General features: G+C 47.8%; 1 protein-coding gene across 7 annotated transcripts; it reads right to left on the bottom strand.

Moving 5' to 3' along the window:
• Positions 1-47,250: 47,250 nt before the first annotated feature.
• SH2D4B (SH2 domain containing 4B) lies at positions 47,251-129,933 on the bottom strand. 7 transcript variants are annotated; one of them, XM_047703605.1, is made up of 8 exons: positions 129,423-129,933; positions 108,410-108,569; positions 107,257-107,404; positions 92,454-92,601; positions 78,784-79,000; positions 76,726-76,853; positions 53,811-54,031; positions 47,251-49,838 (listed from the first exon to the last, which is right to left on the bottom strand). In XM_047703605.1, exons 1-8 carry the CDS (start codon positions 129,604-129,606, stop codon positions 49,746-49,748), a joined length of 1,299 nt encoding a protein of 432 aa, XP_047559561.1. In that variant the 5' UTR covers positions 129,607-129,933; the 3' UTR covers positions 47,251-49,745. The 7 variants fall into 7 exon arrangements, with proteins under 7 accessions (XP_047559561.1, XP_047559562.1, XP_047559565.1 ...); XM_047703606.1 differs by having other exon boundaries at positions 76,726-76,850; XM_047703609.1 differs by lacking the exon at positions 129,423-129,933 and adding an exon at positions 126,804-126,882.
• Positions 129,934-144,179: the final 14,246 nt, after the last annotated feature.

Genomic DNA, 144,179 nt, shown 5'->3' with positions numbered 1-144,179 from the left:
ACCTCCAGATCCCAGTTCCTTATGTCATTGTAGACAAGGAACACACAGCTTATAGGCCGGCTTAAACAATTCTTGACCCTTTATTTACTTTGGATTTTATCTATGGAAGCTCTGGAATACAGCATCTGTTATATCTGCTAAAATTCAGTTCCTCGACCAAAACTGAGATGGTAAGAATCCTATCAGTACGGCGAGGTATGTAAGAAAAGATTAAGGACCTACTTGGACCGACACAGAGAAATTATAAAGAACGGGTTCTAGAAAGTTTCAAGAGACATGATCTCCCATCGTGAGAACCTATTCCTCAGAGATGGTCATTTGCAAATCCCGTAAGGCCTCTCCTTCCACTTCACTGTTGACCCAGATCATGTAGCTTCACACCGACAGCCCCTGGTCCTTCCCACTTCAGAGCAAGAAGGCCTGATGTCCAGCCTCGAGGGCTGCGTGTCCACACCTGTGTCTACTTTGTCCTTCCACCCCATCAGCAAATGACTGAGGGGTTCGTATAGAAATATCCTATCTCCCTCACTCTTAAGGGGATCCCTCGGAGACAAAGGTCTGACGTTGGCTCTCAGAGTTTCCCAGGGAGGCACAGGCCAAAACTCACCTCCACAGCCTGAGAACTCTCCAACGGGATTTTCGCTCCAGGCAAGCTGCTGCTTCTGGAGAGAAGCATGCCAAGGAGCCTGCGGGGTCGCTGTTGCCTGACGGTCGGGAGGCCATAGGACAATGGGCTGCACCTGCCATGCACCCCTTATGTAGCTCACCCGCATTTATAAAGGGCACACTCCAAGCAAAGGGCTGTCGGAAGCCAGCCCTCCAACAGGAGAGTCTGTCTCTGGGGTCAGCACCATAACCTTTCAAAAGAGACTCCAGGTGGGCAGTCAGAAACTGCATACCCAACTCTTCTTGGACTATGCATTTGGGCTTTCTGTCATCCATGGTCTAGATCATTCGACACTGACCCGCATTCGCAAAGAGGCCCTTGAATTCTGGCTCTCAGACCTGCCCCCACGACTGGGGTGAGGAGGCAAGCATGGGGCAGATGCTGCGCAGGCTGGGCCGTCCTCTGCTGGGCGCGGCCCCTCCCTCGCTCTGGTCTCATCCTCAGTGAGCTGGCACAGGGGCCCCAGGTGCCCAAGCACCTGCTCTGGTGGGCGGCCAGAACGCCAGCCCGATGCACAAGTCTGGTCAGGCGAGGGTAGTGAGCTCAGAACACTCAGGACCTAGCAGGGTGACTGGCAAGAAAACAGGGATGGGCAAATACGGTTACAAGGTTTGTTGTGAGCACCCTGACTCTACTGTACGAGAAGGACCCATGAAAATACAAAATAAAATATAAATAGGTGAATTACCTGGGGAAAACCATTTCTTCTTCCCGGGCTTCCATCTTCTCACCTTGAAAATGCAAACTCGAATCTTCTTTGTGGGGTTTGGAGGACACAGCGAGCACATTTGTGAAAACAGTGTGTAAAATGCAAAGTGTGATCAAATGAAAGAGATTGGGCAATATTTGAATAAACTATATGTTCATATTATATGCTAATGGTTATACTAATCATATATTATCCTTCTACCATTATGTATAAAAGTCATTACACTCCGTATCTGATCTCTCAGTACATCCTGCCGGCAGGGACTTTGGAACACAGCCAGTATCCCCCCGCAGCTCTCCACACGTGCCCTGACTACCCTGGTCCCTCAGTCCGTGGCCTCCTCACTCTTTGCTCCTGCTGCCCCACAGCAGCCTTTTCCCAGCAGGCGATTCTTTTTTTTTTTTTTTTTTTTAACTAAACCTAAGGCAACCATGTCATTCTGCTGTGTGAACCCGATGGATACCCTACAAGTTTCCAGAAGGGCCTCGCAGGCTCTATCACCCAGTCCCTGCCCCTCTCTGACCACACGTCTCACTTCTCTGTTTCACTCCAGCAAGCCCCGCCCCTGAGCATGTGACCTTGAATCGGTTGCCTGGAATGCTCTCCTCCAAATATCTGATAGCTCACTCCTTCGCTTCCTTCAGGATTCAGCTTGGGTGCCACCGTCTGGGAGGCATTCATTCCCCAGGCCCTAGTACAAAAGGCAGATCGCTACCAGCACCCAACTCCTCCTGTATCCACCCCTCCCCCACTCTTCCTCATTTCTGCAGAGCACGTACACCATCGCACAGATCAGATAACCATTAGCTCACTTGTAGCCTGCCTTCCTCAACTAGACCTTAATCTCCTTGAGGGCATAAATGTTGCTTTTTTCATCCGAAGAGTGAAGGGCACACGGCAGTTACCTAATCCATATTTGCAGATGCGAGTGAAGGAACGAATGACAGATTAATCAGTCAGCCACCTTGTCAACAGTGTAGTCCATGCAACTCACAGGGCACTGCAAGAGTTGAGGGGAGAAAGGATGTGATGTCCTTTGTCATCTGCAAAGCGAGGCTGAGTCTGGTTTTCAATCCATTAGTGCTGGGATGAACTAGGGAATCTCCACACACAGTCTTAGGAGGCATCAGCAATAACTGCATCCCCACCAGAACCTCCGTTCTTTGCGTGGGTGTGTAGAGATTGGCCTGCGTCATTTTTTTCCAAGCATCCTGAATGGACTGGCCACACTGCCCCAGTGGTCCCGCAGCCGCAGACACCCAGCCCAGCTTCTAGGCTCTATTTAGACCCCTTGATGCCTCCTTACGAAAGTTAAAGTGGTCAGAAGCTGAGAGAGGCACAAATGTGTGCCTACCACTGTTGACTTTTTCCTCCCTCCAAGGGACCCGGCTGCCAGCCTGCATGGCTAACCCAACGCGGGAGTGCCCATGAGAACACCCGTCTCTCTCTCCCCTGCCGTACACCTTCCGGACACGGAAGCCACCACAGCCTCGGCCACCAGCCCTGCCACCTGAGGCTGCCCTTCTTACTGTGAGGCCTGAGGCTTTTCCCGAAGGGGAAATAAAAGCAAAGAAAACTCAGGCTGCTGCTATTGATGTCAGTCATTTCTGAAGGTTGCTACAGCAACCGGCACGGGCCTGATAGTCAATATCTTTCCCTCCTCCCCGCGGCACTCCTCTCCTCCCTCCCGCCTCGGGGGGCCCAGGCTGGGCTGTCCGAACAGCATCAGCACCGGGTCCAGTCATGCGGCTTCTGTCCAAGGCTTTGGAGGATGGAACTGCCCAGGGGCCAGAGCCAGGCCATCAGGGCACTGCTGAGTGGCCCCCCCACCCAGCTCGGCTTGGCCCCACGCAAAGGGAGGCGGAGCAAGGACCCACTTGCTATTAGATCCTCCTGAAAACACAGGGAGAAAAAAGGAAAGTGACCTAGGACATTTTCTAGAAGAAAGTTTTACAACCTGGATGTTCGCAGCTTCCTTCTGGGGTGATGGGAGAGCCCCCGGCAGCTCTGGCAGAGAAGTCAAAGAGCTTTGATTGGGGTGGCCCTGCCCTCTCCCCGCTCAAGCTTCTCAGGGACCCGGGCAGGGGAGGTGTCCCCACCTCTGCCCCATCCCCCCAGGGACCTGGCTTCCTGCTCATCCCAGTGCTAGCTTTTTCCTTCACTGTTAAGGATTTCAGAAAGAATCAGGTCAAAATATGCATACTAAGTTATGAGACATAGATAGGAACATAGAGACCCGAGGGGAGGAGAACTTTAAGCTCGGTTCAGGTCCGCTCTGGGGACTGCAGGGACCCCAGCGCCTCATGCAGCCTGCAGGAATGAGGACAGTGCACACAGACTCCAGCACACCCAGGTACAAGCCCCGGAGCTCACCAAGGCACAGTCAAAACCCATTGGGGTATGAGCACGAGGTGGTTAAACAACAAACCCCGGGCTGCGGCCGGAGTACATGGTTGATGGTGCAACAAAGGGCATAACTTTATGGGAAATGACTTCCAGGTAATAGGTAGCAAGTTCAGAGCTGTTCTATTTCCACCCGGAGCAGCGCAGTCCATAAAACCCTTCACAGGCCAGCGGTGCAGGGAGGAGGCCGTGTTCATTACTGGCGGCTCTGGGGCCTCTCCCTGCAGAGTGCGTTCTGATGGAAAGGCCCGTGCAGTGGCCCGGGTCTGGGGGGCACAAAGTAGCCACAGAAGTAGTTGTGCCTACAGAAACACAATTCATGGGAAGGCAGAGTGGTGGGATCCCAGAGGCAGCCTGGTGCTGGCCCACAACCAAGCTCTAACCAACCCTTCTGCTTCCCTCCTCGGATCCCTCTTGTCTCAGGGTAAATGCGTCTTCCTAAATGTTTGGTCCAAGACATTCTCCTTCTCTGCTTCCGGTCTCCCCTCCCCTTAGAGGCTAAGACCTTGGGAAATAAAACCATAAGGACTTCTTACTGTTCCTGCTTTCAGTCCCCTCTTACCCTTAGAGATGAGAGACCAAGCATCAGCTTGGAGGGAGAATAAGGGAGAAAAGAAACTGGATTACAGTGTCAAAGAATTATACCCATAGAAGACTTGCACGAGTCAGGAGGACTAGATCCTCCCCCATCCTATCCACTCATTCTTGGTGCCTGGGTCAACCCTCTCCCTCTCTGGTCCCAGCTTCACCAGCTCATACCCAGGGGTAGAGGACAGACAGAGTTCACAGATCCCTCCCAAATCTGTATGTGTCCTTAAGGCCAGAAACTATGGAGTTTGGGATATGATGCAAACCGTGGCATTTAGGATCTAAGTATTATAAATAATTATAAGTGTCTCAAATGCATTGCATGCATTACTTGGTTAATCCTCATAGCGTCTAGTGAGGGGGGCACTATGACTGTTCTCATTTTAGACAGGAGGAAGCTGAGACAGAGGGCAAGTAAATTGCCCAAAGGCTCACAGCTTGGAATTGGTGGAATCATCACGCACTCAGAGAGCAGGATCCCTGGCCCTTCACCACCGGGTTTCACCTCCAGGCTGCTCTACTCTCCAAGATGCACTCCAGATGCCATGGGAATAAGATAATAAGGCAGAGGTCTGGCAGTGCTGCCTTCCCAGACTCACCCAGCTGCCTGGCGTGTCCTCAGCACCTTCAGTGGGACGAGGAGAATCAGCCTATAGGGCTGGAGAATAGGAGGGCTAGGGCTAGGGTCCAGCCAGGTCACACACACACACACAGACAGGCTGGTTCCTTAAATTTTTGGAACACTTCCAAGCTGACCAAAAGTCAGAGCCCAGCCGCCTCCCTGAGAAATGTTTCTCCCTCCCCCACCCAGGATCCTGCAATTAAGGGGTAACTCCTGGACCAGTGTGGGGTCTCCAGAAGGTGCTTACTGATCTGGCTGGTGGGGCCCAGGTAGGGTGATACAGTTTATCCCACCAGCCCTGCTGCTCTTCCCAAGTCAGGTGTCAGGAGTGACAAAGGAGGCTAGAGGCCTCAGTACCAGAGAGAATAGCTTTGAACCTCTTCCCCTGTCCCAGCTATGTGTGGCCTGACTCCCGGCCAGCTTTTGTCTCTGGTTCCTGGTTTCCCAGGCCAAGTTGGTTGGTCACGCTCCTGAATGGCCTGTCTCCTGGAGCAGGGCTCTGTTCCTGGTGTGGACCCAGATGAGTGACCCAGGTTGCCATTGGCACCCCAGCTATAGGCTGCACTCAGCCCTCCCCCCACCCATCAACTCTTCAGAGTTACTGAATCTTGAGTCTTGGTGTCCTGAATAGCAGGTCCCTCTTGGAAGAGGACTGGGCACCCCTGTGGCCCATCAGCCATTAGTACGGGCTATCCCACTCCCCCATTTCCTGCCAGCAGCGCTTTTCCCCCTACTTAGATCCAATTCTGCATTATTGGGAACCTACCTCATGCCAAGAGTTAGCACAACACGACCTAGTTGAGAAAATTGTCCTGCGTGCAGCTGACGGTTAATAACAGCTGCTTAGCTAGGCTGCCTCAGAGCCTGTCCCTAAGCGCTTTACGTTTATTAATCCTAAGAATAAACTCATTAAATAGGAATTGCTACCACCTCCATTTTATAGAAGAGGACTCTGAGGCACAGAGAGGTTAAGAATTTCGCCCAGGTCACACAGCAAGTTTGGGATTTCTCTGGATTCCATCCAGCATCTGTACTTACAACCCAAAGCGAGGACAGAGAGCACGAGAAAGCCCTAAGTTCTCCCCAGACTTTAGACATATGAATTCAGTCCAGATGGGCATATTCAGGAAACTGCTTATAATTGATCGGTTTAGCCCAAGACTTCCCACACCTCGAGGACAGCTTTGGAGAAAATGGAATTGGACAGCTGCTGGGAGACGGGCCAAGGTTTTCAGGGAGAATGTTTCTTTATTGGTTACTGGGGAGTCTTTTACTTGGTTCCCGAGATAGCTCCAGGCTCAGGGTGGGGAGAAAGCGCAGCCCTCTGGTTGGCCCTGGAGCCTGGCCTGCAGACCTCCCCTGCCAGCAAGCCCAGACTCCACACAGAAGCTTTCCCTCTTCCAGAGAACCCTTGTGTACGGGTCTGATGTTCAGGTGAGGACAAAGGGCCTCGTTCTCACTCCTCAGGAGAGAAGGTTCCAGGCCACACCCTCACGAGGCAGCGGCAGTTCTTTCCAACCTGCAGTTTGGGAAGACGTCGGGCAGACGTTTTCCCAGCCAGGGCCGGCGCTGCTCCGATAATCTGCTGGATGGTGCCACCTGCTGGAGAAACGGAAAGCCTCATCTCCCGGCCGCAGCACCAGAGAGCCCTGCTTTCCGCGGCCACCCCCACCTGGTGCCCGCCTCTCCTCCACCCTGACCCTGACCCTGACCCTGACCCTGACCCTGACCCTGACCCTGGCCGGAGAGAAACCTTCAACAGAAAGCTGGTGCCGTGGGCATCTGGGTCTTCCGCGGGTTCAATCAGCAGGATTGGTCATTTATTTATCTGCACTGTTTTCTGTTTCCGCTTCTCAGGGCTGAAAGACCGACCGACCTCATCGTCACCCCTTGGTTAAGGACACTAAGTCCTTGAACTTCTTGAACCTCGGTTCCCCTAACTATTAACATCCTGGGCTGTGGTGAACAGGATAATGCGCCTGTTTCAGGAACTTAGCGAGGTGGGAAAAGAGACTGGTGATCGTTGTACACACACCCTCCCCCAGGGAAGCCATGTGCTTGCTGGACATGCCACGACTGGCCCGTGACAAGTGCGCAAGGTATGTCTGTAGGTTCTCAGGTATTACTGGAAGATACTGTATCCTTGGTAAAATGTGTATAGAAGAACAAAACCCTTTTGCGATAAGGGTTCATTAACCTAATCACAGATGGAACTTGGAGGACGCAAGACGCAAAGCAAAGCTCTAGTAAAACAGTAAATTACTACGTAACATTGACTCTCAGAGTTTTATTGGAACCATGAGATTATACCTGAGATGCCAAGCTCTTCTCCATTTCACTTAATAAACATTATTTTTCTTCCTTTTCTCTTTTGCTCTGTGCTCCCTAATGAGCCCATTCTTTCCCATCTGTTATGGGCTGAATTGTGCCTCCCCTCACAAAATTCACATGTCAAAGCCCTAACTCCCAGTATCTCAGAAGATGACTGTATCTGGAAAGAGGGCCTGTACAGAGTTCATTAAGTTAAAATGAGGCCTTAGTATGGAATCTAATCCACCCTGACTCCTGTCCTGTGGGAAAATTTCAAAACACAAAGGCAAACCACAAGCTGAAAGGAAATTTTTCAAAACAAAGAATTTGCAATCAGAATATATAAAGAACTCTCACAACTCAATAAAAAAAAAAAGACCAAAAATTCTAATAAAAAATGGGTGAAAGATTAGAATAGACATTACCCAAAAGAAATATACAAGTAGCTATGGGGCACCTGGGTGGCTCAGTCATTAAGCGTCTCCCTTTGGCTCAGGTCATGATCCCAGGGTCCTGGGATTGAGCCCCCATGTGGGGCTCCATGCTCAGCAGGAAACATACTTCTCCCTCTCCCACTCCCCCTGCTTGTGTCCCCTCTCTCTGTCTCTCTCTCTGTCAAATAAATAAATAAAATCTTTAAACAAAAAAAAAAAGGGAAGAAAGAAATATACAAGTGGCTAACTAGCACATGTTCAATATTGCTGGTCCTCAGAGAAATGATAATTAAAACCACAATGAGATAACTACTACACATGCGTTAGAATGACTAACGGTAACAAGATTGTCAATACCAAGTGTTGGTAAGGCTGGTGAGGACCTGGAGCCACTGGACCCCTCTCCTACATTGTTACCATTGTTACAGCCATTTTGCAAAACAATATGACATTACCTTGTGATATTAAACATTCATTTACCATACTATCAGGCAATTCCATTCCTAGGTATTTACCCTAGAGAAATACAAGTGTATGTCCCCATGAAACATGGATGCAAATCTTTATTTACTTTTTAAAGCACTTTATTTTTTTAAGATTTTATTTATGTATTATTTACTTGAGAAAGAGTGAGTGAGAGAGAGAGAGAGCATAAATTGGGGAATGGGCAGTGGGGAGAGGGAGAAGCAGACTGTCTCCTAAGCAAGGAACCCGATGCGGTGCTCCATCTCAGGACCCCCGGGATCATGACCTGAGCTGAAGGCAGATGTGCAACCAACAGAGCCACCCAGGCATCCAAGATGCAAATTATTTATAATGGCATGATACATAAGGACAAAAACTGGAAGCAGATAATATACATACCGTGGGATACTATGGAGCTATAAAAGGAACAAAATGCTAATAGGTACAACATGAATGAATCTCAGACACATTGTGCAAAATCAAAAAAGTCAGACAGAAAAGGCTGTGTACAGAATGATTCTGTTTACATGAAATTCTAGAAAAGGCAGCCCTGTAATGACAGAAAGCAGATCAATGTGGGCCTGGGATTGGGGGCAGAGAAAGGGGATCCATGGGAGGGAAGAGGCATGAGGAATCTTGTTACCGTAAAGGGGCTGCTCTTCATATGGGGTGGGATGGCGGGTGACATGATTGCATATACTTAGCAAAATTCATGAAATTGTGCTTTGAAAATGGATGAAAATTATTATATATAACTATTGCCATAATAAATAAAAAGCAGGCCAAAAAAAGAGAAAAAGGGAAATTTGACCACAGAAAGAGATAGCAGGGCTGCTTGCAAAGGAAAAATGCAGCCAACTCACAGCCCAGAAGAGAGGCCCCAGGAGAAACCAGACCTGTGGACACCTTGATCTTGAACTAAAACCTCTAAAACTGTAATCAAATCAATTTCTGTTGACAAAGCTCCCCAGGCTGTGCTATTTTGTTACGGCAGCGCTAAGGGACTAATACACCATCTTAGTACAACAAAGACAGCTGCTGCTCAATGAGACAGGACTTCTGTCCACACGGAAGTCAGACAGGAAGCATGACTTGCCCCGGGCATGGACCCGCACTGCCAGCAGGCCCGACAGGGGCCCACGCATCTGCCTTCCTGACTCAGATCCAGGTCCAGTGTGGGGCGCTGCACTGAGCCGGTGCGCTGGGCTCTGGTCCCTGCAGGACCTGCCGGAGACCCTGGCACATGGCTGCCTGAATTTTTGCTTCTCTGCATCCCCACTAGAGAGCCACCAGCCACTAGAGAGCAGAGGAGATGCCTCCCATAAACCACAGGGCCCAGATGCAAGGGTCACGCAAGGACAGGGTTGCCCTTCCACAGGGCTCTGAAAAGAGGCTGAAGTTTATGACTGTGTGAGATGTTTACAACAGAAACATTTGTTTCTCCAACGGCTCTGGGGTTGCTAAAGTGAATTTCCTCTAAAGCTGAGAAGTGCCCATCCATCTGCTTGATGGTCCCTTCCTCAGAGGCACGGGAAGCTGAGGTGGGACACGCTGGCAGGAGGCCAGGGTAGGAAGGAGGTGACAAATCAAGCCACAGCTGGAATGGGTGCCATGGATGGCCCTCTCCAGGCAAAGGAGCTGTATTTTTGAACCAAATATAGAAAAATAACAACAATAATAATAATTGACTCTGATTGGTGAATGTATGCAAAAAGTTTTACAAGATTTACAAAACCAATCATAGTTTCTTACACATTCCGAACATTTGATATTGAAAATAGTAAAATTTTATTCCAACATACCAAAATCATTCCAAAACCTATAGGGTTGACATCAAGAGTGCCCGGTCGCAACTGGAACCTAGCTGGACCCAGGTGTGCTCCAAAGAGCCTGGGAAGCAGGGGAGGGACTCGGACAGGAGGGGCTTGATCTGGGGACAGAGGTAGTCATCCAGGGACCTGGAAGCAGTGATCACAGCACAGACAGGCAGACGGCAGACGGCAAACGGCAGAATATGTCCTCAGGCCGGTCCCGGAAACCTGCCAATTCCTGAAGAGAACAAAAATCAATTCAGATAACAGCCTTTCCCTCAAAATGTTGCTGCTGAAGACCCAGGCGTGGGCAGCACCTCCTTGGGTCCTAAGGCAGGTTAGACCAAAGCATTAATGGATTTGTTTGCTGTGCACTTCCCGCCCTTCCTCTGGTTACCCTGGGGGTACCCCCCCGCTGAAACAAAGACTCCAGGAGACAGGCTGGAGCTGATCTCGGGGAAAGAGAGCAACTCTCCACTGGGCTTTCATCAAAGCAGGAGATTTTATTTTGCTCCATGAAAGTATTTGAGACTGAGGCTGGAGGCAAGGAAGTGAGTGGCTGAAAGGGACAGTGGAGAGACAGGAGAAGGAAGCAAAGTCCTTGCAGAGGGAAGGAGAAGAAGACCCAGCAAGTCCAAGGGTCGGGAGCCTATGGAAAGGACCCAGGCTCAAGCCGTCTTCTAAAGAAGCTCCTCACCCACCCGTCCTGCAGACAGCAGTCCGGGACCCATGCAAATCCCTGTGAACTGAAGGCAGGGCACTTGGCCACTGTTGGTGGGGCTGGGAGTGAACAGACAGAACCCTGTCCCTGACTGCCACGGAACAGCCCCACCATCCAGGGCCCCGGTGGTCTGGCCCCAGTGTTACAGTATCATGTACTGCCTGGTAGCCAGAAGGAGAAGGAGATGCCCATTCCGTCTTGGCACAAGTACTCCATCGCTGGCTCCCACCCTGAGGCCTTCAGAACACTAAGCATGGTAATCGGCAGAAGGCTATGGCTCCCAGCAGGAGATGCTGGTTCATGGGGAGATCTGGAGGGAGCAGAGCCAGGAGCAGAGCCATTGGTGCACACCCTGGAGCTCTAGGAGAGCCTGGAAAAGCCAGGAAGCCCCACACCCTGGGTGAGCAGGTGTGTCAGGGACACCAGAATGCAGAGGGCTCCTGCTAGCACGACCCCCTGTGTGACCCCAACCATACCAGGGAAGAACCAGGAACGGGGTTAATCCAAGCCATGGTGAAAACGCACTTGTCCGTTTGGGAAAAGCCATCTATAAGGTTACGGCCTACATTGTGGGAGTGAAAGTAATGACAGGCACATCCCAAACCAGACAAATGAAAAACCAATGTGTAGTTTTTAATTCTAGGCAAATGATAAGTTGTGCAAGGAAGAAATTATAATCATAGGACCAACCTGACCTACAGTGAACAATATTTCTCACCAAATTCGGAGGATTTGGGTGGCTGAGGAAATGAAACGGGGTTGGGGTGGTGGGGCAGACAGGCAACATGAGAGCTGACTCCAGTCTGTAGAGAATTGTCTAAAACTGGGAAATCAAGAAACAGTAGATTAACCTCGTAATTCAAGAAAGTAAAGCCAATACTGGAAAGAACAGCTAAGAATTGAGAAATTGAGGAATTTTCAATTGAGAAAGATTGTGTCTAGGGAGTGGCGCTGAGTGGGAAGGGGAAAGGGGCAGGGGGCCTGCTGGGTCCTGCGTTCTTCTCTGTGTGATTCTGGGACCCGTGAACTGCCTACTCCCGCTCTCAGCTTCCCCATCTGCACCATGATCGTGCCATCTAAGTGATCTTTAGTGGCTGTCCAGTTCTCTGGGATGGGGTTCTGGGCTTGTGGGTTTCTGTGGATGGATCATACTCGGTGTGATCATGGAAGCCTGAGTGTCCCACACAATCGGGCACGTCTGCCCGAACACCCACCTCAGAATGTGCTCAAACTCCAACAGACACGTGGTCTACCCAGGGCAGCCTTGGCCTTTCCCAAACTCAGCCAAAGGATACCCTGCCCACCTGCTCCCAGGCCAAGGGCCTGCCCACAGAAAGGCACCTCTGAACAGATATCATGGCTGCTATTGGAGGCATCCCACTGCACGCAGCAAGGGTGGCCCTTTATTAAAGATGCTGCAGGACCCATGTTTATGTCTGCAACCTCCTCCCGGCATTCTGAGCTCCCTCTTCAACCTCCTCCATCCTGCATCCCACACTCCACCCCTATAAACAGACCATATTAGCACCTTCTCATGTGAATGGAACGTGCATATCTATGTTGAATGAATGAACATGTGAATGAATGAATGAATGAATGAATGAATGAATGAAGTCATATACCAATTTGTTCTTTAGGCAGTGAATGCCTTTCCTGGGCCCCAGAGTCGGAGGAATTAAGGCAATGAAGAGATACAAAGCAGGTGAAAACCGACATTCACACCAACTCAGAAAGAACAAGGAAGTAACACTGAGAAAACACAGACTCCTTTGTATGGGCTTCCTCTGGGGACAAAACATTTGTGGGAAAATGAGGGACGTAGTCCCTATAGAAAGGTAACTTTCTACAAACCTTCCAGGAAATCTTCCAAGCCTGGCACCAAGCACAACTGCACGTAGCCATGTGGCCAAAGGGTCCTTTCTTTCACTCACAAAGCCGGTTGGGATGGGTCCAATGCTGTCATGTGTTGGCACTCCTGGAGATCCTGGTCATCTTTGACACTGAAGCTCTGAGGACAGGGAAAGAGCCCATGTTTAGCAGCTAGTATATGTCACCTTCTTATGTATTTTCTCATTTAATCCTGAGAATGACCTTGTGACGTAGGGATCATTACCCTAACTTGGATATGGGACCACTAGAAACCCTCCAAGCTGATCTGTCTACCCTTGGCTCCCATTGCCAGTGAGTGTCAAAGCCGGAGTGATCCCAAAAGCCAGGTCATAGCGAAATGCATTCTTCCTCCTCATCTACCAGTTTGCACAAGACTTGCTTCACACAGTTCTTGGCCTGGCTGAGGAAGGACACTGTGGCCAGACCCCAGAAGGACATGTGTTTGGTGCCTTGTCTGTTCCCCTGTCCATTTCCTAAGCTGGGGAGTGGATGGAAGACCACAGTACTTTGTCGGTCAAAGGGGGCCCTTGTTGAGAGGGGAGTCTGAGAGGGGGTTCAGCCCAATGATATTCCTTCCAAACAGGAAACTTGATCACCCTGCATTAACTTTGTATCCTTACAAATGGGTCTCCATTTTTTCCTGTTACTGAATATTTTAAGTGCTCTTAAATGAAGAGATTATTTAACGATTTCTGTGGGTTTTCTGGTATTTGTTTTGAGGGTTTTTTTTTTTTTCCTTTTTAATTTTGTTTTTGTTTGACAGTGTTGAATCATCAAAATATTGTAAAGCACTTTTCCGGCTCACTAATTGATACACTCCTGCCTAATTGCCTGCTGCTTCATTTCTTCTTTGTTAAAATGACACAAGGTTTTCAGTTTTGTTGCTTCCCCAAAAACAAACTGTGTTGCTTCACTACCCCTCCATCTGCGCCTCCACCAGGATGACAGCGTGCACACACACATCACTGGTCCTAGGCAGGAGCTGGAGGGCAGAAGCCTGGAAGGAGGGGGGCAGGGGACAGTGACCTGCCAACAGAGCTCCCTCCCCAGCACCCTTGCCTGACATCACCTAGCAGATCTCCCATCATCTGAAATCTTCGGTGGGTCTTAGTTGTCTATGCCCTGAATTGCCAAGGGATTTTTAAAGCTCCCAGGAGGCTCCAACCAGAAACTACCAGAAACCAACTGTCCTCAAGCATTCCATAGTACAGTGTTGTACAGGCACCCAGCCCAGATGAGTGCCCCACCTGATGCTGGCAGACATGTGGGCCCTTCCCAGCAACCTATCTTTCTGACGTCTGGCTTTGACCTCCCCTCTAGTTCCATGAGCTCACCCTGAATCACAGGACTGATTGTTCTTCTAGCCCTCCCCTCCATGGTAGAGTGTACTTGCTGGCCATAGACTTTGCCCAGGGGTGCCCCAGGACAATCTTGCCTGGCTCTGACCATGGGCTTGTCCATGAGGCCCTGCCTCTTCTAGCTTTACCCAGGTCCCAGGATAAAAAAGCAAACCCCAGTAGTCCTTGGCAACATTAGAACTTCAAAGGGGTATGGTTTTCTGAGCAGACCTCTCTGCCTTTTTCATGAAACCTTGCCAAAACCAGAGGTTGACTAGGAGCCAGTATTATGATCCTGACCTCCTGTATCTCAGTATTTTCTGAGGCCCAATAAGAGGAAAGTAGAGTCCAAGGCCACCGTGTGAGTCAGTGATAGACTTGGGACCAGACCAGGAGCCCGACTTCTAACCTGATGCTATGCTAATTCCAGGCTCGACTTCTCTCCACCTCTCCCAGAACATCCATACTATTCTCTTCATGTGGACCATATTATTGCATTCTCCAGAGTCAGAGTCATGACTTTAGAATTTACTCCGTGGTTTTCACAAGTTTCCTTGAGCTTAAGAATTATCTGGAGTGCTTACCAAAGAAATGGATTGCTGGAGCCTAACCTAGACAGACTGGTTTAGAAGTTCTGGGAGAAAGTCCTGATGGTCCAGTCATTCTTGTCATCAAAAAAGTTTAAAAAAAAAAAAAAACAACTATAGAGGTAATTGGGAGTCATCAAAGGTTTTAGAGCAGGGTCATAACATAAACAGTCATGCTTCTGAAAGATTAATTATGTGGCCCTTTGGAAGCCAGATCGTCAGCATCGAGCTGTAAAGAGCTCTGATAAGGGCTACCTGGGAAAGTATGTCCAAGATCAGAATGGAGGGATGAGAAGTGCAGGCCCTACAGTCATGTCTTTCTGTCATGACGCCAACTTCCTGAGCCCATGGAGAGGAACAGCACGCACACATGATACAGGCGGGACGGTCAGGTCATCCCTCACAGGGATTCAGAACTGGCGTCTGAATGACACTCTGCCCCACCTTCCCAGTCTAGCCCATATCAGAGCCCACCCCTAACTGCTGTCCTGAAGCAGATGGCATCTCGGCTCCCTTCGAGGACTTGTGCCACCTGTCCTTGGCCTCTCTTCCAACCCTAGTTACTTCCTTCCATTCTAAACCAGGCAGCTACTTCATCATTAGACGAGAAATTGAGATTCCAGCTCCCTTCCCTTTATTTCTATCCAAGATTCCTTGGACGTAGATGACAACATATCCGCCTGAGCTTCCAGAAGCTCTGTTTCTCTGACTACAGCTCCACTTGTTCCATGAAATCTCAGAGTTCTCTAAACTTCCTTCCAGCCAATTCTCTAACTGACCAAGAGGTTTCCTGTATGAGCTTTGCGAAGAGACCTCTTAGCTACCGTGAGACATATGCGATTTACTTCTTGTCCTCTGAGATCTGTTATAGTATCTCTTTCCTTTACCTGCTCCAAGAGAGGGCCATGGCCCAGGGCCCAGCATGGCCCAGCTGCTGCTTGTTAGGCACTGAGGCTCAATGCCAAGTGCATGAGAAGTCAATGTTGCTGCCATCTCCAATTTCAAATCTATCTATGCCTTATCTTTTCTATGTCCTACAGAGACACAGTCAACACAGTTATTCACTCAATATAGATTGCTATGGGTCTGCTTGGTACCAGGGCCAATAAAATACAATCCATTCACACTCACTTCCTTTAAGACTCCAACATCTGTTGAAAGAGTCTGGAGTGAAGAACTGCCTTCCTTGGAACCTCACCTCACCCCCCCCCACAAAAGGACCCCCTTGGCCTGAAGCCATGCATGTGTACCATGAGGCTGTCTTCCCCTCTCAAAAGTTTATGTCAAGACAGACCCAGTGCCTTCCTCTGAATCAATCCTAGGGTCAAATCTCACCTCCATTCAGTCCTCCAGGCCAGGCTAAGTCCTAGAGTAGACATAGCTTAAGACCACACTAACAAATATCTCTTGAATATTGAATGAATTGTCTTTCCCTCGCAAATCCTAGACAGACCAAGACATTCCATCCAATCTCCTTCTTGACCCTTCATATACATCCTACTACAGCACAGCAACTAAGAAGTCTTTGTGGCTCCTAAAGGACTTAGAACAATACAGTTGAGGGCTTCATAACATCAGGAAGAAGTAATGAGAGAGCACAATTATATGAATCCTCTTTTACAGATGAGGCAAGTGAGGCTCAGAGAAGTGAAGAACTTCTCAGAGCTGAGGGGACCAAATGTGGTATTTGAATCCAGGTCCTCTGCTCCTGGTTGCTGTCCAATCCAGCCTCTCTTAGAGGGAGGGCAAGGCGCCTGACCAAGTGCATGCTCCATTCTAGCGGCCTTACACGCTTCATCTCGTCTAATCCTTGCAGTGGCCCTGTGATGCAGAAGTCATCACCCCCATTTTGTAAATGAGGGGACTGAGATATAAGGAGGTCAAGTCACTTGCCAAGATGACCCTACAAACAGGTAATGAGGGCAGGATTCCGATTTTGGTCACCGGGATCTGAACCTCATGACTTTGGCCTTCACCTCATTGCCCTGCCATGTAGAAAACTTGATGTCTTAGGACTGTCTCATTAGAAAACCAGTCCTCACGCTACTGCAATCCTCATAAATAAATTACCTCCCCAATCAATTAGATAATGAGCAGCAAAGGGTGCTTTAACTCCCAGACTTCCAGCCAGCTGAGGAGAGCACTCAGTGTAGCTGATCTATGCCGTCCCTGTGTAAGGTCCCACAAATTCCCAGCTGAATAACCACAAAATTTCTAAAAGTTAACAAGTGCCTTAGCCCAACCAGAGACATCTTGAGACAGGACTAATGTCCTTCCACATCAGAGACATACCTGAAATCACCAAACTTGTAGGGGTTTGACTGGAAATTGAAAGGGTCATTGTGAAATCATATTGGGAGAAACTTTATTAAGACACAAATTATGTCCACTACAAAAATTGCGCCTGCTACAAATTCAGATTTTTTAGCTCATTTTCCAGACGGGCTGTGGCACGGACTTTCTTCAATCTTCCCTCCTACAGTCTTACTTTCCACTGACAAGAGAAACCAGAGAAGGGAAGTGGCGCGCGAGGCCAATTTGAGAGTGGGGTGGGTGCAGAGAATCTGGGCCACAGATCAGAATGCACCAGGACCGCATCCCGGGGGGTCCATAACAGACACTGCCTTGCCTTTCTCCTCCTGTTTCCACCTCTCACTCTTCACACCCCTGCCTTTGTCCTGTGGGCCAAACGGGGTGGTGAGAGTACATTGAGGACACAAGCCCACCCAGCTGCTGGAAGGAGAAATGAGTCCTCCTACCCCCAGGGCCAGCCTCCTCCAGAAGGAGGAGCTCAGGCCAGTGCACTCCCACCATTTCCCAAACCCCTCATGCATGGGTCTGTCTACCCTTCCTCCTTCATCTCTTCGGACTTGCTCTCCATAATTCAGACATTCTTCAGGTTTTGTCTCCTGCAGGTTCACTTACTTTGCCTGCAAGGATTTGGGCACACTCACAGCTCCCTGAGTCTGCCTTCTCATCTCCTATGCCATTTCTCCAGCTCTCTCCTGGTGTGCCAAGTACTTTCCCTCAAACACTGCACACTTGAAACTGGGCTGCTGTTACATGCTAACAACAGAGGCAGGTAAAACGATGGCTGGCTTCAAGAAGCACCTGATAAAAATCAGGACAGCACTTGAGTGGCCAGGCAAAGGTTTCTGAAAAGGCACCACCATCTTATCATGCCCCAAATTGAGCTCATTGTCTTCCTCTGTCACCTTCTCCTTACAGGTGCTCTGTCCCCGTTAATGGACCCAGCAGTCAGCCGGTCACTCAGTCCAGAAAGTGGAGCACAGTCCTGAACTCTTAATTCCAATCAGCAGCCAAAGGCTGTCAATTTTGTCCCCTTGCTACACCTCAAACGTGCCCCCTTCTCTCTATCCCTAGATGACATTACCTGGCTTCAGCCCTTCTAACCCCCCATGTAGATGATGGCCTTGGTTTCCTCACTGGGCTGCCCCCTGAAAAGTCTCATCCTCCCCCAACTCTGCTGCCTCAGGGGTCCCCAAGAAATGCAGACTCTAACCTCAATAGCTTTCTGTCCATGCAGCCTCAGAGTGGCACGGACTCGAAGCTTTTTCCCGTCCATACTCAACGGGAAAGAGCCACTACCGGACCTGCAGGTGGCCATGCTAGTTCACACCCATATTCCTCAGTGGGGTCTGCTCTCTTCATCTAAATCTCCCTGTCTGGGTCTCTTAAAACATTGCCATTCACCTGCAGAGAAATCCCTACTCCTCTTCAAAGTCCACTTCAGGTAGAGTCTGATGCAGGAACACTTACCTGTGTCCCTCCAATCTCCCCAGAGCACTAATTAGTCCTTTCTCTATAGGCTTTATATCCTTAAGCAAATGTGTTTACCTCCTGTCTGTCTCCCTGAACCACTCAAGAGCAGAGGGCTCGTTTTCTTTGTCACACATCAAGAGGGCTTGTCCCACTGAATGATGGGAACTCTATTCAATCCGCCAACTCATGGCAGAAAACTTGAAGCTCATCACTTCATGTAAAGGGTCCAAGTATGTGCTTCTCTATCATCCCCCGAAATGATATTTAAAAGTAATAGATGGTGACATATTTTAAGTTAAGGTAAAATAACTCACTCCCCTCCTAGGCACTGACAAATGACACAAGGTACCCTGAGACGAATGGGGGAAAGCTATAGAGTGGATCAATGATGATGGAAACAAGTCACCCAGTGCCAAAATATAACAATTCTTATGGGAATCATTTTGGAATATTATTCTTTGGAGCAGGATATGATTCCCCAACACAGGGAGTAAAGAGGACAATGACCAAAAAGACTGCATCAGGTGGCTATTCTAGGATAAGCACTTTGTTAAACATTTTATAAACATTTACTCCCTCCACAGTCATCCAAGATGCATGCTATTAACTATTTGCAAATAAAGAAACCAGGTTACATAGAGAAAATAATCCTAGTTTTAGGCTAATAAACTACAAAACAGGAATCTAAATTCAAATCTGATTAGTTCAAAGACCAGCTTCCCAGATCAAATGTCAAATCAAAATAAAGAACATAAAAGTCATGATATGAAATGATGGGCAATAGAAAATGAACACCCCAAAATCCTAACTATAGCAGTTAGGATTAATTTTAGCTTCAGTTAATAGTGACCCAGAGTGACAGTGACTTACTGCAGGTAGATGTTTATGTTTGTCTTGTTTTCAAGTCCGAAAAGAGGCAGGCCAGGGCTGGGTTAGTGTCTGCAGAACCACTGGTCTCTCCATTCCTAGGGGACAGCCCCCCTGCTCATGTCCCACCATGAAGCTCCAGCCATCCTATGCATATCCCAAGAAGCAGAGAAGGAAGGAGAGGAAGAAGAGGCAGCCCTCCAAACACTCCTATAAAACAATGCCATTTAACCCTATTGCCTGGAATCTAATTACATGACTCACCTAACCACAAAGGAAGAGGGGAAATGGAGTCTTCATTCAAGCAGCTGTGAGTTCCAGTAAAAATCAAGGGTTCTGTGGAATGTAAAATGGGCATTAGGGTAAACATATGGTGCCTCCGCCACAAGCACTTAATATTAAAGGTATTAGAAATACTGCTATTGTATAAATACAAGACTGCTCCTGCCCAAAAAAAAAAAAAAAAAAAAAAAAACCTACATTTATATATTAATGTGTGCTCATTCAGAAAGACCCTAACCTTTTTTAACAAGCCTGGCAAGTTAAAAAGTATGAAAGTGAATGACAGTTAAACTCCTCATGCCTTGGGGTCAAGTCAGGAGGGGGGAAGTAAGTTTTACCATTAATTATGATGATAGAGAAAATGTGGTTATTCACAACACGCATCACATTTAATGCAGAATTGCTGAAGGCATTGGTTCTACAGTTGGAAACAAGGCAAGGTCACCCATTTTTATGACTCTTAATACTATGAGACATGATAGCCAATCAATTAGACAGGAAGCGGAAATCACAGTAAAAGTAAAATAGAATGTATGGTTTTCACATCAACAGAGGAAAAACTCAACCTACCCAGTGAAAAACATAAAAGCAGAAAAACACACAAAACAAATGGAAAATAGGACATAAGATGGCAGAGATAAGTTCTAATCAAAGAATAACCAAAAAAAAAAAGCCCAAATGGGTTAAACTTACCAATTTAAAACAAGACTCCAGGGGCGCCTGGGTGGCTCAGTGGGTTAAGCCTCTGCCTTCGGCTCAGGTCATAATCTCAGGGTCCTGGAATCAAGCCCTGCATCGGGCTCTCTGCTCAGTAGGGAGCCTGCTTCCTCCTCTCTCTGCCTCTCTGCCTTCTTGTGATCTCTGTCTGTCAAATGAGTGAATAAAATCTTAAAAATAAATAAATAAGTAAAATAAAATGAGACCCACATTGGATTAAAGAAAACAATATCCACCAACACGTTGTCTCAGACACATTTCAAGCCAAGAAATAGAGAAAAGCTAAAAAAAAATTTAAAGGGGGAGAGATACACCAGGAAAATACAAAGCCAAAGAAAGCTGGGAGAGCAATCCCAATAGCTCACAAAACAGAATTCAAAGCCCAAAGAATAATGTTACCTATTGATCCAAAGAAATAGTAAAAAAAAAATACATAATTATTAATATGTATGTACCTTGTGATACAATTGTAATAATAATTCAAAATATATAAAGCAATAACTGATGTGGGAAGAAATAGATAAATGAACAACTACAGTCAAAAATTTAATATCCCTTTCTCAGACAGTAATAAATAAAGCCATAAAAATTGAGCAAAAATAGAGACTATCTGAATAATGCAATTATTGAAGACAGAGGACTTCACACTGGATAAATACAGAGTAAGCATTCTTTCTAATTACATATTTAACCTACACCAAAAAATGACCATCTATAAAACCATGGAACTCTCAATAAATTCCAAGAGGTATTTTCTACTCTCACAGAGCTATATATGTTCTCTACTCATACTCTAGTAACATTAGAAATTACCAACAAAAAATTAAATTCAAAATTCTATGTACCAAGAAATAGGATTACATACGACTAATAACTTTGAGCTAATAAATCATAACTGAAATTAACAAATGCTCTAAAACTCAGCAGCAGTTAAGACACTCCACTTCAAAATTTGTGGGAATTGCTGAAGCAGAACTTTTCAGGTCCTCATAAATTCATCAAAAAAATAAAAACAGAAATTGAAAACATTCAATTCAAGAAATTGCAAAAAATATAACAGAGCAAATAAGATAACTAAAAAGCAAAAAAAAAAAAAAACCATAAAGGCAAAAATGAGTGAATTGGTAATTTAAAAATAGACATTTTATAAAACAAAAAGGTAGTTCTTTAAGGAATTGACAACATACAACTTTGGTGACACAGCTCAGAACAAAAAGAGAAAAATTAAAATAAACCAAGGACAATGAAATAGAAAACACCTACAGGCACAATATAAATAAAGTGATAATAAAATACCTACACATCAATAAATCTCAAAAACTGAGATGAGAGGAACAGATTTCTTGACAATGCTTCTGGTAGGAGCAGAACGTGGGTCTGACCCAGTGAGCAGCAGAGCCCACCTCCCCAGACCCCTGCCCCACAGACTAAGGGTCTGAGCCCAGATGCCAGAAGTCCACCTGCCATCCTTTATACCCCAAGGCTCATCTCTGAAAGGACACCCACCTTCCACCACTCTAGTCCCAGAATTTTCCAAAGCTCAAATCTGACCAGATAGCACCCTTATTTAAAACCCTTTGGTGGCTCTGAGAAACTCACAGCCAGGGGGAGACTAAGGAGACATGACAACTAAATGTAACATGATATCTCTGATGAAATAAATCCAGATGCAGAAAAGGGACCTTGGGTAAAAACTCAGGAAGTCTGAATAAAGTATGGGTTTTAGTTATTAATACTCTATCAATATCGGTTGATCACTCATTGTGATCAATATACCAATTTAATATAAGATGTTTATGATAGGGGAAACTGAGTATGGGATCTAGGGGAATACTGTTTGTTATCTTGGCAGTTTTTCTGTAAATCTAAAAGCTACTGTGAAACAAAAAGTTATTAAATTAAAAAGAATCTAGTGCAGGGCAGGAGACCCTTCAGTGATTCCCCAACACTTCTAAATTCAAGTCCCTTATCTTGGGAAATGCAGCCCTTCTTTGTGCACTGGCATTCCTAGGGAGTGGAGACCAGGGGCCAGGGCACCAAGAATAGAGAGAATGGGAAGCCTGCTTCTCATCATTTATCCAGGTTACAGAACAGAATGTGGATGGGAACAATTTAAGACAGGGCTCGGGAAAGAAATAAAAAAGGAATGGCTTTGGCTTGGGAAGGACCCTCATTTTGATCAACAAAAAATTCCCCAAAAGGAGGCTTGGTGTTCCTTGGGACATGCAGTCACAGATGTAGGGACATCTGCTGCTCAGCACCCTAAGCTTGAGGCCTACAGACTTACAGCAGCCCAAGCTGGAACCCCAACATTGGCCCAACAGGAGGTCCCTCCACCATCCAAAGCATCAAGATACGGTCAATCACGGTTTAGCCATCTCCAAAGACTCTGCCTGGATCAGATGCTGCTCCCCATGGCTGCAGCCCCAGATCACTTTCAGATCACCCTCAAACCTCGGGCCAGCCATCCCAAACATGGACAATAGCCATGGGTCTTCGTCCAAGCCTGCCCCTTTCAGGTCATGTTACCAGGGCTCGGTCCAAACTAACTCAACGATTGCCACAACTGTAAACGAGAGCACTAGAATAGAATAGATGCTTCTACCAACCCTTACAGCTCTAAAAAATTCTCTGAATTTTGGGGCACCTGGGTCATTCAGTCAGTTAAGTGTCTGCCTTCAGCTCAGGTCATGATCCTGGGATCCTGGCATGGAGACCCATGTCCGACTCCCTGCTCAGCAGGGAGCCTGCTTCTCCCTTTCCCTCTGCCTATTGCTCTGCCTACTTGTGCTTTCGCACTCTCTGTCTCTCTCTTTGTCAAATACCTAAATAAAATCTTTATTTTTTAATTCTCTAAATTTCTCCACCAACTCTACAAGCTGGACTCAGAACTCCTTCTCCCTGTTTCAGACTCCTTATTTTCAAATCCTCTGCAGTTCTGCTGGAAATGAATTAAACCCCCTAAGAGCCTCCAGCTTTCTTTCTATCCAGACCCCATGAAAAGAGAATTCTATGCTGGCAAACCCAGTGTGGGCTACAGGAGAAATGCCAGGCGGCCACACATAGAAGCTACTTTGCAAGTTACATTTCATCCGCATTCCCCTCATTCATCTTTTGGCAAAGAGCAAAGAGAGGATTAAGAATGAGGAGGATTCCATCAAGTCAGGCAAAATTAATTAGCTGCAATTTCACTGCTGAGCTGCCAGGTAAATTTCACAGTGTAATCACTCCAAGCTCCCGCATTAACACGACAATAACACCTTATAAGCATTCAATATCCCATTTCCCTCCATGCATGGTCAAGCCTAAGAATTAAGTACTAGCCCAGCTGCCATGCTTGGTTTGGATCTGGGAAGAATCAAATTTTGTAGAATGTTTCTCGTAAAGAAACACAATAGCTGCTATCTCCACTTTTTCTCCTCCTCACTCACCTGTCCACTCTGGAAGGAGGATGGACTCCCATTTCCAGATCAGTGGGCAAGGCTGGCTCGCACTGTGATAGAGCAGAAAGCAGGTGGGGATGGGCCATGAACTCACCATGTGACTTGGGGCATTTTGCTCTGACTCTCCACGTCTTTGTTTCCTCACCTGTAAAAGGGGAACAATAGCACAGTCTTGGGTGCCTCCAGGCTTGATAGGAGAATCACTTGGGATTATGGAATATTGTTTACACTTTGCTAACTGAACAGGGCTCCAGTCACAAAGCATCGTAGCAAGAAACATCATGAGTTGGAAGACTCAGATATTTGGACATGAGCACTCACACACCCACCATTGCACATCCTCCTCCCAGCCTGAGATCTGGCTGAGTGTCAGGCTCAGCATGAATACTGGGGGCTGTAGATGTGGGCAGGGTGTCTATCCCCCAGTGCCCAGAGTTGATTTTCAAGGAAAACCCATGTTTGTCCTCAGCTAATGTTCCTTAGCTGTTGTTCTTCAGAAAGAGCTGACATCTCTACTACTATTGGACCTTCACCAAAACATCGATAGCTAACTGTTTTTCTCTAATGGCTTAAGGGAAGAAACACAGCAATCCCATAATGAACCAATGGGGTTGACCAGACAGCTTGCATGGGAGTCTGGACAACCACAGGAATGCAACCCCAGTATCCGGGTACCTATATACAGTGACATGGATAAGCTTTGGGGCCAGGCCAGCTGGAGTTTTAATCGGGCTCTGTGACCTCAACTTTCTGTGGTCTCCTCACCCTTATATGGGAATGATAATACCCACATTATTGAATTATTGAGCTGCACCTAACACAGCACACACGTAATCAGTGCTCAGTGTAGCCTCACACAGCCACAACCACATGGCATCCACCCAGCACCAGCTTATTGATGGGCTGATTTCCATTTAAGTAAACTGAAGATTTAGGAAGAAAAACTCAAGGGAACTGGGGGCATATAGTATTTGGATTACGCTCAATGGCCCAGAAAGCATAGAGGGAACTAAAGCTTGGGCCCCAGTAGTAGCCTTGCCCATCTGAAAAGAAGCAAAATGAAGTGGAAGGAGGATATCCATCCACCTTGATCGTGGCTCATCAGCCTGAACAGGGGGCTGACTCAGAGAACACTAGAACACTAGCTCCTGGGAAGTCTTCCCTGTGGCCAAGGGAATCTTCTCGGTAGACCAGTTATAGGCTCTGGGTCTGCCCTCTGCTGCTACACAGCAGCTCTACCTCTGCTTCCAAATGGTGGCTCTACAGAAAGCACCTCTTGCCTCTGCTAAGGATGCCCCATTCCTTCCTCAGTCCCCAGGGACCAGACAGAAACTGTGTGGCCCAGTACTTAATTACACAGCCTCTGAAGTCAGATGGATGTGGACTGAATCCACTTTGACCCTGGTCCAGCTAGTTTACCTTCTTAAGACTTAGTTCCCCTGCTGTAATATGGAGAATTTAATACAGAAGACTCCCCACTGAGCAGGAAGCCCATTGTGAGGCTTAATCCTAAGACTCTGGAATCATGACTTGAGCCAAAGGCAGATGCTTAACTGACTGAGCCATCCAGGGGCCCTGACCATGCACTTTCTAACTTCATGGGCAAACTCTTGTGGCTTCTAAATAGCATCTCTAACCTAATGTATCCAAAATAGGAATCATGATCTGTCCATCCAAAAAATTAATTAATGATATTTTTAAGAAATCACCAAAACAGGGCTCCTAGTACCTTGCTCATCTCCATCAAACCAGCAGAAGGAAATGGGACATGGAAGATAGATATGGGGGTTCTGTACAGGCCAGGACTGGAAGGGGCATCTATCACCCACACTGCCATGGGCTGAAACGTAATCAGACGGTCACACACAACAACAAGGGTGGCTAGGAAATATACAAGACTTGGGTGCCCGAAAGAAGAAAAAGCTCAGTTAGCCATCCCTGTCATAGTCCCCACCAATGTGGGACTGGCACTCAATTCCTTATTTCTGTTCTTCAAACACACCGGGTTTATTCCTGCCTCAGGCTGCCCACTGCTCTTTGTTCTCTTTGCCTGGCTCTCTGCATGGCTGGCTCCTTCTGTCATCCAGACCTCAGCTCAGATGTCACCTCCTCGAAGAGGGCTTTTCTGGCCACTTAATCCAATGTGGCCTCCACTCACCAGCTACTTTCTGACACAGCCCACAGTTTCAACAATGTCATGCACTTATATCGGCATCTGAATCCACCTTGTTCTTTTTGTACCTGTTCCTTACCAGTTTCTACATTAGATTAAGAAATCCATGAGTGGCTGGCACTGGCAGGTACTCAAGAATATTTCTGAATAAGTGAATGAATGAATGAATGAATGAATGCTTTTCTTCCATTCTTCTCTTCTTCTCTCCAGTGAATATCGTTACAATCATTACTTTGAACTCTTTATCAAGCATGTTGCTTATCTCTGTTTCATTTGCTTCTTTTTCTGAGGGTTTTAACTTGTTCCTTTTATTCGGAGCATATAGCTCTGTCTCTTCATTTTGCTTGACTTTCTGGATTTGTTTCTATGAGTTAGGAAGAAGAGCGACTTCTCCTAGACTTCAAAGAGTGGTCTTGTGTGTGGTCATCCCTTGTGTACACTGTGGGTGCCTGGTGACTTTGGCTGGCTGGCTGCATCTGTGGCTGGCATGAGCTGGGGATCCCATGCGCTTTATGCTGGGGTTGCCCAGGCGGGATGGTATGGGGGTAAAGTGTCAGTGGGCTGGGGTGTCCCAGGGATCTCTACAGAGAGGGAACCCTGCCAGGTAGCTGGATCTGAGATGTGCCATGGGCTAGGGGACTCCAAAAATGTACTGTGCAGGGAGCACCCTGGTCTAGCGGCCAGAACATAAGTAGGTGTGAGAAAGGAAGTTCCACACTGCCCTGTGCTGGGGGTACCCTGGCAAGCTGTTGAGTTGAAGTGGTATGGGCCTGAAGTATTCCGGAGTCCTTTGAACCCATGTCACCTTGGCATGACAGCCTGAGCTGTAATGAGTGCTGACCAGGGATATGTCCTACTGTGCACTGCACTGAGGTCACTTTGGTGTGATGGCTGGAGCTGGTGAGCCTAGGGGCCCAGAGCCCACTGAGGCAGCCCGAGGCTACGGTGCCTGGAGCTTGCTCCTCTCTGCTCTATCGAGACCAAGGGGAAAGGTGAACAGTGGCATGTGTCAGCCCCTCCCCCCCAGAGAGAGTTCCAGCAGTTTCTCCATCACCTGGTAGGGTTCTGGAACTGGATCTTTAATATGCTAGTTCCTCTTTTAAACCGTAGCTTTCTTCCTACATCTCAGAGCAGACGAATGTGCTCCCTCCCTCAGTGCTATCCTTCTCCACTGCAGTTCCCAGTGTCAGAGGTGGGCTGTCCCTTCTCTCTTGCCATTCTACCATTTGTTGTGCAGAAGCTGTTCAGTCAGCCCTGAGAACTCCTTCAGGAAGAATCACTTTTTTTTTTTTAATATTTTATTTATTTGGGAGGGAGAGCACGAGCAGAGGGGCAGAGGGAGAGAAAGAAGGCTCCCCACTGAGCAGGGAGCTAGATGTGGGTCTTGATCCCAGGACCCCAGGATCATGACCTGAGCCAAAGGCAGACACTTAACTGACAAAGCCACCCAGGGGTCCTGAAGAATCACTTTATAAAGAGTTTTAGATCTGGTGTGTCCATAGAGGAGGCAAGTTCAAGATCTTCCGATCTTGCCATCTTGGACTAGAATCTGAATAAATGCTTTGAGTGACCAAACACCACAGGACGAGATCTCCACAGAGCAAAAACACCCATCTTTTCTCCGGTTCTGCTGTATTTCTCCTTGCAGACCCCATCATCTGATGAGCACGGAAATTAAAACGCTTCAGCCTCTTTTGGGTAGAACCTAAACTCTGCCTCTTCTGATGGACTTGTACCCTGACTAGCTGATGTTGAGGATCGAATAGTGAACTTGGAGTGACTCATGCTAAAACTCATTTTATTTTATCTAAACGATACAGTTTGTCTCAGAGCGTCTGTTCAATGATCCGTTGTTTTGATTCTCCCATCCAAACCGGGTCAGTACACGAACTGATGATCCCCACAGAGAGAGAAAGCAAACCAGCGCTTTCAGTCCACTGATCAACGTTGCCCCAAACGGCACACAAACCCTGTCCTTGTGCAATTAATTTCAGAAAAAAATCAAATAGGCCCTTGAGCCCACCTGCCTTTGGCGTTCACTGTGAGTCTCAGATTCTCAGGGCTCTGTTCACCTTGACACTGTCTGGCAAGGCCAGGCTCTGCCTCTGTGCCCCTCCCCCCACCTTTCCTGCAGGTGCCTTGTGGAGCCTCAGGAACTTCTGCAGAGGCCTCCGATGTCCACAACTAGGCTTGGCATCAAACAGGCCAAGATTTTAAATATGGTTCCTTCACCTACTTGTTTTATGGCCTTGGGCTTCTGTGTCCTCTTCTATAAGATGGAGATGATCGTGTTCATTTTCAGAGCTGTTTTAAGGATCAAAGAAGACAAATGTGTAAAGGACAGAACCTGGCACAGAGCAGGACCCCAACCGGAAACTTCACATCCTCCAAATACTACATGCTTCATGGGTTCACTGAGGCCTTCACTGAGCTAGCACCCAGGACTCTCTGGGTTGAGGGAGGACAGCTGACTGTCCCTCCATAGAGAAGCTCAGTGTTGCCAGACATCACCATCATCTTGTGTATTCCCTACCTCAGACAGGGCAGAGCACTGACTCCTCACCAGGGATGGGCTTTCAGTTCATGACAAGGTCTAAAAACAGGGTTCAGTGGGCTCAGTCCCTGCTGAGGCGAGGTTCAGAGTCAGAGATGAGAGCTGATGAGAGTGTAGAACATACCTGCTGACCCAGGGGTTCTTACTGAATAGTTCACCCCTTTGTCCATAGACCTGACCAACATCAGGTTCTGAAAGCTTCTATAGGGCAAGCAAGAGATCCTGCCAGCTACCCAAGACGTGCTCCTCCAGAAAGGCCTGTTCTTAGCAGAAGGCAGACTGTGCCGCAGGACATGGGCTGCTTTGTCCTCACTGAGAGACAGGTGAGAAGTCTGCAGAGCTGCACGCTGCTTAGACACAGCTGGAACGAAGCCCCGTGAGCACAGGAGTTGGCAAGAGCCAACTCACCCCTGCCCATCTCCTCCCCCCTCCGCCAGCCCAGAGGGGTCTCTGCCTTGAGGGATCCCCTCTGCACAAGTTAAAGAGAGAAGGCCTTCACAATGACAGACTGAAAGGCAGCTCAAAGACCTTTCCTCCAGGAATAAAGGTAGCTGGGAATGAATGAAAGGGAGAAATCTTAGTCCTTTCACTGTAGCATCTTTTTCCTTCTCTGATAAATCGTATCTAAAAGGTCACTCTTTGAGACTGATGGCTCTCTTGGGAGAGTGCTCTCTGTCCCCTCCTCAGTCTCGGGGCCTGCATATCCCAAGACACAGTGGATCCTCCTATAAAAACTTAGACCACAACAACATAAATAGCTAAAATAAAACTTTCCAGAACTCAGAGGCTCTGGCCTTTTGAAGAATTGAATTTATAGGCTGCTCTGCTTTCAGATGTCTCTCCCATTCTGGCTTTTGGAAAGAACCATTAATCCTGAGCGCAGGGCTGGATCTCCGGAGCCTCTCAGGGGACAGCGAGTCTGGTTCTTCCGGCCATACATTCACCGCATCCCCACCCACCCAGCCGTCCACCTATTGAGGCACACCTCTGTTCTTTTTTTTTTTTTTTTCAGATTTTATTTACTTATTTGACAGACAGAGATCACAAGTAGGCAGAGAGGCAGGCAGAGAGAGAGGAGGAAGCAGGCTCCCTGCCGAGCAGAGAGCCCAATGCGGAGCTTGATCCCAGGACCCTGAGATCATGACCTGAGCCAAGGGCAGTCGCCCACCGTACTGAGCCACCCAGGCGCCCTGGCATGCCTCTCTTCTTGCAAAAAGCAGCTGAGTGCCAGGTTCTGTCCTATAAAGGAGGGACAAAGCAGCAAACTCCCAGACCGGGTCACCAGTCTCAGGGGAGTGCGGCTCGACGCAAATACAGGCAAGTAAACTGACACAGCAGAAGGCTTTGTCAGACATATACCAAAACCTGGCCTACAAATAACTTCGTCTTATTCCCCCGAAGAGATAACCAGGCCTTTCTGTCTGAAGCCTTGGGCTTCCTTTACCCACCAGATGAATGCGTGAGTAAGCTTTTGTGTCCAAAAATCTGGGCAGGTGATCTCACACTGGTCCCTGAGGGCCACCCTGTAGCTCCTGTCTCCGGCCTGCACAAAGCTTTAAAAGACACTGGGTCTGGGCAGGTGGGAGACTTGGTGACCTGTGTTAACGTTAACCACTCCCTCTCTGCCGCTGGGTTTGTGAACCTTCTCTATGCTCAATGAAGAGGAACTGGGCTGGCAGCAGCTCTCAACCTTGACTACAGGTTAGAATCACCCAAAACTCTTAAGTCACTATGCTCGGACTACGTCTAAGCCAATTAAATCAGGACATCTGGAGGTAAGAGCTGGTCGTCAGTCGTGTTTCAGATTCCGCAGGTGAATCCAGATGAGAACAGCTAGTATAAGGTGAGTTACTGGCTCCATTGAACATTGGGGATTCAAGATTAGATGGCTTAAGGGGAAAGGTTTGGGTTTCTTCTCCTGCGGGGAACTAGAACATCATCACAGCAGACTTCCCAGGGAAGCAGCAACATCATTAGCAGAGGAAGCAAAGAAGCAGGGGCGCCTGGGTGGCTCAGTCAGTTAAGCGTCTGCCTTGGCCTCAGGTCGTGATCCTGGGGTACTGCGATTGAGCCCCACATCGGGCTCCTTGCTCAGTGGGGAGCCTGCTTCTCCCTCTCCTCTCCACTTGTGCTCTCTCTCACTATTTCTCTCTCTCTCTCTCAAATAAGATCTTTAAAAAAGGAAGGAAAACGGGCAACTACCATGGATACAAAAGCTTCAGGGTACTGTCTATGGAAAGCCCAGAAATGACTGGACCTGTTTCTTCATGAGCTGAATCTCAGAACTGGATTTTGTATTAGTTGGAAAAATAAGGAAATGTGTCACTTCAACATGTGTCACTTCAACATCATCTAAGGAATTCATCTCAATGGTTATACACGGAAGCAAGGGCTAACCAGGAGGGAGACCCCTGCCACAGTAATAGAGGATGGTCACCAAACTGCCTAGTACTCCCCTCCCTTTACTGGCACCCTTCAGCCATCCATAGGTGTCCTGCCTAGCTTCCAGTCATGCCCCACCAGGTCACATCCACTTGGCAAGTGTTACCAGTGGTACAGAGGGCCATCAGGGCCCCCAGGGAAAGGGACAATTTACCCTGAAGTAGAGGGGAGTGGAAGGTAAGAACCTGGGCCCCAGCCAGCCTAGTCCCCCTCAGCTTATCAGAGTTCTTCCCATGACTCCAGATCCCAAGGTAGAGTCACTCGCTCAGCTACCTTGCCTCCTGCCCTCTTGCCCACTGCCCTTCCCACCCCATGCCCCAGCCTCCCTCCCAGAACAAGGAACTTTAGAACACCTGAAATGACCGCTCAGCCCCTTTTCCTTCTGCAAAGAGACTTCCATCCCATTCTTCTGAATTTCTCCTCTTGGCAGCTAAGCTCAGACCCCAATCTCCTCCTGAAGCATACGGCTTTAAGAACCTTCCCTTGTTTACTGTTGGGACTATTGACTGTATTTTATAGAAATAAAAAGCTCTAAGCTTGTTCTCTCTGTTGGCACAGCCAACAAGGAACAGCTGGCAGCTTTGTAAACGACTCCATTAAATCCCAGCTCCATCGTGGGGCAAAGATTCCCACAGCCCAGCGCGCCTCAGCCTCAGCTGCAAATGGAATCACCTGGATGGGTTTTTAAAAATAAGATGCCTGAGTCCCCACCCCCCGGAGATTTTGCTGTAATTAGTCTGCGAGAGGTTAGGCATGCCGTGCATGAGGATTGCCTTTGAGGACCCCCTCCATGGGATCCCGACCCATGATCAGTGTTGAAAACCACTGCCGTGGAGCAGATCAACATCTTCTCTGCCAGGAGTCTTGCCTCTTCACAGAGGAGCATATCTCTGAAGTGCCATTACTGGGGGGAGATAGGATAAAATAAAGCCACGTGACTCGTTATCCTCCGGGCTATCTGCAGGTCCCCACCTGGTGTTTTCATTGTCACCACACCCCCTTGCTCTGGTTAAAGCTACCTCCATCTCCATGCAAATGCATTTTCCAGGATAAATTGCCTTTTCCTGCTGTGCTTCTGAGCCAGCAAACCTTTTCTAAACATGCACTCGAGGAGGGATGCCTCAAACCCAGCTCCCAGTTGGAGAGGAGCAGGTGACCAAGGGCTGACCTATATGTCAATGCCCACGAACTTCAGTGGGAACACAACGGGCTTCCAGGGAAGGGGCCGACGGTGGAGGCAGCTTCCTGGAGGAGGCAGGGCAAAGGTGGGATGGGATGGAATGTAGAGAAAGGTAAAGCCAAAGAAAAGGCTTCTGAGAAGAGGTAAAACAGTAAGCAAAGGCTGAGGACAAGAAATGGTATAACCTTCAAGGAGAGGAGATGATGGGCAAAAAGGAAAGACGAAACAGTCCCGTGGGTCATCCCTTCCCACTAACCCTGTGGCCACCGCTTGCCGGGGCCATCATGCTCCCCTCTCGGGATCTGTGTGCACCTCTGCCCTCCGTGTAGACCCTCTACTGATGGGGGGATGAGGGGAGTATGAGGTGACCGTTTGCTGATCCACCATTTTCACTATCGGCACATCTAGCCTGGTCAACAAAACTTCCTTAGCATCAGCTGGTCTCCGGACCACGTCCAAATGTCCCCTCCACGTGTTTCACAAATACCCTTTTCATAGGTGATTTGTTCAGCTCAAGATCAGAACGGTGTCCATGCAGTGCATTTGGTTGATTGGTCTCTTAAGTTTCTTCTCCTCTAAAACTTACTTCCCCATCCCAATTTTTTTTATGCCATTTCTTTTACGAAGAAGTCAGGTCATTTGTCCTATAACATTCCCCTCATTCTGAACTGAGCTTATGACATCTTTATAGGAGTTTTAATTTTTAAAAAGCGGGGGTGGGGGGGGGAGCAAAAATCACCAGCATGAGTGAGAAGCAGGAAGACCTAACTGGGAGCTACTCTCCAGAGGAACAGAATAACCAAAACATTGGCTTCCTTTTATACCAATCCTTCAAGCTGTGGTTTGAAGAGAGAGAGTAAGTGGGATGCAACTATTTCCATCCCAAGCCCACCCACAGTTCTAGACTCTGGGCATGTGGTGAGGAAAAGAGTTAGTGGGAAGAAAGGACACATCTGGTAGAAGGGGAATGACACTGAGGTCTGAACCTGCTTGAAGGAGGTGAACAATGAAAGCCGCACAAAGAAGCTTTTCCAGTGGCTCCATCCTCCACTGGAACCTTCCCTGGGGAAGATCAAAGCCTTGCTCAGCCACAGCCAGTGGCCCGCACTGCCCCCTCAGTGGACTTTCTTCAGCAGTAATGCTGGAATCTCAGCCCAGATTTCACCCAGAGCCTTGGAGAAAGCAAGAGAGCAGGAATGGCTTCCAGAATAGTCTACATGCTGTCTCCGGTGACGTCCTCTCATGAAGGTGGAGGACTACCTGTTCCATCACCCTGTGAACATATCCTACAGCACATGGCCGCAGAATCAATGGAGAAGGGAGGAGAAATGGGTCTGAAGGTGCTGAGCTGGAAACCAACCTGTGAGAAAGTCCTCAAGCCATCACATGTATACCAGTGACGCTGGAAGAAGCCAGAATGCTCACTGACATTTCGTCAGAATGGAAGTTCTCTCCTTTCAAAAATATACTCAAGAGGGCAGGGTATGGGGGCGCCTGGGTGGCTCAGTGAGTTAAAGCCTCTGCCTTCGGCTCAGGTCATGATCTCAGGGTCCTGGGATTGAGCCCCGCATTGGGCTCTCTGCTCAGCAGGGAGCCTGCTTCCCCCTCTCTCTCTGCCTGCCTCTCTGCCTACTTATGATCTCTGTCTGTCAAATGAATAAATAAAATCTTTTAAAAAAAAGTGCAGGGTATGGAGTTATACATGCACCATATATTTTCTCTGTGTTGATGGGAATCGGGTGAAATAATATCTTCGGATTTCCTGTTTGAAAAGCACAACCCAGTAGCAATACTACGAACAATGAGCACGTGTGCATCTGAGGTCACGTAGTTGATATAAAGCACATCTCAAAAATACACCTTAAATTTTGATCAACTCTGTTTGCAGAAACAATAGATCATCCTTTTAATTCTTTCTATGAGAAATGACAATTCTATGGAGAGATGATCAAAGAATATGAAGCCAAAAAAAGTAGGAAGATGTGAAGTAGTGTAAAGGTGTTTATTTGGTAAACATGATGCCATCTTTCTAGATTTGAGGGTGTTTGTGGTATTTGGCCACTTATTCAAATTTGTGTTTTGTAGTGATTTCTTTTCATATTTTAAATACTCACTTTTGTAACCAGAAAAAAACTTAGGCAAAAAAAAAAAAAAGTGAAAACTATAAAATAGATGAATTAAGGAGTGATAATTAGCTTTGCACAGTTTCATCTAACAAAAAAAAAAAAAAAAATCCTTGAAATAGAGAGTGTGTTCTCCCGGGGCTTTTTAATTATGGCTTCATAGAACGTTATAGCTTCCAAAGACCTTGGAAGTAGGTCCTCAGAGAGCTGGGGAACTAAGGTGGGGAAAGGAACCGGGAACCAAAATCACACAGAGTTTGTGGTCAAATTAGAACCCAGGCCCCTTGCTCGCAACCACAAGCTCCTGCCTCCTGGGGCGTGCACGCTTACAGCCTGCCAAGGAGGTCTGGGCTCCTCCAGGCTTTAATCCCATCGTTTACTCGGAACTACGCACATGACCAAAAGCCCCCTCCACCTCTGCGCCACAGAGCTAAGAGCCAGGTCCTCCAGGCCGAGAAAGCAGAGGAGCAAGTCTTTCCACCTGGGCCTGATCTACTCCACAAATGACCCTCCATGTTGCCAGGATCTGAGCTTCCCGTCTGTCTAGAGAAGCTGGCAGAGGCGGCAGGCGCTCCCTGCTGGCCAAGCCGAATAAAACAGGCCTGGCGGCCCTCCCCATTAACGATTTGACCCCCAACCCCCTTGGTTTAAAACCTATACATAAGGAACGCCTGGGTGGCTCAGTCTGTTAGGCTCCTGTCTTCTGCTCAGGACATGATCCCAGGGTCCTGGGATGGAGCCCTGCATTGGACTCCTTGCTAGGTGGGGAGGCTGCTTCTCCTGCCTGCCACTCCCTCTGCTTGTGCGCTCGCTCTCTCTCTCTCTCTCTCTCTGACAAATAAGTAAAAGTTTAAAAAAAAAAAGTAGTGTAGCCCAGAACAGTGCCTTGAAGTTTAATGTAAACAGACCTGTTAACCTGGGGGTCTTGTTGAAATGCAAATTTTGATTAGCTGGGTCTAGTGGTGGAGCCTGGGACCCTGCATTACTAACAAGCCCCACCCCCCAGGTGGTACTGTTGCTGGCTCAAGGACCACCCTTGAAGTAGCAAGATTGTGGATAGAAGTGCATGAACTTTGGAGTCAGATGGAATGGTCTGAACCTCAATTTTCCCACTTACCAGTTACATGACCTCAGACAAAAGACTTAATGACCTTGAACCTAGAAAATTCCATATTTGTAAAATGGTCATGTCCCCACCTACCTCATTGCATTTTGTATGGATTATATGGACACCATATATGTGAATACCTAGGATCATATCTGGCATGGAATGGGCAGGCGTTTAGTAGATGGTGACGACTACCAGTACTAATATGTGAATTTTCTCCGAACAGGTTCATGTCCTCAGCAGCTCACTGCTCATGGACACTAGTCAAAGGCCTCGATTGACACAAACATGGAAATCATAGCATCTCACACTTATGGATGATGTCATTGTCATTTATTAACCTCCTTGCAGCCAAGATTAGATCCACATGTAACCGCAAGCCTTGAGGCTTTGGGCCAATTAGACGGTGTTCTCAGGCATCCCTGCTGAATGTACACCTTCTCTCACATCCAAACTGGAAAGACACAAAAGAAATAAGATTGATGCCTCATCAGCACACTGGAGGTGAGCCATATTTTACATGTGATCCAGGCAGACACTGGAACGTGACCTGCTGATAAAATCCTCAGTGAGCCCACGGGGAAAGTCTCAGTGCTGTGGAGCTAGAAGGTCTGGGTTCACATAACAGCATCCACATTCTGTCATTGGGCCACTGCAGAAACACCTTTAAGTCCTCTGAGCCCCATTCCTCATCTGTAAAATGAGATGATGGACACAATGCATCCACATTAGACATAAAATGGGAACTACTTTGAAAATTATCATCCCCAAATTAATCTTTTAAAAAAGAAAGAAAAAGAGGAAGAAGGAGGAGGAAGAGGAGGTGAAGGGAGGGGAGGAAAGGAAAAAGGAAAGCAAAGGAAAGGAAAGGGAAAGAAAAGGAAAAAAAGAAAAGAAAAGGATGAACCCTAAATTAGCAAGACAGGAAACAACGTGTGTTGGAGAGGATGTGGAGAAAGAGGAACCCTCTTTCACTGTTGGTGGGAATGCAAGTTGGTGCAGCCACTTTGGAGAACAGTGTAAGAAATTAAAAATAGAGCTTCCCTATGACCCTGCAATTGCATTACTGGGTATTTACCCCAAAGATACAGATGTAGTGAAAGGAAGGGCCACCTGTACCCCCATATTCATAGCAGCAATAGCCACGGTTGCCAAGCTGTGGAAAGAACCAAGATGCCCTCCAACGGACGAATGGATAAGGAAGATGTGGTCCATATACACTATGGAGTATTATGCCTCCATCAGAAAGGATGAATACCCAACTTTTGTAGCAACATGGACGGGACTGGAAGAGATTCTGCTGAGTGAAATAAGTCAAGCAGAGAGAGAGTCAATTATCATATGGTTTCACTGATTTGTGGAGCATAACAAATAACATGGAGGACATGGGGAGATGGAGAGGAGAAGGGAGTTGAGGGAATTGGAAGGGGAGGTGAACCATGAGAGACTATGGACTCTGAAAAACAACCTGAGGGTTTTGAAGGGGCAGGGGGTGGGAGATCGGGGGAGCCAGGTGGTGGGTATTAAGGAGGGCACGGATTGCATGGAGCACTGGGTGTGGTACAAAAAAACAATAATACTGTTACACTGAAAAGAAATTTAAAAAAAAAAAAAAGAAAAGGATGAACCCTGTTCTGTAGCCTTGGCCCCTCTCATGTCAGAGGGGTTGGAATTCAAGGTAAATCAGGGCCTTTTCCCCACAGTTAGTCCAGGACCTAAGGATCCAGGAAGTTAGGGGTAGTAGGTGTAACAGAATGTTCGTTTGAAAATAAAATATATTACGATTCATTTTATTTTATGGCTAAAGAGTTTATGTCACTGAGCATTGAAGGCCCATCTCCCATCTGGGTTACATTTAGAAGAAAAAACAACAGAAACATAAGGCCCATCTCCATGGCCCATGAGATCCTTCTGCACTGGCCTCTACATCCCTGACTCCATTCCCCATAAACATCAAACTTTGCAGCTCCTAGTGCCCTTTCTACCTCCAGGGCTCTTCACATGTCCCCCTTGTCATTGCCCTCCATCCTCCTCAAACTTTTGACCCAAGGACCAGTCAGGGCTCTTGGCTACAACAGAACCTGCCTCCAGGTGACTTAAGCAGTAAAACAGCCTATCAGAGGGGCTCGGGGAGCTCCCGGTATCACCAAGAAACCTGGGCAGGTGGTTGGGAACAAAGGAAAGCACAGTCAGAACCACGGCCAAGATCACGGTGCCAAACAGCGCCGGGGTGACCGCTCGGGTGCCAACACCAGCCCCCAGAAGCCATCGGGGTGTGCCCCGCCAATGCCACCACCACCACCCCCACAGGCTGACTCTGTTCCCACACTGTCACCATCACCAGTCCAAGACATGTGACTCCTTGGCTGCAGTGCCAAGTTTCAGACGGATCTGTCCAACTGGGCACGTCTGAGGGAGTTAAATTGGACTTTTCAACGTCCATGGTGGGACATGCAGCCTGAATCCAAGACAGACCCATGCAGGTAAGGGGCTCAGATGCCAGGCAGTCAGAAGATAAAAGACACCACACCCCTTCCAGAACACCATGGGGGCCCCAAAGCTTCCCTGACGTGCTTTTCTCCCTGGATGGGTCCTACACACACTTTCACACACAGTCCCTCATCTGTGCTCCCAGCACCCCTTAAACTTAATCATTTGGTTTTGTCTTTTTCAGACAAATTTTCTATGACTGCCTTAAGACAAGCTCTGCAGAAGTAGCCCTAAAGAAGAGGAGTGGGGTACCGGAGGTTTATGAAGGAGATTCTCCTGGGAAGATCAGTGTGCGGAGAAGGGAGGAGCAGAACGGGAAGAGGAGGAAGCAAGGAGGAGATCTCAGGGAACGGTGAAGCAGAGGGTAGCTTCAAGCTGACCCTCAGGGGAACTCAGGACAGTGTCCTAAGCCTCAGAATTGCCCCAACCCAAGACAAGGTGCTGGGCTCCCACATGCCATGCCCCATGGGCATTGACTAGTGGCAGCCAGGGTGGGAGAAGGAAAATGGGAACATAAACTCCAAGGTGCATCCTTGCAAAGTGACTCCTGTTACCCAGTAGAGTCCTTCAAGAAGAGCAGCAGGGGTCATGCTGGTGGCTCTGTCAGTTAAGTGTCTGACTTTGGCTCAGGTCATGATCTCAGGGTCCTGGAACGGAGCACTGCTCGCCGCCCCCTCCAGTCCAGCTCTGCTCTCAGTAAGGAAACAGATTCTCTCTTCCTCTCTGGCCCTCCTCCCAGCTTATGCACTATCTCTCACTCTCTCAAATAAATAAAACCTTAAAAAAAAATAAATAAAAGGCGTGGTACAAAAAAAATGAATACTGTTATGCTGAAAATTTAAAAAAATGATTAAAAAATAAAATAAAATAAAATAAAAGGCAGCAGGTGTAAGCTTTAAAAGAATGCCCCTGAGAGCAGTGATGGTAAAATGGGGTCCAAGGAGGTAGAAGAGAGTTCTGGCGCTGTCTGCTCCAATGACTCCACGAGACTGGGAGTGCCCCTTGAAATGGCTGCCTGTGGTTGATTTGTCCCTCTGTTCCCAGGACTCCACATAGGGCAGGAAATTAGCAGGCATCCAGGAAAGGTCCAAAAAGTGGATAAGGGCTGACTAGGATGGGCTTGTATGCTTCTGGGGGGCAAAATAAACAACAGGGATGGGCACAGACCCAGACAGGGGGCAAACAAGCACAGGCCAGTGATCCAATCCAAACCATCATTTCCCTTTATTATCTTGCAGGTCCTGGCCTCACTGTCTCTGTCCAAGGAAAGAATTCTTGGAGTTTCCAAGGTCGAAGTACTTCTGTTATTAGAAAGGATCCAGTGTGGAATGAACACACTGGAAGGTGTATTCCCTCTAGAAGGTGAACAAGCATATGGAGTTCTCAGACACAGCTAGCCTACAACTACCCACCCTCTTAGGAGGAGGAAAGAAGCTGGAACTAATGCAGAGGGCTTCCAGAAGTCCCATAAAATACCCAAAGGACACAGGCGATTTGCTACAGCAGCTCACTTCTCTTTACCTACTAGCAAGTGGAAGATAGGACTGGACAGGCTCATAAGCCCCTGACAGATGTGCTTTCATGGGAGAGCCCCGGGGGGAATTCATCCAAGCTGACTCGGGAAAGAGGGCTATTTTTAATCCTATGCCTTTGAATTGGCAACCCCAGAAAAAGAGCAGAGCCCCTGGGGCAATCTCTCTCACCCATTTTAGGATAAAGAACCAGGGTGGGGTGATTTAGCAAAGGCACGATTCCAGATGCTAGAGAGATCTGGGACCTTCCAGTCTGAGGCATGGATGTGGCAGATCACCATGAAAGGGAACCACCAAGTAAGGTCCTCCGTAGGGTCACTGTGGCCCAAGTCGTGTCATCAGCAAGTCAATGCTTTTACCACTGCCATTGGTTTCTGGAGTTCATGGCCACAGCAATGTTTATTTTTATATGTCAACTGATGGTGCCACAGTGCCAGATATATGGTCAAACACTATTCTGGATCTTTCTGTGAGGGTGTTTTTGATGAGATTAACATTTAAATCAGTGGACTTTGAATAAAGCAGACTCCTTTTCATAATGAGGGTGGGCCTCATCCAATCAGTTGAAGGCCTAGATAGAACAAAAGACTGACCTCCCCTGAGCAAGAGGGAATTCTGCAGCAGGCAGTCTTTCAACTGAACTGCAGCTTCAGGTTCCTTCCAGGTCCTCCAGCCCAATGGCAAACCCTGCAAATTTATATATAGAGAGAGAGGCCACATGAATGTACCTAGAAGGATGGACCCAGGAGGTTCCCCAGAGTCTCCATACCTCTGGATATAGAAAGCTCAAAAAGCAGACAGATTTTTTTTCTTGGGTGATTTTGAGAGAAGGTGGACCTGCTGGGGCTCTGAAGCCAGAACAAGACTATCAGGAAAGGCAGTGTGAATTTCACGGCTGGAAACAAGATGGGAACATCCACCGGGGTCCAGCAGGAAAGCAGGACAGACCCACCATGGGATAGGGCTGCATCTGGTGGATGTTGACTGGGAAAGAACATCTCCAGCCAGCCCCAGCCCACACCAGGAGGAGTCACCAATCCCCTGATGCTGTAAATCCATCTAATGAAGAAGACAGGATTGTGAATTGACTGATTTTTAACCTGAAATAACCAAGTTTAATTCTGCAGAATGGGAACTTGACATAAACTAGTTTTAAATACATAAAATTAAGGTTTCATTGCTTGCTCGGATACCTGAAGTCATGAAGACTGTAAATGGCATCATCCCCAACAAGACAGCATGTCCACACTATCCTGTGCCCCATAGAGGGGACACTTAACCTCTAACACATAGAGTCCCCATTTCCTTAATATATACTGATACGGAGGCCCCAGGCCAGACCAACAGTATCAGCATCTCTAGAGCAGGAACACTGCTTGTCTGTTTTTCTGTTTGGTTGCTTTTAAGATCCCTGGAATATTGTCATGTGAGTACAACTGGAGACCATCTCAGACCTTCTTCTTCATGCCTGGCATGTAATCCTGCATATAGACAATTCGCTGGCTGGACAGACATAAGCAGACAATTGAGGCTCTTTCCCCTCGTTCCTTGTATGCTTTCTGTCCTCCTGTGCTGTCTGAATTTCACACACAGCTGTATCAGGCTCAGAAGTCCAAACTATAGTTAAATTTCACTTCTTTCTAATTTTCCAGAAATCATGCTAGTGATTCAGCCCGTGCTCAGACGCACCAATGAAGAAATGACAACAGCCATTTTGCATGGTCATCCCCTGGTCTTGCCTAAACTGGAAAGCAACTGCATGGGGAAGGTGGGCAGAGCTGCCCAGCAGCTGGGCCCCAGTCTTCATGTTCCTCCAGCAGCAGGGTCTGGAGGGACCTGCGTGGGAACCTTTGGCCACAGGCTCAGCTGAAGAGCCTCTAGAGATGCTCAGAGTGTACTCTCCAGGTGTGTACTTCTGATGAGCCTCCCAGATCTCCTATTACTACTCTATCTTTGGAGACCCCAGAAGGGGTCAAATGGCCACAGCCAGGACAGAAACATACTAAGAACGGGTTCATTACTAAACACAAAATTCACCTCAAAATCCATCAAAATGGACATGTCAGAGTCTAGAGGATGAAGCAGCCTGCCATCCCGGACCCCAGGGACCCCTGCCCCGCTGCCTGTCTCCTCAGGTATGGAGGGAAAGGTGAGGGTCACCTGCACGGAAACACCACTGCCAAGTTTAAAAGCCGGAAGTTAAATAATGAGATAATGGTGTCAGCCTTCAAAGCAAGATGAAGAGGCCCATTAACAGACTCTGTATGAGGTGCTGCAAAGGTGACAGAGGTAGATGGAACAGGAGAGCAGGCAGAGATATGATCTCTGAGTACGTGAGCAGACCAAGGTTGGCAAGGGAAGCTGGGACAATGTTGGACTAACGTTGCCGCCCAGGTGGACCTTTGGTCCCCTCTACCTTGGGAGGCCCGACTGGGCAGACTTCACCAAGAACTTCAGACCCTCTGGCATTAGGCCAGTTCAGTCACTGGTCAGGCTGCAGAAATTAGAGGGAGGAAGGAAGGTGAAGTCAGGGTATTTATTTATGGCCCTGGCAGCCTATCCTCAAGGTCACCGAGGCTGGCTCTGTCCCTGGACACAGTTCTGACTCTCAAAATGGCCAGCTGCATGTGTATCTCCCTCCTCATACATAGTGCAACTGCTTCCTCCCCTATCCTGGGGGGCGAGGGGTTGGGGGGCACAAACAGCTACTAAGCCACAGGTCACTGTTTCCAATACAGCTCCCGTGCACACTCACCTTTTTGCAAATGAACCGCATCAAATGACCCTGTGTTGGGGCTCCCCCTCTCCTCCCTATTAGGACTCTGACTAACAGAGACACCAACGTCCCCTAGATCTTTTCCCAGCCACTCTCAGGGTCTCTGGACAAAGACAGATGACATACCCAATAGCATCAAAAAATGATTCCACGAAGAAGTAAAAAACAAGAGACAAGAGAAAAAGCCCATGAAATGTGTCTCTAACTTTTTCTCCTTTCTTGGGCCCCCACCATACTTCTGAGTACAACTGGCTAAAAAAATAGTGTTCGGGGCTTTTTTAAATTGCTGGGACAAATGGTCCCTCCCTCAAACCAATAATTGAATTGCTTAATTGAGAACATAAATCTCTATTGTGAATAGTGACATTCCTCTTTAAGGGCTCTGTGTGCTACATCTTCCCACCTGGACTCCATTGCTTCAAAGACGTGTCAGGTAAGTGCTTTTAACGCAAAGTATTCCTCCCCTGGTATGCACTAAGTAATAAAAGTTAAGTTGTTCCTAAAATGATTTTGCGTTTCTGTTTCAGCTATGAGTTAGCATCTGCTTTTTAAGGTTAAGAATGTGTCTAATGCAGAGTGTCATTAATTAGTTTCCCGATGGCCCATTTGTTCAGGGATTCCATGCCTCTTGAACAAATTGCTACACTGTTAATGGAAAACGGTATTTTGTTAGGCAGACTTGGGGAGGTGTTGGATTTGTTCCTAAAACAGTATGCTAGAGTCAGACTCTGTGCGACTAGCTCACAGATGGGTTTTTGGGTGGTTTTTTTGGTTTTGTTTTGTTTTTTTACTTATTTATTAGAATACTAATTTTTGTATTTCCTTGTAATGTTTTGGCCATTCTGTTTGTTTTGTTGGCTTAGCAGTATGTCTTACTTTTCATAAATCCTTAGAAACTGGAAATGAGGGGACAGGCTTGATTACCCCAGAGAACTTTCTGTAGTTGTGTTCAACAACCCACAACCAGTAGAAATATGAGTCTGTGATGAATACCCACACCACATATAAGGAGGTGGGTCCCTCCTCTCATCAAATTGACCAGCAGCTGCCCTGGGAGAAAAAGAACCATCATTAAGGACAGTCATCACAGCCAATCAGAAGAAGCCCAATGGAAAAACCCACCGAAACTCCAGGAAGACATGAGAATAAATGAGAAATTACCCAGGAACATGCGCAGAGGACTTGAAAGGTAGTCAACAATATAAATTTTGATGAAAAGATTCAGGAAGAGAGATATAAGGAAGGTGTATGCTGAATTTTTGGTCAACACCCAAGTTATAGGCACGAACTGCTGTTGCCCCATAGACTTGCAGAAGTGTCCAAGGCACTTGGTTAGTGGCTGAGAATCTGGGCAGAATGTGTCTCTTATGATGACTTTGGTTGTGCAAATGTTTACTTTGTATGATAAAGGTGGGGTGCAGGATAGTATGCTGAAGGGCACCTATCAGGCCTTCATACACACACACACACCCAGCCCATGTCTGGGTGTGAACGACCCCTGCGGATATTTAAGGCTTTTAGCCTCACACGCACATGCACAGACACTTACACACCTTCACGCCTCTCTTCCTTTGCTGATACCCCTTGTTTCCTGTTTGTGGCAGCCTCTTCTGTCCTTCTTCTACCACTGGTAACCCCAAAGAATTACTCTTCCCATTCTGCTGCTGTCTCCTCCTGCCAGCAGGGCAGGGGAGGGAGGCAGGTGGGAGAGGTGTCCAGAGAGGAAAGAAGACCCTTAGCAAATGGGTCAAGGGTCCACCAGAGATGAGCTCTGCTGGTCTCCCTGTTCTCTAGGGCATGGGGGCTCCTCAGGACTCCTCTCCTCCAGCTTCCCTGGAGGGGCTCCCTTTCATTACTGGGCTTCTGGTATTGGGTGCCCCTGGGGCAAGAAATTTCCCTTCAGAAGAGCGCCTGGCACACCATTTCTGAGTCGGCCTGTGACCCTGCAAGCTCACCCACCATGTCCCGCTTTACACAGCCTCCAAGGGGGCGAGCTCAGAGCTCGGCCAGGCGTGAGTTCATTCTCTGAGATGAGGCCGTAAATGCACATACTATTATTCCCTGGAGGGCCTTACACAGCTGCTCTCGGTGCGGTCAAGGGAGAGAAGGCATTCAGCGCTTATCAAGTGCTTATCACAGATCCCATGCTTTCCAGAGATCATCCTTTTAAAGCCCACCCGCTAAAGGCCACCTGAACTCACCCGTAACCAAAGTTAGGTCTATTAGCTTGTTCCAGAAGGAGAGCCTGTTGCAGAGAAATCATGCAACATCTCCTCAGGTGGGAGTTAGGCAAGATTACTTATTGAGATAGGGAATGGCTTTAGCGGGGACTGGTCCGAATCTATAAACTTGGGACTTGTAGAGCACATGGACCCTACAATACAGACTCATGTTCAGAGCAGGATTATACCCAAGAGCCAAAAGGCAGAAGCAACGCCAGTGCCCACTGATGGACCCATGGATAAAGGAAATGCGGTGTACACCCACAAGGGGCTATTATTCGGCCTTAAAAAGAAAGACAATTCCTACACATGCTACAACTTGGGTGAACCTTGAAGAAACATGCTAAGTGACAAAAAGCCGAATAGGGAAATGATTTCACTGAAATAAGCAACATGGAGTTATCAAATTAATACAGACAGAAAGCTGAATGCTGATTTCTGGGAGCCAGAGGGATGGGAGAATGGGGAGCTATTGTTTAATGGGTATGGAGGGTCAGTTCTGCAAGTGTTCCATGGACGAGTGGTGGCGATAATTGCATTAAAACGGTCCATTTTATATTACATAGATTTTCCCACAATAAAAACCAGTCCTGCAGAGTTACTGCCAGACTAGCTCATCCGATGTCCTCCGAGAACCCATGGGTCTGTGCAAACTGGCCAGGAGAGTTTGAGTTCAGTGTCTGTTGCCTGCTCTGGCTTCGCTGTCTGTTTTGCGAGTCATAGAACAGCTTTGCCAAGACGTGATTTCTGTTTCAGTTCTCAGCGCGCCCATCTCACGCTTGCTGGTAGCAGAGTTACCTCGGGCGTCTTCAGTCTCCTTGGCTTGTTTGTTTTTCTGTTCTGCTTGAGGACTGAAAGGGGTGGATTCGAGATTTCAACCCAAAGCAGCCATAATGCTCAGCCTGGGCTTTTCAGCTACAGGGCTCCTGTAAAGGGTAAATCACGTCTTTGAAACCTGCAAAGTCCATTTGTCCCTAATCTCTAACAAACACAACTCAACAACATCCACTGCTCCACGCGTGATAAAACACACCAGTAAATATGGCATCGTCAGACCTCTGGGAACTTGTAGATTGAAATGGCAAAACAGATACATACACAGTTAAGTGCAGGATGCATGGTAAATTCTAGAAAGCAAATGACTCTATGCCCATCTAAAGTATCTGTATAACTGTGACAGGACCAGCTTGCATTGGGTTAAAATCCTCTGGCCAAAAAAAAAAAAAAAAAAAAAAAAAAGCCTCCTATTTGGTTACTTGAGAGGGGATGAGATGTATCATATTTAAAATGGGAACACTACCAGAACTGTAACACATTCACTTCGGCTTCTCTGAAGTGTAAATATGGTGTTAGAATCTCTCCTAAGAGTAGATTTAGATCAAGCAGAACAAAACGGCAAAATAATTCCTAACATATGCACATAATTTAAAACCAGGGTCAGCAAGCTTTTTCTGTAAAGGGCCAGATAGTAAATATTTTAGGCTTTTGCAGGCCTTACACAGTCAATGACTTGGTGTCAACAAATGAGCGTGGCTATATTCCAATAAAACTTACTTTATGAGTGCTGAAATTTGAATGTAATATAATTTTCACAAGTCATAAAATATTATTCTTTTTAATTTTTTCCAGCCAGCTAAAAATGGAAAAACCACTCTTGGCCCTCAGGCTGTAGAAGACAGGGCAGCCGGCTGAATTTGGCCGGTGGCTAGAGTTTGCCTCGCCCAGCTTTCAAAGCTTGCTTTTCAAAGTGTGGCAGACAGGCCAGCAGCATCAGCAGCACCTGGGAGCTTGTTAGAAATCCAGAACCTCTGGGGCACCTGGGTAGCTCAGATGGTTAATCATCTGCCTTGGGCTCAGATCATGATCCCAGGGTCCTGAGATTGAGCCCCACCTTCCCTCCTCAGCGGGAAGCCTGCTTTTCCCTCTTCCTCTGCTGCTCCCCTGTTTGTGCTCTCTTTCTCTGTCAGATAAATAAACAAAATGTAAAATAAAAAAGAAAGAAAAGAAAAGAAATACAGAATCTTCAGCCCCACCCCAGAGCCACTAAAGGAGAATCTGCATTTTAAGTTCTAAACTTCCCTATGCCTCAGTTTCCCCATGCACAAGGTGGAGAGGCTCCCTTGGCATGACTGTAAGAATGACTATCCACACCCACATACACACAGCTTAAACAGTATTCATCACTATTATTACAAAATCTCACATTATGAGACAGTTGACCCTTGAAAAACGTGGGTTTGAACTGTGCAGGTCCACTTAGATGTGGACTTTTTTCCAATAAATATGGTACAGTACTGTAGATGTATTTTCTCTTCAGTATGATTTTCTTAATAACATTTTCTCTTCTCTAACTTACCTTATTGTAAGAATACAGTGTGTAGTATATATGACATACAAAGTAGGTATTAATTGACTGTTCATGTTATCAGTAAGGCTTTTGCCAACAGTAGGCTATCAGTAGTTAAGTTTTGGGGGGAGTCAAAGTTATATGTGGATTTTCTAGTGCACCCCCACATGGTTCCATTTTTTCAGCCACCGTCTGAGATAGGCATGGTTGACCCCATTTCATAGAAGAAAGTGTGGCCCAGAGAACTGAAAACACTTGCCTAGGGTCACAAAACAAAGGTCCTTCTGGCTCCAAATTGAGTCCTGAGGTTAATGAAGGGTTCAAGGGTACAGAAGGGGCCTGCACTCTCCAGGAACGGGGGTCTTCCTGTCCAGGGCTCCATTCTAACCCTGAGGAGCTGCTTTGCAGCCCATGCCCCTTAGACCCTGGCACCCCAGGTGTCCAGCTCTCCAGCTCTGCCACTCAGAGTTCTCCCTGCCCAGGACCCCAAGTTGCCCTTCCGTTCAGTGACATTTATCTTCCATTAACTTGCATAGTATTTTTTACAACTTCTCTTTCTAGTTCTAGACTGTAAATTTTCTCTCTGCTGAGTCTTGTAGCTGACTGACTATTTTTCATTATATTTGTAGGACTCAGGGAAAAAAAAAAAAAGGCAATCCCTTTATTTGAGAATCCTGACATTTATTAGCATAATAAAACTCTCAAGACGAAATTGCAGTTTTCCAGACAGTAATTTCATTTGCAGGACAACTTACAAGGAATTTATTTTAAGGCCAGGTAAAACCTAAAATATATGAGACACGCAGAAAAGTGCAGGCCCCAAATAAAATGAAATAAATGTGTTAGGCATAGAAAACTCAACTGTTGTCTCTCACATATTAATTAGGGGTGACAGGAACAGCAGCTCAGGGGTTCAGATTCTCAGCCCGGCTTGCTCGGCTCTGTGAGTGGCTGCTAGTGCTTGGAATAAGAAGTTTCTTCCAACACCTTGAAAATCATCACACCATATTCCCCTGCCACGTCACTGCTAAGCCCGAAATAACTGTTGCTGTTTCTGTGGTTCTTATCAGCCATCCCTCCCATTTAGACGGAGCTTTCATTACTGCTCATTTCACTGACCGACCAAAAAAAAAAAATAATAATAACAAAAAAAAAAACTAGTGGCAGCCACACAGAAAATCCTCTTCTCGGGGAGACTGAGCCTTCATGAGGCCAAATGTCTTGAACAGAGTCACATAGTTTGTAAGTAGCAAGGCTAAAACTCATTTCCTTGGGAGATACTAGAATAGAAGTATCTATTAGAAGAAAATCTAACCATAATCGGTTATGGTTTTAAAGTACTTTGGTGTTCAAGAAGCAGGCTCCCCCCTTCACTTTGTTTTATTCATTTGGGGGCCCTCTCCTGAAGGGGAGAGAGCAAGAGAGAAGTCAGGCTGGGAGACTGACATTATCGGACACATTTGGATGATGAGTCCTTACCTTGGCTTCCCTCAAAGGCAGAGCCTGCAGCAAATGCCTACATGCTGCCACTCAATTCAGGGGTGGCCAGCCCAGGGGAGCAGGAGAGGGAAGCAGAGGAGGACGAGGAGCAGATGGGAGGGGGGTGGACCTCATCTGGTCACTCTTCGATTTCATCATCATGAGTTGCTCTGTCTTGCAGGTCGATCTTCCCAGAGGTTGTCGGAAGAACTGCCTGTCCAAACAGCCCCCCAGCAGGAGGAAAGGGGAAGAAGAAATCTACCATCTGCTGTCCCCCATTGATCCAAGGTTCACCATATGCAGAGTTCATGGCCCGGCTCTTGAAGGTTGCACAATGTCTTCGGCATCTGCAGCAATAGGAGATGAGGGGCCCAAAGCACCCCATGGGCAAGGTGGCTTTGGCTCAGCTCACATGAAGCTGACATCCCCATAAGGGAGAACAGCATCTATGCAGAACGACTTGCAGTGGTAGTGACCAGGGTGAAGCAAGTGGCCAAGGACGTGAAGAGTAGAGGAGGCAGCAGGTGAAGGAGAGCATAAGAGATGTGGGACATGACTATCAAGTAAGGTACACCTGTCCACTGACAAAGCACAGAGCCCATCCATCCTTTCACTCCCACCAAATATCGTGCTGCCAACATTAAAATACTAGCAAGTCCAGGGTGGGGAGTTGAACACAAATCTGCTTGATTCCACTATAATATTCCCCCCATAACATGCTGTCTCTGTGTCTATAAACATGAGAACCTGAATATGCATGAAGGCACTTCCCTGAAAGTTACAGAAGAGTCACTGGGAGAATCTCACTCATATGAAAACCATACTCAGATTAAGTGAACACAGGATCAGACTCAAAAGGACCATGAAGGCAGAAGTAATCATACGGGTAACCTGTATCAAGAGGGCCAAATCCTAGAGAGCAAAGGCTTTCTTGGATTTATAATTCATCCCAGGTTTGGGGCACATCTATGGGAATACACAAAACCACTGCCTCAATATCACAAAACCAGGGTCAAAATATGTTCCAAGACCAAGGATGGGTGGCCAAAGAAGAGGCAAATAAGGCAGGGCAGTATCAGCTGCCTATTCCGGAAGCTGCGTCTCAGAGCCTTAGGTAATTATTCCAATGATATGAGGGCAATAATGTATATCATAAAAGACGCAGCATCTATATTTTCCATATAAATCCTTTGCAGTATTTCGTCTATACTCTCCATGACTTTACAGACAGAACAGGTAGGAAATAACTTACTAGAAAAAACTGATTAGTGTTGGAAGACTTTCAGAAGAGCTGTATTCATTCCGCAAACATTTACTGAATGTCTACCACAGGTTACATTTAGAGTTCGGCACTGGAATTATTTTGGATTATTAAAACATGACCCATGTGCTCTGGGGGCTCAGCTTAGGGTGGCCACGGCAAATAGGCTTCATTCTCTGAAGTCATAACTAAACTCTTCTTGAAAGAGCTGCATCAGCTAATAGCAATTTCTGTCCTCGGCACAGGGATGGGGACCAATAGCATGTATATTTCATATCCTTTGAGACATACTAATCTACTTAATCCTCTGGCTGGTGGTGGTGGGTCTTCCGGAAGGCCATAAGGATTTGAGCCAGGAAGTTCTTAAGTTGAGTTCAAAAAATGGGTACCCAAAGAAATCCAATTGGGTAGGGGGAAAAAAATCACTCAAACAACAGATGGTAGTCTGGTGGGCTGTCCCTCTGTCCACAGGGTTCCTGCAGCAGCTCTCCCCCTGAAACAGTGATAATTTCCTCCTAAAAGGAAAAACAAAAGGGAAGAATTACTTGTAATCAAGCAAGGGAAATAAACATCTACCAGAGAGAGGCCAGTTCAAGATAGAAAGTCTATGAATATGTATCTGCCTCCTCCTCACTCAAATTTATAGAAATGACAGAAAAAAAAATCTGCTTTTAAAAAAGAAATAGAGCCATATTGGGAAAATGGAAATAAATCCAGTATGGGAAAATAAGAAGGCAGGCCATCAACAAAGATAGGTATTAAAGAGTACTTGAAACCCAAAAGACCTACAGGATGAGATTGTCAGAGGAGGGAAGGTGAGGCAGGGGTTGGAGCAAGTATCAGAGGGACAGGCTGGGGAGCCCCAGGCTGCAGATGTCTTTGCCTCAGCAGACGGGAAGTGAGGAGGGGCAGACCGGAAGGAAGGAGGGGTAGACCGGAAGTGAGGAGAGGCACCGCCCTCCATTGGGAGGCCAAAGAGTCCACAAAAGCTCAGACTTTCTATGTCAGAAAGATGAGTTACTCACTGTCAGCAGCAGCCCTTACGGCATAGAGAGAATGGATTCGGGAAACAGGGACTATATCCATTGATGGATAAGCAGGAAATTCAAAGTTCAGACACCAACTCATAACTCAAAATGTGTACATACTTAAGGAAAATCATACCCATACAAGAAAGATGCCAAACTCAACAACAGAACCGACCCCCCAAGAGAACATCAAGTTTATAAAAACAAATGGAAAGAGCCTTTGAGGGATGGGTATTCATCTCCTCAGTGGAATAAGAAGATAAATCTCCTATGAAATAAGAATGGGCTATTATTTATGGGGCACCTGGGCGGGACAGCCCATTAAGCGTCGGACTCTTGGTTTCGGCTCAGGTCATGATCTCAGGGTCATGAGATGGAGCCCCGTGTCAGACTCCACACTCCGTGCCCCCTTCCTCTCTGACCCAACATGTGCTCACTCTCTCCCTCTCTGTGTCCCTCAAAATAAATGAATAAATCTTAAAAAAAAAATGGGCTATTATTTTTTTAAAGAACCTATAAATGGAAAGAGTACCCACTTAAATAAAAATAAAAATCTCAGTAGAAAACCTGAGAAGCTGAAAAGACATAACTGAAGCTCAATTTAGTTGCCGGAAGAACTGACACGTCGGTAAGAAAGGAGACATCTAAGCAGAAAATGGACAATGGACGGGAATGGACAATCCACAGAAGAAATTCAAAGGGCCATTAAACATATGAAAAGATCCTCTGTGTCAGGAGTAATTGGAGAAATGCAAGCTAAACAATGGTGAGATAGAGCATCTGCCGATCTGATGGGAAAAAATTAAAATGACTGATAATCCCCAGGGCTGGCAGCCGTGTGGGGAAACAGCCTCATCTAGTTTTGGCAGAAGCATGAGTTGGCACTCCATTTTTGGAGGGCAATCTGGCAGATCTTTTCAAATGAAAACGTGCATCATCCTCCATCCAGCAATTCCAATATGACAGATCCATCCTAGAGAAAAACTTGTGCCTGTGCCCAAAGGGACAGAGACAAGCAAAGCTCTGCAGCCCTGTTTGTGATGACGGAAACCTGGAAGCTATGTAAGTGGCCATCATGGAAAACCACAGGGCACGTGTGTGGCTGTGGTTGGTACGTGTACTCAGCACACGCAATTCCATAACAGCCAACGTCCTGATGACTTAGAAATGTCAGCTGTAGTGCCGTAGCACTTTACACAGTGATATCTCAATGAAACCTCCCAGGGACCCTAAGGAGGTGCGTGCTGTTTGGAAACCCATCTTACCAGGGAGAAAACTAAAGCACAAAAATTTTAGTAGTTGCCCAAAGTCACACACAGCGATGAAGTTGGGATGTAAAATTTAGCAGCCTACTTCCAGTGACCATGCTTTGAAAAAACACACATAGGATATATTGATCCTGCTAAAAAATCAAATTGCTGAGCAATTGGTAAAGAATTATCCAGTTTAATCTCACCCCACTATCCTTATTTTTTAGAATTCTCCTGTCTAAACAAGTGCATTTCAGTTTTTTCTGGAAAATCCTGTCATTTTTTTAAAAATCTCCATCCTATTTGGTGTATTTGTTGGGTGGAGAATTGCATTAAATTTATAGTTTAATTAGAAAAAAAAATAATTGTCCAGTTTATGTGGAAAATAACAAAACTGTTTTCCTTATGTAAATTTCTGTGTTAATGCCCAGGAAATACTTGGATAGTTACATGGCAAACTAATACTTCAAGGCGGAGAATGGAAATGGGAGATTTGAAATGGACAAGGCATTCACCTTGTATTGTCCTTGATTATTCTTAGAATGTAATCATAAATTAATTGTGTAATTAAATCTTTAACATATACACACTGACCACCAGATCTCCACATGGGCATAGATGAACCCCCTCTATAGTGTAAGAAACTACATCGGAAGTCTCCAACCCTAGATTTGGAAGAGGATAAAGACCTTCAAAGTCTTCTGTTCTAACCTTCCGATGCAGGAACCATAGCATAGCTTCTCTGAGAGATGGACTTTTCCCTGTGCCTGAATACTTCCAGGGACAAGAAGCTCATCACTGCTCGCAGCAGCTTATAGTGGGCAGGGAAACCAAACATCATGGTACAGAGGAAAAGGCACAATCTTTAGAGGCAGATGGCCTGAGGATTAACTCTTGGGCCACGTGGTGTCAGCCATGAGCACTTAGGGAAGCTACTCAAGCTCCTCGGCTTTGTTTTCCTGATCTATGAAATGGGACTAGTCTGCCTCCCTCATAAGGCTGTCATGAAGAGGAAGCAAGAACATGGATGGACAGCACTGGGCATGATGCCTAACACAGAGAAGGTGTCAATATCCACACACACCCTCCCTGTAGAGACAGGGAGGGTGTGTGTGGATAATAACTCCCTAGAGTTGTTAGAAAAGCTCTTCCCAACATGGGTAGAAATCTGCCCTAAACCTGGTTAGTCCAGTTTTCCAGGAGTCCTACCCACCCAACATCTAGACATTTGTAAATGGGTCATTTTCTATGTGCTTTACTTAGAAGGTCAAGTCAAGAGCTGTCCGTAGAGCTGCAAAGCTCAGGAAGATGGAGAGCGACCAAGACTCTGTTTCTAGGCATCTCTCTCTCGCCCTTGTGACTCACTGAGTTCCACCTTTGGCTTTCTCCCAGTTACTACTATGCTGACAGTAACAAAAGAAGCAACAAAACAAAAGAAACACAAAACAGCAACAAAAGTTGCTTCTGTCTACGTACATAGTTTGGAAGGCACCATCTTTCCTCATGAGATGTCTACAGTAGGGGGACAAATGACAAAGAGAGTTCTGGAAAACAAGAACTTCCACACCACTTCACAGTTACAGAGTATTGTTACGGACATTGCCTCATTTATCGGTCTGGGATCTGAACTATTATTTACATCCATTTGCCTGGTTAGGATGGTAAAGTTCAGTGAGACTAAGGAACCTGCCCAAAGTCACACACGTACCACACATGTACGTATCCTTATAGTTGGAACAAGAGATGTGGTAACTCTACTAGAAAAGCTTCTCAAGCCACAGGGTTGACGGCTAAGTTTCAGCTAATTCTACAAAGCTGCCAGAGGCCTGACTAGAATGTCCTCAAGCAGGACATCCGGGGATGAGTTGCAGGTGGGCTGTGGGCTTGGGCAGAAGATGGGTCAGCTAGTCCCTAAGTGTTCGCAGTAGGGAGCACTCAGAGACTTGAGGTGAGGAGAAGCCTAGGGACCGGGGCTGGAGGTGCTTGTCTTAGTCAGAGGGGAAGCCAGAGAGAAGAACAGCAGGCCCCAGAGCCTATCTAGACAATCTCTGCTCTCTTCCACCCTTCCACACATCCCTGGGATCCTATGGACCTGCTGGGCTGCGTGCTCCCTCTCCACCCCATCTCTTGGAACACCTGCAGCCTGGCACTCCTTCACCTCACGTTTCTACCAGTTCTAGCTCCCGACCAGCACGCCTCTGAAGGATACCTTGTGGAAATCAATGAGATCTGTGAGCGTTGCATGGCGATTGGGGTCCACTCCCAGGAAGCTGTAAAAGTCCGCAGAGGCATCCACAAGAAAGTGCTTGAACCCTTTCTGCAGGCGATAGGAGAGGGTGTAACCCCAGATTTTCTCACTGACCCGGACCAAAAATGCTCCCTCTGTCATGTTCTCGAGGAGATCTTCTGCATCTTCTCGGCTAATAATTCCTGATTAAAAAAGAAAAAAGAAAAAGTCAGTAGGTTCAGCAAACTTTTCCCCTGCCACTCTCCCAGACTCATCCCTGCCCCTCATCCTGTTTCCATGATACCAGGAAAGAGAGGGCTTCGGGAGCTGTCCAGCACTCTCCTCATTCCACCCAGGACTCATCTTGGCCTAGAGCAACCAGCTGTGAGCCTGCGGGCAGAGTTTCTATTAGGACCTGAGTTTAGCACGCTTTCCTCCAAATTAAGCCTCACAGATTTGGATTAATTGGGTAAGCAAAGAATTAGTAATGAGCAGGAATTAGAGCATCTATCGATTACAAATACAAGTCAGCAAGTACTGCCCCGTGGAGAGCATTGAGCCCTGCTTTAATGACAACAGCAGAGTGACTTACGGTTATGACCCCGGTTATCTTGCCAGGACCCATAAGTGAGCACCTGGAAACAGTAGGTCCTCTTAAGTAAAAAGACTTCCTCTGCCCACCTGTGGGCATTAGGAAAACAGCTCAAAATTTTCTCAGGTTCTGCATTCTTTCATGATGATGATGTGGGTCCAGACCTGGAGTTGATTATTTGTCAAAAGGATTATTTGTCAAAAAGGATTTTAGGGAGATGCTGTTATCTGGGTAGAGCACAGGAAGCCATGTGTGGGGGGACGAGCCTCGCAGGGCAGGGCAGCGGGAAGAGGGCAGCCAGAAAGCCTAGGTGACCTGCTCAACCTGCCTTCATCTGGGTGACGTGAGGCTCAGCCAACACCTTGACTTCTCCAATGCCCTCTGACATTTAAGTGATTCATCATCTTACTCCATCTACATCAAGGACACCTTATGACTTTCAAGTCAGATAAAGAATTCGAAAACAGGGGCGCCTGGGTGGCTCAGCGGGTTAAAGCCTCTGCCTTCAGCTCAGGTCATGATCTCAGGGTCCTGGGATCGAGCCCCACATCAGGCTCTCTGCTCAGCGGGGAGCCTGCTTCCCTTCCTCTCTCTGCCTGCCTCTCTGCCTGCCTGTGATCTCTGTCTGTCAAATAAATAAATAAAATCTTTAAAAAAAAAAAAAGAATTCGAAAACATTAACTGAGAAACACTGTGGAAGTGTTAGCTACTGTTAATCATATTTGAGGGAGAGGAGAAATGCACAGTCCTTTTTATACACCCACTTGGTTACCCTCTGCATACACGCAGTGGGATCATTTACTGATGGTCACGTAGCAAAGGGGTAAAAGGTAGCTGAGTTATTGGTCCCTGTGACCGTGAGAGGGACTACACACTTGTGACTTCTCCCCCCCGCACCCTCGTGCCACTCTCTAGCTTTCCTGTGGGTACTCCCTGCTCCCCCCACACCCCTTCCATTGCTCTCCTATTTATGGGAGGTGTGGCGGAACTTTCCCTGTGCCCAAAGCAGAGGACATAGAGGCCACCACATTGTCACATATCCCCCTTTTAAAGACAACCAACACAACTGGGGCTCACCTCCGTCCTCCTTGCCTAGAACTTATCAAGAGGCAATCGAGCGAGCCACCCTTTCCCCAGCCAGGCGCTATTAATAGGAAACTAGGGAGAAGGGAGGGGGAAGGAAGTGGGGAGCCCTTCTACCACAGGACACCTGAAGAATCACGTGCAATTTCCCCATAAGCAGGAGGATGCACGCTGGGGTTGCTCCAGGGAGGATGTCCGTGCCTTCTGCCAGGGAAGCAGTGACAGCCAAAAGAGGACCAAGATGGTCACCTGGAATCTCGGAAGACTCAGCACCATCCCTCACCCACCTCCCTGCCCCAGCGCCAGAAAACCTAGACCCTAAAGGTGACTGCCGTCGGGAGAAAAGCAAGAGGAGACAGAATAGAGCCAAGGGCCGGGAGGAAGAAGGACCAGAAAATGTCACCCCCTTCTCCACTCCGCCTACCTCAAGCTGAAGCCCAGACCAGACTGAAAACTGGGGAGGAAAAAATTGTTGCACTGGGCAGGAGACTGAACAGTCACACCAGAATAGTACCTGACATTTTAATATCTGAAAGCGAACAGTAACACCAAAAGGACAATACCACGTGTCTGCGATCTAAAACCTGTGAATGGCCTCCCTGGTCTCTGGCAGAGTCTAGGCTTGGGAATGAGAGACACTGGGCTCTGGGACCCCACCCCACCCATCCACCCACCTCTCCAGGCTCATTCCCTCACTCACCTCATGCACCATTGCTCGCTGCTTACCACAAGACCCCCAAGTGCAGAAGCTTCCTGCCCGTCCCCAGCCCCCTTTGTCCCAGCGGACCCTGACTCCTCCTCTTCTCTCCTGGGAAGCCCAGGCTGCTGGTCACCTACACTCTACCTTTGTGCAAGTGAGAAACAGAGGTCCCTCTGAGTGGTAGAATTTGAAAAGAATGCCTCTCTGGGCCAAAATGGCCAAGCTCACATTTCCGCATTTTGACCCCTCCTCCCTGCAACCAAACCCCTTGGCAGGAACTCTATTCAGTGTGCAACCTGCCCCACGCTGTCGTGAAACCATCCCTATCCCCGGACGGAGTCTGCACCTGGAGAGCCACCTTTGAGCTTTCATCACACCTGCCCAGAGGCTCCAGTGTATTAGTCAACAGGCTGTGAAGGGCTCGAGGATAAAGCCTGTGGCAACCATGGGAGCCACTGCTCAGTCTTCCCTCAGGAGAGACTCTGCTGCCAGAAAGTGTCCGGAGCCGACGGCCCCCAGCGGCTGCTCAGGATCCACCACTGAAGCCTGCTCTGCCCCGGGGGGGCACAAGGGGGTACAGAACCCAGTGCCCTTGACTCAAAGCACTCCTTTGTATCCTTCATGGTGCTTTTTCCAGGAAATCGTTGCACTTCTGCTTCCTAGAAGACCCAGTCTGACGCTGAATGCTGACTCTTGTGCCCCAAGTACCTGGAATGCTGGGGGAGGAGAGGCTTGTTTGGAGCAGTAATCAAGAGCATGGACTAAAATCAAAGCTTACTCGGGGTACCTGGGTGGCTCAGTTGATTAAGCGTCTGCCTTCAGCTCAGGTCGTGATCCCAGGGTCCTAGGATCGAGTCCTGCTTCGAGCTTCCTGCTCAGTGGGGAGCCTGCTTCTCCCTCTGCCTCTGCAGCTCCCCCCTGATCATGCTCTCTCTTGCATACTCTCTCTGTAATAAACAAAATCTTTTTAAAAATAAAAAGAAAATCACAGCTCAGGGACCTGTTCAACAGGTGGCCTTGGGCAGGTTATTCAAGCCTCTCTGAAACCCAGGGCAGTGTCCTCATCTGCTAACTGGTACCAATAATCCTTCCTATGGTGTAAGGTTGTTTGAGCCTATTTTAAATAAATGTGTGAGCATGCTCGCCACAGGGCCGGAGAGCATAACTAATTTGCCTCGGCTACCCCAAGGGCACCAATCCTGTGCCACAGTGGGATGTCACTTCGTCCTGGGAACAGCCATGTTCAGGGCACTGCGAGGCTGTGCTGCCCACACCCATGCACCCAGTCCCTCCAGAGGCTGCAGACGGTGACTTCTGATGGGGACTGCTTGAGTCCCTGGGCCCCAGCTACACCATCCCTAGCAGACTCTCCAGGTGTCTGGGATAATAAACATCTGTGAACTCTGCCCACCACACTTTGACACTTACCTAGAAATCAAAATTATAATTCGGCCCAAGACCAAAAGTAATGAAGCCTCATAATTCAGGATGGCATAGACCCTTCCACAGAAAACCTGAGCCCCAAGAGAATCAGTCAATGGCTGGGAGGCCTGTAGGTCACTTACAAGGAGAAGCTGTTACACTTTCCTGCCCATCCACACTCTGCCCTCCTCATCTCTCTCTCTCCCTGGATTGCCTCTAAGCCAAGTGCACTGGGAACTAAGCACTAATCACACCCCATCCCATCCCACCTCAGTCCCTTCTAAACACTCTATGGCCTCTTGGCTAAGGAAAGGAGGAAGGGCTCCCCTTCTGACTGGGGAGCAAGCACACTGCTCCCCAGGGATCATGGAAACTTTCTGCCTCTGCCAATGACCAGGCCTGGCAGCCTTCGTACACAATGTTCCATGGTAGCTGTTCTGGAATGATGACTGGAGAATGCAACTGTAGGTCCCTTCTGAGCCAGTTCATACCTGTCAACAATGGGAAATGTAGTTTTTCCTATAATTTCTCTATTTCCTCCCTTCAACAGCTATGTAGGAGCCAGGCCCCATGCTGGGCACCTGCGAATCAGCACTGCATGAAAAACAGTTCCTGCCTTCCAGAAGCTTTGACTCTGGACAGAAATAAAGATCAACCGATTTTTTTTTTTTTTTTTTTAAAGAAAAGGCTCACTGTAACCAGTGGTGCTCAAGGCCCCAGGAGCTGTTAGAGTGCCTGGGAGAGGCACCCCACACAGCTCTGGTGCCAAGGGTGGGAGGGACAGCTATACTGAGACCAGAAAGGTGAAAACAGAGGTGCGAGGCAAGGATTCGTTGGCAGAGGGGATTATCGACTGGTTCCCTGTGGCTGGAGGGAGGGCCAAAGTAGGAGCCAATGGCACCAATGGTGAGATACGTAGAGGTTGGCAGGGGCCAAGCCCCCAAGAGCTCTCCATACCGTTAGAAGGATTCTGGACTTAATTTCGAGGGCAATGAGAAATGACTCATGATTCCAAACAAAGAATGTGAGCGTGTTCAAGGATGGATAGATGGCCCCTGGGGGTGCGAACTGGAGGCACACAAGCCAGGGACCTCGGTCCCTTCATGCAGGGATGGCTTCACAGCCACAGTTCCACAGTCGTAGGGCTGGACTCCAGCTCCCGGACTGTGAGTCTGACAGAGATGGCTTCTATGTTGAGGCAGGGGGGCAAAAGGACACATCGGGAGTTACATAAGAAGCCCCCTATCACAGTCAGTCCTGGGCACCATCCGGGGACTCATCCCCCTCAGTCCTCCTAACATCCCGACCACCGTGAGTTCATAACTGAGGACACTGAGGGTCAGCGAGAAAAGTGACTTACCCCAGATCCCAGAGTTAGTAAGTGGTAGAGCCAGAATTTGAACTCGGGTCCTCAGACTCCAAGTCCGGGGCTCTTTGCTCTACAGCATGTTATCTCATCACAGGACAGTAAGTGCTGCTGTGAAAGACAGAGAAGGAGGAGATTAATACTACCTGGAGAAGTCAGGACAGGCCTGAGAGCAGCAGTGAAGGGGAAGGTGAAGTGGGCTTCTGGGGCTGGGTAGATTCTGGGAGCAAGCAGTGAGCAGAGCTGATGGCATGGGAGGGGAGAGGAAGGGATGCGATGAGTGAAGAGAAGGACACCCCCATGGCACATTTATATAAATGGAACCTAAGAGAAGCTTCATTGAAGTCGCAGGACAGGAAAAGAAAGGGGGATGGGCTGAAAGCTGTAGCACGTGTGCAATCCAGACCCCAGAGAATACGGGCGAGAAGGAGAGGAGGCCATAGTTAAAGACTGAATGATTGGGGATTCATCAATGTCGCATCGTGGTGAACCGGCACAAAGCCACTTAGTGTCTCATTCTGTCAGCCAGAGAGAAAAGGCAGATTATCTCCAAAGAATGAACCATTAGACTGATGGTTAACTTCTCGTTGCTCTCATAGAAGCCAGAGGACAATGGGATAATATTTTCCGGGTGCTGAGGAAAAAAATAACAGTGTTTCATGAAACCATCTTTCAAGGAAAAGAATAAAATAAAGACATCTTCAGAAAAAAAAATTGAGAAAATGGACTATCAAAGATAATCTAAAGGACATACTTCAGGTGGAAGAAATTTGATCCTTGACAGAGAGTCGGAGGGGCTAGAAGGAATGGTGAGCATAGATCCTGCAGGTGAGTCTAAAAATAGATGCTGACTTACAAAACAATACTAATAATGGATAATTTGAGGATTTTAAAAAAAACTGTCATACTGAAAACATCTGATCCATTGAGAGTAGAATCATTGGACTTTAAAAGTACTGCATGTGGAGGGGGAGGCTGGCTGGCTCCACTGTAAGACCATACACTTCGTGCTCTTGGGGTCATGAGTAGGAGCCCCGCCCCACATTGGGTGTAGAGGTTATTTAAATATATAAAACTTTTAAAAAATTAAAGAAAAATATTCTGTGTGTTTCGGAAGAGGGTAAAGATATGTATCAACTTGAGAATATAAGAGATATGCATGTCACACCCTCTCCATTAACCACAGAGGGATAGGCCTTGAGAGAGGTCTAGGCTCCAAACAACAGAGGTAAAAAAAAAAAATTGCCATGAGGAAAGGTTTTTTTTTCAATGAAGTGTGAAATAAGCTAATAACTAAAAAATAACTACACTGTATTCCCTTGGTATGAAAGTGGAAAGCTCACAAAGCTAAAGGCAACAGTGTTTGGAGATTTATATATAAACAATAATGAAGCGAAGATCTGATAGAGCATATGGTCGGAAGGGGGATCATGTCTGGTGGAAGGACCAGCACGACCAAGGTCAGGAGCACATGGGTGCTTCCAGGATAGGTCACGCCTCCACTTCTGAAGCTCCCTTCATGCCCTTCGCATCTGTATGTACACACATTGTATATATTCAATGTTTAATATTTTAAGGATTTAAATATCATGGCTCTTCACCTCCCCACGCTTCGTGCCATGACATTCATTCCAAGTCGGTCAATGTCCTTTGAGGGTTGGGGAGGTTATCAACCAAAAAAAAAAAAGGGGGGATCATTAATGAGCTTTAAATGTCAGTGTTGGCTGTTTGGAGTCCCTAGAGCATGGTTCTCAGGCCTGACCCACTCTGACAGAGTCTTCTTTAATTCATTTTGGGTACAACAAGCATCAGTAATGTTTACAATCTTCTCAGACAATTCCAATATGCAGCCAGGTTTGAGAGTGACTGAGCTAGAATGTAATCACTCTTGCAAGCCAGGGCTGGCAAGGATGTAAAAAGTGGATTTTTACATTCTACAAACTCCCTCTATATTTTGAAGAGTACTTGGAGGTCTGAACAGTCTTATAGACCTACTCTAGAAGGGACATAGGTAGGTCCTGTGAGAAATCCCTGCCCAACGGGAAAGAGTTTTCCTCAGCTGGGGGGGGGACAGAGTGGAAGAGGGACTAAAGGAAGGGCCTCCACTCATGTTCCTGCACCTCACAGAGGAACTAGAAGTGTCCTATGTCCTAATTTTGTGGAGAATTTAGCAGGTGCCATGCGCCCGCATAAGGCAGCCACAATTAGGCAGAATGAGGTATTTGGAGACAGAACAACCTGAAGATGATGGCTGCCAGCCACCCCGAGCTCCAGTGAGTCCTGAAAGGGAGCCAGGACTTCCACCATGTTCTGGTGTGGGATTTGGAACATGGAGAGAGCATGACCGTCATGGATGGCTGCTGGGAATCGGGACTGGATCAGCCTTCCAGAGAGCCATGGGCACCCCTAATCAGATTAACTGCACATTTACCCTCTAGCCCAACAATTCAATCCCTGAGATATATTATAAAGAAATCCTCACACAGGTCTGTAAGGGTCCATGGCAAGAAATGTAAATGACCCTTAGGTTAATTGTGGCGCTGATCAGTTGAGGGCAAGGTGGGTGTCCAGGACTTGAGGAGAGGATGAGCCAAATTTGGTAGATGCACCTGGTGGAACACTATGCAGCAATTAGAAATAACAGGCCAGAGGTAGAAACAGCATGGCTCTTGTAACCTAGGCTCCATGAGATAAAGTGAGAAATACAAATGATATTTAAAGCACCTTACCTTTCATGTCAATATACCTAAGTGCAGAGTAGGAGAAGAAGTGGTAGTAGCAGCATTTTCCAATCTCTCCAAATCCCCAAAGAGAAACAAGAACAAGTCAAGAACAAAACCCAAAGTCCATGGACTACACTTCCCACAAAACTAGGGGGCAAGGTAGTCCCATGAACCCCAGATACAAATGGAGTGGGAACAATCAACCCAAGACCTTCGTGATACAGTGTTTCCACAGGAAGAAGAGGAAAGAAACCAGGGTGACTGATGGACCTGAGAGCAGTCAACAGGAATTCACTGGAAAGCAGGAGGCCAACTTAAGAACAGCAGCTGAAACTTGGGGAAGATGTGCCTTCCCCAATCCTGGGGAAGGGCAAGAGGCCCCTGGTGACACCTCGGGGACCACCTTTGATCACTGGGAGTAGAATCAAAATGGAGCAAGTTAAGAGAAAAGAAAGGGAAGAAGGAGAATGTCCAGACCCATGTGGGAGAGGGGAACAGAGCCTAGTTACCCAAGGAAGCAAGCTGCCCTTGTAAGGGCCTGGTTGGCCAGAGGGAGCCATTTCATTGTGGGCTTGGGTTGACCCTGCCCCTCCTGGAGGGGGGGGGGGGGGGCGGGCCAGGCCGCATGGAGACATCCAATCAGTGGGGCATGCATATATTTGCTATGGTGAGTTGGAATTCAATTGGCCACCAGTATTGCTGACCAAGCATGACTGTGCAGTTTTCCCTGTGTGTTGCAATCTCATTGGCCACCTGTGTGGGGGCTGGGCTCAACCACCTCTATAAAGGTTAGTCTGTGAGGCAGGGGAGTAGTAGTGATAGTCGTAGGGGTAGTCATCAGAAGCAGGGAGCAGCATTGCGGGGAGCATCGTGGTTGTCGGGAGCGTCATGAGCATCACTGGGAAGTGGGAGCGTCATGAGCGTCACTGGGGAGTGGCCTCGCCTGGTAAGGGAAGTCATCGGGTAAGGGAAGTCGTTGGGGTCGGTGTCCTAGTCGTTGTCGCCTCTTTGTAAGAGAGGGCCCCGACTGGTCAGTTTGATTTTCCATGCTTGGCGCTAAATAAAGCTTTGCTTGACTTTCGCTTTGTGTCAGTCTCGTTCCTTTGATCACAGACCCTAACACCCTCTTTGTGGACACATCACAAAAACAGTACAAGTGGGGCACCTGGGTGGCTCAGTTGGTTAAGCATCTGCGTTCGGCTCAGGTCATGATCTCAGGATCCTGGGATAGAGTCCCACAATGGGCTCCCCGCTCAGTGGGGAGTCTGCTTCTCCCTCTACCTTTGCCCCTCCCCACTCATTCTCCCTCTCTTTCTCAAATAAATAAATTTTTTAAAAAGATAGCCATAAGGGACCCCCGGGGTGGCTCAGTTGGTTAAGCGTCTGTCTTCGTTTGGCTCAGGTCATGATTTCAGGGTCCTGGGATGGAGTCCCTCATCAGGCTCCCTGCTAAACAGGGAGTCTGCTTCTTTCTCTGTTTCTGCCCCTAGCTTTTGCTCTCTTGTGCACGCACTCTCTCTCTCAAAATAAATAAAATCATAAAAAAAAATAGCCACAGAAAAGCATCAAGGTCAAATCACATGTAACATTATCATGAGAAAAAAAGAAAATAAGGAGCAGAATAACTTCCCTTGGGTGATACATACATAATATATATACAAGAACCCTTTGAACAGACACTCATTATTATCAGGATGGCTCCTTATTGAGGAGGAAGGGGATGTCAGTGGAGCATAAAGGAGAGTAAGAAAATAAACAAATTAGGAACAAGCCTGGCTTCCTTCCATTATGATAATACAATAGGAGGACCGGGGAGGGAAGAGATGGCCATTGAACTGAACCTTTCAGACTTGGGGTTTATTTAGAAAATAAACATCATTTAAAGCATAGCCCAGAAAAGAGGCAAGGTGACCCCAGAACCTAGGCCTTGAGGTGGATGGTCTTCTCTAACAGTTAATTGATGGAAGTTGTTGAAACTCAGGAGGCCAAGCAAGAGCCAGGGTAGAGCCAAGTCAAGTTTGAGGGATAATCAGTGTGGGGAAGGGGACCCCCCAGACCCCAGCTATATTCAGTGTCCAACACTCACAAATGATTCCAGAAGCAGCAGACCATCAGATTCGTAAAAACAGAGAAGGCCTAGAGATAAGGGACCAACCAGGACCTTTCTTTGGCTCCTTCCCAAGCTATGAGCTCCCCTACACTCAGTTGCCACTGGGGAAGGGGAGTGATGTTGGAAAAATTGGATGTTTGCTAGAATATAACTGAGTTAAACTGAAAGAGACTCTTAAAACCAAAGGAATTGAAAATTTTGAGGGTTCTTTTTTAGGCATTAGTAGGACACAAAGGTCCATACAAGGTAAGATCACCTATAAAAACAGGTAAGCAAGAAATTATACTTGTATAACTATCTTTCTAGCAACAATTCAAAAGTTTGATGGAGATGTAAAGACAACCAAATATGTCTCCAGACACTGTGAACTGCCCCACGGAGCACAATCATCCCTGGCAAGTTGAGAACCGCTGACATGCAGACAGACCCGAAAAATCTCTAACTCGTAAGAAGGACAAAAGTTGTAACAAAACAGTCCAAGGTTCCTCTGAGTGCTGAACCACAGAGGCAAGTCAACCAACTACAGCGCCCTCTGCTGGGCCTCTGCATAAAAAGCTATGCACAAGATCGGGGACAGAAGCCTTCCTGGGCATCTGCCCCCCTTCCCCCTACCCCATCCCCGATTGCACAGCAGGAGGGTAAGAAGCAGGGAGTGCAGAAGCGGAGATGGCCAGCATAGCCAAGAAGTCCAGGCTTGCTCTCCCTGGTCCAATACAAGCACATTAATATCGCAGGCAACCAGCACCCTCGCGAGGTGAGGCTAGCAACTCCTGACTCCCTTCTTCTCGCGCCACCTTCACTAAGCCTCACCTAATCATCTCCCTGCATCCCATGTAGATGCTCTCAAACACCAACAATTTCAAGTTGCTATCAAAATATTGATTCCACCGGTGCTAACTGGTGGCAGCCCCAGGACAGGAAAGGCACTTCAAGCACACCTCCAAAAGACGCTCGGCTGTATGGGACCAATAAATCCCTATGTTAACAAATCCTGGATTCAGTTCCCAGCCTCTCTTCCACCACCAGACCAATCCCTGAAATCACTGGCTCGGAAATTAACCTGAGTAACCAAACGAGCTCCTTTTATTTCTCTGTTAGGGTTTTCTCTGAAAAGAATGAAACGCAGGGGGACCAGACACAACGTTTTACTTTTTATGAGTTTCAATTCATCTGATGGGCATATTTCTTGCAGCTCTCATGGTAGCTACGCCTCACTGGCCAACAAATCCCCCATCAACCGGTTAGCTATTTCTCATTCATTTTTGTGACTTTCCTTTCTTATTGCCATACTTTCCAGACGATATCATTAAAGAGGCTGGAATTATTAAGCTCTTCATTCTCAACGGTTTCTTAAAGCATCCTAAAGCCACAGAGATTATGATGAATAAGTCCACATGCCTTCATTTTTTATAACTCCAAATGAAATTTAACCACGGCTAACTGCTGAAACAAGGGCTTCCCTGGACAAGATTCTAGATTCCAGATCTAGCCATGCACCAGGGGCACTATCCCATGCCCATGACCACCTGCTCCAAGCTGACATGCCCGGTTCAAATCACTAGCACCACGGTTGGGACGGAGGATTGCAACCATGTAGCAGAACGACTTCTGAAACTGGCTACCCAAGGATCCTGCATAGCCCTAGATTCGACTTAAAGTGTAAGTTGATTGTTCATTTCAGGCCCATCTTGCTGACTGGACTGACAGTTTCACTAGGACAAAGAACGGGTGTTGTCTTCTCTGTGGTAGACATCGTTTGGTCTTGCCCTCTCCAGACCAGTTGCCCTCCTCCTGCCAAGGGAATGCCGACTTTCTTTTGGAAAGCCACGCCTTTCATGTCTATGACGATACAATGGGATGGATTCTGTTCTGCCCCATGGATGGTCATGTGACTCACGCCTGGCCAATCAGAGAGGTCTTGTGCTTCTGGCCAGAGTGACTGGTTCAGAAGTGAGCACCTGACCCAACCAGACCCAGCAAACAACTAGTGGGGACTAGTAGGATTGGGAGTGTTGAGAAAAAATCATGTCCTCTGTCTGCTGGACTTCAACCTAAGCAAAAGGGACATGGCAACCACAAGCTGATACATTGCTTAGGCATGAAATCAACATATAGAGCAACAGAGCTGAGAGACGGAGAAAACTCAGATGCTGAAACCTTAAGTTCCCTGGATCAAGCAAAGCCTGAAGGCAACCCTACCTTTGGATTTTTCAGTCATATGAAAAAATAAATTCTCTTCTTGATTATAGCAGGGTTTTTTTTTTCTGTTATTTGCAAATGAATATTAAGTTCCATGGGGGCAGGGAAGCTATCAGTTGAACTCACCACCAAATGTCCTGTACTTAGCCCAGTGTCTAACACAACAGAAGCTTAATATTAATCATCATTAAGTTAATTACAGAAATGCCTTACATGGGGAGCCTGCCTCCTCATGCCCCTGCCCAAGTAATTCGACAATTCCCAACACTGACAATTCCCAGTTTTACCCCCCCCCCCAGTCCCAGGTGCCCCCGAGAGCAGTTACATAACATAGTCCCTCACCTGTGAGATGGCAACAAAGCTGTTCGGCATTACAGATAGGAGTGTGGACTCTAGAGTCCACCAGACTGCCAGGGTTTGAGCCCCATGGCCCCCACTTACTAACAGTGAGCCTCAGGAAAGTGGCCTCAATTCTCTGTACCTCAGCTTGCTTGTCTGTGAAATGGGGCTAATGGTAACAGGAAGCACACAGCAATGATGTAAGGATTAAATAAGTCACTAAATGTGAGCAAGTGTCTGGCCTACTATAAACACTGTGTCCCTCCCTAACTGCCTGTATTTCTACCTCTTCCAGACAGTAGGGGCAGGAGTCAAGGAAATGTTTCCTTGGCATAGCCAGCACCAAGTAAAAATTTCATAAATTATCTGTTAAAACAAAATCCAGCATGACCCCACAGGGGAGGTCGACCAGCCACATCCCATGGAGAGCAAACACTGCACCCCTGAGGGTCAGTACAAGGTTAAGTGCCCCCTTTCCAGGGATGTCAGTGATCCAGGCGGTGCTTCTGTGAACTTCCAGATGGACGCAGCCCCATACACGGTACAGGGCTTGGCAGCAGAGACCCAGGGATAGCCTCTCCTTTCCCTCAGCCACCTAATCTCATGCAAGACAAAGGCCGAACATCTGCACAGCAACCCTGTCCCCAACAGCCTCCTCACCCTGGAGAGAAGCCCCAAATTCTCCAATGCCCTCTTGGAGAGAAGCAGAAAGGGGAGAAAATCCTAAAGACCCAGTTTCCCGAAAAAGACGACTCCACTGAATAGGACGAAGTTGAACAAAATGGTCTAGAGTTTATTTTTTTTTTTCCCTACTACCAGAAAGGAAGAAGGGGAGTGGAGGTGGTAACTTCATGACAGGGAGAAATATAGAAAAGTAAAGGAATTCCACTTTGTTTGTAGGCAGAAGCTTGCAACTTGACTGCACCAGTGCTGGTAACGCCTCACTGTCTGCAGGGGGCGGTGTATTGGGGCCAATTACAGGAGGACACTACATTAATTACATATGAAAGCCATGTTGTTCCTCTCTGGGAAGCATTTTTAGACTGTCCCATGGGGAGCCGACATCCTCCTGCCCCGTGCACCTCTGAGGGCTGGTGAGACGCAGCGTGAATCACAACACCCAACAGTGGCATCATTGTTTGAAATGAAACCCGTAAGCAAATGCTCTGGCATGGAAATCTATAAAGAACTTAATTACGGAGCAGAAGGTAATTTGAGTCTGATAAACTGTTAATAATTATACATAAATATTAATGAGTCTTCATTTCCAGAAAGGTTTCTCAACTACTATAGTGACTAGACTTTATTCTCTAGCAAATGTCAAAGCCACCATATTGGTTTCTCAGATAAGCAGAGAGAGAACAGCCCACAGTGGGAAGGTGAGGGGAGAAGAGTCACACGGTCTGACCTAATCGCCATCAGACGGGACAATGCATGTTCTCACTGTTTTGACTGAAGGGCTGTCTGGCTTCTGTTTACAAACCCCAGCAGTAGCTCAGGACTCCTGGAGGTAACTTATTCCATCTCAGGACAAATGACCACTGAAAAGTTCATCAGACTGTGCCAAAGACAGCCCTTGTGATTTTTACCTTGGGCTCCATGTCCTGACCTCAAGGGTTTGAGCCCTCAAGGTCTCTCACAGGCTGGGGATGTTAGTAGTCTGAAGACAGCAGCTGTGCCCCACCCAACCCCCCACTATATGTTCCTGCTCAGCCCTGTGCCTGCCCTCAGGAAACTGGGAGGCCAATGGCTCTGGCATGAGCTGGGGCACTTGGGTACCAGGGCTGGGATGGGCTTGGGGCTAGGAACAGGTGGGAAACTAGACTACAGAGCCTGGAGCAAAGAAAACCCCAAAAGAGCTTGCTGGATTTGAAGAAGGCTCTAACCTATGACAGAAACCTCCCAGAGTTAGGAAGATAGGAGGGATCTCTTGTCACCACCAGAAATACGACGGGGATGTCAGAAGAATATTAAATCAATTACATCAACAGACATCACGGTTTGCGGTTACTCTGTTTTTCTTTTTAATCCAACAGGAAAGGAAATTTCACTTCTCTCCAATCCAGCTAGAAGGCCCAAGCCCTTCTCATGCATTTTAGTTGCCCCCACCTGTGGATCAGAAGACAAAGATCTCAGCAAACAACCGAAACAAAAGTGCTAGGTGGACAAGACACAACAGACTGAAATCAGAAGCACAGAGCTACAGATAGCCGAAAGGAAAGAGTTAAGATCTTGAAAACACCATTACGATCTACGCTTTCCTGAAGCAAAAAATAATATTGCTGTTCTTTTGTAATCCTTTTTTGAGACTTTACAGCCAGTGCACAATTTTTTTTTTTTTAAGGAGAAAAAAGATTCCTTTATTTCTTAGCTGGAACAGCTTAAGCAATAACTTAAGAGGAAAGTAGGTCAACTGACCTACTTTTTCTTCTCTTTAGAAATTTTTGCATTTGGGATCCGAGTTGGTGGAAAATTTCCACTCCACACTGTGCTTGGGAGAGGAAGCTCGGCAATCTGACTTGTCACGATGGGTCTGAAACATGCCAGTCATCCTTCCCAATGACCCCGTATCACTCTCAAAGCTTTCAAAACACATTTCAAGATGGGGATTGTAGGCATGATGTAAGAAAATTCAGACTTGTGCTTTTAAAATAAGATTAAATAAGTATCATCTTTCTTTTGTGCAATCATTTGATGTCACCTTTTCCTTTACTTCCAAGTGACAGCGATAGCCTAGCCTCCGGGTGGGAGGCCACCATTTATATATTCAAATCCTGATGTGCCTCTCCAAAGGCTACCATGTTTATTTATTCCATGTGATAAATGGAAGCATTTATTGCACGTCAGGAATGTTCTGACTACTTTATAGATATTATGCACCTAATCCTCACAACACAACCGCAAAGTGGGTATGACTACTTTCTCCGCAGCCCTTCCTTGCTTAGCATGGATTTAATGCCTGGGTCCTTGTTGCCCGGGTCCCCCATGCTGGTTGCCACCTTGCAACAGTTTCCAAAGCCTCACCATGGTTCCCTATCCTCCCACTGATCTTGAACACCAAGGACGGGACCCAAGCTGGCTCACTCTCTCCATCTCGGTCCCAGAAAAGCTAGCTTCTGAGAGTAATCCCAAAGGCCAATCAGGGTATTCCCAGATATCCCCTCTAGCTGGGCCATGAGACCAGTGGCCACTCCACTCCACAAGGTCACAGAATGAGCAGGGGTGAGATTTAAAATAAAGAATTCAGACTGCATCTAAAAGAGGTTCAACTGAGGGGCACCTGGGTGGCTCAGTCAGTTAAGCATCGGACTCCTGGTTTGATCTCACGGTTGTGGGAGTCGAGCCCTGCTTTAGGCTGTGCTCAGTGCAGAGTCTGCTTCAGATTCTCTCTCTCCCTCTCCCTCTCGTTCGGTCTGTCTCTCAAATAAATAATATCTTTTTTTAAAGATTTTATTTATTTATTTGACAGAGAGAGAGATCACAAGTAGGCAGAGAAGCAGGCAGAGAGAGAGGGGGAAGCAGGCTCCCTGCTGAGCAGAGAACCCGATGTGGGGCTCGATCCCAGGACCCTGAGACCATGACCTGAGCTGAAGGCAGAGGCTTAACCCACTAAGCCACCCAGGTGCCCCTCAAATAAATAATATCTTAAAAAAAAAAAAAAAAGAACAGGTTCAAATGAATATACAGTAAGGGACAGTGAATCAAGAGGGAAGACATCTGTGCCCCAATCTTCCTCCCTAGGTAGGAGTATATTCAAGGAACCACCAAAATGAATTAGGAAAAGGCCAGGATCCAGAAGCCCTGCATCTCGTTCCCGCTGCTGTGCTTAAGGTGGGTAACAGGGGTTGGTTTCTCAAGCTCTCTGGGCCTCAGGATGGTCGCCTGTAAAAAGCAAACCATGACTGGGTCAGGAGCAGTTGAGACTTCCTGTGAGGGGATGCCCATCAAGCCAGCCTTTACGTCTACACCGCCACGCAAACACATAAGACTACACAGCAACATCATGCCAGGACGATTGCCTACGGTCAGCACCAGTCAGCCAATCCAAGCCCCTTGCTCTGCAGCTCAGAGAAGAGGGGAGCCTCCCAGAGCACACAGCTGGAGGAGCTGAGTCTAGACTCCAGTCCCACCCAGCCTCTACCTTCTGGACACCATTCTTCCCACTCCACAAGGTGAGTCTGATTTCACCTGCAGGACTCCCAGAAGGGCCATCCACAGGGGGTCCCCACTGCCGGTACCTCAGCGCCTACAGCAGAAACACCACCAACAATAGAGAAATGAGCAAGGTGAAGAAGCCGACAGTCATCAGGAAAGAACACTTTTCATTCTCAGCCCATAGACTCCCAGGTGCCCCCTCGTGGCCAGCCCCATGCCCTGGACATAGTTTCAATGCATCAGAGCACCAGAGAAGGCTCTAGAGGGTCTGCAGGAGCAGAGCCCGTGGTCCTGGAGTGATGTCAGCAGAACATATGCTCAGAATCACACTGTATCCTGGGAACCAAGAAAAGAAAGCTTAAAGGTCCCCATTCCCCCCATGCAGTGAGCCCTCTAGCCAGCCACACTGCCCAATAATAAGCTATAGCCACCAAAAAGCTTTCTTCTCTTGAAGTGAAATGTCTCTCTTTTAAGTCCTAGCCCCCAGCTCTGGTTCTGTCCTCTCCAGGAATCTCCTCTTCTCAAGACAGAACTTAAGAGATGGAGAAGTGGTGGCTCTGCTCTCCCATCCATCCCATACCAAGACTTTTCCAAGACAAACGTTCCCCCGGGTAGTCACTAAAAATGACCACAATGACCCCTGTTTCCTTCCCTTCCCTCAAACACGTTGAGATGCGTTGTGATCAAGAGCAAGGTGAACAAGAAGGCTGAAGGTTGGGGCCCATTCTTGAACCTCAAAGCACTAGGACCTTCAACATTCCTGTCTTCTAATTATGCTCCGAAGTCACAGTGTGGAAAGGTAAGAAGCAGTGCCCATTACGACTGGGAGCTCAAGCTTTGCATGGAAAGCTTTGCATGCACCACCTACTGTTGAGCTCCCTGCAGACTATACTGTCTAGATTTGTGGGGGAGTACCTCCTCCCCAGGGATGCCCCCACTTTGTCCTTATACGATAAAACCCCACCTGAATGCAGGTGAGGCCACCTTCAAGATCCACTCCCAGGACTTGAACAGGGACCTGTGGTAAGAGCTTTTCAACACCAGCTACATCAGCCACTGCCTAGCACCATTCCCCATCAAGCCCCAAGGGCAAGCTGTGAGTCAGCCAGTGGGTCGTTGCCAAAACAATAAACCATGGATCACGTTGTGACTGTTTTTCTACAAGCAAAGCACAGGAAGAGAAATGGGGTCCGACTGAGCCAATGTTCAGACAGAGGATGCTCTTAATAATTTTAGATACATGTTGAAGTCCAAAAATAGATTTTTCCCCCCAAAGCCAAGCTCCTATGTACTAGCTTTTCTCGGGAGTATTTCTGCAGCACAAGAAGGCTCTCTTTTAACCCCTAGAACGTGACAATGAACAAAGACGAAAGGAGGAATAACTTTACCACTTTCCCTTTTTAACAGAGGAGAGTAGAGAACTCCTTGGTCCCAGCAGGAAACAAGTTCTCCTTCCACTCTCCATCCTTGCACTCTGCTTCCCAGAGTGGGTAGGGTCTCTGGTGGCCCACCTCAGACCCCGAGAGACATCAGCCCTCACACCGACATGGCTCATTAGGGTGGACAAAGCACACTTGTTGGCTTGATCTTCATAAGTCCTGTGAAATTGATGTTAAAATCCCATTTTCGCAGATGTGGATTTAAAGGACACACCAAGGTTACAGAGCTGCTAGGTTCTAGAGTGGGCCCCATGTCTTCAGACCCCTCGTCCACATTACCCTTTGGAGCATACAACACATCCAAATGTGTATGAGGGAAGGGAAGGAACTAGGTAGGAGTCACAGTGGTCATTTTTTTTTAAGATGTATTTATTTAGTTATTTGGCAGAGAGAGGGAGAGAGAGCAAGAAAGAGAGAGAGAGAGAGCTAACAAGCAGGAAGAATAGCCAGTAGAGGGAGAAAGAGAAGCAGTCTCCCCACTGAGTAGGGAACCCCATGCTGGTATTGATCTCAGGACCCTACGATCACAACCTGACGAAGGCAGAGGCTTAATGACTGAGCCACCCAGGCGCCCCCACAGTGGTCACTTTTAAACTCCAGCTAAAACCCAGCTAAACTGGGGTGCCTGGGTGGCTCAGTTGGTTAAGCACCCAACTCTTGATGTCGGCTCAGGTCATGATCTCAGTTTCATGAGATCGAGTCCCACATCGGGCTCCATTCTCTGTGTGGGGTCTGCTTGAGATTCTCTCCCTGTCCCCTTGCTCCTCCCCTCCCCTCTCTCGTGTGTGCTGTCTCTCTCTCTCTCTCTTTCTCTCAAATAAATAAATAAAATATATTTTTTAAATGTTTAAAATCCAGCCAAAATAACAAGGAATGTTTTACCCAGGAAAGAAAAGATGTATATTAGGTTTGTAATTGATTACATTATCAGCTCAAATTCTCCTTCCCTCCTTGTCTTCACACCCTTCGACACACAGCTTCGCAGTTCCTCACAGAAAAGGAGCAGAGTATACTTTCCCACCCCCGAACTCTGTGACATATTATGACCAATGTTCTGAGGTGAAAGTTGACAGTGTCCTGCTTCAAAGACTATATTCATAAGCCTAGGATGCCACTGGCTCTCTGATCCCTGAGAAGAGCATGCCTGGGCTAGCCTGCTGGTCCTGGGGGCCAGGGGGGAGGGGGTGGCGTGGGAAATTTGGGGAACACAGCCGCCCCTGCTGACAGGTCCAACCAAGAGCTGTTGAGAACAGAGCCCCCAGCCAACCTTGGCAAAGACACCCTCACAGTTAAAAGGGTACAAGCTGCCTGTGGGCAGTATGGGCAGTAGCTCTGTCTCTGGAAAGACTTGGCAGGGTTGGTGGGGGGAGGCATTCAAGGATGCCATCAGGGAATGCCTCCACGGGGAGAGAGGCTGCACTGTACCAGTACTTCCAGAATCTGGGGTTTTCGGTATGAAGCAAAGTTACTCTCAAGAGTTTAGAAACCAACACAGGGATGCTAGCTTTTTGCTTTTCCGAGCCAAGGCAATACATAAAAATACCTACCGCTTACTATCACCACCAATTCATAAAAGATAGAACATTTTCACACTACAGTTGAGGAAAGGATATCATCTTAGAATACAACAGTCCTTTCCAAGTAAAGAAGTTTGTCCACCTGTCATCCATGAGCCTTTTTTCTTTCATTCTGTCACAGATCAATAAAAACTTTGTCACTAAATAGCTCCAGTCTGTGTACGAGCAGCTTTCCTGCATGTTTTATGATAGAACTGTCAAGAGAACATGAAATCAGTTACATAAATTATGAGACTTAAATCATGGTTCTGTTTGTTCTGTGACAATATAAAAATTACATTTTTTTTTCATCAGGATAGAAAAGAAAGCTAGAGATGAATTTGAGCACCTCTGTCTTGCCTTCGCTGCTGGTGCCGCAAGCACCTCGGGCCCCCGGAGTCCCCACCCCACAGAGCTTCAGAGCCGCACTGCGCAGGAGCCTGAGATGCCACGGATGTTTTTCCCTGCTTCTAATGGATGAACAAAAAGGAAAGCAGCAATTCAAAGGAAGCTACGTAACTGGGACAGAAGTGAAAAGCAGGGAATCCCCCAGGGTCGGTTTTGTGGTTGTGTGGCCAGTAACCCATGAACATTGACTCTTTTCTTTCTGGGCCGTAAGGAACCTCTCCATCCTGCAGGATATGTGGAGGCCTGGAGAAGGTGGGGCGAGGGAGGAGGAAGGTAATAAGCGGACAGCTCCCCCTTAACCTCACTCATCAGACCCTCAAGAGACCCACACACCTACCAGACCTACCAGGGTCCAGTGTGGAGAAGCAATGTCTATCTTTGGGACTGGGAAGACTGGATCTAACCCAGTACTTCATTCCCACCGTCATCCATTCTTTAGGCATTCAGAGAAAATGAAAAAGGTCCTTAGTTTCACAGGCTTACATTCAGGTAGGAGAACAAACAAAAGCAAATAACAAGATAAGTATCAACTGGGTGAGCACTCTTAAAGAGATGAGCATAGTGAGTTGAGAGAAATTGGCAAAGGTTGCTTTAGGTAAGGATCAGGAAAGGGCTCTCTGGGAAAGGGTATTTGAGGAGAAATAAGAATGCATCGTCCATGCAAATAGCTAGGAAAAGAGCAATACCAAGCTGATCAAAAGCAAGTGCAAAGGGCCTGGGGTAGAAAAGAAAATGGCTTGTTTGAGGAAGAGGAAAAAAGCCAGAGCTGTGAAGCAAGATGAACAAGAGGAGAATTGTGGTATGAGGCTGGAACAGGAAGCAGGACCCATCATCTAGGTCCTTACAGGCCCCAGCATAGAGTCTGAAATTCATTGTAAATATAAAGGTATTAAGCAAGGGACTAGCAGGATCTGATTTATATTTGAAATAGTCTCAGGATTCTGTGTGAAGGATATACTGTAGAGGAGCCAGAGTGAAACAGGCAGACCAGTGGAGACATTCCTACATGAGCTGGGTAGTGTCTCTGTGACCTTAATGGCCTTGGACAGTCCCTGAACAATGCTACATTTCAGTCTTCCCACCTATAGTACAGCTACCACCTACACTCAATAGCTCACAAACTCTTCGGGCTCCTGCAGATGGGGATGAAGGTGCATGTGGCCTTGCTCACCCCTGTATGATGTCTGCATGCCTTTTCTGGAGCTGGAGCCATGCCCACAACTTGCCTGTGAGGGCCTCCCCATTAGCCCATAAGAAAGGCACAGTCTAGAGGGCCCGTCATGACACTGAGGGCAGCTCTCCATCCAGATAGAATTGAGAACACATGGAGGCTGGCCAGGAAGCAGGGAGCTAGTTCACAATGCAAAGGGAGACACAGCCAAGGTGGAGGCTGGCGGAGCTCCCAGGAGGCAGGCAGAAGAGAAGCAAAGGCAGGTCAGGGTCTGATGACGTTAATTACAACAGAAAAGATCCATTCTGACCATGGGAGTCCTCAGACAAACCTGGGCTCAGCTCAGATAAGGGAGGGAAGACTCCAGGAGCAAGGCCAGCATGCAACTTATCCAGAGAAACCTGGCAGTCTGGCCAGGCTGCTGGAGAACAAGAGACCTTCTGAGCAGAGAGGAAATGTCTCAGGCAAGTCTATCGTGGGTAAGCCAGCACCCAGGAGACCAGCCCACTGTGCGGGGACACATGAGTAAGCTCAGTTCAGATCATCTGAGCCTGGCTCATACCAGAAGAGCTACCTAGTTGACTCAAAAAATTAAGAATAAACAATAAATGCTTATTTGTTTTCAGCTCTTGTGTTTTGGGGTAACTTGTTATGTCTCAACAGCTAACTGGTACAGAAGAGGCTGACGGCCAATAACGACTCCTATCTCACTGTAGCAAATCTCTGCTGAAATCACAATCCTGTTGCCCGGTTCAAGGCCTCTCTAGGTTCAGATCACTGGACTGGGATCATAAGCTTGAGATACATTCTTGACTTCTTCTACATACTTGACTTTCTACATACTTGACTTTATAAGGCTATTGGTGAATACGATGAAAACTTTCTCCCAATCTGGACCTGCTTTCTTATCTGGAAAATGAGGAGTTATTCATTTCCAGGGAGCCTCCCAACTCCCTGTTCTACGACTGGGTAACTCCGACTGCTTCATTCAGCTCTTCTGTCATCAAATCAACAAGTGTTTGTGCCAAGCCTGCTGTGTGCCCACCTACGGTCAGGATCTGGGATGCAGGCTCAGACCACAGGATGCGGGCCTGCCCACCAGGAGCTCCCGGTGCAGGGAAAGCTCCCCATCTTGTGAGTATAGAGAAGATGCCTCTGAGGAGCCCCTGATGGCCAAGGAGGCTGTGAGAGGGAGTAGTGGGCAAGATCGTGGTCGTCCTTCCCCAGCACAGAGAGGAGAATGAATGCACATTCAGAATCCCCAGCCATATCCAGTCTCCCCCGGGCTGTGCTCCGAGACGTCTGCCTTGGTCCCTAAGGCCTTGATGGATGCCACTCAGCATTTTGGCTCATGCCCTGCGGAAATCAAAATCTGTGCCTTGAACTCAGTACATTCAACGAGCAAACAGAGGACAGCCGTAGGACCCACCTCCATGCCACACTCCCCCAGGTGACCAGGAGAGCCAATCCTTAACTCTGGGAGGCTGGCCAGTCTTTGTGGGGGCGGTGAGAAAGTGGCAAAGTCCTAAGTCCTCCACTCGCCCTGATGACAGCGGTCCCTCAGGACCTCCTCCCAACCCCGGAAGGAGGCAGATGGGTGGTGTCTGCCCTAGGGGCCCAAAAAGCCATCCTACCGTGGAACCAGGGGGCGATGGATTTGGTGTTCCTCTCAAAGCCAGCTCGGCGAGGCAGCTGCTCCTCCTTAAACCAGCGGACTATGACTTCTCTGGAGACAGGTCTCAGTGGGCGCTCCCACGTCCTGCTGAGAAGAGAGATGAAGTGTGGAGAGTTAAGGAAGGAGTTGGGGGGGAGGACGAGAAAGGGGGAGGGGAGGGGAGGGAGGGCCACTATGAGAACGAATCAGCATGATAACCACACTCATGCCTGTGAAGAGAATTCAATGAGTCGAGTTGCATGAAGGCACTTTGCCGGTACTAATGCACCAACTATTATTACTTTCCCCAAAAGAACATTGTTATTGCTTGCTTCCAAAAAAGCCACACAGGTTGGAAATAAAAGAGGATAGGAGGAGGTGTTTGAGGGAGAGAAAAGGCATTTTTTCCCTCTAGAATTTGTAGGGCACGAATACCAGCATCCATGAATTACTTCATGCCCTGGTGACCCTTGTATATCAGGAGCAGCAGACCCAGACACCCAGAGAGGATGGCCCGTCAGCCTCCCTCCCAGGGCAGCCCATGTGTAAAATGAACATCTACAATATTATTTATTAAGGGCACTGTGGTCATAACCAGAGATTTCAAACAACTCCAATGTCTGTTAAGAGTTGTTAATAAATGACTTCTAGCACATCTGTGAAGTGGAATACAATGCAACTATAAAAAAAAAAAGGAAAGAAAGGAAGGAAGGAAGGAAGGAAGGAAGAAAAAAGAAAGAAAGAAAAAAAAGAAAATAACCAGGGTGACTGGCTGGCTCAGTCAGTGGAGCATGGGACGCCTGATCTCTGGACTGTGAGTTCGAGCCCCACATCGGGTGTAGACATTACTTAAAAAGAAAATCTTAAAAAAAAAATGAAAAATAACAATAAATGAATAGCTAAGAACTGATATGTAAAGACCTCCAAAATACAGTTAAATGGAAATAAAAGTCAAGACGCAGAGCCATGTGTAAAACATGCAAACTTTTCTGGGAAAAACAGAGGGAGCTATGACTTTTCATGTCACCAACTACACAAAGGAACTGGGGTTGAGGGGTACACATACACTGAGGACAGGGCTCCCCATGGGGCCAGGGAGATCCAAGAAGGGGGAGGCAGGAATGGGAGACAGCCATTTTCCATATTTCTTTTTAAACTTCCTGGTTTGTGAATCCAATAAATGATAAGGAAGGAAGGACTGGGGGGGTGGGGAGGAGAAGAAAGGAAGGAAGAAATGCAGGCATGGTCAGCCCTCCCTAGCCCTCAGGGAGAGGGCGAAGGGGGGTTATGAATAATCCTAAATCCCAATTAAAGCAGAACTCAGAACATACCCTCATGCAGATTAACTGTGGTTTGGGACCGAGCAGGCACTACCACCCACCCTCATGGGGCAGTAGTTGCTCGGCAAGGATGGAGGTGTGGGGGACCAACCTCGGGGCTGGCCTAAGGTGGGCACAAGTGGAAACTGGAGAGGCCACAGGCAACCTCTTGACCCTGGGTTCTGGAATGATGGGCAGTCACCTAAGTGTCCTTGCCAAGCCATTCTGGAGACCCAGGTGTGTGAGGACCCTCAGGACTCAACCACGCTCATCTACAAGCCTGTGACCAGAACCAGGCATGTACCAGCACTACCTGTGGTTAGAAAGAAAGAGCAACCAGCCCTGGTTTCCAAGCAGCTGGGCCATATTTAACCCATTTGAGGTCTTATATTACAAGTTCTTGGGGTTTATGGACCTTTAAGAACTTGAAATGATGTGCAAACATTTCTGGGTATTTTCATATGCACAGCTTGGAGGAAAGAGAGTATACAGCTTTCTTTGGGTTCTCAAAGGAATCCTAGGCCCCAAAATGTTAAGACTCCCAGAACTCTGGGCCTATTAGAAATCTCCAGCCAGACTCCTCACTACCTCCCTCTGGCCCCATAACAGATTTGAACACTGAGGCCCACAGCAGGGAAATGACTAGCTCCAACATTCACAGCTGTTGGAGCAGAACAGGGACTGGAGCCCCCAGCCACGCTCTATTTGTCAAGACCCACCTGACAGGTATGGCAAGGGGAGGCGGAGGCCCGGGGCCTGGCAGGTGGTGGTAGAGTCTGGCCTCCTGCTCCTGGCTCTGGCCGAGCTCTTGGAACATGGAGCTGAGGCCGGCGACCATGCCCTTCTGGATGGCACGGAGTGAGTGGCGCCGGTACTCGTCCCTGGCACGCTGAGCTCGGCGGCTCCTCTCCTCGTCCGCGGCCTTGGACCTGCGCACTGGAAAGGAGTGGAAAGCATGTTCACCCCGACCCACAGCCCAGGCCATACACCCAGCAAGCCAGGACTGGGCCCAGAGCCCCAGGACTCACCCAGAGTCCCACAATTCACCTGGATTCACCCCCCATGGGCTACATGGAGGCTCAGAGCCCAGGAACGGCCAGACAGGCCCAGCTCTGGCCAACAGCCCTGGGTGTTTGTCTGTTGCCATGGAGGGAGGACACTCGTGACAGGTTAGGTTCATTGGCCTGTTCCTGCAGCCCCGGTCCAGAATGAGCAAGAAACCTTTGGTGGAAATATACAGCTCTACATGGGTTTCTTTCTGGGGGCACCCTGCTTAGAGCAGCTGCTCAGACCACATGGCCACCGACCGGCCTCAAGGACACCTGTCAAGGTGGTCAGCATCTCCAAATACTACTGCCATCCCCCACATTGACTGTAGGCTTTCTCTGCACTGAGCCCTTATTCCATGCTTTCCCTGCAATATCTCCTTACAGGTGATTCCCCCCACCACCCAGGGTGAAGGGCCCATCACTATTTCTACATCAGAAACCCAGCATCCAGAAGGTGACATAACTTGCCCCCAAATAAACAGCTAACAAGGGGCAGGGCCAGGGTTGGAACCCACGTGCAGATGGTTCTAAAGCCCAGGCAGCCCCTCCCCCGCACCTGCACCCTACCTCTCATGCTCCCTTCCTTTGAAAACCCGGTGCGCCTAACACCAGAGCCCCTTCTCCTTCCCACAAAAAGCATTAAGACCCTCCAGTCCTGCCTCCTCATGTTGCTCACATTGAAGCTGAGGCCCGAGGAAGGACAGTAACCCGCCCAGCTGGGTCAGTGGCCAAGCCAAGCCAGGAGCCCTCCTTCCTGCTCTCACAGGCTGAGGAGTTAGAAACCCTGGTGCCCTGGTTCTGGTGCCCTTTCTCAGGTTTGCGGGGTCCTTGACCACTGCTGGGTGAGCGTGCTGGAGAGAGAGGCTCCTCTGGTAGCTTGGTCACTTGCAGACCACGAACTCCAGATGCCCCTCTCTCCAACGTTGCAGCGTTCTGTGTTTCCCAAGGCGGGGCCCAGTCTCAGCCAAGTGGCCTCGGAAAGCCATCTGTGTGCTGCTGCTTCTGAAACTCAAACAGGAGTCCTGGAACTGGGGAAATGCCAAGAGAGGGAACACAACCTGTTGGAGGTGAGGGCTAGCATTCAAACCGATTCTTTTGTAGTCTGATTGAATCTCGTCAGGCTCCTATCTGCCTCTAATATCTAATTCTTTTTGTAGAGAACTCCAGGAGCTGGACATGTGCTAACTGTGCATGATTGGTGACCGCGTAGGCCCGGGCAGGTCCCCCTTCCTCCTGGAGTCAGCTCTTAGCCAGAGTCCATTCGTGTTCCAACAACTCCATTCTACCCGTGTAGCAAACACCTACAACCAATCAGCATCAGAGAACTGTGTTTGGAGGATACAAGGCAAACAGCCCTTGTTCTGAAAGAGAGCACTTCTGCCTCTCAAGCTGTCAAAGGCCTTTTCTTGAAACATAATAGAACATATCCCCAGCTCTGAGGAAGGCAGCTTGAAGTCTGTCCCTTGGAAAGATTCATGGAAGTGGAGGTCACATGCAAGGGGTTCAGTAGGGTGAGCCCCCAAAGGGCAGGTTCGTTGCTATAACCCAGTGCCGACATACACAGGAGTTAGTCAAAAGGCAATCCCTAGTCTTGGAGGGCTGTGCTCCATGAAGTACTGAACTCTGAGCCGGGTGCAGACGTAACAAAGACCAGACCCTTCCCTCGAGGTGCTCAGAGCCTGCCTGGGAAAATAAGACAAATATTTCTTAACACAATGAAATTGTGTTAGATAGTTATTGTCAGGGTAGATAAAGTATTGTCAGGGTTTAGGAGCAGCGGCTCTCATATTCTGTGAGGGAGCCAACAGCCACCCAAAGAGTGGAAGCATCTGGAAAGGTCAGTAGGAGTTTTCCAGAGAAAAGAAGCCATCCCAGGGAGAAATCTATGTTTGGTGCCCAGCTGGTTCATCTGTACATTCCAGACACTACGAACACCACGACGCCTGCCCCGCATTGCCAGGGGAGGGTCAAAGAAGGACAGGACGCCTGGGCCTGAGCTTTGCAGCCACAAGCCAACAAATTAAACACAGGAGCCAGTGCCCTATAAAAGCCAGTGACCTTTGAGAGCTTATAGCCCCTGAGAGACAGTGACACTCAATGACAGGCTGCAGAAGGAAGCCACAGGCCAACTAGGAAGACAAGCTGTTGGAACTCAGCCAGGTGAGGCCCTGGGCCATCAGACACATGGAGACGAAACCCAGCTCCTAAAGGCCTGCTCCAATCCAGCCATCCTCTTCCTCAAAGGCCTTCGGGAGCCCCAGTGCACACAGGATAAAGGACAACGCCCTCTCCTCCAGTCCTTAAGAGGTGTCCTGCCTGCCCTCTTCCTCCCCAACCCAACGGCTTCTGATCTCCTCTCCACTCTGTGCTCTGGCTCTACCATGCTCCCCACGCTCTACAGACCCTTCCTGTGCAGCTGTGCTCAGCCACTCAGAGCAGCTGCGCGGAACGGGCAGCCAGGGCAGCCAGAAGGGCCCGGCGCTGACGGCTCTCGGGGCTGAGAGAGTGGCTGAGGCTAAGAGCAGGAAGCAAGCCTTGGCCTTGTCAAAACCAAGCTGCTGACCAGCCGTGATTATAGAAAAGGGACCGACACAGAGGCACATAGAGTCAAGGGCGGCTCCAAGACAGCTTTCCTGAGTTGTTTCCTCCCCTGGCATTTTTCTATGTTGTTTTTGAGATTGAGTTGACATCTAACATTCTGTAAGCTTAAGGTATACAGCGTGCTGACTTGGCAAATTAATATATTGTGAGGACTGCCCCCATAGCCTTGGCTAACACCTCCATCACCCCCCTATAATTCTTTCTCGTGGTAAGAACATTTAAGATCTAGCTTCTTGGGGCGCCTGGGTGGCTCAGTGGGTTAAAGCCTCTGCTTTCGGCTCGGGTCATGATCCCAGGGTCCTGGGATCGAGCCCCACATCGGGCTCTCTGCTCAGCAGGGATCCTGCTTCCCTTCCTCTCTCTGCCTGCCTCTCTGCCTACTTGTGATCTCTGTCTGTCAAATAAATAAATAAAATCTTTAAAAAAAAAAAAAAAAGATCTAGCTTCTTAGCAATCTTGAAGTATATAATACAGCATTCTTGACTATTGTTGACCATAATCGCAACGGGCTTTCTCTCTCCAGAACCTACTCCTCTTCCAGCTACAAGTTTGTGCCCTTGGACCAACACCTCCCCCATTCCACGCCACCCTCCCAACCAGCCTCTGGTAACCACCATTCTAGTCAGCTTCCGTGAGTCTGGCTTTTTTAGGTTCTGTATACAAGTGCTGTCAAGTAGTATTTGTCCTTCCCTGTCTGACTAATCTCACTTAGCCTAATGCCCTCAAGGTCCATCCACGTTGTTGTAGATGGCAAGATTTCTTCCTTTCTCATGGTTTAATAATATTTCATTGTGTGCCTGTGTGTGTACACACACACACACACACACACACACACACACACATGTTCTTTATCCACTTATCCAATGACAGACCCTGAGGTTGTTTCCATATCTTGGTTGCTGTAAATGAAGCCACCTTGCCCACAGGAGGGCAGGTATCTCTCCAATGGCCTGCTTTCATTTCCTTCTGCTAGATACTCAGAAGTGGGGTTGCTGGATCATAGGGGAGTTCTATTTTTAATTTTCTGAGAAAGCTTCATACTGTTTTCCACAGTGGCTGCACCAACTTATTCCCACCAACGGAGCAGGCCAGGTCCCTTTTTAGCATGTGCCTGCCACACACCATCCGGCTTCCCTAGGAAAGTCCCCGAACACCTCTAGGCCTCAGTTTCCTTCTCTGGCAAAATGAGAATGACACGAATGTCTGCCTCACAGAAGCAGAAAAACACCATAAACTGTGAAGTGTTCTGGAAAGGCGGTGTCTTATTAGATCGGGTGCCTGACGTTGATCCTTTCTTCAGATGTCCCAAAGCCAGAGTCTGGAGCCGGGCTTCCTCGGTTCACATCCCAGCTCCACGGTCCCACTGTGGACAAGTTACTTCATCAGCCTGGCCTTCGTTCCCTCCTAAGTAAAATGGAGCTAACCGCAGTCCCTACCTCATAAAGCTGTCATGACGATGGAGGGAGCTAATAAGGTAAGCCACTTAAAACCATGTCAGGGACATACTAAGCACCATGGTTAAGGGTTAAAAATGTTTCTTTTCATTAGCCCTGGTATTATTACTAGGTCCAAACCAGAGTTCATGGCCAGTCCAGGAAGAGACACCCTTGTTGATCAATCACAGGGAACCTGCTCAGGGTCAAGCAGCTTACCCTAAATTGCACTTTAAAATCTTCAAAGGTTGCTTTAGTTCCTACTCGGAATCAGAAACGGATTCAGTCCGTATCCCATGAATCTGCCACAAAAACCCTCAGCCAAAACTCATGGGGTTTCTTCCTGCTAACGCAGTGAAAATAACCCGTACTCATAGGAGGAGCCACGAGCATCTTTTTGCCCTGAGCCAGCAAGTGTGAGACTCTCCGCGTGGCCCAGTGGACCTGCTGTGGAAGTGAGGACCCACCCCGGGTCACCTGCTTCCTTCCACAACCGCACTCTGGCCCGACATGACACCCAGCAGGCACCGGGAGGGCCCGCACTGAGCACAGCACAAAGGGGGAGCACAGCCAACCCCACTCCTGAGGTAGGATCCAGAGCCTCCTCTCTCCTTCCTGCGGGAGACTGAGGCTCATCTCCCAGTAACACCATAAAGACAACTGGGATCGTGGGAAAACCCTGAAGACTTCAGAAGCAAGGCTGACTTGAGAGATCCAACATTGGACCCAGCACAGTAAGATACCACTTCACACCCATGAGAGTAGCTATTTTTTTTAACTTGTTTAATTAGGAAAAACAGTAAACAAGTGTCAGCAAGGGTACAGAGAAAGCGGAATCCTGGTGCATTATTGGTGGGCAAGCCCCATGTTAAGCCCCAAGTGGAGCTCTGCACTCAATGGGGAGTCTGCTTGATATTCTCTCCCTCTGTCCCTTTTCCTGTTCATGCTCACTCTCTCTCTCAAATAAAGAAGAAGAAGAAGAAGAAGAAGCAGCCAGAGCATAGCTAAGTGTCTCCATCAGCAAGATGTGTACCCAGCTGTGTCCCTGCCTCGGCTCTCAGTTCTCTCCCATGCAGATAAGGGGAAGATCCCTTCCAGCTCTGACCCCCTATCTCAGGGAGGCACCCACACCTGCCTGGCCTGGGGCCACCTCCCCAGAACTGAGACACCACCCTCCAGGATGGCCCAGCCTGGAACCCTCCTGCTCAGGAAGAAACCAGGAGCCCCACAGGCTTTGGAATCCAAACTCTCCCATATCAGACCTGGAAACTTCATATGCCGCAGGCTCAGGGGAGTAGAGAGAGCTGGCATTTGCTTGGCTTTACTCCTAACTGTCTAGACCGGGACAACTTTTCATCTCTCTGGGTCTTAGTTTTCCCTCCATGGAGACAGTACCATCCCTTATCCAATGGCTGCCCAAACTGCCAGACTGGTCTGAAATCATGTCCTTATCTGTGCTCAAGATAACACTGCTCAGTTCTCTAACACCGAAGAGCAAAAACAGAAGCTGGTTTTCCTCCTGGAAGAGTCTGCAGGCGAGTACAGAGCGGCAGACATCGAGCCAGGCCAGTCACTGCAAAAGGCAGAGTTCTTAACACTCTAACACAGTCAGGCAGGGCGTGCACATCTATGCAGCACCTGCGTCCTTAGGACCCACTCTATGCCCACTCTGTGCTGCGCAGGACCAAAGCTGCTCATTGCACACCTCTAGAGGGCGCAGTCTCTGCGTGATCATCATAGATTTGGACACACGGGACCATTTCTGGCAGATGATACAGTACAGTATCTTCTTCTAATGGCTGGCTGCCAAGATGATCCTGGGAGAGATGGGTACAGCAATGAACAAGACACAGTCCGTGCTGTCAGAGAGCTTCCGTCTAGCAAGGGAACCACGCCAGCAGGCCATGCAGCTGTGTTGCAGAAGGACATCTACACTGATGCCTGGTGGACACGTGAGATTCGACCAATAGAGGCCAAGGAAAGGGTCTTCTGGGCAGAGCAGGCTCAGGGGCAGAGGCCCAGGGGCAAGAGGGAGCTCAGGCATCCCTCCTGGGGTGAGTGGGCATGGCTGCAGGGCAGCTCCCTTACGGACCCCGCAAGAGGTGAGGATGCAGAAACAGGGAAGCCCATTTAGGAAACCAGTAAACACTGGCTAATTAATTCTGATGCTTTACCAAAGGGTGATTGGAAGCCCCTGACATGTTTTCAGCAGGAGAGCAGGAGGCTCTTTCCACTTCTCGAAGATCGGTTTGGCTGCAGTGCTGGGAAAGAATTTTGACAGCAACAAGAATGTAGGCTTGGAAAACAGAGATGGAGGTGAAGAGCCACGAGGTCCACGTTCAGATGGTACCAGGGCAATGGGGTGGAAGGGGGTAAATTCAAAGAACAGGAAAGAAGTAGAATTCTTACCTCTTGGTAAGTTTGGGGACTGATCGTGAGCAAAAAGGAGAGACCAGAATGACAGCCAAGTTTCTGCCCTTGGCAGCCAGGTGATAAAGCCCGTTGGGGGAAGGGAGGGTTGAGGTTCGGATGTGTTGAGGTGGAGGTGACTATGGGATCCCAGGAGGACATGGAGTTCTAGAAGATCGTTAGCTGCTGCTCGTCATGAGACCCCTGTCTAGAGAACTTGCCCATGGTTCCTTGGGCCCTTTTTCCCTCCACCCGGATAAAAAAGACTCACTGTTTTATAGAATTCCGATGATGCAGTTACGTCCACAGAGAAACCCAATGCTTCAAAGCAGTGTCAGTGTAGAGTCCTGCCTTGAATAAATAATATAATGTTTCTAAAAATTAGTGAATCATATATATCATACAAATACATATTTATTTCTATATGTTATATATATTATTTATATATAAATATATAAATATATATTTATTTATGATATACATTATATATTATTACATGTATTTATATAATATACAATATGTATTTTTATATATTTATATACATATATATACACAAATATATATACAAATATATATGTGCATATATAAAATGAAAAGTTACCCATAAAGATTTAAATTGTTTATGTGGGCAGTTGTGTTTAACTTCTCCATTTTCCACTCCATGTGACACTGGACAACTCCAATTACCGTATCTATATTTTATCTCCCCATCTGTAAAATGGGGACTTCGTAGGGTTGCTCTGTAAATGAGGTAAATGAAATATTACATGGAAGGGTCCTGGACAGCTCTGGCACAGAGTACAAGTTCATTAAATATCATAAATATATTTAGAAAGGGTCCATCCCACTTAAGACAGAAAGGAGTGCAGGTGGGGAATTGGTATAGGGGGAGGGGCTGGGTAGTGTCAGGAGCTCTGGTCAGGCAAATGGGGAAAATGAAAATTTTGTGAAACAGGGAAGCTTCCTGACCCCGGCGGGGAGGACAACGGGCCGTCCAGATACTGAAAGGTATGCACACAGACCCCTGGGGACCCAACCCACGGGAGGGTTTGGCACCAAGATGACGGACCCTGAGAGATGAGCCTCAGGGAAAGAAAGTGAGGCTCACCCACAGCTAAATGTAGGCCAAGGGAAGGAAATGTTCTCTGCTCCCTGACTCCAAGGCCTCTGAGGTCACCCTCAGCCAAGTCCCTCTAGCAATTCCTGATGGCTGCCAACAGTGACCCCCTGTGGCCACCAGACGCAACCTCAGAGGTTCCTTAAGACCAGAGTGCTCCCCAGACTCTGCTTTGGGACAACCGAAACCCCCAGAGATTCTTGAGCAATTCAAGAGGAGAGAGAGAAGCCCAAGCAGGATACAAATCGAGCACGTGGGGACTCCGGCTGGCATTATTTTCAGTTGTAAAACCAACCCTACGTGACACTCGGAGCTGGAGGAACAGCCAGTACTGGTTCTGTCCAAAGAGATGCTGCTCCATTTCCCGGGCCATCCGTGCACCGAACAGACCCTGCTTGGTGTTATCTTTCCCTCCGGCCCCACATTCGGCTCTGCCCCACCCCATCTCCCCACCACACGGCATCCCCCTTTCCGGGTCTGCCTGTCTCCAGCGCACGGCATTGTAGAATCACCCAGGTTAAACCCAGACTCCAGAGCACTCTCTTTTCTATGAACAAAGAGAACAGAACCAACACAGCTGGACTCCATCCTGGGCCCGAGCACACATTTTTCTCCCTGGGCTCTGAGCACACAGCAAAGGGTGAGGCAAGCAGAGTTCGCACGGTGGGGTAGGAGCCACACCAGAGCGACACAGCCAAGGAGGGAGGGGAAGGGTTCACGAGAACAACTTCCAATATTTGGGACTAGTATCATTTACCAAGTCATGCTGGCTCTTCTCCAAATCTCTGGGCAACGAGACAGCACCTAACTCGACACTCCTACGAGTTTGCAGTTGAGAATTAATTAAATGAATTTTTGCCTGAGATTTTCAGAGCTTCTCAGAGGCCAGAGCCTGCTCTGCTATTCGAACTGAATAACGAACCCTGAATTCAAGTGATACTAAAGGAAACAATGCCCTTTTTTTTTTCTAACTCGGAGAATTTAATTTAGGTGTTTTATCAAAAACTGCTGCTCCCAGTAGATTAATGGCCCACTATAATCTTTCATATTAAATTAATAGAGTGCAGAATGGCTTTGCTGGTTTTGAATGACAGCCTCCAGAGTTTAGCTCATCATTCTTTAAGGAAGCATAAAATAAAGAACCAGCATCATAGGGCCCGCATTATCACCTTTTCTCTGTCTTTTGGAGGTTTTTCCACTTTCCATTGCCACACGGCGCATTAATTAGCAGTTAAACAGCTCCAGGGCCCGATGATCTCCGGCCTGCATCCTTAATGAAACACCTGCCCTGCCCCTAACCGTCCACCTCAACGTGTCGCTGAGTAAGAGTAAGGACTCTTACTATACCCTTACTCTACCCTCCCAACAAGTCTCAACTCAACAGGATTACCTCCACTTTCCAAATGAAGAAACCGTGCAGCTGGGCACAAACTAGCTCACAGTCACACAAGTCAGTGACAGAGCAAGGGCAGGACTCCCAGTCCAGTGCTCCTTCTCCCACACGAGAGCGGCCTCAAGTGACTTCACTTTTTTAACTGCTCACTGTTTTTGCAGGATAAAGCTTTGTCCTGCCTTTTTTTTCTCCTATGTCTTCTTCTATCCTGAATTTAAACGAATGAATTCTTCTTTAGCTCTTTCCCATCTTACCTTTGTCACTTTCACCGTTGTGCACTGTGAACCTCAGGCTGCAGCCACATGGGGACACGTACCGCGTCCTACACACACGATGACCTTGCTTTTGCTCAGTGCTGCTCCTTCTGCCGGAGGCCCTGCCCTGCTTCTGGGTTTCCCCACTTTTCCCAAACCAAATGCCATTTCCTCCACGGGGCCTTTGCAAAGGCTCTGTACACCACAATCACGTGCGATTAATCCCTGGATTGCCAGGCTGGCTCAGCGCCCGCAAATCTCTAACTACGATAAGCCACATTCCCAAAAAGCACAAAAATCGTCTGATTATCTCAAGAGATGCAAAAAAGCATTTGACAAAATTCAGCATCTTTTCATGATAAACACTCAACAAATTGGGTATAGAAAGAATGAACCTCATAATAAAAGCCATACATGACAAGCCCACAGCCAATGTCATACACGACAGTGTAAGGTTGAAAGCTTTTGCTCTAAGATCACTTCTCTACCCATGATACTGGAAGTCTTGGCCAGAATATTTAGGCAAGCAAAAAATAGTAAAAGGCATCGAAATCAGAAAGGAAGAAGTAAAAATTGTCCCTGTTTGCAGGTGGCATGACCTTACATAGAGAAAACCCTAGATATTTCGCCCAAAAATTGTTAGAACTAATAAACAAATTTGGTAAAGTTGCAGGATACAAAATCAACATACAAGCCTCAGTTGTGTTTCTATCCAGTAACGATGACTATCCAAAAAAGAAATTAGTAAAACAACCTCACTCATAACAGCATCAGGATGGGTGAAATTGATGATGGGTGTTGAGGAGGGCACTTGTGATGAGCATTGGGTGTTATATGTAAATGACGAAACACTAAATTCCACAAGTGAAACTAGTATTACACTGTATGTTAACTAATGGGAATTTATTTTTCAAGATTTTATTTATTTATTTGAGAGAGAGAAAGAGAGAAACAGCATGAAGGGGAGGGGCAAAGGGAGGAAAGAGAAAATCTCAAGAGAGTGTACACTGAGCGTGGAGACCAATGCAGGGCTCAAGCCCAGGACCCTGAAATCATGACCCGAGCAAAAAAACAAGAGCTAGATGCTTAACCAACTGTGCCGCCCAGGCATCTCACTAACTGGAGTTTAAATAAAAACTTGGAAAGGGAAAAAAATAAAATAAAATACTTAGCAATAAATTTAACCAAGGAAACAAAAGACACTAAAAACTATAATACACTGAAGAAAAAAGTTAAAGAAGTCACAAATAAATGAAAAGATATCCTATGCTCATATAGTGGAAGAATTGATATTGTTAAAATATACATACTACACAAAGCAATGTACAGATTCAATGCAATCCCTATTAAATTTCCAATGGCATTTTTCAGAGATAATAGAAAAAATAATAATCCTAAAATCTGTTGGGAATCACAAAAGATTCTGAACAGCTAAAGCAATCTTGAACAAGAAGAACAAAGCTAGTAGCATCTCACCTCCTAATTTCAAATTATATTACAAAGCTATAGTAACCAAAACAGTATGGTGTTCGCATAAAAACAGAAACATAGACCAATGGAAAAAAATATAGGGCTCAGAAATAAACTTACGCATACATAGTCAAATAATTTTCAACGAAGGCACCAAGAATACACAATGGGGAAAGACAGTCTCATCAAAAAAATGGTCCCACTGGGAAAACTGGATATCCACATGCCAAAGAATGAAATTGGACACTTACCTCCTAGCAAACACAAAAATCAACTCAAAATGGATTAAAGACTTAAATATAAGACCTGAAACTGTAAAACACCTGGAAGAAAACATAGGAAAAAATCTCCTTGACATTGGTCTTGGCGATGTTTTTTTGGATATGACACCAAAAGCAAAAATACCAACAGGTGAGATTATGTCAAATTAAAAACCTTCTGCCCAGTAAAGGAAATCATCAACAAAACAAAAGGGCAACTTGCGGACTAGGAGAAAATATTTGTGAACCACATATCCGATAAGTGGTTAATATCCAAAATATATAGGAGTCCATACAACTCAATAGCCAAAAACAAATAACCCATTTTAAAAAATGGGCAAAGGACCTGAATAGACATTTTTCCAAAAGGACCTACAGATGACCAGCAGGTACATGAAAAAGTGCTCAACATTATTAATCACCAGGGAAATGAAAATCAAAGCCACAAGGAGACATCACCTCACACCTGTTAGGACATCTATTATCAAAAAGACAAAAGATACCAAGCATTGGCAAGGATGGGAAGAACTTGGAACACTCATTCATTGCTTGTGGAGATGTAACCATTGACAATGGCACAGAACGTAGCTAACTTCCTTCCACCGCTATTTTTCTGAGCTTGCACTTGTGTTCTAAAAGGTGCTAGGGGGTACATTTTGCACTGAAATCTAATGATTTTTAAAAACACTTAAAAGAAAACATTTTTCACAAAAATAGTCCTTTGGAGAAAAGAAAAAAAATAGTCCTTTGTCATTACATTATTTACCCATGTATTTGTACATTTCTGTCTGCTAATTTAGGAATGATTTTTTTCAGTAAAAAACACATATTCAAGAACCACCAAAAAAAAGAAAACAATGTTCAGATCAACATTATTCATTATTCATAATAGCCCCAAAGGGGAAACAACTCAAAGGTCCATCAACTAATGAACGGATAAACAAAATGGTGGTCCATGCCTACACGAGAGCCTTACTCAGCCATAAAAGGGAAAGTGTCCACTTTAAAAGGATGAATTTTATGTTATGTGAATTGTATTTCAATTTTTTTTTTCAAGTCGGTTGAGTGAATCTGGCCTGTGGTTGAGAAAGGCTGAGGACCAGAGGGCTGATGAGTGGAAGTCATGCAGCCTCTGGGCTCCCCTCTCCCTGGCCCTGGTTCCAGTCATCTCTCAGGGACACCACTGCCACAGCTTCATCCTCTTTCTCACCCCCAAACCCACTTTTACAAGTGTCCCACTGTCCACCTGCATGAACCATGCCTTTTTATTTTCTCCATGTTTTGACGTCCAGGACTTTGCTCAGCCAAGAGAGACACTCACTCTCCCAGAATTGGCCAATTCCTAAAGATGCTAAAGGACTCACCCACAAGCATGCCTTTCACTTGCAAACCAGCCAATCCAAAAATCTTCGAATCACTTCCTCTATCTAGTTCTCACAGTCTGGAGCACTGCCCACCTGCCCCCAGGACCAGGCGTCAGACAACTCAAGAGCCCCTGTGCCCCGGAGCCTACAGACATTATTCAAACCAGCCAATCCTACACCTGCTGACCCTGCCTGGCCTCACCTGCCCCAAGCAAACCACAAGAGAGACTCCTGCCCGCATTGTCCCTGGCTCCCTCCTCCTGGTGGTTCCCAGTATAGCCCTGCTGGGTGTGCCCTGCCCCATGAGTAAAAACTTCTTAGGGCAAGGTTTGTCATTTCCACACTATCCCTATGATCCAGGTGTCACCAGACCTGATTCAAACGAAGCCCAGCACATACTGAAACACATCCTTCAAATCTGCTTCTGCCTTCCCTCTTCCCCCACCCCTAACTTTTCTCCACCCGACACCCTCCAAGCTTTGTAGCCTTTGTAGCCGGCCCCATACATCTCCGACTTCCTAAGCATATCCCATTCCCATCACCATGCCCTTACCTAGGGTGGGCTGAGGCCTCTGTCTTGAGCACCCTCTCCTTCTCCCACCTCTTCGCCTGTTTTTCCTGTGCCCCCATGAAGCTTCGCTTCCTCTCACGCTGCCTTCGGAAGTCCACCGGGATAGCCGCTCTGTACACCAACGGTACTGGGACTTTCTCCCTCAAAGCCGGGAGCCTGCGTGTCTGTCTCCTCCAAGATAAGCACTGTCATCCCTCATATCTGGGAGCCCAGCGCTCAGCACAGAACCAGTGAAGGACTGCTAACGCAGTCAATGCAGGGTTTTCTTTTTTAGTGTAAGAAATCTCCTCTACGGGCACATAAGAAAGCTCCTGGCCGGTGGAGCCCTTACCCTCTGGGTCCTTGGCAGGGCCCCGAGCACGGCTGGTCCTGGGTGAAGGCCTCGGCCGAACGCGTGAACCGGAAGGACGACGGGGCACAGGCACACGTGGGAGGAGGGTGGGCGGGGAGGCAGACTGCGCTACTCACGCTGTTCCTCCCACTCGCGCTCCTCGTTCTCGCTGGCGTGGCTCTGCAGCTGGGCCTGCTTCAGGGTCCAGTAGAGCTCCTTCGCCCTCTGCTCTTCCTGGAGGCGAATCTGCTCCTCTCCTCGCTTCCTCTCCTCTTCCTCTTTCCTCTAAGGTATCATGGGGACAGAACGACGTTAGGTCACGAGAGAGAAGTGCCGCTGTGGCCCTGGGCCAGTGCTGGCTCAGGTGTGGTCTCTGACGCAGGACATGGCCATGGGCAGGCCTGATCGAGGCTGTGGTAAGGATCAGACAGGTTAAAATGGGGGGAACAGGGATGCCTGGGTGGCTCAGCTGGTTAAACTACCGGCTCTTGGTTTCAGCTCAGGTCCTGATCTCAGGGTCATGCCATCAGCCCTGTGTTGAGCTCCACACTCAGTGGGGGTTTGCTTGATATTCTCTCCTTCTCCCCCTCTGCCCCTCTCGCCTAAACTAAATAAATGAATCTTTAAAAAAAAATACACGAGAAATAACTTGTAGATTCCGAAGCTTTCTGCAAAGATAAGAGGATACTGGGCCATCCTTGGCCACACTTGCCTTCTGGGGAAGAGAGAGGACAGGTACCATTCCTTCTGGAGGCCGGTTAAGCAGGCTATGATCATATCTTAACCTTCTGTCTGGATAAGATATTTCCAAGACAAATAAATAAAATCTTTAAAAAAAAAAGAGGAGGGGGGCACCTGGGTGGCTCAGTGGGTTAAGCCTCTGCCTTCGGCTCAGGTCATGATCTCAGAGTCCTGGGATCGAGCCCCACTGTGGGCTCTCTACTCAGCAGGAAGCCTGCTTCCCCCTCTCTCTCTCTGCCTGCCTCTCTGCCTACTTGTGATCTCTGTCAAATAAATAAATAAAATCTTTAAAAAAAAAATGATATTTCCAAGACAAGCAGGTTTGGGGGTCCCAGGTCTCCAATTGTCCCACTTTGAAGTTCCAAAAAGGCTGTGTGTGCGTGTGTGTGTGTGTGTGTGTGTGTGTGTGTGTATTTCCCTCTACTTTTGTTTACATCAAAGTAACCCCACAGGTGTCAGATGTGCATTATATGCCAAAGGCTCGTTTTCAACACCAACAACTCTCCAGACCACTTCACTCCAAACCACTCCAACCTCACCCATGCCCAGAGGCCATCACTCTCAATTATTTTAGCTGTCCCTCATGTGGTGACATCTCTGAATCACGCATGAAATATTTTACCCATTCTAAATATTTCTGCCTTTCTTTTTTAGTACATGAGTATGTAGCATTTATGTTTGGCTCATGGGTACACGCCCAGACATTTCCTCTCCTCACCCTTACCCCATCAACATCACAATTTGTGGTGAAATCAGTAATTGGTGTAAATATGGTTCACTGCACCAATTATGAGAAGTACATTTTGTAACTTCCTAACGTATCTCTGAAACATGGGTATGTCTCATGACTTGCAAGTTGCCTTTTTAATAGGCAATGGCTTCTTCTTTCTTCTTAAAATAATGATTAATAAATCAATACTTAATAAGGCATCTTATATTCAGTAAAATATGGTAGTATGATGGCTTTTTCTTTCTTGACTTTATAATTGTTTTATCCTGAAGTTGCATATTGAATTCTCCCAACTTCTCTAAGATCTACTGTAAATCTTTCCCTGTGTTTAGTATTATAACAGGTAAGCAGCAGTTAGCTTTTTTCAAGGGTCCCCACTGTCCCCAGATGCCAACCTTCTTTCTTCTCCCATCTCGGTTGTTACCTGGGCCTCCTGTCCATCCATCCACCAGGGGACTCATTTCTCAGCCCTCCCCGAGTTGAAGCTCTTGTTTCTTTGTTCAAGGGGTTTTTTGTTTTTTGTTTTTTGGCCATTTCATCATTTTGCAAAAGCATAGCTAGCAGGAATTCTCAGGTAGGGACACACAGAGAAACACTCTCTGAGTCTTGTCTAAAAACATCTCTAGGATTCCTTCAGATAGAACCACTAATTTGGGGGTACCTCGGTGGCTCAGTGGGTTAAGCTTCTGCCTTCAGCTCAGGTCATGATCTCAGGGTCATGGGATCGAGCCCCGCATCGAGCCCTGCATTGAGCTCTCTGCTCAGCCAGCAGCCTGCTTCCCCCCACGCCCCCCACCACCACCCCCTCCGTCTCTGCCTGCCTCTCTGCCTACTTGTGATCTCTCTCTGTCAAATAAATAAATAAAATCTTTAAAAGAAACAAACAAACAAACACTAATTTGGCTGAGCATAGAATTTAATTAAAAATCACTTTCCTAAAGCAGAATTTGGAACACTTTTCTTCCTAGCATCCAATACTACCACTTGGATTTTCAATCTTCTGCATGAGCTATTAAGTTTTCTCTTTATTGCTGATATTCTGAACATTGTTAAATGATATGCCTTGGAAGGGATTTTCCTTCATCGATTGTGCTAGGCGCTCAAGGAGCTTTCTGCCTGAAGTCTCGGGTCTTTTCAGTCTAATACACCTTGGCTTGGAAATTCTTAGGTAATTTCTTCTCCTCTCATTATTTTTCTTTCTAGAACTCCTGTTTTGTCAAATGCTGGACTCCTTGACTAGATCCTCTAGGGGGCTTAACACTTCTCTCTTACTTTCTCTCTCCTGCCTTTGCTCTTCTACTTCCTGGTGGATTCACTGATTTTATTGTCTAAACCTACAATTACATTTTTCATTGCAGTATCGCATTAATGATTCCCAAGCCCTTCTTCTTCTTCTTCTTTGCTTGCTCCTTTTTGCTTCATTGCCCCCTGTCCTGCTTTCAAGAGTGTAATGGTCCATCTCTGAGGATTTTAGAGCTTTCTCCCCCCAACCCCATATTCTGATTTATATCTATTTCCTCTGTTTTGGGCTTTTCCCTTCCCTTTAAAGTATGTTATATGTGTTGTCTGTCATTGGTGTTGGAGGCTTTCTCCCAATGTCTGATGTTGCCTGGAGGTCCATATTCAAGCAGAAAATAACTATCCAAATGAGAGACTCAGAGTGTGTAGACAGGACTTCCGCGGGAGGTGGGCTTCACTCCAGGATGACTGGATGAGGAATCAGCATTTCACTGAAGCAAATACTCAGTACTCCGGTCCTTTGTCTGAGATAATTCCATCTCTTCTCCTCCATCCTCCTTCAGTGGAGTCTGAGCACCAGCATTCCGAAGTCTGTGGGGAAGGCAGGCAGCAGGCAGGAACCCCTAGCTTGTGCCCCACATTACATAGGAACACCATGCTTTGAAATGCTTTCTTTGTAAGCATCCCCCACAGGTGTCTCCCAGAAGGGGGCCCCAGAAAGTCCCCCTGGGATTGGCAGGGACGGCAGTGGTCACCAGGTCAGCTACCCGAAGTCCAGCCCAGGTCCCGCATGAGCCCTAGTCTCGTGTTTCTCCTCCTTGGGTGCTCTCTGACCCTCTCCTTCATGAAAGGGGTTAACCACATGCCCCCAGGAGCTCCAGGACTCCTATTTAAGGAATCATCTTGGAGTGCAGTGGCCAGTCCACAGTTCCAGGGGCGTGGCTTAGCAAGCCAATGAACCCCGCCAGCCAGACCATATTTTTATCTCAGCATTGCATGAGATTGGGTGACCAGAAAAGACCTAACAGCCTGATTTCATGTGGCTCAAATGGCTAATTCATGCTAAACAAGGACACCATGCAAAAATACTTGCTGGCCCTGTGCATCCCAGAGACAACCCAAGCTGCAGATCCCACTGCTCTGGCTACTCACTGCTAAAATGAAGATCTTTCCTTAATCCTCCTGTTTTCCATCTGCCCCTTGCCTGCTCTCTCCACTCGGCCTGACACACTGAGCTCTAAGCCTCTGCCCACTCCCCATCTCCTTCTGTTCAGAGAGAAGGATCCAGTAGCCTGGGAGAAATGGGTAAAAGTGGCGACATGAGGGTCCAGCCATTCCACGGAGAAACTGGTCGCCAACCTGAGCTCTCTGCTTCACAGTCCCTGGTGCCCCCAGGTCCCAAGCCCATGGGGACCCAGACTAAGCCAGCTCCCCCCTGCCCGCTTCCTGCAGGCACCGCACTTGAACCCCTCACCATTCTGTCTTCCAGCCTCCAAACCTCGGCAAACATTTTCTCATCTGTTCCTGCTTCTCATTTTCTCTCTCCTGGTGCTTGGAACTTTTTCAGTCCTTTGCTACTATTTAAATGGATCAACAAGAATCCGGTGGGGAGGAGGTAACTGAGTTTTTAATCCTTCATTTAGCAAAAAAGACAATGTGGTTTTTTTTGTTGTTGTTTCTTCCAAAACAGTATAGATTAAGGATTTTCTTCTAATTCAACAATCAATTTTTTAGTCCAAAAGAATAGGCAAAATTCCCACTTCCTAATGAGTCGCTCTCAAGAGTTGGGCATGAGGACAAGAGAAGGTGAATGGCTTCACGTGGTCAGTCACCAAATGCTTCCAGGATCAGGCCTGTGTTGGGCTCTGGGGACACAGCAGTGGCCCAGACACACACAGACCCCACCTGGTGCTTGCCTTTCCAGGGGTGAAACACACCAGACAAATAATCATCAGGAAATACCAGAAAATAATAACCAGTGTGCATAGAATTAAAACAGGGGAAAGGACAGAGAGAATTTAGAAGGCCACTTTAGGCTGGGCGACACGAAGTCCTCTCAGAAAGGTCGATGTGATCTGAAAACTGACCAGTAAGGAAGAACGCCAATAAGTGAGTATCGGGGAGAAGAAATTTCCACACAGAGAAAACCACAAGCACGATGGACCCGGCGTTGTAAATGGGCTTGGCATGTTTGAGTACAGAATCACCCACTGTGGTTGGAAGAGAAAAGTCAAAGCTCTATATGGGATGAGTTCAAGATGCCGTCTGACATCCCCGAGGCCTGCCATTAGCACCAGGATGCGTGAGCTTGGGGCTGAAGGGCAAGTTCAGCTGAAGATATGGCTCAGAAGTCATCTGTGTGGGGATGATGTTTCTCAGCCATGGGACCTAATGCTATCACTGAGAGAAAGAATGCAGAGCCAGAGAAAACCACCAGAAATAAGGTACGGTAAATAAAGTGGAGCATAGGGAATATAGTCAATAAAACCGTAATAATGTTGTAGGGGACAGATGGTGGGTGACTACACTCACCGTGGTGAGCATGGCGTAATACAGAGAATCGTCGAGCCACTACATTGCACACCTGAAACGCATATAAGGCTGTATGTCAGTTACACTTCAACAGTAACAACAAAGAGAGTGAGAGAACAACCAGAGTGTCTTGGGCCACTCCATCATATAAAAGTTGAGAGGAAGAGCAGGAGCCAGGAAAGGAGGCTGAGAAGGAAGGCCAACAGATAAGCTAAAAACCCAGAAGGGGTGGTGTCCACTGGGGAAGCCAAGAAAGAGACCGTTTCAAGTAAAAGGGAGTGGTAAACTGAGATGCAGGCCCCAAGACATCACAGAAGATAAGGACTGAGAAGCAACAAGGGACAAGGTCGTGGCCTCAGGACGTGAAGGGAGACTACCCAGAGGGGTAGAGGGGAAGCCAACCAGGAGGGGTGGGGGAGGGAGTGGAAATGACCGCAGACAGGCCTCTGGGGACATCTTTTGAAGATAGGAGCAGAGATAGGGAGCAGCAGGTGGAGGGGAATGTGGGGTCAAGAGGGACATGGGCTCAGATGGAAAATGCTAGAGCTGAGAGTTGGTGACAGATACAAAATTGGAACCAAAGTCCGTGTGACTCCAAAGTAGAAGTTTTAGCTTGAAGCCATGAAGAAAAGCTCACCTTCGGCAATCACCAGCATCTCGGCAGAGCAAAAACTCGCCCCACCCTGGCACAGCACTGCAGTGTATGCAGCGGGTTTCCCATGCCCGCCACCTCCCACTCAGCTCCCTCATCTCCGACCCAGGTTGTCAGATGACCCAATACATGGGGCACCAACCATGACAGCGCCTACCCTGACTCTTCAGAGCTGGCACCTGCCCAGGGCGGTTCTTCCAGAAAGGAGCAGGTCTCAGGGAAAATACCATCAGCCAAGGCCTGTCAGAGCCAGAGGGACTTCAATCCCCGCTCCTGCTTTCTGGTACAGAGGAGGAGTATACTGGCTTGCTCAGGCTGCCACAGACCAGGAGGCTGAAACCACACACGTGTATGAGCTACGGAGGCCCTAACTATAGAGGCAGGGTGGGTATCTTCTGAGGCTTCTCTCTTTGCTTTGTAGATGGACCTTCCTCTCCCCGTGTCTCACATATCCCGTCCTCTGTGTGTATACACGTCTGTGTCTGAATTTCCTCTTCTTCTAAGGACACCAGTCATGCTGAATCAGGGCCCACCCTGAAGACCTCTTCTTAACTTATGACATTTCTAAAGTCCTTACTTCCACATACACTTAGATTCTGAGGTGATGGAGGTTAGGTCTTTAACATAGAAATTTGTGGGTGACATGGTTCAGCCCATCACAGGATGGGAGAGGCCACCCCAGAGAAGGGTCATGACTAACATGACTAACACTTGGCATAATGCTCTCCAAGTTCATCCGTGTTGTCAAAAATGGCATGGTGTCCTTCTTTATTAAGACTGAAAAACATTGGGCGCCTGGGTGGCTCAGTGGGTTAGGCCTCTGCCTTCAGCTCAGGTCATGATCTCAGGGTCCTGGGATCAAGTCCCGCATCGGGCTCTCTGCTTAGCAGGGAGCCTGCTTCTCCCTCTCTCTGTCTGCCTCTCTGCCTGCTTGTGATCTCTCTCTCTCTCCATCAAATAAATAAATAAATAAATAAATAAATATTTTAAAAAAAAAGACTGAATAACATTCATTTTATTTATATATATATACATATATATGTATATATTATGCATAATATATATACATACATCATAATATATACATTACATTATGTATGTGTATACACACACACATATAATGTACACACACCACAGTTTATTTATCCATTCACTGGTCAGCAGACACTTGGGTTGTGTTTGGCAAACAGATACAAAGTTACAGTTATGCAGGATGAATACATCCCAGATTTTCTTTTTTTTTTTTTAAGATTTTATTTATTTATTTATTTGACAGAGAGAGATCACAAGTAGGCAGAGAGGCAGGCAGAGAGAGAGGAAGAAGCAGGCTCCCCGCAGAGCAGAGAGCCCGATGCGGGGCTCGATCCCAGGACCCTTGGATCATGACCCGAGTCGAAGGCAGAGGCTTTAACCCACTGAGCCACCCAGGCGCCCCCATTCTGGTGCCTGTAGTTAATATTGTACTGTGTACTCAAAATTTGCTAAAAGAATGGATCTTAAGTGTTCCTGCCATACACAAATAAGGTCACTAGGTAAGGTGACAGATGTGTTCATTATCTTGATGATGGTCAACATTTCACCATGTCTACATATACTAAAACATTGTACATCTTCAATATTTACAATTTTTATTTGGAAATTGTAGCTCAGTAAAGTTGGGTGGGGGAGGGGGGACTACCTACAAATAAATCAATAAATGGCAGAATCACACTGTTCACTCAATCTTCTTTGCCCGAGAGTGAACAGCATGCTGGGAGCCAGGAGCCTGCCAGGAGCCTGCCGTCTCCTCCATCTCCAAGGAAAATAACCAGCCACTTACTGTGACAAAGACAAGCTGCTCCCAGGGCTGGGGACAACAAAAGAAAACATTTTGCAGCTACAGATAAAGAGCATTGCATCTTTCCCTCCAGGGCTTGCTGAAATGCCTCACCCCTCCCAGCTGAAATTGCCTGGAAAAACTTGTGCTGTGGTCCTCCCAGAATCTTCTGGCTCCTCTGCGAGCCCTGATGAAAAGTCCGTCTTTAAGCGTGGTCGCCACAGGCCAATGAGGCCATGCGGCAGATCGGCAAACACTCCCTTCTCCTACCTCAGGAATCGATGCCCTTTACTGGCAGGCCCAAAGCCCTGGGAGCCGGCCACCTTATTCAATCCCCCTTCTCCTGGTAAGCCATTGGGAATGCCACACCGCGGGAGCCCACGCCTCACCCCTGCGGAAACTGTCACGGAGACAGATGCTTTTCTGGAAGGCACAGTCGTTTGCGTTGTGCTAGGGAGAGAGAATTCCTGTCCCCTTCAAGGGTCCTTCTAGCTGGACCAAGAATCAGATGCACGGGAGTCAGATTCACAGGAGGAAATCAGACGTCATAGGGTACATACGAGGAAAGTAGGCAGGTATGGAAGACCATCGGGCAAAAGGAAGGCTATGTGTCATCCTTAGCTTCAGAGACGGGGAGTAGGGGTCTGGGATTTCAAAAGATAAGGAACGCAATTCGCAGGGCACCAAGGAGATGAGCAGGTGTTTGGGAATTAGATATTGCCGGGCTGTACAGCTGCGTCACTCGGATCAAATGTATCTCTGTTAATAACCCCCATTCTGGAAAAGATCCCCCATTTAGATTCTTCTATATAGTTAGAGGGTGGGGCAATCGTGTCCTTGATCTCTCGGGGTCTCAACTGCCTTCAGCTCGAAATAGCCCGCAGGGCTAAGTGGCACATTCTGGAGGCAGAAGGGCTGTCCTGAGCCCCTTCACTTGCTCCTCTGGCCCGAATAATACCATCTCACTTTTCGAGATGATGTACCCAAGAAGGCAGGGTCATGCCTGCATCTGTCATTCTCCCACCAACAGCCCCCCGCATGGGGGCCAGCAGAGAGCAGGAACTCCATAACACTGACCGGAGGAGTGAACGACCTAACGAACAAAAAGAGGGTAACACAGGGTTTGTAGTGACCGTCGAGAGCGGAAAGGTAAACGGCATCTTGTTGTCTTGCTGATGCCAGCCTCATCCAAGAGAAATCGAGATCAAGCCTCCCATTCAAGAGAAAACTGAAAAGGGCAACGTATCCCCACCACTGACAATCCTATTGGAAATTAGGTGGGGATTGTTTCTATTGTATAAAATGTCATGAAGGGCCAAGAGGAACTCCAGCCTTAACAGAGGAAAAAACAAAAAGAGAATGAGTGGCCTTGAACAGGAAATGGTGCAAAATCAGAGGACAACGTAATTGCATCAACCAAGTATGTTCTTTATCAGTCCCCGGGGAAGGGCGGGAGCCTAAGGCAGAGGGAGAGAGCTGGAGCCTTATGTTAGTGTTCTGTGGTCTTAAGTGAAGGCAGAAGCAGTCAAAAGCAATCTGAAGAGTTAAGAAAGCAGAGAAAATATGCAAATTCTATCTGGCCTCAGGATCCCCTTTCTTTCTACAGGAACACTTTCATCCGCATGTAAATTGCATTCAAAAGGCACCAGACACAACAGAATGGTTTTTAAAAACAGGTTTCCAACTGTCTGTATCTTCTATTTTGAAGTTCCCTCTTTAACCTTACACAAGATTCTGGAATTCTCCCCCCATTTCCTCAAAGGAATTCTCACTCTTATCTTTCCTATGACCAGGAGAATTCACAGAACCTGCCTGCATCCTGGACATAGGCAGCCCATGCCCCCTCCACCCGCCGCCCTCCCGTCCAGCCTCCCCATCTCCTCCAGCCTCCACTCCAATATCTGCTTCTGGTGGCACGAAACACAAACCTCCGGGGCCCAGCTAGCACATTCTCTGCCCCCCAAACCTACCCCTTCTTCCCAGCTCACCTCTGCTCCAGGGTAGCCCCCCTCCCTACTCCTCATCCTGAGTTCAGGTGCCTTTGCTCTTCCGCCCCCTCATCCCAGCATCTAACTGATGCAAACCCTGCTGATTCCGCCTCCCCTGTTTCTCTGTGTCCATCCCCCTGAATCTCGCCATCGTCAGACTCCTCAGTGACCACTGTGATGACTGCAACAATCCCCTCACTGGCCCCTGCCTCTCCCAACGCCTTCCTCACCGGCATCACACTGGGGCCACCAGTCATTCCCATAGAGGTGGCTCGAACCATGTCCCTCTGTATCGAGATCCTCACAGCGCTGCTCTGCCCACAGACAACCATCTGCCCCTTGATCGTAGCATCCAAGGGCCCCACGGCCTACCTCGTCAGGTTCTTGTCTGGCTTCCCCCACCAGACCAGTCACCATTCCATGGATCTCCTGTCTATTTCCAGCTCTGCTCACACCCAGCCTCCTTCAGGGGGACCCTGCTGTAGTTCCCCAGGTGTGCTGGGGGCTCAGGAGTGCTCACAGAGTTGTCTCTCTCTCTCCCCCCAGGACCCTGTAAGCTTGTAGAGAGTAAGAAGTTCATGACTATTACACCACACCACCCCCACCCCCCCACAAACAATCTGCACTTAGGTTTTCAGGGAAAGGGAGAAAAAAAATGTATGAAATTAAATGAACTTTGTTCGTGCATCCCCGAATGCAAGACTCACATCTGGCTAGAATCTTGATGTTGAAAGACACAATGAAAATTATCTGAGCCAATCTTTAGTTCAACGCATAAATACCTTTGACGAAGATGTTCCCATTATCTATTACCAGGCAACAAACTCCCGGAAAGCACAATGTCTTAAAACAACAACCATTATATTTGCTTGTGGTTCTGTAGGTTAATAATTCGGCCAGAGCTTGGTGGCCCTTCTGCTCCACATGGTTACATCTGAGGTCAATCACTTAATTAGGGTCATTCACCAGAAGAACCAAGATTTCACTCATGTGTCTGGTACCTCGGTGTCCTCCACGCAGCCCCCTTCTCTCTGCCTGGCTTGCCCGGGTTTCCTTACAGAGCAGTAGTCGAAGGCTGTAGGGTTTCTCAGGGAGCAGCTTCCAAAAGGGAGCATTGCAAGAGGGCCAGAAGCCGTCAATCTCCTTTAGCCTGTCCTCAAAAGTTACACTGAGTCATTCCGGTTGCAACCTACAGATCAAAGCTAGTCACAAGGCCAGAGCAGACTCAAGGGAAGGGAAATAAACATGTCTCAAAGAGAGAAGTGACAAAGAATTTGCCACCAGCTGTATTTATTCCACCACAGAAACTTCTCAGGTCTTGTTTCAGCCCATGCTAAGACAGTGCCTGGGATGAAGAGTTCATGACACTATAAGGGCAGCCCATTTATAGAGAATATCTCAGCCCATAAACCTGGAACTGCCCACCTCAAGTCCATGAGCTGACGTTCCTAGCAGACACTGCCCTGAGGAGCCCCACCCGGACCTCACAGATGCTACTCACATGTCTGAGGTTCCTCAAAATACAGGCATACCAAATCAGGATCACTATGAGTACTCAAGTTTGAACGTTCACAGGTAACAAATTAATTTTTAAAACAAAACAAACATATCATTACCATAGACCTCCTTATAAATAACACCCAAAGCCTGCATTTGGGTCCCTCGGTAAACCTCAGAGCTTTTCTGAGCTCTCCATGAACCCTGACATGGAGTACCCCACAATTTATCATCTCTCTCACTGAAGTTCTCAAGGAGATCATCAATCAGAAAAGCTCAGGGAATTCAACCCCTCTGTAATCTCCTTGTGGACTGAGCCACAGAACTCCAGCTCCACGAAGCCACCTTCCCAGCCTCTGGGACTCAGATCACCTCTGGGGTGGAGGGAGGCCAGAAATTAGGAGAGGGGATGCTTGCTCTTAGAGATACATAGAAAGTATTGCTTGCCTTCTCCAGCAGGCTTAAATAATCAGATGCAAAATCCAACCGTATAAACTAAACATCTCTCCATTATGGATTGAGTGGATTTTTATACTATTATGGAATTACTGTTCATTTCAGCAGGTGTGACAATGATTGTTGTGGCTCTACAGGGAAAGGTCCTCGGTCATGGGAGATGCACAATGAAGTACATACGGTTTGATCAGGAGTCAGCAAACTCCAGATCTACCCTCTGTCTATTGTTTACAATAAAGTCTTATGCGGGCTTCTGGGTGACTCGGTAAAGCATCTGCCTTTGGCTCAGGTCATGATCCCAGGCTCCTGGGATCCAGCCTCTGCTTCTCCCTCTCCCCTTGCCCTTCTCCACCGCACTCATGCGCACTCTCACTCTCTCTCTTTCTCTCTCTCTGTGTCAAATAAATTTTAAAAATCTTTTAAAAAAAAATAAAGTCTTATTAAAAGACAGCCACACCCATTTGCTCACATATTGCCTGCAGCTGCTTTTTTGTGCTACGATGGCCTGATTGAGTAGTTGTGACAGAGAAAGTGTAGCTGACAAAACTTAGAATATTAACTATCTGGACCTTTACAGAAAAGAGTCTGGTAAGCCCTGGGCTACAGCTTCCTTTCAAATTGCTTAACAAAACAATGTAGCAGTCACGACAGAAATATATATGTGTGTATGTGTGTGTGTGTATATATCCGTGTGTGTACAGATAGATGCAAATTTAGAGGAGGGGAGAAAAGAGACAACACAAATGTGACAAGACGTTAATAATTGGTGAATTTCAGTGGAAACTCTACAAATACTTTTTTTTCCAATTTTGCTGCATATTTGAAATTACTTTTTGGAGAGTAACTATCGCTTCCCTTAAAAACTCAAGAGAATCGTGTGTGTGTGTGTGTGTGTGTGTGTGTGTGTGTGTGTGTGTGTAAAATCCTCAAGGGAAAATTAAATAAGATCAATAACAATATAAATATGTAACCAGCAATTACACTAGGTTTTAAGAACAATCTTATTCACAATCACAGTAACAAATATTAAACCTATGGTTTAACAAGAAAAGAGATGTGGAACATTTAAGTAAAACAATAAATTTTACCAAAGCCCAAAAGATGAAAGCACAACATTACATATAAGTTATTGTGAATGTTTGGGATTGGGTGGCCCGTGCATTTACAGATGTTTAAAAAACAAACAAACAAACAACAACAAAATCACTTTACCAAAGACAAAAAGAGGTTTTAAGTAACTGGGAGACCATTCCATATCCAGAACAAGACTGAATGATTTAGTATTGGAAAAAATGTCCGTCCTCCACAAATACATCTGTAAGGCTGATGTAATTCTAATTAAAATCACTGTGGGGTGTGTGTGTGTGTGTGTGTGTGTGTGTGTGTGAGGAAGATAGTGATGCAAGGATTCAAATGTATCTTGAGTAGAAAAAAAAATGGGTAGAATCAGCCAAGGACATCTTAAAAATGAAGAGCAATGATAGGTTCTTACCTTAGCAGTTGTTAAAACTCATTTTATTTACTTTTTTTAAAAGATTTTATTTATTTATTTGACAGAGACACAGCAAGAGAGGGAACACAAGCAGGGGGAGGGGTCGAGGGAGAAGCACGCTTCCCATGGAGCAGGGAGCCCAATGCAGGGCTCAGTCCCAGGACCCTGGGATCATGACCTGAGCGGAAGGCAGACGCTTAACGACTGAGCCACCCAGGAGCCCCAAAACTCATTTTAAATGCTATGGTCATTAAATAAGCAAATCTGGCTCAGGAAAAATCAAAGAAAAAAAAATCCATGAAGAGATCCAAAGGTCTGTAAGAAGAATCGAGACAGCAAGTGCTGTGAGAGGGGAGAGGAGAGATTATATAGTAAACGACGATGGCACAATGTGCTGACCATGTGGAAGAAAAAGAAGTGAGAAATAAAATCACGAACAATAAATAGAACAATGTAGATTAATAGCAGTACAAGCTTGTAGTGACACAGATCTTTCTTAGCATGAAACAAATCTTTTTTTTAAACCTTGATGTAGTTGGCTAATAAAAATTTTAATCTTCTGTATACCTGAAAGCACTACAACCAAAATTAAGAAAAAAACAATCCTGAGAGGCCCCTGGGTGGCTCCATCTGTTGAGCATCTGACTCGTGATTTCAGTTCAGGTCATGATCTCAGGGTTGTGAGATTGAGCCCCACCTGGGGCTCTGCCCTGGGTGTGGAGCCTGTTTAAGATTCTCTCTCTCTCTCTCTCTCTCTGCCCTTCCCCCTGCTTTCTCTCTCTCTTTCAAAAAAAAACCCTCTGAGAAAAATAATTTGCAACATAAATGATCTTAAGGGGCCACTGTACTCATTGTCTAATCATTATAGGAAAAAGTATTATTAAAACGTTTAAATGTTTGGGGCGCCTGGGTGGCTCAGTGGGTTAAGCCTCTGCCTTCAGCTCAGGTCATGGTCTCGGGGTCCTGGGACCGAGCCTCACATTGGGCTCTCTGCCCGGCAGGGAGCCTGCTTCCCCCTCCCTCTCCACCTGCCTGCCATGAATATACATTTCATAAAATAATATGATTGTTGCGATTTGACATGATTCTTATTTTCTTCTTTTCACTTATATGTATTTTCTCAGTTTTCTCTCCCTCCCAATTTATTATTCCTATAGAAAAAAGTAAATTGTAAAATAGGAACCAGAAAAACAATTTTTTCTTCAGTTAACCTAAGTTTCTTAGCAGAGGACAGTGTAAATAAAGCTCTTTTACTAGGTCCTAAGATTCCCAGAATGAGTACAAATGCAAGGTTCCCAACAACTCCCTCTCCAAGACCAGAAAATGTCCATTTTTCATCTCCTTGAATCCTCCAAAAATCTTAAGATGGGGCTGTTGTTACTCTAAGATTATAAACAAAAAAGTGAAGGCTAAGAGAAGTTCAGCAAGCTTTCCAAGGTCACACAGGACTAACCAGAATTAGAACTGGATTCCAGTTTGGTCTGACCACAAACTTAGCACTTTCTGGATCCCTTTCCAAGCCCCTTGGGTTATGAGACAGAAGGTCTGAGTTCTGGTCCTGTTTCCATCCCCTCCTACACAATGTCCTTGGCAAGACTCTTCCTCTGTCTAACACTTAGTTTCCTCATCTATCCAATGAGAAGTTGATTGACTCAAATGGGGAGTTACATTCCTCCCTGCTCAGACATGTAAGATTTCTGTTCCCATAAAGCATTCAGTACCAACCAAGAGATGGGCACCAGTAGCCTGGGAGCTGGCGTTGGTGGCCGCACGCAGATGCCCCACAGGCTGACTCACCTTGAACTCCTCGCGGATGCGTTCCTCCAGGACTTTGGCAGCCTTCCGGTCCTCCATCTCCACTTTCCACTTCTCCGCCAGGATCCGGGCTTTCTCATTGGCCAGAGCATCCCGAAACTTCTTGGTGATTTCTGCCTCTTTCTGTCTCCTTGCAAGAGAACACCAGCAGGTATGAGCTCAGGTAGGAAACTGAAGGACCACATAACCACAGGACTTCAAATGAAAACCAGGAGCAATATGTCTTGGCCTATCAGAATGCCAAAACTCAATGCTGGCAAAGTTGTGGGAAAATAGTCACTGTCCTGTAGGGTAGTGTAAATCACCCGAATTGTTCTGGAAGCCGGGGTCGGTGGCGGGGGGGAAGACTTAGAAATCCTTTTTCTCACTCAAGATCACAAAGGTGTAGCTAGAAGAGTTTCATCAGAGGATTTCTATAACATAACAATTGGCAGACAACCTAAATGTCCATCCACAAGATCATCAAGTTGGGTTTCTCATGTAATAGGATACCATAGAGTACTCTTAAATAACACTGTGAATCTATATTAATCAATTTATCAAGGTGTTGCCTAAATGCTCACCATAGTTATCTTAGGTGGGGGCTGTTGAGTTGTTGTTACAATTTTACAATTAAAATACTGTCATTAAAAATTGTGGGGTGAAATGTTGGAGTCAACTTCATATGGCTCTCCAAGTTGGGGGAAAAAAAAAAAAAGTTAAAAGTTGTTTATGAAAGAAGTCTTACTCCAGATCTCACCAGGGACTCAATTATCCACATTGGGTGCAGAATGCAGCTAAAAGGAAGAGGAACAAGCAGACGACAACGGTGAATCCAGTTCCTCTACTGTCCCATCTGTAGTATCTCAGTGAACCCAAACTACATCCAGATGGAAAGGGTGTTAGGCCCACACCACAAACGTGAAAACCAAGACCTCAGATCAGCTTACTACTCCCTGGGGGAGCCAGGATCTGAGCCTACAAGATCTACCCGATGAAGACTCTGATCTTTGGTCCCCTAATCTTAGCTGAGCTCAACAGGGTCAGCCTGCTGCCTGGGACCTGCTCCCTTCCACCCACAGCCTACGGTCCTTCAGCTTGGACCCAGCCTGGGTTCCGTGTGCAGATCCACCCAACACCCATCTGCACCTCTCACCAGAGCTCCTCCGCCTCCCTCTGGGCCTGCAGCCGCGCCCTCTCTGCGATCAGCTCCTCGGAGATCTCTTCGTAGGGCTTGTCCCCGGGACCTTCTCCCATGATCCAGACCCAGACGTCACCATCTGCCCCCAGGAGCCACTGGATATGCTTGTCACTTGCTGCGTCACAGCAGAAGGAGGAACAAGGAAGGAAGAAGAAACAGGTCTGAGTTATAACCAGTCCAGGAGGAGCTAGGGTGGCCAATGGTGCACAGTGTTGTCTCTACACAATGTTGTCTCTACACAACGTTGTCGTCTACAAAAAGCCTCCCAGAGAGATATCAGCCTGAGTGCAGGTCCACTTCCACCTTTCCTTCCCACTCTCTCCAGGGAGCAACACAGCTACCAGGTCAGCCCGCTGAAGCAGGTGCCCGAGGCTGGAACTGGGGTCGGCAGCTGAGCGCCTCAGAGATCTTCAGCACACAGAACAGCAGGAGAGAGTGCGTCCGTCCGTCTGTCGGTGCCTTCTCTCTCTCTCCCTCCCTCCTGTCCACTGGCTGGAAATAAGGAATTGGAGACAGTGTTGCAAGATACAGAGCCTAGGCCCCTGACCCACAGCAACCTGTAACATGAGCAAGATATAAACCAGTGCCCTATTAAGCCACTGAGATTGCTCGGTTCACCTGTTGCAACAGATTCCATTGATCACCATGACTAAAATGGAAATTGATCCCCTTAGCCGGACGGCGCAGGAACAGAAATATCAGCTATGTGTCATTGCCTTGGCAAGGAGGTGAAATTCCGCAGCAGACAGAAGGAATGCCTAGGGGTCCGTGTTAACACAAGAGCAAAACATCTGATAAAATCGGCAGTCGCTGTAACTGGAAAGGCAGACCCTCATGCCTTCCAAACCTGCCACTCTGAGGCAAGAGATGAGCGAACAGGACGTTGGTGGTGCGTGTTGCTGGCCAGCAGCTGTGTTCAGCGAGGTGTTAAGAGAAAGAAGTGAGTTCCAGAAAGAATTGAGTGCTTTGCAAGTAAAAATGAAAGGGAGTAGAGAGAACACAGCAATCTGGGACTTTGTAGGCTTGGGGAAACCACCTGCTTCTAGGGCCCAAAGTACCAAAGAGGGGATTTTTTTAAAGTTTGCATGACAGAGCCCAGTAGAACTTCTAAGGTAAAGAAAGTGACCAAGGGCACAGAACACTGTGGTGGCCAGAATGTGCTCCACGGTCATCCAACTGCAGGGGAGCTGAAGCGAGCAAGCTCTTCAGTTCCTGCGCACCTGTGTTTGCCGGCCGCCATGCTTCCCAGAGGTGGCTCCAGCCTTCGACTGACTGTGGTGGGCCCATTCCTGGAGGACAGCAGACTTCGGATGGGCAATGTCAATGATGCCTTGACAAACCTCCCTCGGGTTGCATGACTGTCTAGAACCCTCCCCCCTGCCTAGAACACCTCTGCCTTCCACACCTCCTTCACTCAATGTCAAGCTAGTGTTGCTACACAATGGTTCTCCCGCACTCCTCCAGGACTCTGTCACTTCTCTCCCACGAAGACAGTTTTATTTCCTGAATAAAGTTCTTGTGTGTGTAACCCCATCCCTGTCTCTGCTTGTCAGAGGAGTCAGGCTGACACAGTGCCTTAAGAGTGCAATCTCTTGTGATATTTTTCAAAGAGCCTGGGATAGATAGATGTCCTTCGGTTCAAAGGAGAGGTATAGGGAATTAGAGGCAGAGAATGGCAATCAACTTGCAAAATATGTCTAGAAAAGATGTGGTTACAGGAACATGGAACCGAACAGATCAGAAGCCTCCTAAGTTTTTGAGTCTGGGCTGAAAAAAGCCTTTGATTGTTCAAGACGTCAACCACTCTTAGGTACCCAACCTCGATGAATGGACAAGAAGAAGGTTTTAAAGACAGTAGGGGTCAAGGAGGGTGTGGTCCTCAACACTCACTTCAGATGAGGCCACGGGGAGCAAAGAACAGGGAGGCGGCTCCTCAAGGGCACAGTCCTACCCTTATTGAAGTCTGTCCCTTCAGTGCCGGGGCAGGAAAACGGCACAGCCTGACCCGTGGGGACTGCAGGAATGCTATCAGCTAGTGACCAAGTAGGGCTCACATTCTCCCCTTTTCCATAGTGGACATTCTCACTCCACTCTACCGCTGTACACTGTGTCGTAAAGGAGGAGGGTGTTTAGATGACATGACTTTTCAGCCACACCCAGACATTAGAGAGATTAATGCAGAACCCATGCAGACTGTGGACTTCCGGCTGGATGCTGTGACTGCCTGGGACTTGAGAGTATCCCCTTAAGGTGATGGTGAGTGTATTTATATGGAAGAGGAGAACGCAATGTGGGCAGGACCAGAATGACAATCTGTGACCACCACCATACTGTCTGGCACCCCGTTTCTCCTCCCTGAGCCCACCACATGACTACTTTCCTCAGCTCCCCTTCAATTCCATGTGGCCATGTGAATGAATTTTAGACTGTGGATGTCAGAGGAAGTGATCTGTGCCCTTTCAGGCTGTGACTATTGCAGTTGGTGTGACTTTTCCATATACTGTCTCTCATCCACCCACCTCATCCAAGATGGCACTACTGCAAGGAAAGAAGCAGCCTGATCCATGAGGGTTTGAAAGCCAGTGACACCGAAGAGCTACCCAATCCACATCAAGAAATAAACCTTCTTTATACTAATCCACTGAAATGTCAGGGATTATCCATTGCCTAAGGCAGCATTAATTCCCTGACTAATATAAGGAAGTTACTGTTACTTTTTTGCATGGTAAAAGCAACATTGTCATAGAGAAACACAGGCTTAGTTATGACTGATAAAATACTATTAAAATTCTAAAACTTCCAGATTAATAGTGGGGGGAATTAAATGATAAGAGGTTTATCAATCTTGCAAAGATCTGTGAAGGGCAAGAGAAAACAAACACTATGTAGCTATTAGAGCAGACAGTGTCACTGCCCAGCCACCGCCCCTCCACCCCACCATCCTCCCTTATCAGAAAATCCATATCTGCTCAGGGTGTGTAGGAATCTTGCAGCTTGAGGAGAGGCAAGTTTCTATGCCAGCCTCAAAGGGCAAGTAGAATTCGCAAGGGATCAGTCTAGGAGAACCATATGTCCCCAGTTTCTGACAGAGCAAATGTAAGCAGAATTCCTAGTAAAGGGCTTTCCCCCTCTGAACCGAAAGGGAAATCTCCTTAGGAAAAATCCCTTCACCCCTCCTCTTTTATTTCCTCCTTTCTCCTCCCTGGAATGAAGACATGAAGCCAGGAATTGCCAGAAGACTTTTGCCACCATGAGGAAGAAAGCCACAGCTAAGGACCAGGAAGCACAAAGAGAGAAGGAGGCAGGGCCTTGATGATTTTCCTGAGCAGCTACGCTCCTACTAGCCATGCAGGGACCTCCAGAGGCCTTACCATCTGAGACAAATAACGAACTTTGAAGAATACATTTGTACCATTATCAAATGAAATGTGATAATATAAACATGAAATGTTGATTTAATTAAGCAACTATTTGCCAGATATTCCATTATGTCAGGTCAAGCACTTCCCAAATGGATATAGATAACACAAAATAACACCAAAGCCCTAAACCCTAAGTACATTCACTAACACAAAAACATGAACAGAATTAATTCTTCTGTTAAAATTCTGAGGCTGTCAGATGGGATTAAAAAATAAAATCTAGGGGCACCTGGATGACATAGTTGGTTAAGCATCTGACCCTTAGTTGTAATCTCAGGCTCATGAGATCAAGCCCTGCACTGGGCTCTATGCTCAGCATGGAGTTTGCTTAGGATTCTCTCTCCCTCTCCCTCTACTCCCCTTCTCAAATGAATAAATAGATCTTTAAAATAAATAAATAAAATAAAATCTAATGGTGCATTATTTAAATAAAACATACATTTTTGGGGGCGTCTGGATGGTTCAATGGTTGAGCATCTGACTCTTGATTTCAGTTTGGGTCATGATCTCAGGATCCTGGGATCGAGCCCCACATCAGACTCCATGCTCAGCAGGAAGTCTGCTTCTCTCTCTGCCTCTCCGCCTCCCCCCTTCATGCTCTCGAACGTGCATTCTCTCTCTCTCTTTAAAATAAATGAGTAAATATTTTTTAAAACTCTCTTTTTTACAAGAAAAACGTTAAAACTAAAGAACTAGGCAACAGTAGACCATGCAAAGGTGAGCAAAAAGAAAGCAGGAGTAGCAATATTGGACAAAGCAAATGCAAGGACAAATGTGTTAAGAAAGACAAAGAAGAATATTGTGGGACAACAAAAATACACCCACAAAGAAAATATAACAGTCATAAAACTGGATACAACATAGCAGACAACTGCATCAAACAGAAACTCCTAGCAATTCAAGGAGAATTTGAAAATGTATATATGATGGGGAATTTTACTGTATTTATTCAGAGGTTGGTGGATCACACCTATTTTAAAAATTAATAATATTGAAGATTTGAATAATATTGTGAAAAAAATTTTATTTAACGATTACAGAAACTTATTCCTTAAGTTTTGAGACTGTACTTTTTTTTTCCTTTTGAGCCTTTTCCTTTTGCAATCATGACAAAAAATTTATAGGCCATTATCTCTGACAATAACACAAAAATTAGAAATTTATAGGAAAATAGCCATTTTTAAAAGCCATTAATAAATTAATAATTAAGAAAATATCTCCTAGTGGGCTCCTGGGTGGCTCAGTCAGCTAAGCATCTGCCTTTGGCTCAAGTCATGATCCCAGGGTCCTGGGATGGAGCCCCCCATTGGGCTCCCTGCTCAGTGAAAAGCCTGCTTCCCCTTCTCTTCTCGGTTCATGCTCTATCTCACTATCTCTTCCTTCTCTCTCAAATAAATAAATAAAATCTTAAAATTTAAAAAAAAAAAAAAAAAGGACCGACTCTTGGTTTCAGCTCAGGTCAGGACCTCAGGGTGGTGGGACCAGGTCCCACATCAGGCTCTGTGCTGAGCCTGGGAGCCTGCTGAAGATTCTCTTAAGAGTCTCTCTTCCCTCCCTCTCCCCCAGCACCTCCCTCACCTTGCTCATGCTTTCTCACTCTCTCTCCCTTAGACATAAAAAAGAAAAGAAAGTATCTCCTAGATAACCTATGAACCTCAGAAAAAATCAAAATTGCAATTACATATTACATAAAGGGGAAATGTAGCCAAAAAATATAAGCACACATAACAGTGAACTCACAAGAAAAATTACAGGCATAAAGGCTTTTCTTTCGTATGTCCCAGTAAAGATGCACATCTCTTCTCTGAACACATAACAATAATAGATACAAAATGGCAAGACAAAATGCATAGGAATACAAGAAATTGTATTGGGAATCTATACAAAACAGGAACGTGAAGAAGAGAGCAGGGCTGAAGCCTTAGACTCCACCTAGTCCTGAAGCAAACAGGGGTCACTAGGAATGTGACTCCTAGAGGGTGAAGAGGAACAAAGGCTCTCCAGGCAAGGCAGGGGCCTGAACGGGATCGTTACTGAGGCAGGGGCTGGTGATGTGCTTGGTGAGCTCAAAGGACAGCAGAGGCCACTGTGGCTGCAAAGGGGGCAGGAAGGAGAGTGAGAAGGAAGGTGGAGAAGCCGCAGCCCCAACCATAGTGGGAGGAGGCGCAAAATGGTTAAGGTTTAGGACATATTCTGAAGGAAAAAGCAAAATTTGCTTAAAATCTGGATGCGAATTGTGAAAGAAAGAGAATGAGAAAAGTCCAACATTCCAAGCTGAAACAACAGAATAAATGGGTTTGGCACCACGGAAGAAACAACTTGGGCCAAATTAAGTTTGAGATGCTTATTAGACATCCAAGAGGGAGTTGAATAAAACAGAGTTGAGAGGAGAGGCTAGAATTAAGATATACATTTTTGGAATCATCAGTGTTTAGATATTTAAAGCCACAAAACAAGATGAGAACAAAGAGAACGTGAGGATAGATAGAAGAGAGAAGAGGTGCAAAGTTGGAGGTCCAGGTCACTTCAACACTTAGGAGGAGGACCCCTAAATGAGGCAAGGACAAAGAAGATTATGAGCAGGAGAATAACCCCAAAAGAACTCTATCCCAGAAGCCAAAGGGAGAAAGAATTTCAGGACTTAAGGAAACATCGACTGAGTGAAAGGCTGCTCTTGGGTCAACAGATTGAAGACAGAGGACCAACCACTGAATTTGGCACCATGGAGGTCATGGTTATCTTAACAAGAGTGGTTTCATGAGTTGGTGAAAAGGAATGCTTGGAAACTTGGAAATTTTTAGAGGGAAATATAAAAGCACATCATTATAACTTTGGGGAAGGGAAGAATTTCTTCTACGAGACGTAAAAAGAATGAACTATGAGAAACAGTGTTGATAAATTTGAACACAGATTAAAACTTAAAGTTTCTATACAAAAAGACACACCATAAAGACAATTAAAAATCAGGCCACCAGCAGAGAGAAGATATTTGAGTACACATAACTGTCAAATGATTGCAGGAATTAATTAAAGCAATAATAACAGCTCACATCTACAGAGGGCTTATCTGCTAATCACAGTTCAACATATTTTACATCTATTAACTTATTAATGTCTACAACAAGCTTTCCCTACTGGGCTCCTGTGAGACCCTACAAGCTCTATAAAACGTAATTTGAATGACGATTTTTCTCAGTTCTCCCGAAGATGGTTCATAGAGAGTACTGGCCTCAGTGCATTGTAGAAAAGTTAACCCATTATATACAACGGATCCTTTAGGGAAGCTATTCTCAGGTAATTTGCTCTCAGGACCCCTTTACATTCTTTAAAAATATTAAGTAACTCAAATGATTTTATTTATTTAAGTCATGTCTACTAATAGCTACCATATTCAAAACTAAAACCAGAAAAAAAAATAATGCTTATTTAAAATAACAGCAAATCCATTACTTATTACCATATATGACATTTTTATGAAAAATGGCTATATATTCTATAACAAAAATATTTAATCAGAAGAGTGGCCTTGTTCCATATTTTTGCAAATCTATTTGATGTTCAGCTTAAGAGAAAGTAGCTGGATTCTCATGTCGCTTCTACATTCACTCTGTTGCAATATGTAATTTTAGTTGAAGTATGTAAATTTTTTTTTACTTCACACAGATATATAGTTAGAAAAGAGAAGACAAGGAAAAACTTGATAGTTTTTCAGATATTTATTGATAATCTTCTTTGATACTACAGTGAAACTCAAACAAATGGTAGTTCTTAAAAGCTAGTTGTGATATAACCTGAAAAAATGTCACTGAATTTATTGTAGCTTGTTATATTAGAACTCACTGGTCATGTTAATTTCTTAGTTTTGATCAATGGATCAAGGTGACACGAGATGTTACCATTCAGGGAAGCTGGGTGAAGGCTATGTGGGAATTCTCTGAACCACTTCGCAGCTCTTCCCCAAGTCTAAAGTTGTTTCAAAATTTAAAAATTTAAAATTTTAAAATGCAAAATAAAATAAAAATTCATTGGCTTATTCTGTGCTTCAAATGAATTATGCACTAACACCTGATCTTCCAAAGTTATCCATTGGTCCTTTGGAAAATGTTGGTTCACGGAGTCAAGCAAATATTCCAAATGTGCACATATTTTATTTTTATAATATCAGAAAATCATGTTTGTTAATATCACTATGAATCTCATAAGAAGAGCCTTTATGTGTTGGGAATTTAATAAACTGTTGGTGACAGAAGTCTCCCAAAATTCTAAATTTTTCTTAAAAGTTGGGATTTTATCATTGGCATAAATTCCATTGGTTGTTTTTCTTGAAGTGACAGATTCACTTTATTCATTTCCAAATACCCAAGTCTTACAAAAGACCTAGCTTGTCTGTCAGTCTTCCTTCAAGTAAAAATGGCGTTCTAGGAATAAAGAGGCTATCACAGCACGTGACTTGAGAAATCCCACAGCGCTTTTCCTGCAGATGCCCATCCTCCTCGAATATGCAGCAGAAATGCTCTATGCATACTTCCCATTTCGTCATGCAATGAAATGAACGAGGCTTACTGTTTCATCGGGGAGTGATGTGTGACTGAAAAAACACAACGACTACCGCTCCTAAGGTACCAGCAGATTCACCCGCTCTTGGTTTCGCATCATTAGTACGAGTGTAAACACGGTGAGTAGATCGGAGAACACCTCAGTATTACTGTGAGAACAGTTTTAACCTTGTTGATGTGGAGAGTCTCATGCCTCCAGGAATCCAGGGACCACACTTCAAGAATCACTGTGCTTAATTTTTTTTACAGAATCTTGACTGGGGGGAAAAAAAACTATTGATCGGGAATAGGGGTGCCTGGGTGGCTCTGTCAGTTAGGTGTCTGACTTGGTTTCAGCTCTGGGCTCAGCAGGGAGTCTGCTTGAGATTCTTTCTCACCCTCTGCCCCACCCCCTACTTGTGCTCCCTCACGCTCTCACTCTCTCAAATATATAAATAAAATATTTTAAAATAATAATATTTATCTGGAATATACAAGGAATTCTTATAAGCTAATAAGAAAATAATAAACAACCCCACAGAAGAAAAGGCAACAGATAGCGTCCCAAATGCCATCCATTACCTACCAGTTAGCCCTCTACCCTCTTTCCATTGCTTCCTTGTTTTAGTACAGAGAGTTTAATCAAAACAGCAATATCCTTGGTTGAAGTTCTCATCTCCTGTCTCCCTTCCAGGGAAGGGTGGCCATGTGACAAAGTTCTGGCCAATTATTATAGGTAGGAGGTAGTGAGAGGACTATGAGAAAGGTTTGCTGTCCAGATACAGATAACACCTAGTCTTTCCTCCCCCTGTTCTTCACATGATGCAAAAAAAAACCAAAAACAATAAAAACACACAAGAACCACCTGAAGACCCAATATATTAAGCTACCATTTAAGATCATGAAAGAAGAACCAGCAACATTAATGACATCACAGAGCCAATAACCCAGTTCTGGTCTGCCTATTTCTAGATTTTTTTTTTTTTTTTTTTTTTTTTTGCTTAGGTGGAAAACAAACCCCACCTAAGAAAATCCCTGGAGATTGGATTTTCTGTTCTTCGAGCTTAACACATTGCTCTCGGGTTATTGATATGAACAGACATTTCACAGGAGAGGAAACATAAACAGTAAACTAACATATTAAAGAGACTTAACTTTATCACTAATTAGACAGAAGCATATAAAAACAAGAATGAACAATCATTTCACTCCTACAAGATTGGGAGAGAATCTTGTAAAAAGTCTGATGAGGCAAGTGTTGGAAAGGATATGGAGCAACAATAATTGTTACAAATTGCTGATGATCCAAGGTACTGATACAACCACTTGGAAGATCTTTGGTAACATTCAGTTAAGCAGAAAATGCTATTCATCACTACTAAGGAATAGTACTTCAGGTACATAACTTACAGAATCTCCTTCAAATGTGCCCGGAGAAAACCGAATGAGAAAATATTATTCAAATTTAACATGTCAAAATATGAAAAATTGGAAACGACATAAATACCCAATAAAGAAAAACGGACAAATAAATCATGATATGTTTTTTATCATGTAATACTCTATAGCAAGAAAAATAAATAAATTTGAACAATATAAATATATGCCTTTTAAAAATGAAGAACCACAAAATTAAATTCAGGTTGCATATAGCATAATGTCATTCATATAATGATTAAGCAACATAGTGAATACAAAATATATATCACAGAATGGCAAGGATATAAGCATGATGTGCACTGAATTTCATAAGGGTTGTATGTTGGGAGAGAGATGGGGGAATAAAATTTTAGGAAGGCATTAATGCAGGTCTCCACTGTGTATGTAGTGTTTAAATAAAAACAAAGGGGGCACTAATGTCAACATTTAATCAAGATATTAAGGGTCCAAATGCAAGAAACAACAAGTGTTGGAGAGACTCAGGAAAAATAGGAGCCCTCGTGCCTCGTTGGTGGGAACACGAGCTGGTGCACCACTGTGGAAAACAGTATGGAGGTTCCTCAAGATGTTGAAAAGAAGGGCCATCTGTACCCCCGTTGTTTATAGAAGCAATGGCCACAATCACCCAACTGTGGAAAGAACCAAGATACCCTTCAATGGATGAATGGATAAAGACGATATGGTCCATACATACAATGGAATATTATGCTTCCATCAGAAAGGATGAATACCCAACTTTTGCATCAACATGGATGGGACTGGAAGAAATTATAATAGTGAAATAACTCAATCAGAGAGAGTCAATTATCATATGGCTTCACTTACTTGTGGAGCATAAGGAATAACACAGAGTACATTAGGACAAAGAAAGGAAAAGTGAATTGGGGGAATCAGAGGGGGAGACAAACCATGAGAGTCTGTGGACTCTGAGAGACAAACTGAGGGTTTTGGAGGGGAGAAGGGTGAGGGGTTGGGTAAGCCTGGTGGTGGGTACTAAGGAGGATATGTATTGCATGGAGCCCTGAGTGTGGTGCATAAACAATGAATCTTGGAACACTTAAAATATAAAATAAAATTTTAAAAAAGAAAAATAAATTGTAAAAAAGAAGAAGAAGAAGAAGAAGAAGAAGAAGAAGAAGAAGAAGAAGGAGAAGGAGAAGGGAGAAGGAGAAGGAGAAGAAGAAGAAGAAGAAGAAGAAGAAGAAGAAGAAGAAGAAGAAGAAGAAGAAGAAGAAGAAGAAGAAGAAGTTGTTAAAAATAGAACTACTCTTGCGAATGTAAAATGGCTTTTCACCTGACTCCCCAAGCTCCATGCCACATCCTCTTAGAAGGCTTGTCTCTCCTGGGAGAATAAGAAACAAATCCAAGATCTGCCACCAAGACCATAATGCCCCATGTATGTTGGGACTCGGTGTCATTATTACTGCAAAATCCTCAATACCCACCATCAACCCCACCTCCCCTCAGTTCAGACACAGCTCAGTCAATGTGCCAGTGAGATCTCTGGACCCCAGTCTCACTGGTGTTCGTTATCAGCCCAGTATGTTTATCTGGAACAACATGTAAGGCACAAAATAACTTAATCTGTAAAATGAAGGGGTACACACGTGCCAGGGGCACAGACCAAGTTCCTAAATCCTTAGCATTTCAGAGTCTGGCAGCGAGAACCCAACTGTGGTGGCCAGAAAATGAACATATGAGTGAAATGATAAGATAACAGTAAATAACCCCAGGGGCACCTGGGTAGCTCAGTCGGTTAAGCGTCCAGCACTTAGTTTTGGCTCAGGTGTGATCTCGTGCTCAGTGGGGAGTCTGCTTGAGATTCTCTTTCCCTCTCTCTCTGCCCCTCTCTCCAAAATAAATAAATATTTAAAAATAAATTAATTAAATTAAATAAATGCCCCTAAAGCCTAAAGTCATGTAATTTTGCAAGATCCTCGGAAAAATCAATGTGAAAATGACCCCCCAAAGAACTTAGTCCCCAAAGTCGAATGCAAAATCTGGTTCCGAATGGGAAACCCCTAAGAAGCTATACTAATTTTCACGTGAGAAAACCCTGGAAAGCAGTAATGCCAGCCTCTCAGAGAGATGCGCTGAGGGACAGGCAGCCATCTGCAACCTGTTACTTGTACACAGCTACCCTGAGCCAGCTGAGACAGGGGGTCGGGTTACAGGGAGCCACGAGATACCAGCTGCTGGCCTTTCTCAGAAACTGGCCCCTGCTGACCTCCCACCTGGAACAGGAAGTAGAGAGGTAGAGAGGGAGGGAAGCAGAGGGGTGGCAGGCATGGTTACCCCCATGGCAAAGGGAGAGAAATTAAACCTGAGCATAGCTCACCAGGCATCCCCCTTGCAACATGGATGAGAAGGGCCGCCCTCCATCCAGAGCTGAGCAAGACTCATCCACTCAAAGTCCTTGAGCTTTGGCAGCAGCCAGGAAAGGACAAGAAACTACTTGGAAAGTCAAGTTCTCTGCTGGGCCACTGACCCCTGGCCCGCCTCTTACCTGCCCAATCCCAGAGGGCCCTGGCTCTTTAGGAACCTGCAAACTTCTTTGATATTTGCCTATCTTCCTGTTCTAATGTGCACTGGTGTGGTTTACCAGTGACATTGGACTTTTCACTTTCTAAAAGTGGTGGCACAGGACATGGGGAGCCATGGACCCTGGCGTCCTTGGCCAGGCGGTGCTGCCTCAGTCAGCACCATACCGCTGGGCTTGGGAGAGGTGGGAAGGAAAAGAGGCCAAGGTGGTGGGCTGTAAAGGAACCAGAGGCCCCCGCAGCCAGCACTGTGCATGCAACGTTGGCTCAGAATGTGGCACAGTGGCTCCTACCTCCTCAGAGCCACTTGGAAACCCCTCCCCCACTGCAAATGACATTACCCCCAGGAGCTCCCTCACCAGTGCAGCCGTCCCATCCTGCTATCTGCCACACAGAGGCAGAACACAGAGGCTAGTAAACCAGAAAGTAGGGCCCCATTAGTCAAGTCCACAAAGCTGGTAGAAGGCTCACTCCAGGCAGGTAGAACAGAAGCGTCTGGCCCCAGCCCCCACCTCCATGCCCCAAAGTACCAGCAAAACGCATACCATTCACACACACACGTGCAGGCACACATGGTTGTCAGAGAACCCTAGCCTTTGTTCCACCACCTTGCCCTGGACAAGGCCCCATGCCCAGCCGCACAGTCACAAACAGGGTGGTCCCAGGCTACACATGCCATGCCTCCACCTATCCGCAGATCACAGCCATTCCGTGCAGACCAGTCCTGCATCCCCATATCACATCTTGGCCCGATCTATAGGGAAGGTGCTTATCAGCATCCTAAGATCCAAGAGTAGTCTCTAGTGATGTAACTGAATTTCCTCCAATTTATCCTAAAAAATAAACCACACAAGGAGTGTTGATTTGACAGACACAGGCAAGGCTCCACCGGCCCAAGGTGGAGACTCTGGAAAAGCAGAGGTCGGCCAGGCCACAAGGCAGCTGGTCCCACAGCCACCACAGGTCCAGTGGCAGAGCTCTCAGGAAGAGGCTGAGCCAGTCCCTAGAGGATCTGCCACCAGCGTTGGGAGGGAAGAGGGAGGAAAGGAAGGAGAGAAATAGGACTGGGCTCTTAAGCGCCCCACGTGTGGCAGGAGCTCTTCCCACTTGCTGAAAAAGCTTTATGAATCCCACCAGTGGAGAAAGGGTGGTTATTCCCATCACACAGGTGACTTTCAAAGGTCAAAATGGAACCAAGAAGAAAATCCAGGTGACCCGGTCCCATTCCACCATGCTAGAGGCATTTTGAAAATAACATCGACCCAACCCAAGGGTGAAGAATCGATCGGCGACTGTTATTTCCAACCCCTGAGCCCCTCAGAAAATGAGCTCATAGAGCATCCCTTTGGGTGTGAGAATCCAGAAGAGTGCACATGGTCTGTCTGCCCCCAAACACAGCCCGCGGGCGGCAGGTGCCGATCTGCAAGTCACGGGAGCTAAGACAGCTCTCTGCGCTCAGGCAGACAGCCCTGTCACCACACGCACACGTCTCACGACGTTCTTCTTGCCTGACTTCTCAGTGCCCAGAAGCTGGTTCCACCCGCACGGCGCATCTGCCACCCTGACTGACCCCTCAGACCCACAGTCAGCCCCCATTCACAGTTACCGTGCCACAAGGGACTTTTTACCTCCTGTTTACCCGGAGGTAAACTAATTAAACTAACCCGTGTCCTAAGTAAACTAATTAAACTAATTAGTGTCCCCCACAAGAGTCTGGACACCCAGCCTCAACCCCAGACTCCTCTTCTCTCTTCATCACATATATTCTCTGAAACAAAACTAAATATTCCCCTCCCCAGAATTGTTCCTTGAATATTTACATATTGACAGGAAACATTTTCTTTTCTTTTCTTTTTTTTTAAGATTTTATTTATTTATTTGACAGAGATCACAAGTAGGCAGAGAGGCAGGCAGAGAGAAGTGGGGGGAAAGCAGGCCCCCTGCTGAGGAGAGAGCCCAATGTGGGGCTCCATCCCAGGACCCCAGAATCATGACCTGAGCTGAAGGCAGAGGCTTTAACCCACAGAGCCACCCAGGTGCCCCAGAAATATTTTCTTCTTCTTTTTTTTTTTTTAAATATCTTATTTATTTATTTGACAGATCACAATTAGGCAGAGAGGCAGGCAGGCAGAGAAAGGGGGGAAGCTGGCTCCCCACTGAGCAGAGAACCAGACGCAGGGCTCGATCCCAGGACCCTGAGATCATGACCTGAGCCGAAGGCAGAGGCTTAACTTCCTGAGCCACCCAGGCGCCCCCTGGAAATATTTTCTTAACAAAAAGAATGGGGCACTAATGGCAGGCACTGTGAGAAACCAAGGGGGAGAGTCCAGCAATAGTCTCTCCAACCCCTCCTCCACTGCACTGTCCTAGATGCTCTGTCCCTGGTAACCAGGAGAGAGGCTGTGAACAACAGCCCCAACTCTCGTCCAGAAATCCGGGGCATCCTCTCCTCTTACCAGCCATGATCCTATGAAGTCATGGCCTCCGACATCACCCCAGCGCATCAACTGAAAAACTGTTGGAATTCAAGAAGGTTGAAGAAGTCAACATGGCAAGGTCAACCGTGTCCCACCATGTTATGTCAGCAAGAACACGGATGCAGCGGAAGACAGGGTCAAGTACAGGTTTCCCTTGACGTTTAAGTGTGATATGCTGAGGCCCACAGTGAGGGATATGCAGCTGGGCTGGCCAAATCATTTGTGCAAAGGGACAAAGGAGGAATAAAACATTGATCGCTTTCCCCTCAGAGGAAAAAGAAAATATAGGGAGTAATGACACTGGTACAATGTGGAGTTAATGTCCAAGTAATTATTGTAATTATGATTTACTAAGAAACCCCTACTATAAGCAGAAGATTTAAATCTTGAAAGGTCAAATAAGATAAATAAAATCAATCTAAAATTTCTTGATTATACCAAGAAAATCATGAAGAAAAATATTTTTAAATGCTTATATTTCTCATCCTCAGCATAGAATGTTTTATTCCTGATAAAGATAGATAAAAAGTGTTCCAGTACATTCTTAAAACTAAATTTTTAAAATATTTATGTATTTAAATAATCTCTGCACCCAAAGTGGGGCTCGAACTCACAGCCTTGAGATTAAGAGTCACAATTTCTTCTGACTGAGCCAGCCAGGCACCTCCTAAAATAAATTTTAAAACAGCATATGCTCTTTAATATGGTACCGAGAAGCTAGGGGAAAAAAAAAAAAAAAAAAGGTAGAGGCAAATATACTAAGAATTGGTGCCTGGGTGGCTCAGTCGGTTAAGCATCTGCCTTTGGCTCAGGTCATGATCCCAGAGTCCTGGGATTGAGCCCCACATCGGGCTCCCTGCTCAGAGGGAAGTCTGCTTCTCCCTATTCCTTTTCCACTCTCGCCCCTCATGCGTTCTCTCTCCTTCTTTCAAATAAATAAATAAAATATATTTTTTAAAAGATGCATGGGGGGTGCGCCTGGGTGGCTCAGTGGGTTAAAGCCTCTGCCTTCAGCTCGGGTCATGATCCCAGTGTCCTAGGATCGAGCCCCACATCCAGCTCTCTGCTCAGCAGGGAGCCTGCTTCCTCCCCTCTCCCTGCCTGCCTCTCTGCCTACTTGTGATCTCTCTCTGTCAAATAAATAAATAAAATCTTTAAAAAAAAAAAAAAAAGATGCATGGGGAAAAAAGTCTTATTGGTCAAGCTCACATCCAAGTCAAAATCCTAAAACAAGGAAGGAAACCGAAATGAGGTATAAGTCTGAGTGAAAAGGTGACAGAATCACCGGGACTTACATGTTGTTAGACGATGTAGTTCAGCTTCTGTAACCCATCCCCCAACACAAGTGTACCGTGACTTTGATACTTTCGATGCAGATTTTCAAGGTCTAGAGGAGGAGTCACGCTGCACAATGCACAGCCGTTCACTCAACGCTTTACTACTCGCCCCTTCGGTCCAGCTCCTGTGACACAGCAGGTGTGTGCAAATTGCACATCCACGCCCACCCCCCCCCACCCCTGCATCCAGACATCCAGATGCTGGCACAGAAGCCAGCGATGCTCTCGGCCTCACGGCACCTTCAGGCTAATGGAAGAGACAGACCACAAACAAGCAAATAGATACATTTAAAAAAGGGGGGGCAGCAAATCCATGGAGAGAGAAAGCAGACCAGCCCTGTTGTCAAGGGCCAAGGGGGGAGAACGGGGGATGGGGAGTGACTGCTTAATGGGTAAAGGGTTTCTTTTCCAGGCTGAAAATGTTCTGGAACTAGATGGTGGTGGTGGTTGCACGACATTTTTTTTTAGACTTTATTTATTTATTTATTTATTTATTTATTTATTTATTTGAGAGAAAGAGAGAGAGCACACAGGAGCCGGGGAGGGGCAGAGGGAGAAGAGAATCTCAAGCAAATTCCAGCTGAGTGCAAGCTGAAGGCATGGCTGGGTCTCAGGACCCTGAGATCGTGACCTGAACGGACATGAAGAGTCTGACACCTTGGGATACCTGGGTGGCTCAGTCGTTAGGTGTCTCTGCCTTGGGCTCAGGTCATGATCCCAGGATCCTGGGATCAAGCCACACATCTGGCTCCCTGCTCAGTGGGGAGCCTGCTTCTTCCTCTCTCACTCCCCCTGCTGGTGTTCCCTCTCTCGCTGTGTCTCTTTCTGTCAAATAAATAAAATTTTAGGGGAAAAAAAAAAAAGAATTAGACACTTTACGGACTGAGTCACCCAGGTGCCCCCTACACGACACTTTGAACGTACTGTCACTGAAATAAACACTTTAATGTACCTAAAATGGTAAATTTCATGTTGTGTGTATCTCACCACAATTTTGTTAAAAAGATACTTGTTGTTCTGGAAGGTTCTGTAAAGAAAGTCCTCTATGGTGTGGTAAGAGAGAGATGGAGATGGGACCCATGGAGGGTGGGTGGTCAGGGAAGGACTCAGCCCCGTGAGGATTTGGGGAGAGTGCATTCCCCACAGAGGGACACAAATGGATGGAGAGGGGACACGGCCAGCTGGCCAACCGGAAGGGTCCTGTTTCCTCTGAATACAATGGAAGCCACTGAGGCAGCGAGATGAATGAGCTGATCAGTGTGTTACAAAGTTTCTTGGGCTGCTGTGTGAAGAGAGGGTTGCAGTGAGTGAGCAAGTGAGCATGAAGCAAGGGGACATGGCCGCACTAGGAACATGTGTAGGCAAGTACAGGGTTCTAGGCATGGAGGGAGGGAGGAGGACACGGAGGTTAGGAGGGCCCCTGGCCCAGTAGGCAAGGTTGCTATGGTTACTGACTGGCTCCCAGGAAACAGAAAGAAGGCAGATGTAGGGGATGGAGGTGGAGAGGGCCGGAACCCACGGGACTTAGAACACTCCCCAGGCTGGAGTAAGGGGCAGGCCAGCGAGCCAACATAGGAAGACGCAGGCCTAGAACTGGCCGTGTGGGTGAGAGGAGGCACCCTGTGAGTGCGCAGGCTTGGTTCACTGGCGTCAGCCACGAAGGAGGGTAGGGAAAGATGTCTGGCTCCCAGGGAAAGTACCTGCAGATGGGTACAGAGGTGGTGATGGAGGAATCACTTTAACACTGACAGAAACGGTGGGTCATGGGGAACAGATAGGTCCGAGTGGGGAAGCTCCCTGGGTCTGGCGGCCATGGGAACATGTCTCCTGAGTCCTCGTCCCAGACAACACCTAGGTCCACACTCAAGAAACAGGGATGACTGAGCAAGCACAGAAGGACCAAAGGTTGTGAGGTTCTACAACTCCTGACGTGTGGCATGGGTTTTTGTGGAGAAAGGGCTCTTAACAGGGGAAGAGAGTGTAAAGGTCATGGTCATGTTGGAGGAGCTTGGCTTCGATCTAACAGAAACACAGTGTTAGAGCATGCCTTCCCAGAGCCTCAGCATAACAGCACTAATTCCTGTCAGACCTCGAATCTTGTCAGACATGGGACAACACAGCAAGCATGATGGTAGATGGGAAATCAAAGCTGAGGGTCTGTATTCTCCACGGCAGGGTAGAACATCAGAAGATTCTCACCAAAGTATAAGGTGCAAACAAGATAAGACGTGCCCGCATGGTCAGGAGAGTGATGTGTGCCCAGCCATGACTGTCATCTTTACCCCAGCCCATTTCTGTATGGACCCCAAGGGTGTGTTTAAGGATCCAAAAAGCCCTCGAGTTGCTGTAAACCAGAATGATCTGTATCACCAGTGTTTACTACTATCCTCTCCAGGAACAACTGGGTAGCAGGAAAGTTCTCAAAGACAGGGCACACCTTGCCCTGCCCTGCCCTCTGGGGCCCCTGGGACAGCAAGGTCAGGTCTGCTAGGAGTTGGGAAATGTCCTTAGAAAAGAGACAGTGGGAAGGAGGATTTAGGGGACAAGACAGGACTGGGGCAATGGGCACGAGGAGGCAAAGTATCATTCCAGACTCACCAGGACTGAGTAAGGTGTGCTCGGGGATCCCAAGGGGCAGGCACACACCTCAGCAAAGCACAGCAGATGCTTCCTCCCAGACATACTGGGAATGGGATGGGGGCAGTGAGGGCAAGGAAGAGGGAGAATCCAGCCAGTAGGGCATGTCCCTACTTACTCCTGCCCTGAGCCACCATGCAGCGGCTGTGTGCCAAGCCCTGCTCCCAACATTCCAGTCGGCTGTGTCCTACAGTCTCAACGGTCACAGCCCTGTCCCGTTCACCAAAGTCAGCACTTAGCAATGTTGCACAAGGGAAGGAATAAATGAAGGAATGAACAAGTGAATGCATGCACAGATCATTTGTGGAATCAAAGCCTGAGTTCGAAAGCAAATGCATGGAAAACCGTCAGTCACCAGACCCAAGGTCAAAGTCACGGGATGTGCTTCCCTTCTCCACTTCTTAGCATTCAGGTGACTTTAGGTGGATTGAGTCACTTTGTGGGCCACGGCTTCCCCATCGGGAACAGGGGCACAACACACGGTGCATCCCAGACCCCACGGCAAGAGCTCTGCCAAGCAAGCCCCCCAGGCTTCCCCACGGTCCTCCAGTTACTTCCATGGGCAGGACTGAAGCCAAAAGCCGAGATCTGGACAAAATCCTGACCTGGAATACACACATTTCTCACTGTGTTTCCTCCTCTTTTCCATTCTTTATAAATCAGAAAATTAATTACCCGGAAAAGAGTCTTCTGCACCAGAAACCCAAATGAGTTTAATGTATAATTTACACATGAAAATGTAGACGTCAGTGTGTGACAAATTGCCATAAAAATATTTTTGCTGTTAAATTTTTGGGCATCTGTCTTCCTCCCAGAAGAGCTGCCATACGGACGGTGTGAGGCCCCAGGGCCGAGGCCAGGCGGGGCTGGAGAGGCAGCTGGTCATTTCCACCAGCTAGGGAAGCAGCCGCCAGCACGGCCCAGCCCGGGAGGCCCCAGCCTGGGAACCAGCCACGCACAACCAAGTTGGAGCCCTCCCACTTGGGGTCCTATTGTAGGTCTCATTCAAAACAGAGATTTAACTGTCTGCCAGCTCTGTGCTAGACCGAAGGATGGAAGACAGGAAGACAGGATGGTCTCAGGTTCCAGTGGCTTTGAGAGCCAGGCAAACAGATGATAAATGATAGTGGGGGGGGGGGGATGGTGGGGGGTCTGCCTGCCAAGCACCTGCAAAGAAGCAAGTTCTTCCTTGCACCTAGGGCATCCCCCAGAGACTCCAGGGGCCAGGGACTAGTCCTGGGGAATTTGTCAGGAGGAGGAGACAGGGGGACATTCCCAATAGGAAGAACCATTCGTGCTAAGGGAGAGACTAGGTCCAGCCAGCATGTCCCGATGGGTGTGAGTGTGGTCTGTGGCACATGGCCAAGATGGTCCAGTGGGGAGCCTGGAGTGGAGAGAGGAGCTAGGTCACCAAGGAGACTGCATGCCCAGGCCAGATCTAGGACTTTGTCCTGGATTGAAAACTAAACAGATCAAGTCTACACTTCACTCTGCTCAATCATATGGAGGCCAAGAGGAGGGTTGTTGGGGGGACTGTTGAGTGCAACAACCACAGGAAGTACCGTCCCTCGCAGGACCCGGACTCCTCCACCAGGTCCTGACTACGTCATCTTTATCCCAAGTGCACCAGCCTGCGGGCAGAGGACCGCATAAAAACCATCCGAAACACAGGTCAGGCCTTTGTTTCTTCCCTGCACCTGCTACTGCCATTCAGGCCTGGACACTGCCATTCAGTGCAGGACATTCCCTGACACCCTCTCTCCAGATGCCCAGGGAGGCTCCAGGCACAGCCCCAAGCTTCCTCTCACCTGCAAATAGTGAGGCGTGGCCGGGTGCTTTGCACGGGCCCTAGCTGAGAACCACTATGCTGGCATGCACAAGGGAAGGACAAGCATGTCCTCATTGCATGCTGGTCCTCCATCCTAGAACCACTGGAGAAGGTCAAGAGTATGCCCTCTCCCTCACCAAGTGATCATCACCGGTGTCTGAGCCCAGTTGAAGATCCCAACAATGTCTTCCCAGAATTTGGGCCTCCCACAACAAGACCAAGCAAGTCCCCATTCCCCCACCCCATCAGGACTCCCCCTTTGCAGTCTCGGAGCCTCACAGACCTGGTTGAAACCTAAAGGCTGGGCTAGTGGGGACAGATCCTCACAGAACAAGGATTTCGAGTCCCTAGCTCTCATCACACTCACGCTTGGTGGCTCCGTCGTTAAGTGTCTGCCTTTGGCTCAGGTCATGTCCTGGGGCCCTGGGATTGAGCCCTGAAAGCCCTGCACCGGGCTCCGTGCTTGGTGGGAAGCCTGCTTCTCCCTCTCCCACTCCCCCTGCTTGTGTTCCCTATCTCACTGTGTCTCTGTCAAATAAATAAATAAAATCTTTTAAGAAGAAGAAGAAGAAAAAGAAGGAGAAGGAGAAGAAGAAGAAGAAGAAACAGGAGGAGGAGGAGGAGAAGAAGGAGAAGAAGAAGAAGGAGAAGAAGAAGGAGGAGAAGGAGAAGGCAAAGAAGAAAGCTTGGCAGCAATTTTCCACCTCCTGGGAGGCCAAAGGTTGACCTCTTGGTGACTCCCAGCCACATACCTCGCTTGACTTTCGGGGGCCTGAGGCCCTCTGCCTGGGCCAGGGCCTCCCAAGCCTCACGCTCCCTCCAGCGCCTCAGCTGCTCCTCCCGCATTTTGTAGAAGAGAATGTGCTTCTGCACATCACTGAGCTCGGCAAGGAGTTCGGGGTCAATGTACATGTCATGCAGGATCTGCTGCAGCATGATGTCCGGGGGCGCGCCCACTGGAAGGGCAGCCAGCCAGGGAAGCCCTGCCAGGGGGGACACCCCGGGCTCCTCCTCACCCCCGGCTCCTCACTGCAGGATCACTCGGGGTGTCTCTTGTCTGCGTAGCATTGTCACGCTGCCTCCGCTCCCAGCCAGGGACAAACGCATCTCCTCTGCCCGGGACAGCAACAGGGGCCAGGCAGCAGGAAGCAAAGAGGCAGCCGGGCCCTGGAGAGGGGTGGGGGGCAGGCATCAGGAGCAATCTAGTCCTTCTGTCGGGTCACCAGTTGCCACATCCCAGCAGCACCTGTGTCTGGGCCTCCCCTGGGGTTCAGGGACAATGGGGAGGGTCAAAGCTTTCAGCTCTGCAGGGCAGTGTGCAGGCGCGGCCCTGCTTGGGCCGACAGGTGTCGAGTGATCTGTTAATGGAAGGTAACAACGACACCAGTCGTATCGATGACACTGGCCGGGCCAGCCAGGAACCGATCTCTCCTCTGCGGGTAAGAGGAGGAGGAGGCAGTTCTGCCCACTCATTCCATGACTTCTGAGCCAACTTCAAACAGGCCAGAGGAGCCAGCCAGGAATCTCTAGGCTCCTCTCCCTCTACCTGCTGCCACCTTGCCAACCTTCTTCTTTTCCAGGACATTTGGCAACCTGAGGTAATGCTTTTAAAATTCTGCCCTTTCCCCGTTAGCTCCCAGAAAGGAAACAAAATAGAATCAGTAGAGACCAGGAAGGGGCTTTACCATGGATAGAGTTCAAGGTCAGAAAGGCGATCGACGTCCTCTCTCCTTTGCCTATCCGGAGCTCCTAAAGCCAAGCATGTTCTGACAGATTAACCCTCCAGGGCTCAGTGTTTGTTGTTGCTGTGAATCTTTTGGTTGTTGATTACAGGTGTCTGGAGATCACCAAACAGAATGATACGGGGTTTCTGTACCCTGAATTGGAAGCAGCTGGGACACAGTGGGATGTTGCTTTCAGATAGGTAGGACCGGGTCTAAGAGGTGCTCACAGCTACTCACAGCTGCCCCTGAATGCCGACAGGGCAACTGGGCTCCAGAAGGTAAGTAACCTGCCTACGGCTACCCAGTCCCTAAGCTGCCATCTTGGGACTCTACCCAACTTTCAAATTTGACCTCCACTGGCAACTGTGAATCTTTTGATGGGGTAAAGATGTGATCTGACCAGGAGAAAACAGCCGAAAGGGGTCTGGCACTGCAGGCTGGTAGGATTGGTGATCTTCGTGTCCCTTCCCTCCCCGTGAGGGCCGAAGGTGGATCAGGCTTCTGAGGGTGACCCACCATGGTTGTGATTGGGGCCTCTTCTCCTGCTGCTAGGTTAGCACAGGACAGAATAATGAAGCTATTGGGATGATGATCAAAAACAAGTGTGGAGGGCCAAGCTGCCACTCCCCCAGGTCTAGCTGGCTTGCTGCAGTGTGACTGAGACCTTGCAGCCTCCAAGCAGAGGCTCAAGCCACCAGAGCGGTGACCCTGGACTCCCCACTCCACCCTCTCCTCTGACCTCCCAGCTCAGACATTCTGGCGATCCCCCACCCCAACGTGTGTGCCGGTTCCCGGTTTCTTACAGCCAGGCCTTCTCTTGCCTCGGGCATAGCTCTCCGCGCCCGAACTGTGGCTGGCTGGGAGAACGGAGTCCAGAGCAGAGACAAAGGGCAACGGGGGCACGAAGGGAGCCCAGTGTCCTGCTGCCAGCCTCCTTCTTTCTTTGGGCGGGAAGGAGGATGGGAGAGACGCCTGCGGGAGAAAGGCCCGAGAGTACGGACAGCAGGAACCGGCAGGCTGCAAGTGCGCCTCTGGCGGGCGGGAGAGGGTGGGTGGCGGCCGGAAGGAACGAGCCCCGATAGCGCCCCGTTTCGTGCCGCAGAGGGCACGGTGCTCCCGGGCAATTCCAGGTCGGTGGGCGGGAGGCCGAGCGCAGCCGGGGCGCCACCTGGTCCGCTTTCCGGAAAGACGGGCTCTCGGGGCGAGGGTGGGAGCCCCTCTGCCGGCTGGGCGCCACCTCCCGCCCGCCAGGAGGCTGCTCGGCCCGGCCTAGGACGCCCCCTGGCGGCGGGTGTACGCACCTCGAGGAGCCCGGGAGCCCGCCTGCCAGGAGCCCAGGGGACCAGGCAAGAAGAGGAGGCGCTGGGATGGAAGCGGGGATCACCCCTCTCCCACCCCAGGCGCCGTGTGCGGCGGGGACACAGTGGCCCACAGTGGCCCTCAGTGGCTGCGACCCCAGGGGCAGAGGCCCCGCAGACGAAAGGGGTACTGGCAACAAAAAACAAGGGGAGGGGCACCTGGGTGGCTCAGTGGGTTAAGCCTCTGCCCTCTGCTCAGGTCATGATCCCAGGGTTCTGGGATCGAGCCGCACATCAGGCTCTCCGCTCAGTAGGGAGCCTGCTTCTCCCTCTCTCTCTGCCTGCCTCTCTGCCTACTTGTGATCTCTGTCTGTCAAATAAATAAATAAAATCTTAAAAAAAAAAAAAAAAAAAAACAAGGCCCCTGGGTCTGCAGATGGTTGTCTGCTGCTTTTCAGCTGCCCTTGTTTTGTTTTCCTTTGTCACTGGCCTTGTGATTTGTTTAATTCTGCATGCTAATGCAGCTGCTTCTGAGGCGGGAATATGTGTCCCCGCAGAGGTTCTGGGACTGGAGACCGCTGGATGTCCCCCTGTGGGCTGGGGGGGCTGCTCAATACCGAGCTCTACACCAGTCACAAAGGATGGGCGGAACTGTCTGCTTTGGCAAGGGAAGAAATTCACAGCAGATGAAAGGAAAAGATAAACGGAAAGGTGACCCACAGAACACTGCGCGCTGTGTAAGCCATTATTTGAATTTGTCTGTGATTACTTTGGTATAGACAAAGGACAAACACGGAAGACACATGACTCCTTGCTTTCTTCTCAGAAGGGGAAGGGAGACCACTATAGGCAACCCTGCATCGTTTTATACAGTAAGATGTAGAATACATACAACTGAAGCATGCTGCGTCAGGAGTCGGCCAGAGAACCACATCATCTTGGCCTCGGGAAAGCCTCGGTACGGCCACCATGTCAGGATCGGCGACTTCCAAGAGCGCACCTAGGATCTCCCCTGGTCTCAGTTTTGCAGTCCGAGGGCTCAGTGAAAGTTTAGAGTTGTTTCTGCCTTGTCACCAGTTAAGATGCACTGAAAGATCATGGCCATGAAAACCAATAGTGTCCCTAATGAGTACAACAACTTACATAGAAAATATGTGAAAAAGGTCCCATTCACAGTAAGAACCAGATACAAAATACTGGCAATCTATTTGGCAAACCACGTGGGGGCCTGTATGAAGAAAAGTAAAACTCACACTGCGAGCCTGCCTGGGGTTTCAGGCAGCGTAGGAACATAGCACATTCACAATCAGAAAGATCTAATGCCAGAAAATGTCTAATCCATCTGTGTTCGTTGGTGTCCAACATGGCTCCCTGTGATTCCCCACTTCCTGTATTTGTGTCACCCCCCGCCCCCGGTGTGTCAGTGTTGCTCTGTGCCATCAATAGAAAATGCTAGGTGGTGATCTGTCACTTTTGCAGTTAGAACATAATAGGCATTCTGGGGGCGCCTGGGTGGCTCAGTCATTGTCTGCCTTTGGGTCGGATCATGATCCCAGGGTTCTGGGATCGAGCCCCGCATCTGGCTCCCTGCTCTGTGGGAAGCCTTCTTCTCCCTATCCCACTTCCTCTGCTTGTGTTCCCTCTCTTGCTGTGTCTCTCTCTGTCAAGTAAATAAATAAAATCTTTTTTAAAAATACACTGATTAATTAATTAATTAAATAAAAGGCATTCTGCTTTCCCTTTGAGTTTCTCTTTCTCTCATGACTTTGGGGAAGCCATGTGAGCCCCCCGTGGTAAGGAACTGACATCTCCTGCCAGTGAGGCGAACAGAGATCTGGTCAGGTGAGGCCACAGCCCTGGGTCAGCAGTTGCACTGTGACCTCCCTAGAATCATCCAGCTAAACCGTTCCTAGATTCCTGACCCTCAGAAAGAGTATAAGCTATACATGTATTGTTTTAAGCTATCAGACTTTCAGGGTAATTTGTTATGCAGCAATGTATAACTAATACAATATCAAATTAATGTATATGTTTAATATAATTTCAGGCCAAACCTGAAAATTGAGAAGTGGGGGAGAAGCTTGATAAAATGATTCCCGAGCTCGAGAAAAAGAAGGAATAGATGAGAACAGCCTAGAAAACCTAAGGAATACTGAACTCTGTACGGCCCAGTTCAAACTTCATAAAGCAAACATTTCAGTTTTCACAAGAACAGCCAGATGGAAGTGAGAAGAAGTGAGAAACCCCAGACACAGAACCAGACATATACCTAATTATTTAGTACGTGGTTAAAATGGCAGTTACACTTAGATGGGAAGGGATGAATGAATTTGTTCAATAAACAGACCAGAATAGTTAGCTGGATCCTTGTCTGTCAGCTGTGATCCTACCAGGATAGCCCTCAGTGGCCATGAACTCTGGGGTCTCTGTAGTATTAGGAGAGTGGATATCAAAGTAACTGATGGGTTCAATATATGAGGTTTAGATTAGTAAATCATGACAGGTCCATAGGATAAAATGCTCTACAGCCATTAGAGTTGCTGTTGAGAAGAATATTTGTTGACATAAAAGGGTGCTCATTATGTATTGCTAAGACAGAAAGCAGGTTGCAAAATATTATGTGTAGAAATGTCTCAGCTGTATGAATAAGGAAAAGAATATTTTTAACCCCTAGTGCCTTTGAAAGAGACTAAGCAGGTCCAATTAAATGGAAAGCCTGGGGCGCCTGGGGGGCTCAGTTGATTAAGCGTCTGCCTTCGGCTCTGGTCATGATCCCAGAGTCCTGGGATGGAGCCCCGCATCAGGCTCCCTGCTCAGTGGGGAGTCTGATTCTCCCTCTCCTCCCCATTCCTGCTCTCTCTCTCAAACAAGTAAAGTCTTTTTTAAAATAAATAAATAGGGGCGCCTGGGTGGCTCAGTGGGTTAAAGCCTCTGCCTTCGGCTCGGGTCGTGATCCCAGGGTCCTGGGATCGAGCCCCGCGTCGGGCTCTCTGCTCAGCAGGGAGCCTGCTTCCTCCTCTCTCTGCCTGCCTCTCTGCCTGCCTGTGGTCTCTGTCTGTCAGGTAAATAAATAAAATCTAAAATAAATAAATAAATAAATAAATAAATAAATAAATAAATAAATAAATAAAAGGAAAGGCCTATGATCTGGAAACCTTGCTAGTTCTATATATGCCCATTTGGGAGGCCACACTGGGGTGAACTGAGCAGCTTCATGTAACCCAGGCTGGACATGAAGTTCCAGAGTGGCAGAGACAGCAGAGGAAGGAGAGAGAAATGACAGATGGCCAGCCATAAAACCCAAGGCTAAGGACCTCCTCGTTCCAAATCTTCACCAAAATTATTTAATGCTCAAAAGGCTTGCTATGAGATTTCTTAGTTATGGGAAAAACAAAAACAACCCCCGCCCAAAAAATCCTTACCCTCTATCCAATTCTGCCAGGACAGAGGAGGGACAAAACAGAGACTACTAAGGGGCCCAGGAGTTGGAGGCACATGGCAGCATGGGTCCCTGGAATGAGCAGGAATCACAGGAAGGGCTTGGGGCTCTCCCCACCATGGAAATGGAAGGAGCTAAGTACCTCTGAAGGGCAAGGACACCCATGTTGACATATGTAAATAAAAAGACAACGGTACAGACACAATTGCACATTCATGATAACAGTGGCAGAGCCCAGGGCTGCAGTCAGCCCCACATGACACTGCCACGACTCACCTTCCTCTTCTGTACATACAGAAGTAATCGGGGCATGCACAGGGCTTCTGTTAGCAGTAAACAGGTAAGGTAAGTGATGTCAGAGTGGGCCATGCCCGTAGCAGGTACCAATGTGAGCTGCTTCCCTGCACCTCAATCCAGGACCTGGTCCCTCACTAACCTGGTGAGTCAGAATGTTAGGTGGGGATGGTGAGCTGAGGCAGCTAATTCTGTCTGCCCAGAGAGCTTCCCCAGACACAGCGTGACTCAGGCCTGCGATGGTCACGCCCGCACTGGGAGAAACCGGCCGATGTTCTGCCACAGCTCTAACTGCCTCTGATGCTCCCGTTTCCCCCACAGGGGAGAAGGTCTGCATGCAGCAGGAGAGAACAGAGCCAACATGCCGAGAGAAGCAGAGACACTGTTGCGGGAATACCCCGCTGGTGTGAGGTCCCATCCCTGCCCCCCAGGGCCCTGTTCCCTCTCTGTCTCAGAATGTCCCACTGTCCGTCCCCGCCCTAGAAACCGATAACCTTGCTTGAGTGAAGGTCACCACCACCCATGCGTCCTGACCACCCCAGTGGCTTGGTTCTTCCTCCATTTGTCTTGCCAAGGATGCTTCAGAGGTGGACAGGACAGGACACCAGGAAGGCGAGGCACCTAGGGCAGAGTATCTTGATTTTCCTGAGGGTCATTTCTCACAGGAAGTCCTCCCAGACCCCAAGTCTCTCTCTAAAGGCAGCTGTCCTACCTCCTTGCTGCCTTAGTCCCACTCTGTCTCCCTCCAGAAAGCCAGGGACACAGCAAAGGAAGAGGCAGTTTCTGGAGGCGGTGAGCCCTTCATGCCTGCACACAGCAGTGGATGATGAAGCTCTGGGTCCTGGGGTGGGGGAAGTGTGAGCCAGCTGCCACCTCCCTGCCCTCCATCTGACACAGACCACCAACACTGCCTGCACTCCTGCCCCGAAATCTCTACTAGAGCTGTAGTCCTGTTGATTAGAAAACACTCTGCTGCATCCAAATTCCCCTGGAACAAGGCCACTCAGGACAGACTGGCTAAGTCTCAGCCCAGGACTGACACTTATTAACTCAAAGGGCAGGAGGCGACTCTGGAGCCTGAGACAGCTTACACCACGGGCAGCTGCCCACAAAGCCCCCCAAGGTCCCCTGCTCCCTGCTGAGGACCACACAGCCTGTGAGCACTGCCCATCACACCTCGCAGCTGTGGACATTGTTACGTCCACACGGCAGGCCCAGCCCTGCCAGGCCCCCGAGACCGCCCTGACCCGTAAAGAGAAGTAGTGCCCCCACCTAGCAAGCAGCTCAGAACTCAAGTGAGCCCAGCCCCCCAGGTTGGGTTCTCTGGCACCAGGGGAACCCAAGACCCCAACCCCCTGCCCTCCTTAGAGGACCAACCAGGGAAGAGCTGCTAATACTGTGGCAGCAGGCACTGTGCCAAGGGCTTTCTTTTTCTATCTCATTTAATTCTCAGAACAAGATTATAAAGCAAGAGATTTTATTATCCCTAGGTCAGCTTTATCGTCAAGGCCAAACGGCTGCTAAAGGATCCAGGACTTAAACCCATCATGCTGAGCAGGAACATATCCCTCCCCTCCCAGCCTACCCCAGCCCAATCTCCTGCCCCCAACTCTTGTTCTGAGTTGGACAATCCTTCCAGGGCCATGGAGCTGGGCTAACACCTCCCCACTGGCCAACCTGGAGGGCACTGAGAGGGGTTCAGTGTGCCATGTGACCCTGATGTGCTCGCAGACCAGACCCCTGGCCCTGTGGGATCCACACCCCTGCCCTGCACAGTGAGGTGCCCAGCGCCTCCAGCCACTGTGGGGCCATGAGGGCGCTGAGCAGAGACCGTAGGCTAGGCAAGCCAGCCCCACGCAGACTAGGCCCGTGGTTCCTTGCAGAGGGAGATTCCGGAAGACAGTAAATCCCGTTCCAATCTTCATCTCCTTAAACTCTGGGACGCACTCGTGTCCTCCAAGACCGACCCCTCCTATTCTCCTGGGCATGCACCCAGACCTTTGCCGGCCCCTGTGATTCAGCGTAGCCTCTGCATTCGGACCAACTGAATGGGAGCATGAGTGGTGTGCCTGCCACCCAGGTTTCCTTCCTAAGACTTCCCCTCCCCTCCTTCCCCAAACACTTGTAATTATTTTTTTGAAGCCTCCCAAGTTTAGGGGATACTTTGTTCGAGTAGCTAGTCTATTCTGACTCTGCCCTCATGCAGTGGCCCTCACACTTGAGTGTGCATATTAGAATCTCATAAGGCGGGACGCCTGAGTGGCTCAGTTGGTTGAGCTGCTGGCTTCGGCTCAGGTCATGATCCCGGCGTCCTGGAATCGAGTCCCGCATCGGGCTCCTTGCTTGGCAGGAAGCCAGCTTCTCCCTCTGCCTCTGCCTCTGCCTCTGCCTGTGCTCACTCTCTCTGACCAAAAAAAAAAAAGAATCTCATAAGGACCAGTTAGAAAGAGATGACTGGGCTCCATGCCAGAGTTCCTAACTCCAGAGGCCTGGAGTGGGACCACAGAATTTGCACTTCTGACAAGTTCCCCAGTGATGCTGCCGCCGCTGGTCTAGGAACCACACCTTGAGAACCTCAGCATGACTCCCCAAGCTGCGTGCTGGAAGAAGCATGTCCATCTTACAGAGGCAATGGCACCTGGTTCCTGGCTTGCTCTGGAGTGCTGTGTTGCCAGGGTGGGTCCCGACGAAGCCCATCCACCCCCCAGCAGCTTCCAGGAATCCCAGAGAGATCCACTGGGAGGGGTGGGAAACTCATTTCAAAATGCAATTATGCTTGGAAAGAGACTCAAATGCACGCATTACAAATAAGGGGAGTCCCAGGAATTGTACAGAAGAATGAAAGGGAGAAGGACACCGACATCTGTCACACTGGTGGTCCCAGGGAGCGCAGCAGTAAGGATCTCCGGACAGATGAGATGATTCTTTGAGGACAGATGACTTGGCATTCTGTTGACAGCGGAGGAGGTGACGGCGTGCATGGAACCCAGATGATGCCCACTCTCCTGGATTTGGCTGCTGCATGGACGGCAGGACCCCCCACCGAGATGGGAGAAAATAGGAAAAGTTTGGGGTGCAGGCAGGACTTGGTACTGGGGGTCAAAAAAGACAAGGTCAGCTTTGATTGTGGCTCCTGATGGGTCTGCAGGGGTGGCCACAGGACTAAAGCACCTTTACTGACACCCCGGCTCTCATGGGGCAGCAGACATGGCCTGAGAACCTGAGCCATCCATCCATTGCTAAGAGGGCAGCCAGTGCCTCCAGGACGCCTCCCGCAGGGGCTGGCCTTTTCTCAGGGCACCTGGGAGATACCCTAACCCACAGACTCCATCTTCGCCATAAGAGACTGGCTCCTTTGGATTCCTTGCCTGTGTCCTATTTCTTAAAAGTGAGCTGTGCCAGAAGGACAAGAAGTGGAAGGAAATCTTTTTTGGAATAAGCAAAAAAGATTCTGGGTGTCTCACATGGAAAACAATGCATTGTTTAGAGCACGTTCTTCCAATGATCTGATTCTGGACTTTCATTACCTTTGAGCAATTTTACAACTAAGTTGTAGTGTTAAGGCCACATACTTTTTGTCTATGGACATGCCTAACTGTACATATGTGAATGGAGCCCAACTACCTCCTCCCCCCGGAAAAAAGCCAGTCTGCACATTCCTTTACTCCAGATAGATATATGTGATTCCTCCTCCAAACTGACTGGTACTCTTATAGCTCCCTCACTTGATTAATGAGTTAAATAAAATTTTTGGCACGTGCATATGTAATATCATGTAAGTAATGCTCTTTTGGGGGGGGGATTATCTCTAACAAAAGGCACACTAAAGATCACTGCCTCTCAGAGATGGGAAGGAAGACTGGCCGTGGTCCACGAAACACAAAACCCACTTCCAGCCATATCACCCCTGACCCCGGGAGATGGTGAACCTGGGCTTGCACACCTCCAGAGACAGGGTGCTCAGTCTCTCCCAGAGGCCACTCCAACTCTGTCCAGATAGGCCCACAGCTGTGCTCATTTTAAAAAACAGGGGGAAAAAATAGATCTAAAACTAAAAGAAAACACCAAGCCTGGGTCCAGTCTCTGCAGACAGGTGAATGACTACATCCAAACAATCATCTTCAAACAGGGCCAGCAGCCCTAGGCCCCTTCAAAGGCACTGAGAGGATGACAGGGCTGGGCAAGGAGGATGAGAGGAGGACCACCGGCCAGACAGGGGCAATGAGTGCAGAGCTGAGACCACCGGATTCATGCTGCCTTAGAACAGAACCTGACCCTGGGGCTCCCACAGGTTTTTACACACAAGGATTTTCTCCTGGGAGCAAGTGAGGGCCCGTACACCTGTCTTACACACACACACACACACATGCAAACACAGGTCTCCCTGGCTCCTGGCTTTCTTCCTGTTGAGGCTGCCCCATGGCCTGGAGGGACACCCTCACCCATCAGAGGTGGAAAGGACCCAGACGGCCTCCTGGACTTGGGCCCTCACGCTGTGGCCTTGGCGAGTCCCAGAACTTCCCTGCATGTCTGTTCTCCTGACCAGAATGGTACCAGCTGGGGTCCACCTGGTCCAAATATGATGTCTTGCCAGGTCTAGGGTTTTGTCTCCTGCAGCACCTGGTCCAGAGCTCTCTTCGTTCCCATCCCAAGCTCCCTGAGTCCCTTACTCCCCATGTCATCTCTCTGAGCCCCTTGAAGGCAGGCTGTGCGGCTATGCTGGCTCCCATGGGCTGGCCTCTGTGGACACCCCTCATTCCCTAGGAGGGCGAGGGGCCCCTCTGCTTCCTCTGGGGGCTTCCAGAGACTTCTGGGGTTGTGCTGGTTTCCAGCAGGACCTGCGCTCCCGACGAGAAGTGACACCCTCTCCTGCCTCCCCACCTCTAAGGCACAGAAAGCAAACAGACCTTGAATTCCAGACACCTGCTGAGTCTCCCTGCAGACCTCCAAGTCTTGGTCCTGAGAGCACAGAGAAGTGGGGCGTTTTGCGTCAGCCCACCTGAGCTGCGACTTGGAATCCAGGCCGCTCAGCCTGGTGGGGACTGGCCTGGTGGGGATCTGCTGCCCCTCATTAATCTCCCCAGCAGTAATTGGGGAGCACATGCTAAGTGCCCTGGGCTCATGTGAAACACTTCACACACCTCGGCTCATGTCAGCCTCAAGACAAGGCCACGTGGGGCCATTACTCTCCCTACTCTACAAAGAGGATTCAAGGAGGCTAAGTAACTTGCCAGAAGCTCCACGGCTGGTGAGTAGGTGGCTGGGCAGTCAGGGCTCCCACGCTCTTTCATCTCCAATAATGAACGGAATATTCCTGGGCCCCCTGTGGGGGAGGGCATTTAAATGAAGAAACTGAGGTGCTAAGTTTTACTTTTTTTTTTTGAGCCCAGACTCCCAACTCGGGCTCAGGCCTCTTCCCACCACAGCACAGGTCCTAAGCCAAACAAATCTGGGTCTGTGCTCTCCCTCCTCTCACGTAATGACTTCGGTTTTGCAGCCTGGCAGGTGCAGGGGAAGCGGAAGAGGCTGGCACAGCCCATCCCTGTCTCCACTGGGGCTGCACTCCCACAGAGCCAAGACCTCCTCCTCTCCCTTCCCCTCTTGTCTCCATAAAACGAGTACCTACCTCTCTGGGGAAGGGGTCCTGCAGGCAGGCGGAGGCCCAGCGCGGGTGCCCCCCTTCTCCGGCAGTGGGATCAACCCAACCACCAGGGGGCAGCAGTCAGACCTTGAGCTGTCTGGAGCCCAGAGACCCAGGGCAAGGAACCAGGGCATGCTGGGAGAGGGGGTGGTCCTTGACTTTCCAACTGCTGCATCTTAGAGCTTCCTCTGGGCCGACAGGGGCCAGGCGTGTGTCTGCCCAGACTCTTTAGCTCCCTCCCTATGCAACCTCAGGGGCAGCCCTGGGTCTTGAGGGCTGATCCTCACTGATAAACAAGGTTGCCTCCCAACAACACTGTTCCCATAGGACCAGCCATCTTCCAGGGCAAAGGCAGATGGCTAGGGCTCCCCTGCCCATCTTGCTCAGCCTGTCTGTGGAACCTCTGCTGTTGGAGGCCACAGGCTACTGGGAGGAGTCCTTGGAGAGACATCGTCCCCCTCCCATCTACCCCCTTGGCCCAGAGCCAGCCCATACTTCCATCATGGATGTTCATGCAGCGGCTCAACATACCAGCTATGGGCTGGCTGCAATAGACATGCCCCAGCCCTGAGAACCCCAATCATCACAATGTCAGTCCACCTCCTTGGGGAACTCCTTTAAAAACATGTTTTTCTTACAAACCCTTATAGGAAGTCATTCTAACAACAAAATGCCATGGAGTTTTTATAAGCCCTTGTAACAACAAAACACCACACCAACTAAAACATCCACCCACGGAAGCATCATGAGGGCTGTTGGCGGCCTCCCCAATGTTCACCCCCTTCCACAGGGGTCTGTTGCCCTGACGCGTGGTTTGAATGGGAAGGACGAGCGCAGGGGCTTCTGGGAGGGAGGGCTTCTCTCAGTGGCTTCACTACCATCGCATTCCCGTCACAGTGAGGACCCAGGTTGTCTGTGATGGGTCCGCCCTCCCTCTGCCTCGGCCGATGGGGCACTGTGGAAGGCAGAGCAGAGAGAATAAAAGAAACCAGATCCTGTTGGCGTTGCTGAGCCACTTGGATCAAACCAACCCCGAAACTCACCCCACCTCTGGACTTTCCAGTTTCAGGAGCCAAAACCTCCCCTCATTGTATAAACCGGTTTGAACTGGATTTTCTCTTACCTGCGACTGCAAACATACTCCCCTGGGCAGAGCAAGGTTCCTTCACTGGCTGGCTGGCCCTGCTTGGGGCCGTGTGACAGTGAAGGTGCACTGTGGACTGGCAGGCACTCATGGAGAAAGATTTCAGGGAAATAGCAAGCAAAATTAATTGTTGACTACCACGTAAAATAGGATTCTCATTTGTATGAGAAAGATTTGGGAATATGGATCCACAGTTTCTAGGAGGGTACCTGGGAGGGAGCAGTTGCCTCTGGGGAACGGGAAGCGTACTTCTTCCCATTACACGAGCCCACACTGAGACTGCTTATACATATAAAATAACTAGTTTTAAAGTTGTTTGAGGTGATAGAATTACAGTCCGAGGTGCTCATTTATTTTGGTGGTTATTAAACCCTGCTTCCAAAGCCCCCACTGAAGTAGGAGAGCAGAGCATGGGAAAAAGGCAGAGGGAAGAAAGAATGCTCTCGGCTTCCTGAGGAATGGTTCATTCCCTCCTCCAAAGCCCGGTTCTCTGAAATCGGTCACTTGGCAGGAACAGGGCCCACTTGAATGTAGCCTTGACTTTTTCTTCCTCTCAGAGCCATTCCCCAGTCCTTATTCCACAGCGCCCATGGCAGGTTTTCCAGAGGCATCCTGGAGACCCCAACAGCATTCTGAGAATGAACATACCTCTCTTCACTGCCGTCTGGAGGAGGAAAAGACTGGTCTTGCTGATTTTGCAGAGCTAAAGTGGCACTAACGGTATAGGGTCCCCTGGATGTTCAGAGCGCCCCGTCGGCCCTGGAAGGTCAGGCAACAGCCTCTTGAGTAACAGACACGAGCTTGTGGAAGCACCTTTACCAAGATCCATCACTGGCGCCACGTTACCACAGTTTAGGGGCAGACAACCTAAAAACCCTGTGGCCCCGTGGACAGACACCATGCATGACCCTAGAGCTGGAAACACCTCCCTGCGAAGGTCATACAGTCCTTCCACTCACCTCGAACAACTAAAGGCACTGGCCCTCTGGGTGGCAGGGCTGAGAACTTGATACCTGGGCAGGACCTCCCTAGGATGCTGGGTGCTTCCTTGGGTGCTGGGACCACTGCAACAGCCCCTCACCTTTCTCTGTGCCTCTGCAGTCCATGCTCTGAGGCTGCAGACCAAGAGCAGTCAGATGGCCCCTGCTACCAAGACTGAGGCCTTCCCTTCTCTGCTGGCCTCCTCTTCAGGGGAGCTCTCCCTCGAGGTCCCTAATATTGCAGAGGCCCATACTCATATGCGTGCCCATTACCACTCCAGTGGCAGACCCACCCGGTGCAGAAAGACCTCAGCGGGCTTGTTGCATGGAGAGCAGCTCTGGCCTTGCAGGGAAGTGAGCCTGTGGCCCGAAACCAGGGTCTCAGGGGCAAGGCTGAGCACCATGATGATCTGAGCGCCAAGAATAAGGCTGAGCACCATATTGTCCCAAATCCAGGCACACAGGCAGGAGTGAGCATTCCCCGCCCTTCTCCAAACGCCTGTCGACCTGCCACAGAAGCCCGTGAGCTGGGCAATCTTTGGGAAACCGCTTCTCCCCGGGCATGCCCTTGGTGTGGTTTTGCTCAGCAGAAGCCAGGCCTACTCAAACAGGTACAGGTTCTGGGGCAGGTTTCTAGAGTTTGAATCTATATCTTCCAAATCCTCAACAGGAGCTCCCCTTTCTCCGAGCTGCACATTTTGGGCACGAAACTGGCTTCCTCCAAGCTGTTCTGGTAACTGAATTTAACTGTTAAGTGCCTGGAGCATACCCTATGTTCCGGAAGGCTCTGTAGCCGAGTCATTTTTATTGTTATTTACATGGGGAAAGTACAGGCTTCCTGGGCACTAGGAGACTGTTTTCCTGTCCTAGGAGACGGTTTTCCTGCCCAGCTCACAGCCTCGCCCTCCAGGCAGGGTGCACCCCTGGAGACAGGTGAGCCCAGCAGTGGCAGGAGTTGCTGGAGGGCGTGACAAGGATGGGTGGCATGG

The sequence above is a fragment of the Lutra lutra genome, chromosome 14 (genome assembly GCF_902655055.1).
Source record: "Lutra lutra chromosome 14, mLutLut1.2, whole genome shotgun sequence".
NCBI classification, from domain to species: Eukaryota; Metazoa; Chordata; class Mammalia; order Carnivora; family Mustelidae; genus Lutra; species Lutra lutra.
The sequence above is the reverse complement of the archived record's forward strand: the minus strand, read 5'-3'. Positions and strand labels throughout refer to the sequence as shown.

Coding starts and splice junctions, on each gene's coding strand:
- SH2D4B (XM_047703605.1), bottom strand. CDS start 129,606: ATGCTGCAGCAGATCCTGCATGACATGTACATTGACCCCGAACTCCTT. Junction 108,570..129,422: donor GCCCCCGAAAGTCAAGCGAG/GTATGTGGCTGG, acceptor GCTGTGACGCAG/CAAGTGACAAGCATATCCAG. Junction 76,854..78,783: donor CCCCTTGCCATACCTGTCAG/GTGGGTCTTGAC, acceptor CTCTCTTCTCAG/CAGGACGTGGGAGCGCCCAC.